The sequence below is a fragment of the Labrus mixtus genome, chromosome 13, assembly GCF_963584025.1.
Source record: "Labrus mixtus chromosome 13, fLabMix1.1, whole genome shotgun sequence".
In the NCBI taxonomy this organism is placed as follows: Eukaryota; Metazoa; Chordata; class Actinopteri; order Labriformes; family Labridae; genus Labrus; species Labrus mixtus.
Genome location: NC_083624.1, coordinates 16,914,051 through 17,056,634, shown reverse-complemented (window position 1 = coordinate 17,056,634; position 142,584 = coordinate 16,914,051). Strand labels below are relative to the sequence as shown.

The 142,584-nt window shown below is 40.4% G+C and overlaps 7 protein-coding genes and 1 long non-coding RNA gene across 34 annotated transcripts in view; 6 read left to right on the top strand and 2 right to left on the bottom strand.

Annotated features, from left to right (window-relative positions):
• The first annotated feature begins 8,343 nt into the window (after positions 1-8,343).
• On the top strand, positions 8,344-44,395 carry mlphb (melanophilin b). 4 transcript variants are annotated; one of them, XM_061053971.1, is made up of 15 exons: positions 8,344-8,478; positions 10,937-11,100; positions 20,082-20,303; positions 21,188-21,327; positions 25,932-25,984; positions 30,266-30,358; positions 31,272-31,407; positions 32,072-32,325; positions 34,998-35,081; positions 37,886-38,191; positions 40,010-40,159; positions 40,268-40,336; positions 40,696-40,744; positions 42,248-42,342; positions 43,653-44,395. In XM_061053971.1, the coding sequence occupies exons 2-15, from the start codon at positions 10,976-10,978 to the stop codon at positions 43,677-43,679; spliced, it is 1,803 nt and encodes a 600-aa protein (XP_060909954.1). In that variant the 5' UTR covers positions 8,344-8,478; positions 10,937-10,975; the 3' UTR covers positions 43,680-44,395. The 4 variants fall into 4 exon arrangements, with proteins under 4 accessions (XP_060909954.1, XP_060909958.1, XP_060909957.1 ...); XM_061053973.1 differs by having other exon boundaries at positions 8,365-8,478; positions 10,940-11,100; XM_061053975.1 differs by lacking the exon at positions 30,266-30,358.
• Positions 44,396-46,731: 2,336 nt separating this feature from the next.
• Positions 46,732-48,111, top strand: LOC132987121 (uncharacterized). Its single transcript, XR_009675579.1, has 2 exons — positions 46,732-47,039; positions 47,593-48,111. It is a non-coding gene; the product is annotated as an uncharacterized LOC132987121 (long non-coding RNA).
• Positions 48,112-50,468: 2,357 nt separating this feature from the next.
• Positions 50,469-53,271, bottom strand: LOC132987120 (ras-related protein Rab-17-like). 2 transcript variants are annotated; one of them, XM_061053969.1, is made up of 5 exons: positions 52,815-53,271; positions 51,595-51,746; positions 51,376-51,501; positions 51,025-51,118; positions 50,469-50,698 (listed from the first exon to the last, which is right to left on the bottom strand). In XM_061053969.1, exons 1-5 carry the CDS (start codon positions 52,993-52,995, stop codon positions 50,559-50,561), a joined length of 693 nt encoding a protein of 230 aa, XP_060909952.1. In that variant the 5' UTR covers positions 52,996-53,271; the 3' UTR covers positions 50,469-50,558. The 2 variants fall into 2 exon arrangements, with proteins under 2 accessions (XP_060909952.1, XP_060909953.1); XM_061053970.1 differs by having other exon boundaries at positions 50,469-50,705; positions 52,815-53,259.
• A 2,716-nt stretch (positions 53,272-55,987) lies between these two features.
• lrrfip1a (leucine rich repeat (in FLII) interacting protein 1a) lies at positions 55,988-107,314 on the top strand. 21 transcript variants are annotated; one of them, XM_061053967.1, is made up of 29 exons: positions 55,993-56,665; positions 74,498-74,584; positions 81,093-81,110; positions 81,266-81,337; positions 82,474-82,515; positions 83,752-83,802; positions 84,010-84,045; positions 85,829-85,894; positions 85,982-86,023; positions 86,127-86,183; positions 87,431-87,490; positions 88,928-89,011; positions 89,606-89,650; positions 90,293-90,355; positions 91,167-91,244; positions 92,395-92,535; positions 93,062-93,088; positions 93,546-93,671; positions 94,201-94,272; positions 95,509-95,679; positions 96,295-96,387; positions 96,618-96,710; positions 96,898-96,990; positions 97,504-97,645; positions 103,998-104,047; positions 104,839-104,959; positions 105,057-105,136; positions 105,228-105,332; positions 105,435-107,314. In XM_061053967.1, exons 1-29 carry the CDS (start codon positions 56,576-56,578, stop codon positions 105,540-105,542), a joined length of 2,313 nt encoding a protein of 770 aa, XP_060909950.1. In that variant the 5' UTR covers positions 55,993-56,575; the 3' UTR covers positions 105,543-107,314. The 21 variants fall into 21 exon arrangements, with proteins under 21 accessions (XP_060909938.1, XP_060909939.1, XP_060909929.1 ...); XM_061053968.1 differs by lacking the exon at positions 94,201-94,272 and having other exon boundaries at positions 55,994-56,665; XM_061053946.1 differs by lacking the exons at positions 104,839-104,959; positions 105,057-105,136; positions 105,228-105,332; positions 105,435-107,314 and having other exon boundaries at positions 55,989-56,665; positions 99,129-104,050.
• Positions 107,315-108,080: 766 nt separating this feature from the next.
• Positions 108,081-110,860, bottom strand: tyw5 (tRNA-yW synthesizing protein 5). Of its 3 annotated transcripts, none has more exons than XM_061053943.1 (8): positions 110,699-110,858; positions 110,044-110,198; positions 109,848-109,917; positions 109,721-109,765; positions 109,452-109,589; positions 108,875-108,962; positions 108,636-108,752; positions 108,081-108,467 (listed from the first exon to the last, which is right to left on the bottom strand). In XM_061053943.1, exons 1-8 carry the CDS (start codon positions 110,777-110,779, stop codon positions 108,148-108,150), a joined length of 1,014 nt encoding a protein of 337 aa, XP_060909926.1. In that variant the 5' UTR covers positions 110,780-110,858; the 3' UTR covers positions 108,081-108,147. The 3 variants fall into 3 exon arrangements, with proteins under 3 accessions (XP_060909926.1, XP_060909928.1, XP_060909927.1); XM_061053945.1 differs by having other exon boundaries at positions 110,645-110,784; XM_061053944.1 differs by lacking the exon at positions 109,721-109,765 and having other exon boundaries at positions 110,699-110,860.
• Positions 110,861-111,039: 179 nt separating this feature from the next.
• On the top strand, positions 111,040-114,932 carry maip1 (matrix AAA peptidase interacting protein 1). Its single transcript, XM_061053942.1, has 5 exons — positions 111,040-111,366; positions 112,603-112,674; positions 112,814-112,940; positions 114,095-114,245; positions 114,341-114,932. The coding sequence occupies exons 1-5, from the start codon at positions 111,067-111,069 to the stop codon at positions 114,417-114,419; spliced, it is 729 nt and encodes a 242-aa protein (XP_060909925.1). The 5' UTR covers positions 111,040-111,066; the 3' UTR covers positions 114,420-114,932.
• A 1,268-nt stretch (positions 114,933-116,200) lies between these two features.
• On the top strand, positions 116,201-134,295 carry pgap1 (post-GPI attachment to proteins inositol deacylase 1). The gene is made up of 26 exons (XM_061053941.1): positions 116,201-116,480; positions 118,504-118,657; positions 120,825-121,000; positions 122,025-122,196; positions 122,524-122,684; positions 123,770-123,822; positions 123,913-123,979; positions 124,161-124,266; positions 124,978-125,036; positions 125,281-125,364; positions 125,461-125,510; positions 125,655-125,706; positions 125,780-125,857; positions 126,522-126,597; positions 126,675-126,748; positions 126,837-126,888; positions 126,965-127,031; positions 127,840-127,945; positions 128,578-128,616; positions 128,763-128,947; positions 129,128-129,358; positions 129,830-129,965; positions 130,048-130,098; positions 130,371-130,582; positions 131,801-131,905; positions 132,004-134,295. Exons 1-26 carry the CDS (start codon positions 116,349-116,351, stop codon positions 132,140-132,142), a joined length of 2,817 nt encoding a protein of 938 aa, XP_060909924.1. The 5' UTR covers positions 116,201-116,348; the 3' UTR covers positions 132,143-134,295.
• Positions 134,296-140,309: 6,014 nt separating this feature from the next.
• hecw2a (HECT, C2 and WW domain containing E3 ubiquitin protein ligase 2a) overlaps positions 140,310-142,584 on the top strand; it is a 41,449-nt gene continuing 39,174 nt past the window's right edge. Inside the window, exon 1 of the mRNA XM_061053940.1 lies at positions 140,310-140,452. The gene's annotated coding sequence lies outside the window, so the exon portion shown is untranslated. The remainder of the gene's footprint in view (positions 140,453-142,584) is intronic.

Genomic DNA, 142,584 nt, shown 5'->3' with positions numbered 1-142,584 from the left:
TGTGTGAGAGTTGCACACCAATAAATACATCTTACACCAAAAGTTGTCTCTACAACGAGCTGGAGACGCTAGAAGAGTCATATTTTTCACAAGTATTATTACTGAACAGTCTTTGGTCTCAACACAGCCCATCTGCTTGTCAACAAATTCACATTGTCCATCATTATTACTGTGTTTTACATCAGTGCTGTTGCATGATTTCCTCCATAATGTTGCTTTAACCCCTTTAATATGACATAGCAAGAATAATGTCTAACCTGCGAAGCCTGCAGAACGCTGCCGTCGGCCTGTTCACACAGTAAGAGCTGAAACTTTATTACTCCAATCCTTGTTACCATCACTTATTATTGCAAGTGTTAGAATTAAATTTTAGAACACAGCCAGATCACTGCATGAGATCTTCAGTTCTGGGCCCTTTTTGCCAGACAACCTGGAAACAATGTGATTGTGCACACAGCTGTTACCCCCAACCAGATGCTTTTGGAGCAGGATCGGTGGGAACATTGGACCCAGGGGACAACCAGTGATGCAGAGTGTTGAAGGAAATTTCAATTTCTCTTCAGAGTTTTACAATTAAACTGCATTCCCACAAGGTCTCTATACTCCACGCACCATCATTTTTCATACAAACCTGGTATACTTGTATGTCTAAAATATGTGAGTTTGTTTGGTAAATGGCCAATGTAGTCGAATTTATATAAGGATATCTATATATAAGAAATCTCCCTTTATATTAGACAAGTGGAGGGAGCTGGATCTCAGCAAGGGTTTTGGTTTGCCAATAATTGGATATTCATTTGAACTTTGATATGTAGGCTATCTGGAGTCTTATTTTGGCGAACAGAAACACTGACACAGAATGTGTTGTAATAAAGGACCTGTCCACGTGTCCTTTGGTACAACAAAATGTTGGAAACCATTTGCTTTTAAAGAGGACCTAACATCTCGGAGCGGCTGCCAACTTTTCAATTCTTTGGTGTAGTCAGCAGCTAGCACTTGATGACCACTAGACGTGGGTTCGGCTCTGGCCTCAGCCCTTTGCTGAATGCCTCTCTCTCTCTCTCTCTCGCTCTCTCTCTCCAATGTTTCCTGTTACTCTTCAGCTGTCCTATCTAATAAAGGAAAAACGGACCCGAAAAATAACTTAAAGAAATTGAAAACTGAAATTTGAGGCTTTAAACTCATGACGAAAATAACTGAGGTCATAAATCAATCAACAAATCATCTATTCAAATCTGTTTTTTTGTTTTAGCCAGGAGTATTCCCTTGCTGGCCATTAGTAAGAATGCAGGTTTTAAAAATGTCTACATTGACAGCACTCTGTGGTTACTCATTGTTGTCCTCTATCACAGATACTTAACATAAACCCTTTCACAAAAGAAAAAATAAAGGGCGGGACAGTCTGAGTTTTTTCCCTCTACTCTCTTTTTATAGATAATGCAGCTCTCTGTAAAAGACCCGCTTCTGCTGCAGCACTAAAGCTTTCTCTGAAGCGTTACTCATCGGCTCCAAACATCTTTCAGAAGAAAAAAAATGCATTGGCGCTTGGCAGTGCCCAGCTGGAAGTGTGAAAGGAAAGTTTTGCAGCCTAAAGCCTCGGCTTGTAAAAAAGGGGATTCCCATGAAACTACTGGCTCCGTGACCTCTGTGAGAGAACACACAAAGAACCATTGAATACTTATTTCATATCTGTGTCCCAGCCCTCTGATTGTATTCACTTTTAAGTGGGATTCAAGAACGATGCAACTGTAACAAAAAAAAAAACAGTCAGTGATAAGAACAATACTGCTTACTATGGATGAAACCAGTCTCCACCTACCTGGAACGAATGAAACTAATGATAAAAAAACAGAAAATGTTCTGGCACTAACTGTAAATATATAAGTTGGTTGATGTTTAGTGCACCAAGAAAAACTTGCTTTCATTGTTTTGCTCTTTCTACTTCTTTTTTTGAGCCAGAGAAAATTTCCCCATTTCCTGATGTTATGTTTTCATTACAGCATTCTACTAAAAATGCCTTCTTCCTGCTTTCCAATGTTTACTGGATCCAAATGACTGGAGAGGATGACTTAGACTCCAGTGATAAACAAGGAAGAGATAATACACAGGCCCATATCTCAGTGAATTCTTTCTCCATAAAGAACCTATTCTCACCAAATAAACATAACCAGGTCAAAAACAAATTAGCCTTATGAAAACTCAACAGGGGAACATGTTGATAACATTTGTAGACTTTGTGTCTGTCATATGAAGTCATGTTTGCTTTCTTCTTCCACTTTAGCCATCTTCATATTTCCTGTAAAGAAATGCTATGATTACAAATTTTACCAAATATTCTTTTTTCAAGATGATGGGGTTATAGTAACCATCAGTACCTTATATGCTCTGTGTGTTTAGGTCAGTGCAGTGTGCACACCAGTAGGGGGCGTTTCAAACCAGCTGGCTAAAGTTTCCCTGTTCCCTGCTCAAAGCCCTGCAGGTGTCATGGAGGGGAATTCATCCTGGACAACGTTAACTTTTACTTTAGATAGGTTTTGTTTTCTCTTGAAGTACTAAACTTTACCACGCTCTGCATTTCTGCTTCTCCTTCATAAAAAAACAGAGACTGCTTTATTGTCATGAGTTATGAGGTGACGAAGCTTTGGCAACATTTGCTGCTCTGATTGTGGCTGTAACCAATTATGTGCTTTAACTGTTATGACAGAGGATGTGGTAAGTAAAATAAAAATGGATGTAAGTCTGACTACTTGCAGAAGAGAGATGATTGTGCTTACATTGTGTTATTTTAAGATACTGTATTCTGAAACTACTTTACGGCTGTGTAGTTCTCTAAACTGGAAGTGTAACTGCAACACATCTACTGTTCCTTTGTATTGGTGGAATGAATAATACATTGGAAATGAGGGAAAAACTTATTGTAAAGATGCACAAAAGGTATTTAGATTCAAACAAAAATGTACCCTGTAAGGGAATGTAATAGTGTTCAGAGGAAACCAACCACGACTGTTCTAAAGAATAGTGCTACCCATCGAGATGTGTTTCCCTGCAGCTCTGTGCAGTGTAGGGAGCATTATTTGGCAATGGCTTTTTGTCTATACAAAAAAGGCTTACTCTAAAATCTTAAAAAATAGATTTCAAAACATGCTTCCTGTTTCCTTAAAGTGCAAATGCAGTGAGTAGTGATCCTGCACTGGGTGCATTATTTGATAGGGGATCATTCGTCCTTGTTCGGGTGTTAAAGTTTTTATAGGGTGACTGTGGCTCAGTTGGTAGAGTCGTTGCCTCTCAACCAGTAGGTCTTCCTTGGGCAAGACACTTAACCCTGCATTGCTACCGCTGCTTCGGTTGCGGTGTACGAATGGATTAGTGTTGTACTTACTCTCTGAGGTACGTTGCTTTGGATAAAAGCGTCTGCTAAATTAATTGAAACATCATTCTCTCTCCAGACACACTTCCCCTGAAATCTTAAATAATAGACAATAAACATGCTCCCCATACTTATCCGCAATACTTTATGAATTGACATGATCAACCTATAGTGTCATCACCTGCATGAACTTAATACTATACTATTTGGATTTACTTATACTTTAAAGGTCCAATATGTAAGAAAATAACTGAATGAAATGATAAAGTGACCTTACTATATGATCAGACATTAAGGAAACATACTATGTTGAAGTGCTGGCTTCTCTGACAACAATGCAGCAGCCAGTATGTCCTCCTTCTAACTTTAGATTCTGGTCCTGAATGCTCTGGATTTGTTTGGACCAGAGAAGGTAGGCGGTTTTAAGGCGACCCCCCACGCGACCGTTTTGGACGCCCCTCAGTTTGTCAGATATGAGACCAGTTATCAGGTCAAACCAACAGGGGTTGCAGCGATGGAAGCAGTCAAGAGAACTGGTTCAGATAGAAGTGATTGTACCCGACCTAAAAAGCCTCTGCATGTTTCTAATAAGCTCCACGAGCAGAAACGTGCTCAAACTAGGATCAATGTTGGAGATGCTTTTGAAAAATGGAGAGAGGTTAGAACGCAGAAAGGTTTACAGACCGATGCAGAGCTCGCTAAACACTGGAGCATGACTAGTCTGATCACTGCTGGCATTCTCATTAACTATTTTTGTACTCTTAAATATGCTAACAGTAGTGATGTTACGTTTGACACCGAGGCTTTGAAGCGCGTGTCGAGTAGGAGGGGCTTTTCTAGCCGAGGCCCCGTATCGAGGCTTGTGTCATTTTCAGAGAAGCGCGTCATCGATGACAAACGAGGCCTCACTTCGAGTAGAACTCTGTCATTGATTTGTTTGTGTTTCGGGTGTTTGGTTCTATTTTTTTCGAGAAATGGAGCCTGCGAGAAAGAGGAAAACGTCTCCTGTTTGGGAGCATTTTGAGTTATCATCTCCCAATAAGGTAAACGTTAAAACAAAACATTTATTTGCTGGTATCAGGAACTGAACCCGAGCCTCTATGTCAATGTGGCGTTGCCATCCTTCATGAGACATGGTAAAGACATTATTTACCTGTTTAAAATGTATTTAGTTCAGTAAATGAGCTAAGGGTTGGAGTAGAAGGATGAGTTGTTTTTTTCTATCTTAAGGGTAAACTACATGTCCCCCTCACTGGGTTATGGTACTGCCTGCTGCAGTCAGGTGTTCATTTAACACCCTATATAAAGGCAGTCTGAATTAGCTTCTGCAGGGGATTCAACATGGTGTCTTCAGGCAATGTTATAAAGGAGAAGCAGTGGTACATGTCCCAATGTTAGAAGTGCACAACCAAAGTCAAGAAATGATCAAAGCATTACAGAGAACGGGACAAAGTACAGAGCAATACAAGAGGTATTTTAAAAATGGTAAAGGGAATGGAAAGCTACTGACTTAACATTCAGTTTAAGTTTAAGAATGAGTGAAAACTAAAAACCTACAGGGGGCAGTAATGCTACAAAATGGATGCAGACTGTTGCTAAAACTCCAACAAAGAAGAAGCATCTTCTGCACGGGGAGTAGATGTCATCCTCTATCAACAGGTAACTTTTGTCTGATTTAATTTTATGTTCAAGTTTTTTTTTATCTGTGTTGCTTCCAGTTGAGTTACATGTGAAAATGATAGTCACTAAATAAATACTCACCTCTGGAAAACTGAGAAGCCCAGTCCATTATTGTAGCCAAAGCTAAACTACTCTACACTATAAACATTTATTCAATGCTCATTTAAAAAAGGAGCTCAAAACTAATCCCTAAAATACATTTTGTACTGCTCAATCTTTTAATTATTAGATGAACACTGTGTGGGTCCCATATCTTTTTATCCACGAGTAATGTTTGCCATCTTATCTCTACATCAGTGTTTGCACACGCCACAGTGGCTGCAGGGTTAAATACATTGTTGACGGATTAAGTTAACAGGATGTGATGATAACAAGCAATAAGCGCGATAGATACAAGAATGTTATTCCGATTTTGGACAAAAATTAAATGTCAATCATAAATAATTTAGTAGCTCAGTCTGTAGGGTCTTGGGTTGGGATCCAGAGGATCATTGGTATAAGTCCCAGCGTGGACCAATATGGAAATTGCTCTTGTAGCTGGAGAGGTGCCAGTTCACTTCCTGAACACTGCTGCTGTGCCCTTGAGCAAAGCACCAAACACCCAACTGTGCGGGGGCTTCTTCATGCACAGCCCCTCCCACTCTGACATCTCTCCATCTGTGCATGTCCACAGGTTCCTGTTTGTGCATGTGTGTGTATTTCAGCCTGTGTGTGTGTAGCATGTTCAACAACACGGGGTAAAATTGAATTTCCCCTCGAGGGATTAATAAAGGATGTCTTCTTCTCCTAAGGAAAATGTTGATGTCTAAATAATTAAATTAGGAGCAGTGGCTGTTATATGTGACGCTCCCCTTGTACTAAAATAAGCCTGCTTTATAATCTTCATGCCAGCCCAGGGATAGTGAAAGACAAACATGAAGACCTGTCAATCACGTGCCGTACAAGACATACACACTGGTTTGTTTGCACTGGGTGTGATCAGATAAAAAAGGGAGTTATTTCATGCCAACGCACACTGAAAGATAAGTGCAGGAACTCACTGTGTTGTAGAGTTTTTCTCACCCTGTTGTTTTTTTTTTTTACATCTTAAACTGACAGTTTAAAGGTGTTACAAAAACACTAGTCCTCTCACTTATATTCAATGTATTTATCAATATCTCTAAGGTCTTACACAAAGAAGGATTTTTGCAAAGCTGTTTTCTTCCTTTAAAACGAGCATTGTGCACTAGCTTGCATTCTTTCCTTACTTTGGTGGCACATTGATGCACCGCCATCCCATTAAGACCAGTGGAGTAGAACAAAAACTCTGGTGACATTTTAAACATTTTAATTAATCATGATAAAAAGTATTAAGGAAACATTATGGACTAAATGTAATCTAATATATGAAAAGAGTAAGTAACGCACTAATGTGCCTTTTGTAGCATAAATGTGTCAATGCTAAAGGTCAGTTTAATAAGCAGGGTAGCGCCCTAAAAAACAATCTGGCCAAACCCTACTTTTATCTAATCACAAGAACAACAATTGTATAGTTAAGATTGATTCACCCACCAGAAAAATAGTGAACCCTGTGTGGCCGACCTTTTCCACCCTCCGTGTTCATGATTATTTACTGCACAGGAAGATGACAGTGACATGGTTCAGGAAACAAGAAAATTGAATTTTCAATCGAGGCACAAGACTCGACTGAACGTCTGAAAAACAAACCAGTGAAGCAGGAAATGGGAGAAGATCCTCGTGTTTGTGAGAGACGAGGACGAGGTTCATGAATCGACAAACAAACATCCTCTCAATGTTGTTGTTTTATACAATTAGTTTTAAATAAGCAAAATATTCTTGCTGCAAAATAATAATCATTTTTACACGGCCTGCTCATCAATGAACAGCAGACAGGAACACTTTGCAATAGTTGGTAAACATGGTGGAGCATTAAACAGCTGCAGAGCCAGGTTCAACCTCAGGATTTAGTCCTGACCCATAACTGGATTACATGAGAGAGAATATGTGATTTTTTTCACATCAGGAAGTCACAAACACTTCTCCAAATGAAGGATAAAGTTGCTCCAGATTTATGAAATTAAAAAAACATTGTGGGGTACTTGTAGACATGTGGTTAACACACGTCCAATGTACAGAGTCTGAAGTCTTCAAAGCGGGTAGCCTGGGTTCACATCCAATCTGTGGCTCCTTTCACACGTGTCATCCCCCTCTTTCTCCCTGATTTCTGACTCTATCTACTGTTCTGTGTCTAAAATAAGGCAACCCCCAAAAAATGTGAAATTTGTGAATGAAAAAGCTCACTAAGACACAAAAAAGTCAAAACTTGCAAATACATTTGTTGTTGTTTGTTCACTTTTTTGTCAATCTATCATTTTAACAGCTCCTCCCCTTTTTCCACACTGTCAGATTTCTTGTTTTCTATGTCAGATTTCTTTTGATAATTGTTCGACTTTATTCTTTTAATATAGAAAAATCCTTTGCGCATGTGTGTAGAAGAGTGACGTGTCCATCAATAAGTTACAGGTAATCTTGAAAACACACATTTATTGGCATTTCGGTGCCAAAACATGTGTGTTTGCAGACAGCGAGTCGGAGTTACATTTAAGTTTTTGACTAAATTCCTTCAAAGGGGTCTCCTATCAGAATATAAGGCTACAGTTCTGCTACAGTTATCTTTGTGATGACTTCAATCAGCCTCCTCTCATTGGAGTCCCGTCAATGATTAAGATGGATGAAAACACTTTGTATCCCAAGTTGTCATCCATTGTGTAAATGTTTGTCCTGTGTGGGGTGTAACGACGACCCACCCGCATTGCAAATAATAAGTCTTACTATTAAGTTCTACCTGCTTAAACCAACATTCAGTCCACTAGTAATCGAGACTTTGCATTCCTTTCTTGTTGCTGTCGTTACCTTACATATGACGAAACCTCCTTATTTTTGACCAGCTAGACCTGCATGCAGCATGTCAGGGATTAATAAAGAGGTGTCAGGTGCCAATTTACAGTTGAAGTCATGCATTGCCACTCTCCCTTATAGGATCCATAACATGTGACTGAAGGCTTAAGCCCAAACTGGCCTCTACATGACCTCCTAATCACTGACCACTTAAACAATGTCCAAAGAAATGTCCCTTAAAACTACCTCCAGAATGTTTGATATACCATGAATCAGTCTGTAGACATTTCAAACAATGAAAGCTAACAGGTAGCAGGTCTGATGTGTTTAATCCAATCCAATGAGGCCTGAAGGAGCCCTCTTTGAAGTGCAGTCAGGGAAGTCAGTGGGCAGGCTTTGTCTCTGTGCTTTTCTTCCTCCTGGTTAACAAGACATGTGATTAGCATTTCTGTCTGCTACCAAGTTTGCCCTCCAGTCCGCCTGCTCTGCCTTCAGAGGGAATACTGCCTGCAGGCTACTCTGTCAACAACAAGGTAAGGCAGATTCACAAAGATTCTTTGACAAAAAATGAAAGGAGGTTGATGCTGCTTTGTCTCAGAGGTTACAGATATTCATGATGTTGCTTTGTTTTTAAGATTAGTGCTGCTCAATCTGTCAGTGGACGACAGAGATTTGGCTCATTTTGTTGGACCAAACGTCTGCCCCAAACTAATCCAACTTATAATGCGAGACATCATCCATGTATTTAAAAGAAAAAAAGGGCAAGGCAAGTTTATTTATGAAGCTTGAATCATACATAGAGCAACTAAAAGAGTTAAAAACAGAACATTAGGAACATTGAGAGCATTAAAAAGATGACATTAAGCTAAATTAAGTGAAGGAAGATAGGACTCTTATTGAATCATAGTGTGGCTGAACAGATAATATCAATTATTAATGCAGATGTTTAAGTTTATCTTGGAGTTTCTTTAGCGTAAATTGAGAGAGGAATTGAGGACAGTTTTTAAGGTGAAGCTCAATATCTGTGAACCATTTAGCAAAAATAAGACACTAAAATATCCAAAGAAGAGGAAAGAACATGGCATCAAGCAAAAATATGCAGATCTGGCCTCTTAGATCTGCCATTTTCACCTCTCAGAGCGCCAAGTGGTTTATGTTGGAGTAAAGTAAGAATTTAAGCTCGTGAAACTGTTCCAGGTTTCCCCAGGTGATATCAAGGTGAACCCTCCTTCTGCAAACACAGGGAGTCCTTCAAATGTGCACCTGTCAAGTGTCAAGTGTTACATGAACAATGATCAGAAACTCTTTTGTTTACTGGGGGGCAATATGATTCTGTTCTTCTTGTTGAAAGTAAAAAGTCCCAAAAATATTCAAAATCATTCATAAAAAAGATGGAAACACAACAAGTGGCATGTTTTTTTTTTATCATGTCCCCTAAAGGAAACAGAGAAAGATATGTGACCAAGTGACACCCACTAAGCAAATATAAATATACAACTTTAGTGCTCGTTGTTATTCAAGTGTAAGATTTGAAGGGTGGGAATGTTTAAGCAATGTGTCGTATAGCTGGATGACTCAAATGTTTTTTGGTAAGTTTCTTCCAGTCAGATGAGACTTGCTGGCTTGTTTTGACCACTTGCAGAGTCTTAAATTAGATTAGGCAATTAGACAATTATGTGATGTCTCTGAGCATTCCTGTACATCTCCGTGAGAATATCAGAGTTTTGCATGCGTGGAGGTGTTGTTTGTGTGGAGGTGTGTGTGTTCATGTGTGCGTCGCTTTGTCTGCTTGAGTGGAGTTACCTCATCCTCTAAAAACAGAGCCTTATGAATAGACCATGTGAATGTTTTGGGCAGTTTAACTTGATTATCATCCCTGAGCAATGTGATGGTGGATCGGTGCCAGACCTCCACCGATCACAGGACAAATGCATGTTGCAGAGGAACTTTAAGCACCTTATTTAGATAAAATACCCAAAGTCAATGACTCTTCTTGAATTCAATTATTATGGTCTGCTGATTTCAGGGAAAAAAAACTTCTAGAATTGCACTTGACCTGTTCAATGATAAACTGCAGACAGAAACAGTTAGCAACTGGTAAAAGAGACAGCACACTGGAGAAAAACACAGAGAAGATGACTGCAACTTTGCAGACTTTGTGCCTTATTTCGAGTCGTTTCAATCACATATGGCCCTCTAACACTCCTGGATTTCTCTATGATGCAAGGCGGCGATCAATTTTTACATCATGTCCAGGTTACATACCCCGTGCTTGTGCTTATCGATCAGCAACTGTACCATGTCGAAGCACACCTCTTCTAACCGTGCCAGGGCTAAGGAAATGTACTGTGCTTGAGCACAATACAGAGCACTCACACCAGTCACACAAACTGGACTTTGGGGGTCAAACGTCCTTGTGCACGGTATGGACTGCTTAGTGTGAGTGCACAACTTGGATGATTACATTTACACGTTTTAGGATTGAATTGGGTTACAGCCTCCTTGGCAAAATCAAGGCTCAAACCATGAGGGCCGAAACTTACCTACTCCTCTAAATCCTCCACCTCCTCCCTGACTGCAGAGTGCACTCAGGTGTGCAGCAAACATTGGGAGGAGGGAGAACCAGGGAGAGAGACAACCAGGCTGCAAGTAAGAAACTTAAAAAGTGCTCCTTTTTAAGTTGCTTGCTCCTCCACAAGATGTCTAACTCAGACTGCAAGAGCCCCATTAACTTTTCCCACCAAGTGCAGAGGCATTCATGTGCAAACTCTACCCAAGAAATCAATAACCAACCTCTACAATGTAACATTCATTTATACCATGACCGTCCCTGACCAAATGATTAACGCTCACAAGCTGTTAGCATAAGCACCTTATTGTTCACATGATTTTTGGTAGTGCAACACAGATGCAAGCTGGAGATAATTTTGACTAGGAGCTAAACCTTGGGAACAACATTTTGTGTTTTACTCTCCTTCTTTGTCCCATCAGCAGCAGTCTGCGTGCTGACTCTAATCCATCACAACCATCATGCCTGGCACCACACCAGCCAAGAAGCTGGACCTCTCCAAGCTCACTGATGAGGAGGCCAAACATGTGTGGGCCGTCGTCCAGCGGGACTTCGACCTGAGGAAGAAGGAGGAGGACAGACTCGGGTGAGCAAAAGAAATCACACACATCTGTTTAATTTCTGTTTGATACAGATCCGTCTGTCAGTAAAGAGCTCATTCAATGCTAATATATTCAGGTAGTTATTGATATGATATTACAGCATCATATAGCTCACATAACACAGAGAGTCGGTAATCAAGTGTCCTGTTTTCAAAGCCTGTAATTATTTTAATTGGTTGTCTGCAGTCTTGATAATTGAGAGAAGAAGACGGATGGTTGGTCTAAATTTGGTAAAAAGGATCAGCGGATACAAACTGAAGTCTGTGCTGAACCTGTTACATCACTAACAATGATTCAGTCGTTTGCTCCTTACTCACTGAGCGTCTGCTCCTTACTCACTGAGCGTCTGCTCACATGTTTGCCGGGTCATATTAACTGAAGAAAGGTCAACATGACACAGGGCTCTTACACAACACAGGAAGTCAAGGTTTGGTCTTACTGCAGGAACCACTTTCAAACCCTCTACCTTCGGTACAGCAGCTATAGGTCAGAGGTCAAAATCACCCAGGATCTGACGATGTATCTTTGAGTCAGTGTTTCACATATACTGTGGATCTCCAAAGTTAACCAAGCACTTATAAATATAGTATCCCCGCTTAGACATTCAAAATAAAAAGGTTCAAGGTTATAATTTTCTTTAGTGCAGTATGATGAACACCTGGTTTATATGTAAAACAGTCATTGTATGTATTTTTTTTGTTTTTTTTTAAAGATTTCCGGTCAGATTTGAACCTGGGCCACCCCCTAGGAGGACAATAGCCTCTGTACATGGGGCGCGCGCACTAATCACTACACCACCAGCACCCCAGCAATGTTTAGTCACCAAATTTACCTGGTGTGGGTAAAGACAAAGAGCACCATATTTGATTTAAATGAGTCTTGCCTGAAAGTCATTTATGCTAACTGCTGGGTTTGGAAATACAGAGAGATTTGCATCTGCTCTGAGAGGCATACAGTATGTCTCCGAAGGCGTGTGTACTCCCGTGCTTGTGCTCGTGCATGAAGTGTACCGTGCCGAAGCACACCTCTCCGAAGTGTGCCAAAGCCAAGGAAGAGTATCGTGCCTGAGCACGGCACGGAGTGGTCACAATGGCCAAACGAACTGGACTTTAGGGTTGACAGGCTGAGAGCTTGAGCTGAGGCAAGTTCTAAGTCTCTTGACTAACCATTACCTCACGCCCACCTGTCAATCATGACAGCTAAACACACCTAACTATGGCTAACATGTATCGGTTTCAAAATCAAAACAGAGCCATTGAGAAGAAAATCACATTACACTGTGTGTCCATGAAGACAATAACTAATCAGAACTATTTTGTTTTTTGTACCAGGCTGTAAACATGTTTATGCTGTGAAAACTGCTTTTTGGCTGTGGTTTGTATGTGACTTCTGGTGTTCCTGGAGCCAACCTCAAGAAGACACCCGACAAACTGCAGGACTTTGCACCTCTGCATTGGCTTCATTTTTCAAGACTGGAGGTTGCCACTTGTAACTGCACACTCGTAGTGTGATAACATAGCTTTGTATTTTTGCAAGTACACTTTGTGAGTGTGTAAAAAGAGTTCTGCACTGATGTTTCCTCAGTTAGTAAAGATTTGAACATCACAACTTCCCCCTAACTGATGGTCTTATAAGTCAGATTTTAAGTGTGTATGGCCTTGAACTACAGAAGTAGGACTCTAACTCTGGCTGTTCATGTTGCTTTTTAAATGTGGCCTGTATCAGCCTCCTGTGGGATTCCACATATGAAAGTGACCCATGTTTACACTGTCAGACTGATGGGGACCGAACCCCTGACCTTCTGGTAAAGAGACGACCGGCTCTACAACTAAACCACAGCCGCCACTGTGTAAAAAGCTTAGGATGATACTTCTGCTCTATCTTGTATATCTCATTGAGAGACTTTAAAATGTGTAGACTTGAAGACACTATGAAATCATTCAGAACACTTCCTGTAGTTCCTTTTTTGCCACATGGCCGTGCATCTTTGTCTGATGCTATAAGTGTCCTTTCATTTCAAACCCTACGCTTTGCTCACAGCCAAAGTTTCTCTTCTGCATTTTGTTTTCTGTTTTTAATGAGCCGTTCTTTGCCGCTGAGTTAACTGTTGTTTTCTTCCCATGCGTCTGCGATCCTAAAATAGGTACAGATCTTCATGTGGTTTACATATAAAACTGTCACGCCTGAACCTTGTTAAACCACATGTGTTGGATCATTTCAATTATTTTGGCATACTTTGGTAAAGGCTTTGTTTTTCCATCAACACATACACTGAAAAAACAGATGTCATTCCGTTTTTCTTGAATGTCTTAAAACTTTATTTTAAAGTGAGAATTGTGGCAATGTCATCAATAAATACTTTGAGTAGCCGATACATTTTAGATCTATTTGTTTTGTTACCATTTTTTACCTCCTATTTGCTGCAAGGCTTCATATATCCTATTTTAATCTGTTTTCATGCAATTAGCAATGCAGAAAACTTCAATCTATGATGCATTCAAATAAAAAATACTTGATGTTGATGGTAAAGAGTCATATGAGTTTAAACATTTGAAAATTCTTCATCTGAAAAAGCTGCAGCAGATTATTTAACTGTGAAAAATGTTTAGTAATGGAGACGTATCCTATTTCTATCTGTCTCTGTCTCTCTATCTATTTATCTAGTTAACAAAACTTTTATGGTAAACAGCTGTTTGTTTTAAAGCGACAGTTTTTTTTTTTTAAAGGGTGCAGTACTGTATAAGGTATTTGGCCGTACTAAGTATATTAGCCACTGGAGGTGACGGACAGTGTGGCCCCTTTAGGGAGAGACCGGCATGAGCACTGGCACAAAAGCTAGGCTAGATGACTATGAAGACAGGGTTGTTTGCTCCACATAATTTAGCTAAATTCAATACACACCAAGCTAAAAAACAAAGTCAGGGTTAATGTACACCATGTTGAGAAAATTCCCACTTTTCCACTAACAGGCCGCTTTGTTTTAGCCCTACTTCAGCACATCACATAGGATGCAAAAAAGGGATCACATAACACCTTGATCAGCTTCCTTCCACTGGCTCCTAGTCCAGTCCAGAATCCCATACCAAAGTATCTTGTGCCCTTCATTGCTTAGCTCCAATTTACATCACAGAGCTCTTTAAAAGCTCAGCCCCTCAGATAATCAGATCAAGGACTTCTAACTATCCCACCATCAAATCAAGAAATTATCGGAGACAGTGCCTTTCTCTGTAGCGGCAACCAAGACTGTGGAACAACCTGCCATTACATGTAAGACAAATGGATTCTCTATACTGCTTTAAAAATACCTGAAGACTCACTTTTATGCCCTTGCCTTCTCTTGCATTTGATTCCCTATCTGATTAGCATGTTTCACCAAAGCCTCTACGTGTGTGTCTTTATCAGTATGTTTTCATTGCTTTTGCTGCATGCAGCCTGAATGAGATGTTTGAGGTTTACTTCTCAACTATGACTGTGCGAGGCTGTGTGGAAGGGATTGTGCCTGTACCTACACTTACTATTCTTGCCATGAGATGATCTTTTTATTTTAATTTTAAAAGCGCTTGTTGACCTTCACTTTGATATGATCCTCCGTCTGAAGCACACTGATCAGCTGTTTGGGTCTATAGTATAACTAAATATTATAAATATAAATTTTGCTGACTAGACTTATCATTATATTGAGAATTGTAATATTCCTACATGCCAGTTTGAGATGACTTGAAGCAACAAATATTATCCAGCTGACACAGCACAGCTATGGCTGTAAAGTTTGTTATTCTAGCTTGACTTTCCTCTCTAACTGCGAACCCATCGTGTCTATTGGTCAAGTAAACAGCTCATGTGGACCATGAGTTGTGACATTATGCAATAAAAAAAACAGTCTTAGCCGAAACTTTGTAGGCGGCACGTCCGGTTTTTCAATTTCATTTGTGAAATTCTGAATAAGGTCCGTGAAATATCCACGTTCAGTACATGAGCTCTGAGTGGTGAGTGATGCAGACTGCGGGCGTTTGTTTTGAACTGTCCCTTTAAGCAAAGTGAAAACTTATCTACAAAGCTGTGGTGCAGCTGACTTGTCTCTCGCCAGAGAACATTGTGTTTTTGGCTGGGTTGTCTGTGTCTGCCCGTTACAGTGTGTGCACATTTCTCTTTTTATGTCTCTCATTCTCACTTTCACTAACCGCATGATGTTCTAGATGATAACTTTGAGAGCTGTACTCAGTTTAAGAGGGTGGAGAGGGCAGAGTATGAGACTATTGTGTAAGAACATAGAGAACCCAGAGAGAAACACTCAAATTAAGACTTTTTTTTAGAGCACCCCAGGTGGGTGACACTCCCACAGCTAGGTGTTTGTTCTGCCCTCTAAGTCTGCCTTCTCACCGTAAACAATAGGACATGGAGTGAGAAAGCCCGAGACACCCCAAGCCCTTCCAGAGAGGGGGCGTGGTCAGACACAGCTCATTTCCATTTAAAGGTACAGACACAGAAACAGCCTGTTCTGAACAGGGCTGAAATAGAGGGGTTTATAGACATGATCAAATACAGGATCAGAGTGGATTTAGAACAAGAAACTTCACACACATGTTTTAGGGAGCTCTGAGACTTATTTAAACTGGTTGAAAGGGAGAATATTATGTGACCTTTAAATCTTTTTTACTGAGGAAAAGTCAGGATTTTCAGGAAATACTTAACTGTTTAACTTATTACCTATAATATAACTATTTAAACTTTTAGCGAGTAAAATATATAATATATATCATATTTATGATTTTCACTTTTTCAGCACGAAAGCATGAGGAGGAAAACAAATAACCTTCAAATAAAGTTATTGGCGTTAAATAATAATTAACATGTGGTAAGCATTGTGAAATGCTTTGTTTGTTAAGTAAGTCTCTGCTCTAATTTCAGTCACTCTGATAATAGTTAACCACTGCACTCGTCTTTGGTATTTGACCTTGCCAGCGTTTTATTAGCACTTAGAAGGTTAAGAGGTATCCTGCAGCACTCATCTAATGTAAATCATTGAGAGGGTTCTTCTACCCCAGATCTGTGGGATCAGATGTTTCAGAGGGCAGATTTTACAGATATTACTTTTAGATCACATCGCTAATGGTCAGCAGCTGTGTCTGCAGAGGGTTATGTGAATCTAACAAAGGATCCTATTTATTCAGATGATCTGGGCTATGATTTGAAAGGCATGGCTTTAAAATAAAAAGCTTCAATAAACAATAAGTTGCCTCTCATCCTCGATGGGTGTTTGTGCCAGACTCCAACCACGCTGAGCGACATTTGGGACTTGTTATCTGAGATTTATTCCTCCCTGCTACTGTCAGCATCTCAGAGCGCTGAGCGAAGATGTTACTCCCCCATCAGCTCAGGTTAACTTTCAACTTTGCTGAAGAGATGCTCCGACTCAAAGCAATGAAGTCATACATGACACAAGTGTAAGGAGCAGCCAAGTGAAATAGAGGAAAATAAAATTATTCTTGGAATAGGATTTGGCATTACTCATTAGGGTTTTGTGCAGAATAAGACTGAAAAATTGCAGAACTTTTAGCATTGTACAGATTTAATGATTGGCTGCAGAAAGAGATTTTAACCAATATTCACCACAATTGTACTTTTACAAAAACATTGCACAATTAAATGTCACTGAAACATAACAAGAAAAGTGATTTTCTGCAGATACTTCTTTACTTGTAAGTGATTACAATGACAAAACCAGTGTTGATTTAAATAAAGGAAATTTAAAGGTTTGAATTATTGGTTTGTTTCATACTAATATAATGACTTAACAGTAACGATAAGGTGTAATAACTTATTATAACCCAAGATCTTCTAGACCAGTGGTTCTCAACTCACCTAGCCTCACCACCAAAGGCACTGCTTTTCAAAAGTCAAGGCAGGCAACCGCTTCGGGCCCCAGACCAGTAGGGGACCCCTGAGGGCTAAATAACTTTAAACCAAAGCAGTGGATCAAAATGTGCAAATTTTGCAATGACTGTAGGAATCCTCCCAAAGGGGGCCCCATCTGACAGCACTCACTCTTGTTGCCCTGCTAAGCATTGCATGCACTATTGCTGTGAAAACCAAAGTTTGTCAATGAAAGTCAACAAAGAAAAATGAAAAGGAGTAATCCGTCTACAGGCGAGCAAAAGAAACAAGAAAAAAGAGGATTACGCGTCGGGACACTGGCAGACATGATGGTGATGGATGCTGGTTTGAGGGCCCCACAGTTGATTTTTTTCTAGGGCCCTGATGGACTTTAGAATCGCCACTGCCCACCACCAACTTAATTTCTGATATTTTTCGACCAATCAGTATTAATGAAAAATTGTGTAGTTTGGACCTCATTCGGTACAAAACATGTGACAAAGCAATAAACTAAACTAAACTAATATGTTTAAAAAGCGCTTCACACACTTTTTTTTTTTTTACACACGTTTTTTTTCCCAGGCACACATTACAGACACACTGAAAATGGCTCTGCAACCCACCTCTGGGTCCAAACCCACCAGTTGAGAACCACTGTTGGAGTCTACAAACCAACCACACTGTGCTGCTCTTTTCTCCTGTGTGTAGCAGAACCAGGGGGGTATGATTTTCTCTGAGGTGGTTTCTGAGATAATATGAGGCTTTGATAAAACCAGTATTCGGTGTTTTGTTCAGACCACCTAAACTGAGAACAAGTCTTGATCAAGACAAGAATGAATGAGTCTTTTTTGTGTGTGATGTAGACCAGGACAGGTAGAGACTGCATCAAGACCAGGAGCCTCGCTGTTTTACACTTACAATCATAATTGGAATATGTCAACTAAAGGAATGGAGGACACTTCAAGAGTCCTAAAGGAGGACTCTTGAAGTGTTAATGGTCAGGTTAAAGGGCCGATTCCATCTATCCACGGTCTACAGTTGCAGATGCGTAAGATGCATGGCGAGTGAACACACAGTAGGAAACCTATACACAAACTCTACCCCACACACACATACAGCACTGTTCCACCCTGCCAGCCCTGACATTACACATCGCCATCGTTTTCCCCCATTACTCCTTGGTTACTATTTCTAATGGTGGATCAGGGCAGAACGACTTTGCCCCACTATTCCGCCGCAGTGCATTACAGATTGCAGATGTAACAGGACGTAAATCTTCCACCTTGATCTGGCAATATGTGACTTCCAAGTGATCGTGCATTATCAGACTGAAAATCTTGCATATAGGAGCAATAACCTATCCCCATATGCTTAAATTTCCCTCAAACTAACACTGCATTACATATTATATAGCTTAATAACGGCATAAAGTGTTATGAAAGCTTAAGGTACAGATCTAAAAGTTCATGCTCAGTTTTACTGGCCTCACATCTCAACAGTTTAATCTTATTTGTAGCCACAGAACTAAATATTTCCTGGAGAAGCTTTGCAGTTTCTTCAGCTTTTACTGACTTCTCTGTTTAAAATGGCTAGCATTATATTTACTCAGAGCTGCCAAATGAAGCCACGTGTTGTCATCCGTGTGCTGACTACCATCTCTTTACGCATAACATCCAGCCAACATGTTGACTCATAAATTCTCTGTTTAAGGAAATTAAACATGGTTTTATTTGTTATCTATAAAAATAAAAAGTAGGCCCGTGCAGTGGTTTGGAGATGTAACTTCACACTTCATGTGATTTTGCTCTGTTGCAGAGAGTGAGAAAAGTAGTGAAGGACATGGTTAGCTTAGCTTAGCATAAACACTCAAATGGGGAAAACTAGCCTGCCTCTGACTAATGTTGAAAAACAAAAAATACACACACCTCTTGAGATGTCTTAGTTTATGGACCAATGCAAACATAAATGCATAAATCCTATTTGTGGTTTTGGGAGGAGTTAAGCATTGTAAAAAAAAAAAAATATTGGCAAAGCATTTAATTTACTTCTCCGGCTCAGTATTTCTGTGTGGTCTCTTCAGCTGAGCGCTGGTTGCAGAAAGCACAAGTTTGGTTCTTTCTCTTTGTACCAGAATGGCAGTTTCCAAGTAAGATTTGTTTTTTAAAACCTGTCATTAATTAACTTAAAAGATTAAGTGACTAATGGGGCTGCACGGTGGAGCAGTGGTTAGTGCTGTTGCCTCACAGCAAGAACGTTCCTTGTATGAATCCTCGTCTGACAGGAGCCTTTCTGTGTGGAGTTTGCATGTTCTCCCGTGCATGCATAAGTTCCTCCCACAGTCCAAAGAAATGCTCGTTTGGTTAATTGGTTACTCTAACATAGCCCGTATAGGTGTGAATGTGAGTGTGGCTGGTTGCCTGTCTCTCTATATGTCAGCCCTGTGATTGACTGACGAACAGTCCAGCGAGTACCCCGTCTCTCGCCCAATGACAGCTGGGATCGGTTCCAGCCCCCCGCCACCACTAACGGAAAAAGCGGTATAGATATTGGATGTATGGATTAAGTGCTTGAATTTGCAGCAAACAAAATAAGCACAGTTGCTCTATTCCAGCAGGTTGCAGCTGTACAGCAAATATTTGTACCAGTAGAACTCTACATGAACCCTCCTTTAATTTTACACATCTATCAAGCCAAGTATACCAGGTGGTAATTTTGCCTAATAACAATATTTAATTACAATAAGTCCTGTTAGAAAGTCAGTAAAAAACACTTTTTTGTGATACCTGAAGTGGAAAGCCATTTTCTGTTGCTTGTTGACCTCTGAGTATTTACTACAATACTTTATTATGTGACTCTGTAAACGATACAATTGTTAACCTTCAAGAAATGCATTTTATGTGGAAAAATGCTTAATTTCTGCATTTTCTATAATGTTCCTGCTCAGATTTTTGATTCATGTTAATTAAAATTAAAGTATTTATTCCTACTTACTTTGGGACGAGGTATCAATACAATATATTAAAGAAAAAATGTATCCAACAGTTGAACCCTGTTTTTACATTTCTGTATTTCTAACTTTGTCTCTTTTTAGGGACCTGAAGACCAAGATTGAAAAAGAAGATACCAAGCGAGAGCTGTTGGGCAACCAGAGCAGCCTGACCGAGTCCTACTGTATCCGATGTCTCCAGCCCTTCAAGTTCCTGGTCAACAGCAAGCGTCAGTGTTTGGACTGTCAGCTGTACACCTGCAAGTCCTGCAGCCGCTACAACAAGAAGGAGCAGGGCTGGGTGTGTGACCCCTGTCGCATGGCCAGGTAGGAAATGACACATGGAAACTTGAGAACCGGTTCAAACCGAGGACAGAGACTTGGACGCTGAAAAATCTCATCAATAAAGAGTGGAAATCCAATCATAAAAGGGATCATTTTTGTAACCTCAGCCATTTGAAGACAGTTGTTCACCACTTCATACTGAGAAAGTAATCATTTAAAGGATTTGTGAAAGAACATTTTGGTCTCACATTAGAGGCCACAAATTATGAAAAATACACTGATACAATAATATGTTTATGGAACAGTAATATGTGTTCCTAGCCTGTCTACAAACCCACCAATTATAAGAAAAGTCCATCCTCTACGTCTTTTACCTGCTCCACTTTTCAGAAAATGTGCAGTATGCAAGTCATTTGCATCATTTGGGTCAGTACTGTTGAAATTTGTAACAAATAACAGCTACATTACATAACAGGTCCCTGTGGAACAGAGAAACCCATATTCTGTGAACACTTTGAGGTTCAGTGTGTTTTTCCTGCTCGCTCTGACAGCACATGCAGCGTTGATGGACATTTTGGCAATTTTTATTGACGCAGCTAAGATTTATTTTACTGCGCAAACTCTGCTGGATGCAGCGATAGTTCATTTTGTAAATTATGATCCCACTTAGAGCAAAATAGAAGAAAAAGCAGGCTATTCTATTGGGCATGACTACCTGTAAAAGTCAGTATAGCAGCAACCAGTCGACCAGGATAGTATCCAAATCTGGTCAATTTTTTTTTGAGTCCATGAAAACAAGATGGCATATTCCAAAATGTCAAACTCAAGGCCTCAAAACAGCAGTCCAGAAATCTGTGTGAAAAGAAGCGATTCCTTTGTACGTTTTCCGTAAGTCCTTGGTGTTTTGTTTCCCTTCTTTCCTTTAGGGTCCTGAAGATCGGTACATTGGAGTGGTACCATGAAAATGTTCGAGCCCGCTTCAAGCGCTTCGGTAGTGCCAAAGTGATGCGATCGCTGTTCAAGAGGTTGAGCGGAGGACACAGTCACTCCCAGGATGACCTTGAAGGTCAGAAGTATTTCTGTTCTTCTTCTCTCCCTTTAAAAGGCCTTTCTAGGTACTTTTAGGTACAGGACGACTTGTTGTTAATTAGTTCTTGAAATGCTTTATTCTGCTGACATTAGTTGTGTTTTGAGGACATATTGTGTGCATGCCTGGTCAATGACTAACAGTGCCTTAATTTTTAAATCCTGTCCCTGTGGTCTTTCATCGAAGAGTTTAAACATGCACCAGCTGACTGGAGCTGCACAGCGTTATTCTGAGCAGCTGGCGTGTGAGAACGTCGAGAAACGAATGAGAAAGCATGCTAATCAAAAGGTTACAAATGTGGCAGAATGTCAAGTCTCAGGTCAAGGTTGCTTTGAAGGGACGACCTTAACAAATTCCCATCTGTTCCGCTCATTCCACTCAGGAGGAGCTGCAGGTCAGAAGTTGATGCTGCAGAGAACTGCTGAAGTCTGCTTGAGTTTAGCTTACCATAAGAAATCCCCAATAAATGAAAGGATTCAAAGAGTTTCAGCAGCTGCAGGCTGGACTGTTACTGCATGGAAAATATTCATAAGACATCTGAATCACTCTCCAGCATCGGATAATTACTGAAACATCACGATGACAAGTGTACCATAAAAAAGGTCAATTTTCAAGTTCAAATTCAGAAGTTGGAAGAAAGATGGTCACACGATTTTTGTAAAAGGATACTGCAAGTTTGTTGAAGTAGCATGGACATATTGCACGGTTGCTATGCTAATTATTTTGTACAAACTAAATGTCAACCAGTGAATAGTGAAAATGGTTTGAATCAATGGCCGCAGTACTCTACACACTCCCAAAACCTTACAATAGCTACTCTCATACAGCTTCGTTTCCAAACAGATGTCTTTATTCTTTTTTTGGCCCAATAGGAACAAGAGTTCAAAATTAGCATTAACATAAAAGCTGCAAACTCTCTGTGCAGCACATCAGTTTCATGTTCTGTATTGAGTTATGTTCCATTGCAACTTCACTATTAAATAGAATAAATTCAATTACATTACATTACACAGAATGGCATTGCTACAAGTCAGAATCACCTGTTTCTATTAACTCATGTGGAGATACTCTGCAAGTTGAGGCTGATGTAATGAGCGAAATGAATCAGGGAAGGATGCAGTCATTAATAAGGACCAATCAGCAAGCGAATGGTGTCTGTTGCTATTTTACATAAAGTCTGTTTTCTGCCTTTACCCACATAAGCTCACACCAGTTATCAGCCCCCAAACGTTATTTCCAAAAGCCTCTCATTTAAGAGGCTCCAAAATGTTGTATTAGTTTGGACACCAGGCAAAAATGTAACACAGAAATATAGATAGCCTAATAAACGCCACATTGTTGTTTTCCTCTGAGTTAGCCTCCTGTTCATCAGATCCATTTTTGTGACATTGAGTCACAATAATGAAGTTTCCTTCAAATAGGAAGCATTTATCATGAGGCTGCCAAATCTGTCACAGGGATTTAATCTCCTCCATCTTTTCTGTTTTTCCAATACTGGCTCCACACAGCTGTGCCGACTGCTGTCACAGACTATTCTGTCTCAGGACCTGGACCTGACTCAGGCCAAGTCCTCTAGTGTTCTGTTTATGTCCTCGACTCTGTCTTGTAGGACATTTAAATGTCCTCTGTGCCTCTTGAGACTGAATTGCTTGTTTAAAATGTTTAAAGTCTCATACAGTGATTGTATGAGGCTCATCAAAACCACCATTTTATCTCTGTTTGAAGTTGCTCACACAGCATTGATAAATATCTTCCGGCCCCACCCACAACATTTCAAACCGGTGCCCTTGCAGCATCGGCTCTAAACATTATTAGACACAGCAGGTCTCCAAGTGAGATCATAGCAACAAGAAATCAATGAATTATGAGCAGACAGCCGAGACTCCTGGTACTGCTTACGCTGAGTCGCCCCGGAGAATTTTGGGAAGGATACAGAGCGCGTTGGCTTAGCCCAGCGGGCCTTGTGATCATCCAGTCACATGTCTCCCATTCTGTGCCCGGAATTGAACGGTGCAGTCTCGCAGAGCTCGGCCAACCGGAGGCAGAGAGAGAGAGAGAGACAGAAAGAGGGAAGGAGAACAAACCTTTTGTTTGTCTTGTATTAATGAGGAATAAAGCTGACAGAGTGCGCACAGATGTGTGTTATATGTACCAAACACATCATAAATATGCGTGTTAACAGATGCATTGTGTTTAAAATGATTAGCAATTCATCACATGCAGACATTCATGTGACCACCTGGATTAAATTCAACATGCATGACTGTACGCTCCCTCTCTTTCTCGCCCTCTCTCTCGCACACACACATTCTTGTGCTGTCTTTTTTACTGTATGTGTTCTGCTGAGGTCCGCTGGGCCCCCAAAGCTCGGAGGGTGTCATACTTTGTGTCCAGTGTCTTTGTGCACAAGGACTAACGTTCACATAAAGAGTCTTTGTTCACAAACGTTCAATAAAAAATAAAATAAAAACAGGGAATAGGTGTTCAACTGGTTTCCAGTTTAATAGTGCAGCTGCTGCTTCTGATTATCATTTTATATGGAAAAGAAAGGACTACCAAAAATTAGCCACATTTGCAGAGCTATTTATTAGATTAACTGCATGGCAAGAAAACTAAAGCTAACCTGGTTTATATCCATGCTAGTAGATAAAGGTCAAGAGTGAGAAGGTAATTAAAGAAAATCAGGTCGGGTCGCCACAATAACTACAATAAACTAAGTGACTGGTTTAAAGCATGAGGAAAGGCAACACACCTCATACATCTCTAATCAGAAGCTTTCTGCTTTTACCTAATCTTACCCTTACAAGCCTGAAACAAAGACACACGGCTGCTATGCAAGCCTTTCTTTTGTTTGAGTTATTTTGATTTTACCAAAGTGGTGGTCCATTTGGCCAACTGACATTTCCATCCCTTTTACCTGATAAATAATAATAAATAAATAAATGTCATTGTGGTCACTAGAGCTTCCATAAAGGAGCATGGGTCTGAAGTGTTAGTACTACTGTCAGTAATGCAGTCACTGCCATACATATCTTACTCTTTTACTGAACTTATCATCCTTCAAATTTGACTTCACACTTACATAATACACTTTGTCTTTCTTTGTACTTCAGTGATGCTCTTTACGTTACTCTCTGTAATGTTGGAGCAACCAGGCAGAAAGATTTCCTTCAGCGTAAAGAAAGTTATTTCTCTTTTCTTGTCTTGTATCTCTTGTCTTGTCTTATCTTGTCTCTTGTATTGTCTCCTGTCTTGCCCTGTTTCTTGTCTCGGCTCTGGTCTCGTCTATTTTCATCTATTCTCGTCTCATCTCTTGTCTTGTCTTGTCTCGGCTCGTCTGATGTCTCTGGTCTCTATAGTCTCTGGATTGGTCTCTGGTCTCTAGTCTCTGGTCTCTGGTCTCTGGTCTCTGGTCTCTAGTCTCTATAGTCTCTGGATTGGTCTCTGGTCTCTAGTCTCTGGACTGGTCTGGTCTCTGCTCTCTTGTCATATCTCTTGTCTTGTCTTCTCTCTTGTCTTGTCTATAGTATTTTCTCTTGTCCTGTCTCTTGTTTTGTTTCATTGTCTTGTCTCTTGTGTGTCTTGTCTTGTCTTCTATCTTGTCCTGTCTCCTTGTCTATTGTCTCCTTCTCTCTTGTGTAGTCCTGTCTTGTCTCTTGTAATGTATTTTCAGAATTGACTCTACCGATTAGATTATGAGAAAGATTTTTGCCTTGCAGTTCTGGATGTTTCTCACAGTGGGTACTTTGGTTTGGGAGCAGACTAAAATGTTCTGGTTAGGTTGGCACAGTCAGCTCTCCCCAGGCTTTATTCACATTGGCACATCAAGAAGAGAAGAGTAGAGCCAGGAAACTCACTGTTATGATACCATTACTATACTTGGATTGAGTAGTAGCATTAGTAGCTGTACTAGTAACACTTTTTAAAGATTTTCTTGTCTGTCTTGATATTTTTCCAATAAATGTTTTTAATAACCTCTTTGAGTGATGTGGAAAATGTCTGTAAAATCGACTTATATCAAAAGTTGTGCAGTCCATTCATCACAGTCGTGAACAGTAATGTGCATGAACATTGATCGCTACGTTGTTGTTCTGCACAAGCCTTCAACTCTTATCACTTCATCTGCTAATCTGAGGAGCTCATCTTGAACATGCTTCTTCTCTTTGCAGCTCCCTATCCGTCCATTTCTGTTTCTGTGTGTTCAGTAGGCAACTTTTACTCAGAAACGAAACTCACACTCTCGTAAAGAGCAGCTGAAAACACACAATGGTGCAATTCTTTCCTCCTAACGCTGCACTTGTGCCAGACATAATTTTGTAAAATATGCTGCAGCATATACAGAATGCATCATGCTGTAAAGAGGTGTCATTTTATTCAGGATTTTGAACTCTGTTTTTATAAGTTACATGTAGGTGTGCTCGCCTCAGAGATTTGCAGATGCATGTACCAAGAGGAAAGCCAGATTATTTAAAATGTGCATCACATTAGTTATCAGAAATCATAGAACTGCATGTACAGTATATTGTCCTTCAGTTATTCTTAACATGCTTTAACACCAACATGTCTGCCTTCTTTATCCGCAGATGGATACGAGGAGCACAGCATGGATGCAGCTGATTCACAACACTACAAAGCGGTACGGAAACTTATTTTTCTCTCATGGTTTTACAACATGCTGTTCTTGTCCATTTTTATGCGCTCTAACTAATTGCCTAATCTTTGTTTGCTTGTTGAGAGCATTAAATAAGCAGCCATCTTGCAGCTATTTTGTAGGCACTTAAGTTTAAGTGAGCTTGTGGCCAGCAGAGAGCATTCCATTGATATGCGTCATAAAACAGGAAATAGATATCAATTTGTATTTGGACAACGAAATGCTAGCATGTCTGCTGATCGCTAATCTATGTTGAGACTTCAGCGAACCCACAAGCCATATCCGATTCTTGTTTTTAATTCCAAAGATTAGGGTTTGGTAGGTTACTTTATTTGTAACGGTGGGCGAAATCAGATTGATGCAGTAAACAATTGTTTTTTTAAATCACAGCAAGAACTACTGAGCAATGTTAGTACAGTTTGGATACAGCCTGTGTTTGTATCACTTTATTAAAGGCAGAATGTGCGACATTTTACACATAAGTAAAGCAGAAGTCAAGTATATCTTGTGTAAATGTCTCTCTGATTCATGACTGTCTAAAATCAGTGAGAAGCTCGAGTCCCGCTGGCTGTGTTGTTGTCAGGCTGTATTTACATGGACGGGACAGCCTTGTGTATAAAAGCTGTTTCAGTTAAGGACTAGTGAAAAAAAGATAACATACAGTAGCCTACTCACTGCGTATTTGGATGTCATGCACTGTAAGCAGGCGGGTCTCACCCGTGGGTGTTGTGGGTGTTGTGACACCCACACTTTCACTGAAACATAATTTCATCCCCCACACTTTTTACCAGTGGAATCATTGATGAAAACCTATTGGTCAAGTAAGATTTATTAAGTGACAATTACGCCAATCATAGCTGTTCGGTTACAGTTGAAGCACGGTAAAGTTACGTGCATTTAGCAGTAATCCTCCTGTCACTCATCACCGGCTGAGTCAGAGCTCAGAGCTAACAAATGGATACATGCTACATGTAGCATCCTTCTGAAAGAGAGTTAGTCACCCAAACAAATGTTATTTAGATAAATCCACCTCACAAAACAACGTAAGTGTAACATTTTCTCCTCTTGGTTGTTCTTTTAGCTGTATTTATTTACTCCCGTAACTTTACGATGTAGCGGAAGTCCCCTTTGCATTTTTTCAAAATAAAAGCACATTTTATATGAAGACCGGAAATAAAGAGACTGAGGCATAAGGCAATAAGAAAAGCAAAATAAAAGCATCACAAAGAGCAGTTTTGAATCTGTTTTTTAGAGCTAACTGGGTTACTCCACAATGGATGTTCATAAAGTTAGTGTCTAATTATATTTTGTAACTTTGTCTTATTGTGTGATGTGTCCGCTAACATTAGTTATTGGACATTAAATGAAACAGAATGTGTTGATTTGCTAGAGGGTGGTAATATACTAGCATTAGAACACCCGCACTTTTAAAATCGCTGCTCCACCCCTGACTGTAAGTGTCTTTAAATCACGGTCATTCAGTGTCAATTTACATATGTGCCATGTGAAGCTATGCGCTAACCAAACAGCGCTAACATTAGCCTGCTAACACAACAATGCACGCCACAGGCAATTGCAGCTCGAGCAAAGGACACTTTTGTCCAGAGCTTTCGTTTAATGGAGCTTAACTATGATTTGTTGTAATTGATACTTCCGTTGTGTGAACAGGAGGGGACAGGGGTTGGAGGTGTGCCGCTGGAGGAGAGCAAAGGCTTCAGAATAGAGGAGGTGTCGCCAAACAGCAGTTTGTTTTGGTTTCATGCTGGTGCTCAAGGGCGACATCTACTGGATCAAAAAGTCACACATTCTTCCTTTAAGTCATTGTTGAAGTTATGTTTAGTTGAAGATAGGACTCCTCTCAATAATTCAAAAGGTTGCTCGTTATCAGGTCATGGCTGGTCTCATTGTCCTGTAGCTGGAAAATATTTTCATTTACTAAAGAGGGGCCTGCAGAAAAAGTTTGGGAACCATTGCTCTAGATATAGACAAAAGTTTGTCAAAAGGACACATCCTTGTGAAGGGCTTACCTGATCTGAATGTGTCCTATTAAAAAAGCTTACAGGCGCCGGAAGGCTGGTGGTTAGTTTGCGCGCCAAATGTATGTAGGCCGCTGGCCGCCAAGTGGGTGGCCTGGGAATCGAATCCAACCTGTAACTCCTTTTTCAGCTGTCATTCCCCACGCTCTCTCCCTGATTTCTGACTGTCCACTGTCCTATCTGTAAGTGGAGGCATTAAAAGCCGCTAAACTAAACCTTCAAAAAAAGCCAAGAGTCCAGGAAACAATGTTGTAACTTTAAGTAACATTTTTCTAAAAATAGATTGGTTAAATAAATGGGTGGTAACATTCTTTAAACTAAACTCTTAACAAATCAAGATTTTTGTAAAGTTTATTTTGCATGCATATGTTGCTTAAAACATCAAAGAGTAATCAGGGGTCTGCTCTGGTCACTGCTCTTTGTCAGCTCCTTCCTCTGTTGAAAGGCAGAGGTGTTTCCTACACGGGTTATCTTTTTGATGTAGACCAGCCCCAAAAAGCAACTGGAATGCTTTGACAGCTAGTGATAAGGTCAGGCACGGGCAATTGCAGCGGTGTATTGTGGGTAAATACTTCACTGTCATACACAATGTACATAAAAAAAAGTCTGAGCAGAGTTGAAAGAGCTCCAGAGATCTGAGAAAAAGCTGCATTGAGTCCACTGGAATTCATCATAAAACCAAAAACTGCTATTGTTTACACCACAGTCTGTGTGTAATGTGGGAGCAGGACTTTGTTTATGTTCAATCACTGCAGAGTCTGTTGAAGGGGGAAAAAGGCGTGTCAGGACTCCCGGGCTCTGCTGGGTCTCTGGAAAGCTCTGCCTCTGTTTCCACTTGGAGTCCTGATTTAGATTTGATTTAGATCTAATATGATTGGACTTCTGAAGAATGAAAGAACAAGGCATACCATGAGAAGGCCAAGTGAGACTTCCTGCATGCCTTGTTGATTTTCACTTAGACACAGTGCCCCCTACTGTTTCAAACACAGTACTACCGTTGGAAACACCTCACTGAGTGTTCTGTTTTTGGAGTCTTTCTTGCGGTTGTGCACCTGAAGATTGATTAGTTTGAGTGTGCTCCTTTTTCTGCTGTCTATGGACATGACCACATTAAATGATAAATGTGCTTATACTTGATTTTGAGATTTCAAACTTGTTGCAGAGCATGTGTCATCATTCTTTCTCCATATTTCAGGAGTCACATGTAATTTATTTATCTGTTTATCTTATATTTTGTTTCATGTGATCTGTCTGAGCTTGTTTTTGCACCATTTGGTCATCAAGTTGAACACCAAAGTCCTTTTCCCAGCTATGTGTCATAGTGATCATAGTCTTATCATTCATTCAGTTTTGTTTTCATTAGAATTATCCTGCCATATTGACACCAATCAATAATCAGATGCTCTAAGAAGAAGAAAAACATTGTGTCTTTAACCATTGCAGGGTTGTAATAATTCCACCCAGTGATATAAATTGGTTTTAATAAAATATTAGATTAGACTAGATCAGATAAGAAAACTTTATTAATCCTCAGCGGGGAAACTCATTTGCCACCTGGTCAATTCTTACACACAACAAACATTATTGACAGTACAATCACAGTGCACAACAAGTAAATAAAAAGCAAACACCACTGAAACCATTTGCCATGAGTCAGAAACACAACTAAAAATGTTCATTAAAATATCGGACTGCTGCAGGAACAAAGGACCTCCTAAAACGTTCAGTGGAACATTGAGGCATCACTAGTCGCTTACTGAAGGAGCTCCAGAATCCATTAAAAACACTGTAAAAGATTTCCTTCAAAGATCAAAACAGTTTTCAGTTTGGTCCTCATTTGCTTATCAAAGGTGTCCTCAAGTGAGTCTGGGGTAATGCCGATAACCGAGCCAGCTTTTGTGATCAGTTAATTGATCCTGTTTGGAGACTGGATCACCATGTTAATCAAAAAAGTTAGTGCATACTGCTGTCTCAATAAATGAGATGGGGTGAAATGATCAGTAAGTGATATAATGATACAGGAATGATGTCGACTGTGTCATATTGTGCTGAATGTTTGGTGTTCATCTGTCATGCTTTGAAGATAACAATATTCAACAGTGCTATTGGTGACATTTGGAGGTCAGAAACGTCCCTCACCTCCCCTCTTCTGGGATAACACTCGTACCTTTCCCACCTCTTTATCTTCTTCTCTCTGTTGGTGACGGTGTTTCTCTTTCTGCTCTCTAAGATGAAAAAGGCCAAAAGGAGGCTTCCTGTTGATCCCTTTGACTTTGAGCTGGGCCGTAAATACTCCTCAGACTCCAGAGGACGGTCAAACCAGGTAAAAGGCTGAGCAATCCCAGAACCAGATCTACCCCCAAACTGAACTAATCTGCATGTTTTTTTATACAAGAGCTCCTCTGTCTGTTTCCTCTTCAACTCCTTTCTGTTTTCTTTTGTCTGGTTTGGCAAGTCTTTGTTATATTTCAGCCAGTGTGATTATTTATTGTCCATTTGGACAATCCAAATGTGCATGCTTGTGCACAGATGATAATACATATTGTCAGCTTATTAAAAGGCAGCAATGCTCTGACAACTGCAATTTACAAAACTGAAAGAGAAAAACTAATTCACAACAGCTTTATCACTGGGGATGTGAAAGGAAAGTGGCTCTCTATGCACACTCTGAAACCCTGAAAACCAAGATTTGCAACCAAAAGCGACAAACTAAACACCAACACAGTTGATAATGGTAGTACAACAACACTAGTCAATTGTTATTTTATAAGTCAAGATGTGCTTTTAACAGTTAACTTAAGTATGAATTACGTGGGGGCGCTGGTAGCCACGTGGTTAGTGCGCATGCCCCATGCACAGAGGCTAAAATCCTTCAAGCGGGCGATCTGAGTTCGAATCCGACCTGCGGCTCCTTTCCTGCATGTCATTCCCCACTCTCGGCCTCCACGATGCCTAACTCTATCCACTGTCCTGTCTCTAAAATAAACCCATTAAAAGCCCCAAAATAAACCTTAAAAAAGTATAAATTGCTAATGTGCCACTTATTACGTTGATATAAAACCAATCAACATGAGAAAGCTTTTCTAATTTGCATGCAGTTTTCAGTATGCATCAATGATTTAAATGCCAAAGAGTATCTCGTGCCTTAGCCCACCTTCATCCCCTCTCTCACGCTCATCTCTTGCTAATCCTGAAGAAGTATCTGCACTCACCACTCCTCTCCCTCTTTCCTTTAGGCCCCCGTCTCTAATGACATCATGGACGTAGACGAAGGTGTGAGGGAGTCGAGGCTGGCTGAGGCGGATATGGCCTCTGTTTTTCACCAGATTTTGGTGGAGCAACACAAAGAGGTGGAGCTGGCTTCACGGCAAGGTAAAGGAAGGAGACACCCATGGAGACAATAACAGCAAATTCATGTATCCGGACTATCTCACTAAATGTAAGAAAAATATAATGGCCACCTAACTGCAGGGCTCATGTAACCCATAAAACATTGCCTGAGATTATCAATACATTCTAACCAAACCAAACATAAGATTTGGCCTAATTAATGCAGTATCATTAGCAGTGTGAGCTGGAGTGTTGAAAACATTTAGTCTACATGATGTTAGACTGAATTAAGCTAATTGGAGATGTGCTACTTCCTAGCTTGGAGCAAAAACAGGCTGCACTAGATGTTGACTTGTTTTTACTGTTTTTAGCTAATAAGCTAAATACATAAGCTAACCCATTTAGGAAACTTGAACTTGGTTTTCCCGGTTTGGCCTTAATAGTTGTGGAATTGGATAAACAGGAGCAATGAGATTGGTTTGGAGGTTAAAGGGAAAAAAGGAGAACCTGCTTAAGTTCAGAATAAGGTCAACTGAGAGAACGACGTTTTAGGGCATGAAGAACCATTGAAACCAACAACAATACAAACAAATAATTGACCATATTGTCATCTTAAGTAGACATTGTAATGTTGTTTCACAACGATGTGTAGAAAAAGAGCTGCTTATTTTATTCACCGAATTTTTTTTTTTTTTTTTTTTTGTAGACGATCTTGCGTACGCAGACAACCGGACCATTCCTTCTCGCTCCATCTCCCGGCTCAGTCACTCCTCCTGTGGCAGCGGTGGTGCTTGGGGTCCTCGAGACAGCAGCAGCTATCTGCCGGGTTTCGAAGACTCTGAGGAGGAGGAGGGGGAGGAGGAAGACCACTCCCGGAACTTTCCCCTGTACCAGTCTCATCTGGGCCCCTGCAGCCACACCTCCCAGGAGAGTCTGAGCTCATCCAACCCTCCACCACAGGTTTGAATCATAGCTTTATCTTTTTTTCACAGCATAAAATCAACTGTCTTTCACATTGACAAAGCTTTGAAACCCCTCAGTAATGCAATTAAAGTCTATTTTTTACATTATGCTTCATTCAACACTTTAGGTGGGGGGTCGGATCCCCAAAGTATCAGGGTTACACTTACTGTATGTAGCGTGTAATACTCATACACTTAACAAAGAACTACAACAAAATCAAACTGTAACGGGAATAGTCTAAGAGAAGGGGGACAAGAGAAAGGCTGTAATTGGTTGTAGGGGATGATGAGTTTTTCAGGGATTTCTTGAAGTTTTATCCGCTTGGCGTTTTGCCTCATCATGATGATTTTCTTTTCCTTTCCACTTCGTCCACGCCCATCATATTCCCCGGTTTAACTTGCATCCAATCGCTAAATTGTATCCACTCCTAAACTCACCTGCACTCTGTCATTGGCTGGAGGAAAAACACCAGCTCCCCGCCCAGAAACGTCCTGAGTCAACCAAAACAAACCACAACATGAAAATCCAGTCAGAGGACAGAGTCTCTGCAGACACAGTAACCACACATGTATGGAGGCCCAGAAGTGATGATGGAGCAGCATTACTTTTGTAAATACAATACATCTAATACATCTTTTAATGACTCATTATAAAAGTTCTGTTCCAATATGTGGCCCATGGTCCAGTTTAAAGGTCCATAAAGAGCATTTTGTATGGATAATAATCGTGAGGCTTTAAAGACTGTAATTATGCAAATGTGGAACAAAATAATACTTCACTTTAAAGTGTATTTGGACAAAGTATTCAACTTGTGACTTTGACCACACTGTATAGCTCTGATCTCACCACAACACGGTGCACTGGAAAGAATCAGCTTCATAAAAATAAAGGGTAGGAAAACACTGTAAACAAAGCCGTTAAAATTCTCAACCTTATGTGGCCCGATGGTTTTCATTAAAATAGGAATTTGGAACAAAACTCTTTATGTTAGGAGAGATATGTACAATTATTCACTTTGGTGTCCTGCTTTTCATTTGGATATTCCAGTTCCAACAGTGTTTGTCTGAACATGAACACAGACACATATGGAACAACATACGAGTCGATCAGGTTGATGTGTTGAGTGGGGAAAGAGAGACAGCTGCTAGATCAGAGGGTGGTTTCATACATACATTACATCATTGTCTATTTATGTGTTAGCATAAAACTCGGCCTCTGGAGAGGACCACAACGACTGTTCTGTTCATGGGAAGCAGATAAAAAGCAGACTTTGTTTACCATAAGTTTGGCTGACTTTCCTCTCTGCAGTCAGACACCACTGAGTCTACATGGGTCCTCATGTGCCCTCTGGTTTTGTGTCTTTGAGCCAGGCACGCTGTGGGACTCTGTGTTTCAGTATGGAGGTATAACTCTAAACAGAAGGGTGTTATTAAAGATAAGGAATATAAAAACAAAGAAAGCATAAAGCTCTGTGTTAGAAGCAAACCATGACAATGAAAGGCTGGCGTTATCAGCCCCACCTGGCTTTGTTCGGATTTCCACCATGTCATGGCAAATTCTCACAGCTGGGCAGCACACTGTGAGACACAAACAGTATCCTGCAGAAAGCATACACTCTGATCATGAGCCTGCCAGACATCAAACACAGCCGTGATATGTGTCATTGTCTGTGAAGTCAAAGCTTATTCAGAAGGCAGCCCTTCATCCTGTGTATGATTGTTGCATCCTCTCGGTTTGATCTTGATTTGGAAAACCGTCCAGTTCAATCTGCTCAGCGGGGTTTGAAAGTCAAGTGACGTACTCTGTTTGATTTAGTTTGTGGCAAAGACATCAGGATGAGTGGATGAGACCAAAGTCTGCAGGGGACATGAGGTGACTCTAAATTGCCCGTGAGTGTGGCTGGTTGTCTGTCTCTGTATGTCAGACCTGTGATTGACTGGTGAACAGTCCAGGGTGTAACCCCGCCTCTCGCCCAATGACAGCTGGGATCAGCTCCAGCCCCTGCGACCCCAAACGGGAAAAGCAGTAAAGATAAGGGATGGAGACATAATAATCATGGACACCTGTACAAATGAGCAGAGGGTTATTATAGCTGTGGATTCTTCCACACAAGGTGTGAGGACACACTGTGTGGTTTGATGGAGATAACATGAATTATAAAGGGTTTCATTGTACAGTTACCAGACCTTCACTCAACACTGTGCCAATGTTTGATTTCACATTTTCAGAAAAATCATGCAGCATAATCCATGTGGTGTTTTGTTCCCCCTACTCGTATTGATTTACTCTCTATCTGCATGTGGAGTGTTTTGACTTAATTCTGTGCCAGTCATTTTAAAAGGACCCTCTGAATTATTGTGAAATCAGATTTGGGGAGGAAGGTGTTTGGCTCAGAGCTCGGACTTTGACTTCCATCAAGAGGGTGCCCATCTGTATTTGACAGACGTATTAGTGTGTCCAAGATGTCATTTGATTGGTTCAATGTGTGTGAATTTGATATCATTTGATTTGATGTTAGTTTGAGGGAGATTTCAGAAATTAAAGTTATGTATGTGTCTGGGTATCTTTCCTTATACGACCATTCTTCTACCATCTGTAAGTAGCCTACTATCTCTACACTTCTGTCTTTCTCATATCTTCATCATCTGACTCTCCCTGTCGTTTTCCAGATCACCGACATGAACAGACGCATGTCGGCCATCGAAACCCTCTTAAACCACCTGGAGCAAAAGGTCACATCAACATATGACCAGGTGAACTGACTAACTCACACACCACAGATGCCAGATAATCATCATTATCATCTGCAAACTTGCACACAGCTGTTGCAAAAGCTATGGGAATCACACGAGGACCAGAAAGAAACTTAAAACCAAAAGCTTTTAACAAGCTGGCAGGAGCATTGTTTTTATGGACATTGCCATAGCAACGGGTAGAAGCGATTAGCGTGACTAGCCCTTCATTTCCAAGAGCAATAATTGCATCACACGTAAAGAAGAAACTTAAAACACTGAGATTCAGTTTTTAAGAAACTAAAACTGAAAATTAAACGCCTCACTTCTCTGGCCGCAGAAATGTGTGTAAGAACACAGCATGTTCCAAATCCTGTCCTGTTCCTCAGACCGCACTGACACGCTCATGCATTCACATTTTTTCATGCTTTACACACAGCTGCTGTTCATTTAAGTCGTTGAAGTCTGAACTGGATGTATACTGGGACTTGGCCCACTCTTCACACACTGTACTCGAATGACCTCTGAGTGACTCACATGTTTCCATACATTCATAGGAGGTTTGAATGGGGCTTACAAAAAAAACAAAGATGTTATATGAAGGGTGATGGTCTGCTTGTTGTTTTATATTTATTTGTACTTGTTCCTGCTGCTAGCAAGTTGAACTTTGGGAAGAGTGAACACTGAACTCAAGTCATATCACAAAAAACTGATCAAACATTAAAAACGATTGCTCTGGGGTACTGGTAGCCTAGTGGCAAGTGCACGCTCACCATGTACGGAGGTTATAGTCCTCCAAGCAAGCGGGCTGGGTACGAATCTGACCTGTAGCTCCCTTCCCACATTGTCATTCCTGACTCTCTCGCTCTCTCTCTCTCTCTCTCTCTCTCTCTCTCTCTCTCTCTCTCTCTCTGGTTTCTGACTCTATCCTGTCCCTAATTAAAAGCATAAATATCCCAAAAATAAACCAAAAAAAAGGGTTGCTCCAAAGTGTCTATGACACATGGAGAATTATGAGGCAGATTTCAGCTCAGTGTTTTGGTTCCAGTTCACATTGAAAGTTTTACTGCTAAACCCTCATGCTAGCTGTATAAAAAGAAACTGCAGATGGACTAAGTTAGTGAACGTTGACTGCTGGAGTTATTTGTGTCCACGGGACAGGCAGCGTTTGGCTTACATGTTTATCATATCAACTTTATTTTTAAGCCACGTATGACGCTCCCAGGTAGCCGAAACATAAAACTTAATGCAGCTTAAGAGAAGTGGAAAGCAATTCTGGAAACCAAGATTTGTGCATCCAGCTTTCCCTTTGTACAGCTCCAACTTTTGAATAATTGTGGTCTTTCTTTAAACTTACTTTTTTGTTTACTTAAACATGCCGTCATCAGTTTTTCTTAATTAGCCGATCATTTGGTTATTAGAAATAGATCCCTTCGAATAATGAGCTAATTTATTTGCAATTCATTGTCCAAGCCTTATGGTGATGAAGAGGGGGACACAGCTACTAAAAGTCATCTTTCTTTCATCAAAAGTGATGTCTCATGTGGCTTCTGTGTCTGTTTTTAATTGGGATACCAGCTGAAATCCACACCAATATCATTAGAGGAGAATGAACGAACCCGCAAAAACAGCAAACCGTAAAGACACACAGAACTTCAGTCTGGTAATTAGTGGGTACAAGGCTTCAAATGAGAGCAATATTTAATAGACTCGTGCTCTCCCTTTTCTTGTGGTAAACCACATTTTTAAATCAATTTGCATACAGCACATGTTTCATCGAGTCAGTCTGCATGCTACACGTCTGCTTTAATGTTCTTCTTACCGGCAAAGTAACAGGAGAGTTATTGTCCTGTCGTGAATCCATGTGCTGTATGAGTGGCCTCTTTGTTTTAAAACCTGTTCTCTGTTCAAGATCATGGTAACATTGTTGGTACTGGTACGAGAGCAGGGTAAGCTGCACACAGTCCGTCACATAGAGGCAATTTATACATTTCAATGCCTTATCATGTGCATAGCGGATTTTTGTAGGTGGGTCAAGCTTCCTGTCTGAAACTAAACTTATGAACTTTTAAGTGACAATGATGTCAAACAACTTCGCAAAAAGGAAAGTTAATCAAATTTAACAGCAAACACTTTGAAAATCAAATCAAAAATATCTACCTATCTGATTAAGAAACTTACTGGGTGTGGCTCACTTGGTAGAGTTGGTCGTCTCTCAACCAGAAGGTCGAGGGTTCGATCCCCTGCTCCTGCAGCCCCATGTTCGATGTGTCCTTGGGCAAGACACTTGACCCTGAATTGCTAGCATATGGTGGCATATGAGTGTGTTTGAATGGGATAAGTTACTTCTGATGGTCTCACTACATAGCAGCCTCTTCCATCAGTGTGTGAATGTGTAGGTGAGTCGTCAGAAGACTAGAAAAGAAATATACAAGCTCAAGTCCATTTACCGTTCAGTCACAACCAGTGGTTAAACACTCAGGGGGAGAACACATCAAGCGATACAAAGTAAATCAAACAGATACAAGGTGTAAGGCGGGTGTGCTACTATGAAGTGCAATAAAAACACAGAAGTTAAAGAGTCAGTGCATTTTAGTTTTGACTCCGTTTTTTATGTCCATCTGCTGGTCTTCATGTTTTTAACAAGGCCTGTGTTTCCAATGAATCAAAACAAATAAAAACAGAGTCTAAATGGGCACCAATTAATCTGAGGGTAGCTGAGCGCTAGCATCAAAATGGTGTAACGTGTATGCATGCTGAGTGAGAAAGGATAGCTCATTTACATAAAAACAAACTCTTAGCTATTCTCTGCTCTGGTCCTGCAGACCAGCCAGCCTCCTCTGACTCCAAACAGCACCTCTCCTCTCCCTCAGTGGGAGGAGGTGGACTTAGAGGAGCAGCAGCTGAGGCAGAAGCTGCACGAGCTGACGGACAACATCAGCGACCACAGCCTGACCTCTGATGAAGAAGAGGAGTCCACCTGGCCACACTCCTCCCAAGAAGTCCCAGCATGGAGGAGTCATGAGGTGGATGCCAAACCGTCCAGACTGCCGACCAGACCCACGTCCAGAACCAGCAGTGTCATCTCCAGAGTGGAGGAAGAGCAGCCTCGGCGCACTGACTCACAGAAGGTTAGAGAATTCAATGTGACACACGTTCTTCCTGGATTAAAACATCATGTTATGACAGAAAGTTCATCAGAAACATACATGCTGCACATCTGGATGGTTGCACATTCTGTTCTTTTAAAACAGTCAGCTCATGAAATTCCAAACCAGCTCTTCTGGAATCCAGCTCGAGCACATACTGTAGTCATAAATCAAGTCACTCAGCCTCAGCATTTACTTACTACCCAGATTCACTGAAACACAGACTAGAAACATAACTCCTTCTTTAGCTGCTGTGCTAAATCGTCTGAGCTGTTTCAAAGTATCCAAGCTACAGAGCTCACATGTGCAGTTATATAATGTTCTGTTTTTTTTTTTTATTTCAGGCCTGCTCACATCTTAATGATTTAAAGTATCATATCACTCTGGCTTGTACAAAAAGGTCGATACACTTCTATGTAGGGGCCACACTTTTAAAGCTAAACTTTTCTTTTGCAGCATCTTGTTTCCATTTTACTGACAGGGTCAAAGGTCGACTGTGATGAAACCCCTGATGTCCCAGCAGCCTTTGTTTTCTGCTCTGCTTTGCATTAAATCAAATTGCTTGTTCTGCCTCATTGACTAAATTATGGATGATAATTTAAGACTACAGGATGTTGTGTTTGTGGAAGAGTTGATGCAGCTTGATATTATATGACATGGCTGATCTAGAAATTTGTGACAGGAATTACGGCTCTTTGAAGGGATCTGGATCATATGACTATGTCCCTCTCAATGACTCATAGTCCTTATGGGTACAGGGACTTACATAAGACCAAGGAAGTTAACATTGATGCCGGACAACTTCTGTGGCTTTTGACACGTGCAAAAAAACTTCTAAAAACTTCCAGACATTTTCAGAGTGAGCTGCAAAACTACAAATGTTGTAAACAAACTGTGACTTGCACGGCGTCCTTTTCACTGCAGGCGGTCCTGAAATTCCCTCTTAGTCTTCAGGGTTGTATTTATGAGAAGGGCTCAAGTTTGCTTTAGTGTTTTACCAGTCAAGTCTACATCTTGTGACTGGCTGGTTCTCATTGTAATAAGTTGCTGTTATTGATCATTGTCAAAAGCCAAACCAGCTCAGAAGCATCTTTACTGACTTCAGCTGGACTGGAGGGGAACAAGGAGAAGCGGATTCTGGGCAGGCAGTGAAATTTGACCTAAACCATTTGTAAAAAGATCTCTCAAAAGAATTAGATCATATAAGAACACAATACACTGCTACAGGAAATACATCCTTTTATACACATCTAACACAGGCCAATAAGGTCTAAATTGTGTGTAATAAATCAAACAAATTGCCACAATATAATTCTACATGTTGAGTGTCTTGAAACACATTTTAATTTAGCTTCAGACATCTAATTTCATGAACTAAAATGTTCTTATCCCATTTGCAGGTTTTCTTTCTTCTTAATAAAATAAATTTAAGCCTTATGTTTTGCTTTGAATATCTTGAAATAAGATGGATTGGTGAGTTCCCCTCAAAGCAAAGTTATCTATTTTCAGCTGCTGTGAGTTGCTCTTAATATCTTTAGATACAATGTTTGTTTGGACTTGTCAGAACAAAGTGGCTTATAAGAAGTGTATTGAGATATTTTCAATTAGAAATTAGACAAGCACACTTGCTAAGATTTGAGTTTTTGCAGTGTACAATATGAAGAATTACAGTTGTATACATTTTATTCTGTAGTACTCTCGTAAATTTCTCCTTTGATTTCCTTTGACAGACAATTCCCACGTCTAATACCTACTCTGTAATAGACATTCATTGCCCTTGTCCTCACCTTCCTCTCGTAGACAAACCATTCGACTGACAGTCTGGAGAGGAAGCGGCTCCCTCTAGAGGAGGGACCAGCAGCAGGCTTCAAAGGCTCATCAGCCTTACTGTGTGAGCTGGAGGACCAGGTAGCTCAAGCTGCTGCTAACGTCCAGAACGCCCAGAGTGAAGTAAAGACCAACCAGCAGCAGAGTTAAGCTTAGTGGGAATATTAAATCTGTTTTAAAGATGCAGAAACAGTAAATACATGCACTTTCTTTTCTGTTTTCATCCCCAAGGTGTCTTACATAGAGAACAGGATCGCTGCACTGAATGCTGCTGGCATGCCGGTGGATAAAAGAAGAAGGGTAATGATATTCACTTTCCATTTATTCTATTTGATTATTAGCCAGAGTTGAGTGAGAGTGAGAGCTGTTTTTGAAAAGTTTACTAGTTTGAGATTGACTTCGATTAAATCACATGCACATGGAGTTATTTCTGGAGGCAGAGTAGTAAAAAAGGGAGATTCAATTATACTGACTCGTTGACTTGAAGCCCCGCCCACTTTGATTCAAATCAGCCAATAAGAGAAAATCTATCTCCTTAGCAGGTCTGTCTCTGATAAATGTTTCGACACTTCAAGATGCCAAAAAGAAAGACTGATATGCCTAATGTGTTTTCCCACATTTTTATTATTTCTTGATTTTTAATTTTTTTTGTCCTCTAGTCTGCGATCCCGGTCCAAGCAAGAAGACTTTCCCACAACTTTCCCACAAGTAAGAGCCGACACTGCAGCCCTTGAGCATGATCCCCCAGGGCCGTCCGTATGACTCAAAACATCTTAACCCTGTTAAACTCAGAGAACATGATGATCTGCTTTGTGAGCTGGTGGACAGTCTGTGTCCCATTGTGCCACAGATTCAGTTTTCCCAGCTGTATGCCACATAACCAGTTTTGCAGAATTCCCACGGCAGTTTGAATGATAAATGATGAAAATATTTTAAGCAGGATGGTGGTCATCGAAGGACTTTGGGTAAATTAAAGGGTCATTTTGGTATTTCTAAACTTAGGCCTGATTTTAACATATTTTAGGGACAAACATGACGCATATGTATGAAAGTTTTTTGAATTGCCTCGATAGTTTTCCTTAGACTGAAGCCAGGAGATAAGCGTCAGGGCCTGTTTCCACTAACAACATTTTTCTGAAGCACCAACTTTCTACCCAAAATCAATCTAGTTCATCGTCACCGCTCACATCCTGATCCTAAGCTCAAAAACGCCCTCAGCGCCAGATGCTTTTTGTCACTGCACTCACAGCGCTAATAGATCAACTTTTAGAACACACTGTGTCACTTCTCCCTCACCATCCAATCAAAACCAAAAAGGGGTGGGACTTCTGAGATCAGCTTTGTCCTCAACATTGGCAGAGGAGGTGATCACTCATCTTTTCCAGTCCACAGTTTCCTGATCCAGAGCTGCTGCTGCGGGGCCATGATTCCTTTACATAGTTATTTTTGGTGAATTTTCTGAAAATATAAATAATTCAAAACAAGTCAAACAGACCATATGGTCACTACTGAGGGAAGCGGAAATGCTGTGAGCCAACTTTTGTTACCTAGCAACGGTAAACAATGGTGGGAAGCATTGTGAATTTGGCATTGTGAAAGCTGCCAGTTAAAAAAAACTCTGTGAATAAGGCACATAACTGATGCAACGCAATCTTTCAGAGCAAATATTCAATTCATCATGTGTTCACGAAAAGTGCTTTTGTTCTGCCACTGGGAGGATTTGGGTGCTATACAAAGATTCTCCCAACAGAAGGCGTTTCAACAAATATACACATTAATGTAAACGGAAACCCAGCTGATATGTTCTTCTTTATGGGTAAAAAAAAAAAGTGTCTTTTTAACGTGCAGAACATGGGAGTGGCTGCTCTACTGCCTCAACTTTTTGGGGGTTTTCTTAAAAGATTCAGTTTTGCAATTCCAAAACTTTCTGAAAATATAATTTAGACACTAAAAACTATATAGAGAAAAACAGCCTATAGTTGTTTTTAAAAGAGGAAGCTATTTCACTCTCCCAGTTATACTCTTGCATTTTGTAATTGTTGGTCTATTACATCTGAAATGTCTCTCCATCCACTGCTTCCCTGGGAAATAAAACTTCCAGCTTTTTGCAACTCAAGTTCTAAAGGGAATGACAAACCTGCTTTGAAAATGAGTTTTATTTGCAGCTCTGTTGGAACATGTATGTACAATGTGGTTCCTGTATGTTTGCAGACCAGGTGGACAACTTTGTGAGGAACTCCCCCTACAGGGGCTCCCTGACTCAGAGGACCACAGTGGCCAAGCCCAAACCCAGGGCTACCTGTGCGGTATGAGCCCACTGTGTGGTGCCGGGTGCAGTGAAGAGTTCAGATCCAATCTTCTTAAAACACCTTTAGGAGAAAAAGTGAAAAACACAGAACAGAAAAAAGATTTGATTTTAAAATGTTGAACATGTTAATGGCAGATTGTTGGCACAAGATATTGATTGTTCAAAAGACAAAAAAGAGTTTGACATTTTTGGGAATTCACTTTCTTGCCAGGTGAAATAAGATGCAAAGAAAAGTACTCTTAACGTCTGTAAGTCAACTACAAAGCAAGAGCGAGGAGGTTATTAGCTTAGCTCAGCATAAAGACAAACAGGGAAAACCAGCTGTGTCTTTATAAAGCTTTACTTTTACAGACATGGCAGTGATGTTGATCGTGATTTCTCTTGGCAACAAAAGGCTTATTTTCCTAAATGTCACTCCTAATTTAGTTATGTCTCCATAGTTGGAAATGAACTCTTCATTTACGTGTTTCACGCTTTGGCGGTATGAGTTGCTGCTCTGGTGGTGGCTGGTGTCATAATGGGCTTCACTGCAGTTTAAAAAGAAATGTTCTGTTTCTATGATAGATATACTAATTATGTGCAGTCCTGCGTCATTGAAAGCTTATGCCCACAAAAGCTTACACCTGTTTGGTCTTTAGTCTATTTAACACAGATATATATTTGTGTTTTACTGAGAGCTTACATATCCTCTTCTACCTGCTTTCCTCTCATTACGAGGATTTAAAATACTTTAGCTTGCAGCACACACAGATGTGTCCAAACATTTTGGAGATTAAAGTTAAAACAAATAATAGTCTCATCTCAACCATGAAATACACTTTGCCATTTTAGCACTTCCATTTGAGCAGAAAAAGGAAGGATAGGTTCTGGTTTTGGAGTTATTATCCTGCAGCATAGGACCGATCCGTTGCTGTCGTTCACTCTCTAATGAGATCTTTCTCTCCCCTTAATAACTCCAATTTGCTATTTTATTTTCTGCTCTCTTCACACCTCTCTTAACACTAGAGATGTATCAAGATGAAACGACACACTGTCTGATTATTTGGGGCTGATTGCCCCTCTCATGCATTAAACGTGTTTCCTGTTCGTTCTCTTTCTCCTGCGTGAGTAATCCATCTGAACTCTCACATCCTGCAGATAAAGACTTGTTTTAGTTCCTGCTGTACTTGTTTTCATCTCAGATGATATGAATGAGATCATAGCTAACGATGAGTTCATTAACCCAATCAAAGCATGATACGATTGACTCTCTGTTAATCAAACAATGATTGTGTGTGTGTGTGTGTGTGTCTCTCTCTCTTCCTGCAGAAACCGGTAATGACTCAGGGCTCATGAGGAGGCGGCTCAGCATTTTGTGACTAATCACTTCTTTTATTGTCCTGGTTTGTTTTTAGATTTTTTTATTACAATTATCTGCGATCGACTCAGATGGGGGCTGTTTTAAATTTGTATTTCGGCATGTTGACCTGTGAACTGTAGAGTCATTGTCTTGGTCTAGATCTCAAATATATTTATTGTTTAATTGATGTGAACTACGATTTAACGCTTGACGCTAGACCTGCATCTTTTTACATCCAGACGGTTGGCATCCATTAACATGTGAGTTCATTCATAACAACTTCACCTTAATGTGAAAAAGCATTTTTGATTTGACAAAATGTTCTGAAATCTAAACGCTTTTATTTCAATTATTTGCAATAAAATAAATTAGAAAAAAATGAAACTTTTTCAAAAGCATTACCAAAGAATTAGCATTTTCTGCTTTGCAATAATTTAACATTTTATATTTAATTGGTTTAGTTTATATCTTTGTAAACAGTTGATACTGATCCTAAGCGGAAAGTTGAATTATGAAATCAGAGCAGGTCCTGCAGGTCTCTCCTGGTTATTGGGTATTTAAATGTTGTTGCTTTTCTATTGATGTGAATGATGTTAGACTTTTAACCTTTTCTACATGCTCAGTAATGTTTACATCGACAGCTGACGTTTCATTCTGAAGGCGGTACTTTCCGCATTTATACTCTAATTTTATTAAAATACTTCTCCTTGAATTACAAATTGTGGTTAATTTCATGAAGTCTGTCTCATTTCATGCAGAAACACAATGCAAACAAAAACATGAACTATTTATTTGTCTTACTTTCAGCTTAATAACAGAAAACACGTGACATTTAATGATGCACACTCTTAATGTACATTAATTAAATTGTGTAATCGATGATGAAGAAATTGTCTGTTGTGATTTTTCTTTTTGTATACATGTACAGATGGTTGACACTGATGACGATCTCAATAATATTGATGATATACTACTGCCTCTGGAGTCACATTCTCTTTGAGGAAATAATCTGTAGACTTAAAAATATTGTCGTACTCTTAGGCCAAATCGGGTATTTTTAAAACGGAGGTTTTACTCTTCAGTTTAAAAAAATAATCCTGTCCACACAGGCTAAATTCTCGAAAACATTGTGGTGCACATGAAAATGCAAAACTCAGCTGTCATGAGCATGCCAAGTCAAAAAACGATGACCTTGACATGTGAAAATGTTCTCGCCATTCCTCTGCAGTGACCATTTCACTTACAAAGTTGTCCATTCAGGCGTCTCTGTTCGTCAACATAGTGGGAGCACTTGGTTGGTTACGTCAGCTACCGCACTCATCTCATGTAAACTAGAGAGGCACCTCAGTCTGCTCAGAGAGACTCTCTACAGGCGCCTTGTTTTAATACTGAATCTTTCTCCTCCATTCAACACGTGCACCATACACTCTTCACAGATTCACTCACTTACTCCTCGTCTCTTTTTGGACTTTCATTTATGTTTTTGTTAATAAATCAGCTTCATTATTTCTGTGTCTCTCCCTTTATTTGCCAAGGCCTTTGACACTCTGTATGTGTATAATATGTATGTCTGCATTCAGATATTATGCTTCTGTCTGATTACATTTTTTACAAACTGGACTGTCATATGTTTTTTGTATTTAAATCTCGTCTTATCTCTCTCGTATCATGACTGACACTTCAAACAGCGCTTTCTGCAGCAGATCCTTTGATTTGCTTTGGTTGCTTCCTCCTTTTTCTCACCGTGACTTCAACAAATCAAGATGTTGTTGATGGTAGAGAGCGTCGACATCCTCATTCAGGCTGTCATACTAGCTGTTTGTTGTTATGTCGTCATACAGTCCTCTGAATATTTATCTTTTGATGATAACAGCTGTCTACAGTGTCTGTCATGTCCACCTTTAAAGAAAGCAAGAAATGTCATGCCAACAACACGGGGAAAATATCAAATAGGGTTGGTTTGACGGCTTTGATAGTATAGGAGCACTGTGGTTTGTTTATTTCACTGTATTACATTTTATTCCTGCAACTTCAGGACACTTCATGATCTTCCTGTTTACCATCCACATTATTTAGGGGGTTAAAAAACGGAAGTGACTATTTTAAAAATATTAAAGAACTAACAAACAATAATTTCACAAGCATGACACATGTACCCACAAAATATCAGGTTCTGCCATAGGAAGGTAGGTAGGTAGGTAGATAGGTAGGGACGTAGGGAGTTAGGTAGGAATGTAGGGAGGGAGGGATTGAGGTAGGGAGGTAGGTAATGATTGTACAGTATTAACTAATCCCATTCACACACACGTTAGTACCATCAGGAGCTTTTTTAGGTTTAGGTTTGTCTCATCCAGGAATTGAACCCCCAATCATCTGATTAAAAGACGACTCACTCCTCCACTGAGTCACCGCCACCCCAATATGTGCATCATATCGTTCTTCTGAAGAAGTGTGTGACATTAGCATATCAGCACACCGCTCCCCCCTCCTGCTGGAGTATAAAAGAGATGACACAAATGATTAACAAAGATAACACCACCACCTCAGACGTGCATCCATAGAGCAGGTGAGATCAACACACTCATTTGTACCTTCAGTCTCACTGCAGTATGCGTTTGAGTTACTGAGACTTCAAACAGGCTGTTCTTTCACATTAAGAGAGGGATCACCTCCAGGTCCAGGTCATCATTCCTTCACCTGTACAGCTCCTGTCTGAACTGGGAAGAGATCGCTTCAACGGCTCAGATAATACACAGGAAATCTTCCAAAGGTAAGTCTTCATATTCTTTCAATATTCAAGATGCTTCGAGTCACAAATTGGAATATTGTAATCGAGTGATGTAAAGTACATTTGGGGAATGCCTGCTTCTCAAGGTAGATTTAAGAGTTGATTACAGAATATACTTTTTGCCATAGTACTGATTCTTGTTCTGAGTTTTAATCAGTTTATTGTCTGGTAAAAGTATAAATTATAAGTTATTTTTTGCAACTCCAAATTCAATTTATGTTTGCATTAATGCATCATACAAATAATGAAAGATAAAGAATCTGGTATGTCTAACTCTGAAGGCGATCATTTTGCAGAAGAGCTATTTTACTGTTGCTGCTACTTTTGTACATTCCCTTTGGAAGATATAACAAGATATAACTTTGGATGCATGACAAGAACATGTACCAAACTATTTCTTCACTGTGGTTTTATATCTTGTACTGAAGTCAAAGCACTGAGTACTTCCGTCTCCTCTGTGCTCCAGGTCGAGCTGCGATGAGGCTGTGTGCAGTCTTCTGTGTCGCCTTGCTGTCTCTCACTCAGGCTCTGAGTGGATCTCATCACGAAGCGTCCATAAGTATCAGAAGTAAGATATCTCCAAACTAACGACCCAAAGATCTGCAGACCCAAAGATTTCAACATGATACATACACATGTAATTATATGGATGAACACAAATGGAATATACAGCATATAAACATATACAACATTTGGACCTGACTCCAACATGAAAAACATGTGTCTTTATGTTGTATGTCTTTTAATCCTGCTTCTTCATAGAGTTTTTTGCAAATTACTTTAATTTTCTTTTAGTTTGAAATGTGTGACATATAAATGACTTGTTGTGGCACAACGTCTTACATCAAGGCACCAGCGTTCATGCAGTTTAGAAATGACTGAATATAACCGACCATGAAAGAAGTACAAACTCATGATGGATCGTGTGATATGAAGCTATACATATATTTGCCTTCATGGTCGTGTGTATCACATTTCCTCTGTCATTCTCTCGGGCTGTCATTGGGTAATCAGCTGCTCATCAGCTGGCCTCACCAATCCAATTGTGTGACAACCCCTTCCTCATTGACAGCATCATCGTTTGACTCACTTTTTAAATATGTTTCCTTCTCTGCCTTTAGTTCCTTCATGCCGATGTTTCATGAGCCCCTCCACCTCCCCATCACCGCCCATCTTTACAGAATCCTCATCCATCAATTCTTCACCCATCTGGCCTCTGCAAGTCATCAGCCCTCACCACCACCAGTGTCTGGACTCCATGGGGGGGGATTCATTTATTCTCCAAACACAACAACCACCCCACAGAGTCAAAGCTCTTTAGACATTCTGTCAGGACACATGTTGTTTATTGTAATAAATATTTGTTCTTTATTCACCTGTCTCTCCTGATTGCCAATTCATTATTCTTCCCTCTGTCCTCTGTCCTCTGTGCCGCTCAGATCCAGACATCGATGCCTCCTGGTACACTAGCAGAGGGATCAGACCAGTGGGGAGATTTGGACGCAAAGTTGCAGAGAGGAGAAATCAACATCTGGCTTTCATCACGGCCAGAGTTTACAGACCAACAGCTGACGGTGACAGCAATGTTTGGATCACACAGCGCAAATAATATGGATGATTAAAAATGACTTCTGCTCTGAGTTTGCAGTGTTCCAGTTGGTCTTGTTTATTGGTCGGGTTCCTTTAAGATGTTTAACTTGGATTGTTTTTGTAAACATTAGTTGTTTTCTTGAATAGAGAGCCATGCTCTGTTTTAAGATTGTAAGTACTCTTTTTAAAAGGCAAAGAGGTTAGAAACTTAATATTGAACATGTTTCCTTTTTCTGAACCCGATGACTGCCTACACGCAGGGATGGCACCAGATTAAAGCTGGATATGATGCATAAAGACTCGCAACACTCTGGCGCCCATGGATACTTACTTGCTTTATGCATTAATAACACAACTTTTCAAGCCTGACTGGGCTCTTTCATCGGGTGCTGTCAACACAAATCACAGCACCTGATGAAGAGCGCCGTCAGGCTCAAAACTAAATAAATAAGTATATCTTTGGGATCCATAGCATTGTAAGTTTTTGTGCATCATATCTATGTTCTTTTTCCACAACTCAGCACCTGAATAAATCATGTGTGTGTGTGTGTGTGTTTTCTGACTTTAACAAAAATGAATGCTACTCTTACATCAAACACTCTTCTATTAAACACACACTTGGAGGACTATAACCTCGGTACTTGGGGCACGCTCACTAACCACTAGGATACCCGTGCCCCCAGATGACTATTTATCCTCTCTCTCCGTTGATAACCAACTCAATAAAATATCTATCTACAGACGACTCGCTCGTCTGTTACATCCAATCATGGGACGTTGGGAATGTAGGAAAGATTTTTTACAACCGAAAAGCACTTTGAATTGAGCTGGAATTAAGTTTTTGTTCATTTAATATTCAATTTCCTTGGCTGAATGGTTTATCCTTTCTTGTAAAATGATTCGATTAATCTTTCTTAAAGGGTCTCAAACAAAGAAACATACATAAGTACGTTACATAAGTCACTCGAGGGGTTTGCACAACATCTGCATAATGTGAAACAGCCACGCTGAGGGTTTGTTTTATATTCACAAGATTAACACACTAATAATGTGAACCAAATCCTCCATATTTCAGTTTTGATATGTTTTATCCCCCCTCAGTGTGAAGTGACTCTTTGTTTGATGTGAAGACTCCAAACCAAACGAGGACCAGCAGCCCCCTCAAGTCTTTGTTGTCCAAACCAAGCTCCTGTAAGGCCTGGGACGATAATCATCAAGATCTCTGCAATGTTCCAAATCTCTAAAAAATAAAGAGTGCCCTCTTGGGTCCACCCTGCAGAGAAACGTGTGTTTCGGATGAAGAACACATGCAAGAACATTGTGTTAGCAGTAAAACACTGACTGCAGGGGAGAAACTTTACTATATGTGGAGGCCAAATGTAAACAGAAACATACCAAATGTCTGCAAAGTATCTGTAATACATATGTTGCATGGGGACAATTTTACCATTGTTTACAGTATGGTTATTTACAGCCCAGGGAGTGTTATCCAGAGCACAGTGCATTGTTTGTTTCGCACTCTTGTAAATCATCATAGAAGCAGAGTCATGCAACAGCAATGCTTTCCACAACGTGGAACATAAACAATAGAATTAAATCAACAGAAAAGTTGTTGAACATTTCTTCTGAACTAAAAACAGTTGAATACTTTCTGCGCTCCCTGACCTTAGATCTTCTTGAGTGTTAGAAGATATCTAATAGTCTAATGTCTGTGGATAAAGTTAGGAGCAAGAACCGCCTAGCTTAGCATAAAGAGGAACTTTTTCTTCCCCAACTGGAAAGTTACCGGGACATGGCGGATCAAAAAGAATATTGGTTCATCTCTGGAAACCTTTGCAAGATCTTGCATAAAGAAACTAGTTTCTCCAAAGTTAGAAACCTCCTCATCTCAGAAGAGAGAAAGCAAATCGGCACATGAGCACATGTTTAAAGTACAGGAGGCAATGAACTCTCGCTCAGGTTGTTAGTGATTTTTTTTCCCCATTTTGAAATGACGTTGAAAAAACGACGCCAATGAGAAAGTGCAAAAAGCTGCAGTTCCTTAAGAGTCCACATGAGGCTAGCTCCAAAAGACCCAAACACACCCCATATTAAAATGTCCGTTTTGAAAGCATAAATTTCCAAGTTCTCAGCCTGGTACAAAAACGATTTAGGTTTTATAAGTTAACGTCTTTATCGACAAACACTGAACAGGGGTGGAAGTTTTTTTTTGATGACTTACTAGTTTTGATTTTACGAAGGGGATAAGTCATTCATTATTAAGGATGTAACTGATTTGTCTGTAGCAGTTTGACAGGAGGCTTTAGACCCGCCTCAGCTCCACCTCTTTGCCTGCTTTCACCTTAACTCAGCTAGTGGGACCTTGGATCATTGTGAACACAATCATTTAAAAACCAAACCAGTTCAATCTGTGGCATAGACAGAGACTGACTGAGTTTATTCTACACCTTTAAAGTACAGGAGACAAACACAGGAACAAGGACAGGCAGCATTACAGTCAGTGGTTATGTGAGCTATGGTCCAACTCTACAGCAGGATGAGAACACGCTCGATGTGTCTCTAGGATGCAGATCCATGAGTGGTGTCTCGGTCCACTCTGACAGACCTCCCTGCTGCACTCCGATACACTCAGACACCCTGTGGGCTGAACCAGACCTCTGTTAATAAATGTGTCACGTACACTGATGTGTTACACAGTGAACTAAACTGTAACCTCTTACTTCGACTAAGACCATCTTGTAATAATGAATCCAAAATTGTGTTTGTTGTTCAGATTGATGGTGATTAAAAAAACCATGTGCTCCACATCTCTGTATCTGCTGCTCTCTAGTGGTATCAAGTGGCCTTTCTTCGGACTTTGGACCTTTGTTTACAGACATTAGTCTAACAGGAAGACAGGCTGGGAGGCCGAACTCCTTCAACAAAAATCCCCAAAATGACTTTCTAAAATGTCCTCCACTTACCAACATCTAGCAGCAGGTTGCTGACTTGATCCCCTGACAGAGCTGATGTCTCTGTGAAGAATAAACCCCTGTCCTTGGCCAGACTTTCTCCTTCCTGTTTGATGAAATAAAGAACATTAAATTTATTTGTTGTAGATTTAAAGATGCTCTGCATGCAGAACAGGAATATCAGTATTTTTTCCAACCTCTATCCTATTCAATATAATCTTTGGTGTGTGTAACAGGCTATCATAGCTGCAATGTAATCCCATCAGGGAAATCCTGATCAGAGTAAATCCACCAGAGCCACCTGAGTTACCTTTGAAACAGGGACAGACCTGGGTTAAGAAAGATGGTTTTCTGTGTCTGTACCTGCACTGAGACCTGTCGATCCAGTGTCAGATCTCCCTTGTTGCCTACCAGCCACACTACAGTAGATCCTTGGATGCAGTGTTTCTCCAGCTCTTTGAGCCAAACTTGAGCTCTGATATATGTCTTCTGAAGGGACACAAACAGACACTAGCTTAAGAGCACCATCAAAGACGAGACGGAAGAGGTCGCTTCCACGCTCAGGTGTCTGTTCCTTTTTACCCTTTTGCTGATGTCATAGACCAGGATTGCAGCGTGGGCTCCTCTGTAGTACAGCGGGGTGACACTGTGATATTTCTCCTGTCCTGCTGTGTCCCATATCTCAAAGCGAAGTGACACATCACTCAGGTGGACCGCACAGGTCATGTAGGCACCTAACACAGGTGACAAACACAGCATAATGACAACTAAGGGAAATTATTCATTTAAGACCGCTCAGTCTGGATCATACTTAAGTAAACACAGTAAAGAAAGCTGCAGTTTTGTATCAAATAAATAAATCATACAGCCATCAAGGTGCAGCAAATGTTATGTTTGGACATTTTCTGAAAGTGAATATTCACTGGAGTAATGTGAGAAAATTCTGGTTTATTTGAGGGAGATTAAACTAAAAATAGAATATGATACTCCTTCGTTGATCCGCAGAGGAGACTTTCAGGTGTGTGACCTACTTGTAATTCCAAGGATTATTTTCATTTGGACTTTTGAGTGTCGCTGCATGTTCAAAAAGTCATGAAAGTCAGCCCGTGCATCAGGCAATTTGAAAATTACTCATATCCTTCAACCCATGCCAATTTTTTTTTAAAGTCCCTTAATGTGTCTGTGAAATCCAAAAGAAAATCTGTCATTTTGGATATATTAGCCAAATTAATTGGGTCATTTTGGCCATTTCAGGAACTCCTCCTTATTTTATCTTAATGATTGGAAACAAAGAGAACATATTGCTATTTCATAGGTAAAAAAAAAGTGTATAAAGCAGCCCAATATAATGCAGCAATCATCATCTTCTATGAGCCTAGTTTTGTTTAGTTTCTACAGTTTACACTTTCACTTTATGAGCTCACTGCTCCTGGACGCAACTTGTCATGTTTAATAGGTTATTGTCTATAGAGCAAAGACATACTTTTCTCTATGGAAAGCCATGCTAACTTTTTAGCATCCCATGTTTAGACTAAGCTGAGTGAACTGTATGTAACTTTAACAACTGCAAAGCGTTCTCAACATCTACCCTCCTGACATGACATGAGGTAGAGAATAAATTACAAATGTAGCTCCCGGTAACTTCCTGGTAGAAAACCATGACTTATGTTGATATGACATCACACTGATTTGATCAGTAGATCTTCTTATAAGGCAATAAGTAAAGGACATGTTAAATGATTCCTTTATTGTTTACTTAGCTTTCACAGTTTAAAAAAACAAGAACAGTGTCACTAACTCACAGCCTATTGTAGGTGATGTATTCCTGAACTCGTCCTTCACAAATCTCTGTGCCAGACTGGACTTCCCGACACCAGAGGCTCCCAGAAGGACCATCTTAACCCTGAGAGTCTTCACCGGCGTGCTCAAAGTGTCACTGCGGAGCCGGGTTCTTCCTGGCGACCTTTGAAGACTTTCCCCCATAAAAAAGAGTAATTGACTCCAAAATATTGAAAGAATATGAACAGAAACTGTCCAGGAAGGTCCTCAAATCCCCAAAACTGTAGCAAGTCAGTCCTGTTAAAGACGAGTTAGTAGGTCTATGTCTTCTTTGTAGGAGTCTGTGCTAACCTCGACTCGTGTTCACAGAAAATAAAAGTAAAACCAAAGTCCAGTCTCAACTTGTAAAAGGCCAACAAACAATTTCACTTCCTTTTCTACATTCAGCGCTGAGCCATAAACGCTTACAGCCTATTATAAGAAAGCAAACACATAGTATCTCAGTGTTCGTGCCCACACAGCAGACTACCAGTTTTAAACCAGTGTTCATGTTTATTTTGCATTACACTCATGGGAAATGTTAGTCATCTTTCCAAAGTCCAGTGTTGTTTCTCTTCTACTCCGCTATTCTAATTCAAACACTGCATGTCGGGTGTAAACACATTCACTCTAGTTCACGTAATGTGTGTATCATTAACATTTCAGGGATTATCCTGCAGGCCTTTTCTTTCCTTATGTCTAGTGGCATTGTCACTTTATCACCACAAGAGGGCAGCATTGCATCTATTACAGCTTCAAAGTCTAAGACGTCATAACAGTGTGAGCATGCAAGTGAGTTAAATCTACCTTAACATGAAGGCTTTTTATGTTTTTAATGGTAATTTAATCAAAATAGAAAAATATTATACCACCCAACTGGCCCTATACTAAAAGATGCATCACCTACATCATACATAAATAGAACAGGCAATTATTATTAAGTAATATAAAGTTTAACTTTATTATTTTTTATGACAATTTTCATGATATTACTGTCAAATTCTGTAGACAAGCTTTGTGTTGGCATGCTCTATCATATGACCATATTTTAAATGTATAAAGTACGGTGACATGAGAAGGATTCATGTGAAAATATAAGGGAATGACACAAAATGTCTGTATTGCAAGTTCCTCATAAAGTGGTGCATTTTAAAATATTTCAATCTTGATTTAAAGTCTTGTTAAATATTTGTACTCTTCTCTGCTTTTACTCTATGCTACATTATATTTGCTCCTTTTTTATTTAACCTTTACCAAATGAAAAGTACTCTGTTAACAAACTGAAATTAAAGTCGTTTCCATGTTAGATGGTATGACGTGGAAATATACATGTAACATTTAAGGTTTATTTGAATCGTATTTCCATGTTGCTTTAATATGACGATATGAATAGAAATTTAAACTTAGATGTACAGTGTTAAAAATGACAGATGATTGTTTTTCTTTCTAGGATTTGTCAATGATAGCTTACAGCAGTGACAAAGACCTATGAAAGTGTAACTATAAATCGCCTTTGATATCCCACCCTGACTGTCTATAATGAGCCTTTGCATCAACAATAAGGGATTCAAATGTTGCTCATTCAAACTGAGGTCATGTGTATCTCTTTAAGAAACTCGCGACTGTTTTTAGAGCTCGCTGGTCATCATTAAAAATAGCAGACGGGGTGTGAGAGAGTGCGATAGCCCATGCTGGAGCTGCGGTTTCTGACTGAAACTGAGCCCCTGAACATGTATGGCGTCTCTGTCCAGAGGTTGATGGCGCGTTCAAATGTCGCGGGAAAACTCCGCAGAAACAACTCTCACATATAGGCCTACTTATTTAAAAGAGGTCTCAATTACAGTGTAAGGATTATGAAAATATATATTTATTTAATTTGAGAATAAAATGTATCTAAACAATGAACTTTAATAACTTGAATTGTATTTTCTTTCACTGTGAAACTGACAAGTCAGTTAATGTTAAGAAAACAGGCTTAGACTCTGTTGCTTAAAAATAAAAAGTTTAAATGCCTTGATAAAAATGTACGTACGTAAACACTGTGACGGGAAAGGTTGGCCTAGAAGCTTGTAACCACGGTGCCATCAAGGTTTTTAATTATGTAGAAATACAGTTTTCATGTCAGGAGCATGTCCAGAGGGGTGTCCAGAGGTGGCATTGGCCCTAAATCTAAATGGCCACCTCAGGTGCCACCCCAAAGTCCTTCACAATGATTGGCTTTTTTCCTTGTCAGACTTAGGTTAAAAACTAATATCTTGGCTGTGGTGCAACAGGCGGCTTTGTAGTTTCTTTGCATTTAAATGTTGCCCGTATTTTTGTTAGTATTTGAAATCGTAGAAAACACTCTACACATGAAGATAAGTGCATGGGAGAGGAATTAATCCATAAAAAATGGCAAGCAACCTCTTGCACAAAAAAATATGCAAAATAGATCAGATACTTTTATCTGATCTGCTTCAAATTTCACAGGTATGATCAGGGTTGGCCTCTGAACATTGACATAACAATGGTCAACTTCAACCATAGCGCCCCCTACAGCAAATGCTCAATTTCCTCCAAATGTCATAGCTGTCATGACAGTGCCAGCCTGAACTGCTCTACGTCAAAATTTGATGTGATCTTCATTACGTTGCCTATTTCAACATGCCGGTACTACGACTTTTACACAAATCGAACTGCACGGCCTGCTGCTTAGCCACGCTCCGCGGCTGCTGCACTCCCGCGGTCGCGACACACCCCGACATGCACCGGGTTGCGAGGGCCCTTCATCACCGCTTGCGGTTTTAACTGGTAATGTTTCTGCTCTTAAATGTTGCTTATAAATGATATATCATAAACTTATGATATACATCTTTCTCGTAAGTATAACTAAAGAATTAGCAGCTTAGATTGTATTGAAAACGAGTGCTTCCAGTGGAAAATGCACTTTCTTTGGACACAGGCCCTAATGTTAAAAAGACATGTGTTTTTGCCCCCCCTGTGTATGTCAACTCCCCAGTCAAGCCACCCTAGTCGAAATAATCTGGACACGCCCCTGGGCTATGAGTTAGGCTGGAAAAGTAATGCAAAGTGTTGAGCCACATTGTTACACAAAAGTACATTTTGGAATTTTAAAAAGTCTATTCCGTTACTGTGAATATTTGTTAACCTTAATAGCAACCAGTTTGTCTTCCGTCACTAATATGTCCGACATCACGTGAAGGCATCTTGATTGAGTACAGTCTTTGAAGTTCCTCAGTGTGTGACAGGTTCGAGTCCGTCGCTTTGAATCCCTCAGGTTGTGGATTCAAACTGCGGACACACATCACAAGAACAGATATTTACTTATTCATTCATCTTTATTCTTTACTTTCGGCGGTAGTTTGATTTTCCATTGACTGGGAGAGAATCACAGACGCGGTTTTAAAAGGAGAATTCAAATCCACCGTCATCGTTTCTGACAGAATTTGCTATAAACGCACCAGAAGCGCACGTGGGGCAGCCAGCAGTAACCATTTGAAACAAGACTTTCGTCGCGAGCGTGTGAGTGAACTGAAACACAGGAAGGAGTGTGAAAACGGATGTAAGACAATGACCCATGCTGTGAAAGCGAGCAGACACGGTTTCTTTTATTTCCTCGACTTTCATTTAACATTTTAGCGACACATGAGACCCACGCGATAGCTCGGTTTTGGATTACTTTGTGCGCTTTTCGCCGCAGTCCGACTCTTGTTTACAGTGAGTGGATTAAGTGTTTGGAGGAAACATGGGGACCCAGGGCACAGGACGGAAAAGATCCACCAAGAAGGAGAGGTCGACGGCAGAGGACGATGCCCTGAACCTCATAGCCAGAGAGGTGAGTCAGTGGAGAATTTCTCAAAAGTTTATGTTTCCACAGTTCATCAAATAACATCCTGTCAAAAATGAACAGAATGTCAAAACACCAGGGCTGGTCAATGACCCCAAAACCTACATACTGATATTCTTGTGCTAGGGAGACTCTTCTAGAGACCCATTTAAATGCCCTCAATCCTAATTTAGCCACACTTTTAGGATAAAACATCCATCCTAATGCTGAAAAAGTCCATGAAAGCACGTATAGTCTACGCCAACACAAACGCCTGCTGGTACCAGTGTTCCCAGTGTACCCAGCTGAACTCTCAAATTCGTCAACACATTTGAATATTTATCCTTTTTGGAGACGTTTTAAACCTGATTTTCAAACTGTCAGACAAATATTTGTGGGCAGTAACCTTGTAGAGACTTGAAACATGCTCAATAACCACAAGATGTTTTTTATTGTTGTAGTCATCAACATAGTCGAGTCAGGTAACATTCACAGCACATTTAAATAGAAAGGGAGTTCACCCAAACTGCTGCAGTTAGATGATGTGGCTTAAAGACTGTCTCATTATAGCTATAGACTTAAATACTCATTTTATAACATTTAAAGACTTGTAATCAAACAAGAGTAACTCCAACATTATGAAAATCAACTACAGAAATGTGTGCAGAAATTCCCACTGAGGAGATTTATAATGAAATATATTTTTAATGTAAATAATAGTCAAACCTGCACAGCTGCTCCATTGCACCTAAGACCTGTGTAAATCAGTCGACTTGAAGTGATGAAAGAAAACTCAAAGAACTTTGTCTTTTTCAATTCTCTAGTTTTCTGGAAGTTTTCATTTTTCAAAACAAAAAAACACCAACCAGAATTGACATGAAGTTATCCGCAGGAGAATTGCTGTTTTTACAACTTCTTACCGTCCTTGCTTTAGTCCTTTGCTGATTGTTTTGCACCAAAACAACAAGTCAAATTCCCAGTACATGTATGTGTAAATGTACTTTGCAGTAAACACCGAATTCTGATTCTGAGAAAGATCGGGTAATAATGAACTTTACAAAACCACCAGATCAGATAGAGCTTAAAACTGGGGGGGAACAAATGGTGTGCTTTAGATGTAGTTAAAAGAAAATGTAAATGTTGGGACAAGACACTAGGAGCTGATTATAATAGAAATAAAAGTCCAGTAACCTTTCGTCTTGAGGTTACTTCACTACCACCAACAGCAGATTTTGTGACGATGCGGCACGCTCCAGATTGAAGCAGCAGATCAGGAGTTCTTGTTAATCTGTTTTCTTTTTATTCTTGATTCAGTCAGTCAGTCTGAGACACAAGTTAGACACCTAGATAAATAATTAAATCCACCTTACAAAGATGTTCCTGTTCAAAGCTGGTGGTCCATCCAGGGATAAAATCCCTCATCCAGTTGACTAAACACTGAACTGTGAAACCAATAAACAAATGGGATTTTTAACTAAAGCTTAAATTGGTCATATTTTTATTTTGTCATCATCTCTGAATGACTCGTCTTACACCATATCCTATAATGAAAGCACTAATGATACATAGACATCAGTTATCGGAGCATTAATGCGTGGTCACTTTTGCATCTGATTCTGGTAATGGTTGTAGAAAGCTGTATCTAAGCTTTAAACTGCATGGATGACAGTAATGAGACAGCTATACATTTAGTGACTTTCAGCTGATTTGAAATGGTTTTCTTTACTAAGCAATAAGCCTTCCGTGTGCTAACATGCAGGAAGTGTCGGCCTAACCTCGATAATGAAACGCTGGAGCTGGCAGTTGTCTCTAACAGGTGCTGAAGTCGTGTTGTGACAGGTTTGCACTGTTTCAAGGTTTCTAATCTCTGAGTCCAGTGGAGGGTAAATACATGTTTTGTGCCAGGAATAATTCCATGTATGTCTGCAGGACATTTGACATGTGATACCCTGCACACTTCTGACTCCACCTGAGCCTTCAATGTGTTTAAACAAGGACAATTAAACATGACTTGAGTTGTATAGCTTAGCATAATCTACAAACGATAAAGAAAAGCCTCACATTTACTGCAATGTTGTGCCTCTGTCTTTGAGGAGGTTCGCCTTAGATTTCTGAAATACTGTTGCTCCAGCTCAGGTCTTACCAACCTTGACATGGTTCCAATTTATGCATTCGATTTTTAGTAAATAAAAACACCAAATGTTGAACATGTTCATACGATAAGGGTGGTTCAAAAAAAGCTTGAACTCCAGAAATATTTAACAATTCAGAGTCAGACCAACTTCTTTCTAAAAGTTTTAGGTCCTGGCATGGTGAAGTTTTTAGATCTTTGTCTATCAAACTTACAAAAATGAACAGGTTAAAGGTTTTATGTCATCATAAGTCTGGTTAGCTTTACATTCCTGTACCAAATGGCATTGGGAAAATACTGAATTTCAGGCTAAAATCTCTTAATTAAGGTTTTTTTATTCACTGGTTCTAATATCGTTTGTTTGTTTTTTGGAGAGGAAGAGTGAAAGAGACACGGATAATTCAGCTCATGGTAGAAACCTTGTTAACGGTGTCCACCAAAGGAATCCTAACATACAGAGGAAGTAACAAACGGTATATAACCATGAACACCATCATCACAGCCGACACACTCGGTGGAAATTGGCTTTGTCAAGCTAGTTGGGAGGAAGTTATGTCTGTGATAACCACACCCGGATGTTTCAGCAGATTTGCATGTCACTCTTCACTGACATACACATTTAACTGTCCTTGTTTTGAGCTGTGAAAGGCCCTGCTACCGATGGCAAGCCTGCAGACATTCTTCTTCTAACTACTGACTATTTACCTCGCTTAAGTGTATCTGAGGTTGCGCATTCTTGTTGCTGGCAATCATTTCTTGTCATCGTTTGTTTGCAGGAATGTTTTCTGGTCACGGTATTAGGAGAGTTTGACAGAATGTGTGCACAGTTTGTCTGCAACAGAGGATAATTATGTGGTAGTTCTCTTTTTTTAGAATGAATCCTCATTTGCTTTTTATGGTGCTGACAACAGTAAAACAATAACGGTAGCCAGTTTTTGAATCCCATCTGTGCAGCATGGAGAGAAAGTCTGTGCCTTTAAGTATCAAGGGGGTCACGTCCCACACTGGCAGTCCTCATGACAGGATGGTATGTCCGCCCTGATGAGTTGGCCTGTTCTGCCGAGGAGTTTTAAAAATAGACGCCTCTGAAAGATCAGCTGTTGCTGCACCCCAGGTTTAGATTTGGTCTGTGTGGGTGGGGGATGGGGTGGAAGAGGAGGGATGTGGCTCAGCAACTGGCCATCCTACCAGCATGGAAACATTGGAGCAGCGAGTCGCTGCATGGGATTGTTAGACAGCGTTGCAGAGAGCTGGAGAAAACAGTTTGAGATGCTGGTAGCTTAAGCTGCTGTTTTCGATCATTTGTTGAATCTTTCTCTACCTCCCCCAAGAGTTAAGAGAAACTTCATGATGTAAACCTGACTGAGTTTTGACCAAAGGGGAGCAGACCACACAGCAGGAAAGAATGTCGGCGCAGAATACCAGAGCATTAGTATTGCAGTACTTCAGGGAGTTGGTTCCCGACACATGTCAAACAATTTCTACCCGTTGTAAACATTAATTTGTGGCATGAAGTTGGCAAACTGTGGCTGACCAGAACTACTCCCGAACTGTTTGAAACTGTTGTGCATTGTTGACAATTGCAATAGCATTACTCATAACAAACGCAGAGTAAAGCTGCAATGCTCAGTTGATAATTGTTTTGAGAAACTAATTTGAGAATGGATCAATCCTTTAAGTTATGTTCATAGCACAAATATCTAAAAAGTTCTGGATACTCCTAAATGTGAGAATTTGCTGCTCGTCTTCTCCATTTATGAGAATACAACGAGAGCCTTTGTCTTGGACTATTGAGGGGACAAAAGAAGAAATATAAAAATGTCAGTTTGGGCCTTTGGAAAAAGTGTTGCCTCCAGGTAATTTTAAGATGTCTTTTTGAGGACTTTTGGACGTGTCTGGATTGGGTGTATTTTTGCAAAGGTTGTTTAAGCGAGACATTTCAACACAACTGTTCCTGAGGCTGGACTCGTTTGGTTTTAGCCTGAGGCTAAAATTTGCTTTGTGTTTGGTCTGAAGACATTTGGATGAAGCTCAAGCTGTCGTGCTTCCACCACAACGTGATGAACTTTGAATCCGCACACTGGGACACCAATATTACACCATTGCAGAATCAATAGCGAGATTTAATGACCCCTGAGTTGGTTACAGCGCTGTTACGGAATGACACCCAATGATAGACTTCCTACATGGGACAATTTGAACCATTTAAGCAGAAGTTCAGTTCAGTTGTTAGTGATCCAAATGATCAGTCTGGAGCCACCATCAGGTCAACATTTCAAAGAGTTCCTTACATAAGATAAGTTTACACAAGCGACCCTGGCTACTCCATTTGATATCTAGATTTTTTTTGTCCTTTGGTTTGATAAAAAATACCTGTTATGTTTGTAGAACCAGTCAGCTGTTTATGAATCCTGATGAGCAGGCCACTAGCAGATTTGTTTTTTGTTTTGGTGATAAACCAACCCATTTATGAAAACAGGACAATTGGCCAAAAAAGGATTAATCAAATCCCCACAAGCTGCTCGGGCTTTCTGCTCAGGATTTCAGCTTGTTTATAAGGTCCATAACAGCTACAGTTGTGTATTAGTGTGCTTTTTTCAACGCATAAATGTCTCTATTGGTAAGATATTTTCTTCAATTTTTTTCCCCCAACAGTGAGGTTGCTGCATACAGATGAAACTTTCACATGTAAAGAAAGAGAGAAACCTGCAAACGAGTGTTGTGGCTTTATTAAGATAATATTAATTCTGTTGACCTGAAATTGTAGAACAAAAACATATATTTTTTAAGCCGTTTTTAGCTTTGCTACTGCTGTAAACCACAGTTATGTAGCTGAGAGAAGTAATGAGAGAGCATTCAACCTAAACAAACATTTGGGCTCTGGTTGCAAGCCCAAACTGCAATCAAGTGGCTAGCCCGAGGGCTAGCCACTTGATTGCAGTTTAACCAATGCTAACATTGCTTTTGATCGCCTTTAACATCACATACTGCATGTAGAAGATGCATATTCACAACGGCACGGGCATAACATGGAAAATAATACATCCCTCTGGAACTCTTTTTGATAACTTTTGCTCGGCCTTTAACATCACCTTTTAGAGTTCTGTGTGTTTACCTTGAAGTGTACCACAGTGCACCAGCACTTCCCTCAATGTGAGGTCAGAAAACCTTTATCAGTGATGATAACAGTCCTGGAATCTGGCCCAAACTAAACTCTCACTTTCTTAAAAAGGGATCTTGTTAAAATTCTGTCCGAGTATGAAACACACCCAAAGATCACAGCCGGCTGAATGTGTCAGAGTATTTAATCTGGTTGATCTTGTTTATGGGCGCATGCTAGGCTTGTGTATGTTGTTAGATTAAACTTGCAACACTCTTGGTGACTGATGGGAAAAGAATAATGAGTTTGAAAGACATAACAAGTGTTTATCTTACTGACAAATAGACGAGCAGTCAAGGTTGTTTTGCTTTACAGATACAAACTCAGACACTCCTTCACATAGAAAATGCTGCCTTTCTACGTTTGTTTAGGGCTAGTTATACTGTTACATATTTCATAAAGAAATTATATTTATCTGGACCAGATAGCCTAGCGATTATGTGGCGCGCCCCATGTACACTGTACAGAGGCTATAGTCTTTGACGCAGCGGCCGAGGGTTCAAATCCAGCCTGGGCTCTTTGATGTCATCTCCCACTCTCTCCTCACCTCCTGTAATGGGGAAAAAAGCCTACAAACTCATAGAACTTTGTTTAAAAACTGTAGGTCTTAGTTAAAGGACTCTAAATTATGAGGGCTTCCCAATGCATGGCTGCTATTTTATAGCAGCACAAAGCGCAAAAGAACACAGTGATAGTGGATCTAAATCACTAAATCAGAAGGGGAAGTGATGTGATTAATGAAAGAAAACTCCCAGATACTCACAACAGTGCTTGGGCAGGTCTTCATCAGCTGATCAAAATGACGGGGGGGGGGGGGGAACTGATCAACAAGTGGAAGCCCAGTTCTTCAAATCCACTTGTTGCGAATGGTACAAGCATTAACATTAACACATGGTGTGGGTTCTCTTGTTCATTCAGTACAACGATGAAAGAATTTGTAAATGTAAATCAATCCCAAGTGTTTTCAGAGTAGACACTCCGCTGGTTTTTAAGTCATAAATTGTCAAAAGTGGCACAGTTACATCTTCACTTTGCTTTTCAGGGATAAATCATGACATGCCTCTTGAAAGGAGTCAGGGACACAGAGAGCTTTGACGAGCCGCTTTAATTGAACCTCTCCTGCACATATAACATGAAAACCAAAGTATTATCGAGCAGTAATGCACTGAGTATGGTTCTTCTTCATCAGTCTGCAAATGGTTTATGAAAAGTTGAGCTAATGAGCAGCAGTGTGTAATAACACTGTGACCTAAACCAAACTGGTTTTACGTCTAAAGAAAACAAATTCACAAGTTACTCAGGTATTTTGATACTTAAACTTAATGGTTCAAAAAGACCAACAGACCAGCCAATGTCACCACCAGCCGTGTAGCTTCACCTGTTAGCTTGGCATCAATAACCTAACATGGGTTAGAGCAATGGTTCTCAACTGGTGGGTCTGGACCCATAAGTGGGTAACGGAGCCGTGTTCAGTGGGCCGCAAAGGTGTGCCTGGAAGAAATATTGTTTCAAAAAGTCTATGAAGCTTTTTTTAAACAAGTTTGTTTTTGTTCTATCTTTGTTGTATCACACTTCTTACCACCTTGAGGTCCAAACTGGACAACGTTTTGTTTATCAGAAGTTTGGGTCGCACTTTTTCATGGAGGAGTTGGGTCCCCCTGAGGCTTGACCAGTTAAGAACCATTGGGTTAGAGTAACCCCCAATTCACACATACTCCGTGCGCGCCGCGGTTTTGCTCCGTCGGACGGCTCGCGCCCATTCACACTGGATCCGTTTCTGGGACGTCAGCGCAGCAGAGCGCACCCATGACACATCACAGGAGAACTACAAGATCCCGCGGGAATAAAGAGAAAAGCATGCAGACAACATGTTGCTTTGTCTTTCTGAGGATGCATTGTTGTTAATTCGGTTCCTGTTTTGACGTAATGTTGATAAAGTGATGAAAAATACGATCGCGAGTCCGTATATTGTGTTTTATTTTGAAATTGACCGGATGCTCTGTGCGTTTCCTTGTCTGACTTCCTGTCCGGGCTGTCACATTCTGTCCAGCTTGACGAGTGCCTGCAGCGTACTCCGGCGAAAATAGACTCGCTGCGTATTTGAAACGGAGCAGAGCGTAGTGGCGTTGGTGACACGCGCCGGAGACGGACTGCAGCGCGCCCTGTGTGAACACAATGATTGACTAGAGTGGCAGCTAAGTACAACGTAGTGCGTGGCGCAGACGTGGCGCAGACGTACCGCGGCGCGCACGGAGTATGTGTGAATTGGGGGTAACAGTCAGGTTGCAGTAATACTCCTCTGCGTTGTAAAAAGACTGTCAAACCGTCTGCACTTAAACCTGTTGGTCAGTGTTGACATTATGAGATGGAATTGGCCTTCCACAGAAACAGTGTTATCAGATTTAGTCAGAATTTGCCCACTACGAGAATTAAAAGAGGGGGACATTTATTATATAACAGATATGTGTGTAATACTGTCATGGCTGAGGATGCTGCATGTACTTAAATACTGATCATTTCATTTGTTGCTTGGATAAATCAGCCAACTGAGAGGATTTCTGTTTTTTTTTTAAGCCCTACTAATCCGCAGTAAATCCTTAGTTTTCCATATGTGTTGCTCTGTTACACAGCATTAACTTTTGGAGTGTCTGTTGAAAATCAGTTTTGTGCATGCGACTTTAATGGATCTGAACTGGGGATTAAGTGGTCATGCTGGTACTGAGTGGCTGACAGAAGCTCGGTGAAGCGTGGAGGAAAATTAGGTATTTAGGGTGGATTAGTCTGGAGGTTTATGATGGAGAACCACTTGTGTCAGGGAAGTAGTTTTAATAATTAATAATTTAATCATAGCTAATGGCATTATAGAAACAGACTAAAGTAGTTAACAAATTAATAAATTGCTTAATAAACAAACAAAAATTTGTTTATTTTGTAGTGAAATTCAAATGGGTAAAATATGGAAACTACAAGATTCCCACATTGAGTTAGGGTTTGGTAGACTAGCAGATTTGTCCTTTGACACTTGCATTTCCAATCCCACAATAATCTTTTTCTTTTCCTATCAACTCTTCTGATTGGCCGAATGGTGAAAATGAATGCCGTCTTTGTCCATGGCGGAGTGTGAGTGCATGGTACATGACGATAAAATGAACTTTTAATTCCTTTGTTGTTTGTTTGTCATGCACATTTGTGAAAGTATGATTAGTTGTGTGTGACCCTGTATGCCCTTTTGCCTCATTTCCTCTATATGATGTGGTCCTTTATAGTTGATGGCGCAGAGGGGGAAACCCACCACACCATCATCTTTTCAGTTTTACACTCATCTAGAGAACAAGTCGGAAAGCCACAGTCCCTCATGCAGTTACAAGTTAATCTTTAATGCTGAGGACAAGCAGCACCCATTTACACAATGACTGTTTCACTGAATAAATAGTGCAGTTATTTAAAATCTATGCACTTCATTCATGAAGATGTTCTCTGTTTCACCTAACTGTGTCTGGAGCAGACAGACGTTTTCCAGTGAACACCAATAACGCCATGAAGCACTTTTTAGTCCAAACAATTAGCTTGAGTATTTCCTGATGCGTGTTTAGACACCAAAATCTGGCTTTGCTTCACCTTATCTCGCCTGACTCATGTCTCCTTAAAAGGAAGTGGCTGTGTGTGTGTTGACTTCCTTTTGATGACATCATCACTTGCAAAGCCCATGCAGATTGTTATCGCAAACTCCTTCCTGTTTGTGTTCTCCATGATTGAGTTCCTTTCAAAGCTGAGGGAGCGGTGGGGGTGGGTGGGGCTCCATGGAAAGAGAGTGTGGGCGGGGTCTGTAGTTAACTTTTTGACTCACCGGGTAGGTGAAAAAAATCATAATCCAGAATAATCAATTGCCTTTTTGCTTCATGTTTGTTTCAGCACATTTAATTGCGTTAATAAGGTATTATCTTTCAGTGGATCCGATCACAGATTAAAGAAATGTTTCTGATAATTTTATCTGGTCAGAAAATTAATAAATGATAATAAAAGTATTTGCTTGCCTTTATTTAATTTGTTTAATGAGTGACCAGTCCAGACCCCTATATCCGTCCCTGCAGACTAAGTTTATCAATATTACAAACACAAAACAAAAATTCCTATGTGAATAATGAAATAGCTTTAATCCACAAATAAAAGTTTTTCTCTGAATTTAATTTAATTTTGACAAAGTTGATCGTAACCAGTCTCTTCATTTAGAGGATATGGTGTATTACTGGCTGCTCCTGAGGTGAAACGGTGAGAGTTTCAGATATCTTCATTGTTTGGATATAATGTAGTTCTGTTGCTCTTACAGCATACTGCTGAATATTGTAAATCAATCAATGATGGGAATCAGAGGTGATGGAGACTGAAAAGTAAGTATACTATACTCCGTATACCTGCGTATACCCTGCACTACACCACTGTTCATAGCCCACTACTACTCCATCTATCCACTGTGTTTGAAGTCAAGGCACTGTCATTTTCAGCTGCATCATGTAACGTATTTTATTCAGTGTTTTTACCAGTATTAAATTATCAGGTGTTTTTTTTATCTTGGAGGAGACCCCTACAGATGAATTGGCAAAAACCTCATAAAAGAAGAAAAGATTTTAGACTTGTTCTATTACAGTCTGCCATGCTGCCATGCAACAATGACACAACAAAGAATAATTCAAATCATCATTGACCTTTAAAGTGTCTGCCTTGGTAGGGTTTGACCATCACTAGAAGGTCCGAGGTCGGAGTTGCTTCCAGAGCCCCTGTAGTCCAGAACACGTGAGCTACATGGAGCTAAACTGAAAGTGAACAGAGAGGATCAATGTAGAGAAAGACCAGTGTGCTAAAATGTTGTGATAGCTGAAGTAATCGCTGTAAAGGGTTCCTGTAGTCCAGGCGTATCACTGACTCAATTTACCAAACCCATACAATGTCTCACAGGCATTTGAACCTTACGCCCTGCTCCCAAGAAGCTCCAGGTAAACAGTGTTTATGTGCTGCATAGATGTAGCATGCAGAAATGAATTATCCTATGTCACAGAAATTCCTCTCTGCAACTGATCTGTTATTCAGCTCACTGACTGGGCTAGGTTGGGTAACTTCCTGTGAACTATTGCTTAGTCCCCTCATGCTTTAGTAGCAATATAAACTACTGCTGCCTGAGGCCCCATGTCCATGTTCAGGCTACAAGAAGCTTCCTATTACTTCCAGAAGGAAAAACAAGGACGACCCTGCAGTGTCTGAACAATTGAAAACATGTGGACACCATTGACAAAAATATAAAAAATGATGGTCTTGAACTGCAGGTCACAGTCTTGATGGAGTGACCCACGGTTTGTTGGGAAGAACAGTCCAGTAGTGTGTTTGTTGATTGAATGGTTGGGGATTTTCTACTTCCAATAATTCACTCGGTTGCACAGGAATCATATTAATGTTCTGGGTAAGAAACTTTTTATCTCTGTAATTCCATGTTTGGCTCTCAGTTTGAGTAAAATACTTTCCCTGACATTGAGAGTAAGGTTGGTTGCTCAAACTGCGCTGCCTGCCTTATTTTATTTTAAGAAATGTCTGAAACATGTTTTGTTTTTTGTCCTGGCCTGATGTGGCCTGCACTGTTAGTTGCTTACCAGTTGGTTTGCAGAGCTGAGAACTTTCCAGCTGTTCTAAGTTTGTGGTGAGGCCAGAGGTTTGGTTGCATGGTTGTGTGAGGCAAACAGGAGCTTTAACTTGAGTAGCTCAAAGTTGTTTCAATGAACTTACAAAGAAAGGATTTCTGTGCTTCTAATAAATCTGCATGGATCCTCGTTAGTCTGCAAACTTGTCAAAATTGCTGCCTTCTAGCTACACAGCATTTCATATAATCTAAGCAAAGAGGAATGCTGAGCAAACTGTAGTTTGGTGTCAAACTTTAATTCAGGTTAGTAACATTGACTTTTTATAATGCCTGAAGTTTTTGAAACACAGACTCAATTTGTCCACTTCTGCATCCTTCTTCTCCGTCTGTTCAGTTGACTCATGTCTGTGGCTTTAGCAGAAGCTGAGTGTTTTAGCAGCCACTCCCTATAAGGCAGCACCTCGGAGGTTTATAAGGTTTTCAAAGAGGAAATACGCTCTTTTTTTTTCCATTTCAGTCATCACAACCTTCCACTGTATAATAACCAAACTGTGTGTGTGTGAATTCACTTAAAGGTCCCGCCTCATTTTGAATACATCCGAGGCCTTAAGTTGGTCAGAAATCAGTTATTTCTGTATGCGCTCTTTGTCCAGCCTGTCAGCACTCGTGGTCATTAAAATACCCGTCCTGCTTTCAGTGGCTGAAGACTGGTATTCAGGGCGTGGGAACTCTGCCGACTGAGACTCAGTCAGACCAGGCTGGCATTTAGTTGTGGTGGCACTTGAAGGCTTGGTGCCCTCATAGATTATCAGTAGACACAAGGGATCAGGTTGACAGAAGCCAGGCCAATATGTCTGTCCTTCCAAGTCACCTCAGTATGTGGAACAGAAGTGCTATGTGGGACTGAAATGTGCAGATTAAAAACACTGATTAAAGGACCTTTCTAATAATGATGTTGACCAAGAGTTCAATGGAAACAAAGAAAGTGATCAAGGCAGAGGTGGACCAGCACTTTTTATTTACTTCAAGGAAAAATTACTGTTTTGTTTTTTTAATGGAGAATAACAGAAAAAAGATATCTATCCTGATATGGATCTAATGTTGTCAGACCCTGAGATTAACACTAAAAACCCACTGCCACTCATAATTACGAAGCTTTATGATAACACACTTTGATTGGGTATGTCTGCTTTCAAGGATTATGTTGCAGCCATCACAGCCTCTTCTGTGGCTGTTGGCTGAACACATCAGCTTGAGCAATTCTAGAGGTACCGGTACTTTAGATCTGTTAGTTATTTAAACTCTTGAATATCTGAAAATAGGACACGTGTCAACATGATGAAATTCCCCTTTAATGGGGCATTACGTTTATGTTTGGAGAAGCCAGTATGTGACATTATTTTGAGCAGAGCTCTACAGGTCGATTTAAACGTCCTGTCAGGACTAACAGGAAGGTTAACACACACTGTGTTACACAACCATCTTTACACAATATTTTTGAAATGTCATTCTCTCTAACTTAATGTTAGTTCCTTGTCTTGTCAGAGTATCCACATTTTGTAACGAACTAGCTCATTAGCTCTCAGGAGGAAAGTCACCTTATTGAGATAGTGCTGAATTAGGGCAGTTTTGATGGACTTCCAGACCATGTAGGTCATTATAAATAGCTGAAAAGGAGGAGGGAAAAAAAATATGCAATTCTATCTTTTGGCCTATTTAGACAGATCTTTCTGACTGGAGGATGCTGGAATATACACACATACTGTAGGTACAACATGTGGGGACAGTGACCCATAGTTGTGTTTAACGTTTAATTAAAGGAAAATGTTTGTGCTTTAGAGAGCACAAAGAAATAGTTTTTGAAACAACATAACATTGAGACAGTCTTTGTCTCAGAGTTAGTTTAATAAACCATGGTTCAAGGAAGTCCTCAACCTCAACTCTGAAACACTTTTTTAATTTTGACTTCTATATGCCAAGGGTTTTACAAAATGTTACAGAATAGATGAACAATTCCAAAAAATAATTGTACAAATTATTTATTAAATCATTGGCTTTTTACAGAAAACGTTTTTTCACCTTGTTGAATATACTGCTGCTTTTTTTTGGGGGGGGGGGGGCTGTATATTCAACAAGGTGAAAACTGTAGTATGTAAATAGCCAATGATTTATTGGGGGGGGGGCAGTTTGCACTAGTCCTTGTGTTTTATTAATAAATCAGAAGTTTGGATGTTTCCATAAATCAGAAATTTGTTTTTTAAAATGTTCTGGTATATCCCAGAGTGAGTGTGTTTTTCACACATACACATCACTCCCTTCCAACCCATAAACGGCACCAACGATGGAATCATTCACACTTCTTCTGAGTATTATTTAGTACTGAAACAACTGGTGTGAAAGCTGACAGTTTGGCAGGAATACATCACTGTCTATGGAAATACTTCTCTGTGTGGATGGACTGTCTGACTGTCTCACTTTTCACACCTTTCTATTTTAAGAATCATTTTCCACAAATCCTGCTGGACCTCCTTCTTGGTTTCTGAAGTTTATGTTCTCTGTTACACAAAAGTGTATGTGTTTGGATTTATTTCTAGGTAAGAAGGATTGATAACTCTACCTCTGCACCACAACATGATTTGTTTCTCAGACGATGCATCATAACATGGATTCAGATATGTAGTCTGCACCAATGAATATACATTAAGATGTGCTATCAATCACTCTGTCCTAAGATTTGACTGCAGAAAAGAACATTGCACAAAATACTTTCTATAGAAGTACAGCCTTTATTTCAGCACACGTTAGCTTTTAAATAAAGCCATTTCAGTTTGGAAAATATGTCGTGCCTCGACTGTTAGGATTGTTTCATTCAGCTTGCTGCTGTTGGGTGGGGTTAATAGCATTCTCACATTTTGGATCATGTCAATTAAGCCGCCTTCCCCAGAAAACTCTTATTCAGTAAGATTAAATGCATGTCCTGGAGTTTTTGTGTTGATGGATGTGCAGCATTGTAGCACCCTCTCATCAGATGCCTGACTCAAAACTAGTTGTAAAATAATTAGCTAATTATTTCCTCCTGAACATTGAAGTTTTTCCTGTGATTTTGCCTCGTATACACAATGTAAACCAATGACATCAGAGTTATAACAACTCTTAATCCTTAGCTTGAGTAAGTGAGAGTCAGTGCGACATCGCCATCAGAACAAAGTGTTCATGTTAGAGGAGGTTTTTTTCAGAGCTGTGTTTTTGCTGCTGGAGGCTAACAGACTGATGACATGGTACTGCTCTCACACTGCAGCTCTGTCACCCCAAGGGTCATTGATGAGAAAATGTGTATTAAGAGCGAGACCCAGTATGTTCAGATGTGTCAGCACTGTTACAGCATTAGCTTAGAGGACCTTCTGTGTGTGTGTGTGCGTGAAGGCCATGGGCATAAATGTTAAGAAGCTGAAACACAATAAGCAATCGTTGACTGAGAGGAAATACCATCCAGACAGTCGGTGAGGGAGCCAGGGGCAAGACAGCAATCACTGAGGACTATTTCTGGTACATCTCTTTCAATGCTCTGATGAATGCTTTCAAGAGCTTTTGGTTTTGGTTTTTGTTGGGAATGTCCTGGTTAGACATTTACTCACATCCATGAACAGGAGGTGCTGAGCACGCACAGAGATTACTGCAGGGTAAAACAATCATATCTACTGATGCAGCAACAAGCCGGCTGTTCTCAGGCCGCTCACTTTGAAAGCAGACTTAGGTTGGTAGTCATTATGTAAATTCAACCTTAAGACTTTAATATCCTAAACTTAAAAGTTGCATCTGTACTTAAAAGAGATCTACACATTAAATTGAAAGAGGAAAGAAATGCTGCACTGACCTCTAAAGGTTGTTCACTGCCATGATCACAGTTAGGTGCAGTCAGGTTTTTATGCAAATAGGCAGAACCCCAGATGAACACAGGGATGTGTGAAATTAATGGAGAAATGTCAATACCTTCCCTAGTCGGCACCAGAATTACTATACAGCTATTATAAATATATTTATTAATGTATTAATGTAAAGTTGTGTCTAAACTGTAACACAGCCACCAGTCACTGGGCCTGCTCTCCCTGCTCTTCTGTTCAGATGTAAACAAGCACAGTGAGTGGAGATGCCATCTTTGTTGGAGCAGGACAGGTAAACATGATGGTAAATGGTAAATGGACTTGAGCTTATATAGTGCTTTTCTAGTCTTCCAACTACTCAAAGCGCTTTTACACTGCCTGTCACACCTACACATTCACACACTGATGGTAGTGATCGCTATGTAGTATCATCAGAAGTAACTAATCCCATTCATACACTGCCACCGAAGCAGCGGGAGCAATTCAGGGTTAAGTGTCTTGCCCAAGGACACATCGGACATGTTGCTCAGCTGGGGATCGAACCCTTGACCTTCCTGTTGAGAGGCGACAACTCTACCAAGTGACTCTACACCATGATGTGTATAACCACTCGACCTGAACAATGTGTAACCACATTCAGCTCAGGCATGTGGAGGTTACCCTGCAAGGAGGACTGGAGGCTGGTGGTTCTCGCACTGCTGGTGTTAGCCACACTTAGTAAATCAATTTGACATCCCTTACACGCTGAGTGATGAATGTCACAAAGTTAATTAATATTCAACTTAACTTAATAGGATACACTCTATTGTTTTGCACAGTGTTTATCTGTGTTCATAAAAAACTGTGCTACATTTTGGGTGTGTTTTTGGAGTGTTTTCTTACCTTTTAGACTAATCCAGTGGTTCTCAACTGGTGGGTCGTGGAGTCATTTTCAGTGGGTCCCGAAGGGTACCTGAGGAAAAAAAAACTGTCAAATAGTCTCAAAATCACTTTTAAAACATGTTTGTTTTGCTTCATCTCTTTGTTCTGTCATGTGTTTTGTTCCATCTGAGGTCCAAACAGCACACTTTTTCATAAAACAAATCTCATTAGTTGAAAAATATCTGAAACCTGGGTTGTGATTTCTTATTGAGGAGTTGGAGGTGGGTCCTGAGGCCAGACCAGTTGAGAACCACTGGTCTCGTCTGCTCATCTGAATTTAAAGAGACATTTGTCACCAGGTTCATCCCTAAGCATTGGTACCTTCTTAATCATTACTCAGCATCTGGTTACTTTTGAAGTGTAAGAAAAAAACAGTTATATGATATTCTTTGGTAGAAGACATGCAGCCAAACTACTTATTGGTTTGTTTGGATCTCCATTAGCTTCAGCATAAACTTGAAGTTATTCTTCCTGGGGTCTGTGTTGCTGTAGTGTATATTGTGATTATACGGTTTCCAAAACAAAAAAAATCTGTATATTTGCTTAACACCCTCACAAAAAAACAACAACAAAAAACTCACATATTAAATGCAAATGTCATAAATAATTCTGAATACTGATGTCAGGTGGTTGATCCTATTTCATGAGTCTTGAACATTTCTTGAATTATCTAACCGGAGATGTTTTACTACTGAAATGTAAGATTAGTAGACATCATTTACAGAGTCATGACTTATAGTAACTGATTATTGTTTGCACCTTTGCCTTTAAATCTTGCTCTTTGTGTCTTCTGTTACTCGGTCACGGTGACAGACAGAGGAGGAAATGCATCGGTGTGATGGTAGGAGGGATTAGAGCGACCCCGCCTAGAGGCAAACAGACTGCTGCAACCACACTGTGTCACCACAAAGTTAGAGGAAGGAAATGCTTACACACTGTGTAACGCACACTCATACAGTACGCTCTCTGAGAGAGGTCCTTTTAAGGAAAAGGTCCTACTCCTGCCCGAGTGCTGAGTGGAGCAAAGGCAATGCCTTCAAATACACAAATACATATACATTACACACATTTACACACTGTTGTGACTGCACGTCGGCACAGGCTCTGAATATTCTCACAACTTCTGAGCACTTATAAATATAGTCAACTACAACTATTCAGGGTTTAAAGGACACTTGATATTCTGTGTTTATAGTCACTGCTAATCCAGTCGCCACTCAGTAGTGTAAACAACATGATCTGTGAAGATTATTAGCAACAATTATCTTTATTTTTTATATACCGGGAGCAACATTTAAAAAGCATGACTTTGGTACCATTTTAACCCTCAGAACTCTGTAATAGAAACAGTCGACCGGTGTCTACTACATTCATTATCTGCTTCATGTGATGCTATATTTTTAATATTTTCACATGCTATCTTCCTAGAATCCAAAAACTTAAAGGGTTAAAAAAAAAACTGGTATACAAGTTAATAAACTATAAATGCTGGTAACAGTATTTAAATGGTATCAGAAATAAAAAGATTCATAAATTATCCAACCGTTATTACAAATAAACACACAAAACATGTCGATCCAATGATTTAAGAAAAAAGGAAACGCCAACAAAATACTTCTGAAAACCCGAGAGGTTATTTGAACCCTTTTCATTTCATCTTTTTTGAGATATGTTTATTTTTGTAAGCAGAGTGAGGAGGGCTTTTGTTGTTTTATCTACAGAGGAAACACAAGTTTGTTTTGTTTTTCATGTAGTTTCTTTAAATGCTTCATACCCACAAGAGCTGTACAACCCAAAGGTTCTAAAGGTTCTCCTTTAGCTATCAGGTTTTGTTTTCATTCGTTTAAAACAGAAGTTTGACAACAATCTACTAGACACTCTGTTTGGGATCCATTTCATTGCATTACATCTTTAACTCTAATTACGGGGTCCATTATTCTTTGAGATTTTTTCACATCTCATAGAAAACCCTTTGAGGAACTGGACGTCTGTTCACACGACTGTTCCGCATTTCTCAATGTTTTAAGTTGTGTGCCTGGCTAAATTGGCACCTATCTAACTTCCATTTTTCCCTCTGTTTCCTCTTTCTCTTTTCCTGTATCTCTTTTTACCATCCTCTCAGGCTGAAGCCAGGCTGGCAGCAAAGAGGGCCGCCCGGGCCGAGGCAAGAGAGATCCGCATGAAGGAGCTGGAGAGACAACAGAAAGAGGTACAGTATACGCTGAGAAATACACAGTACGCTACCACAAAAAACTCTGGTGTAGCTTGTAAATGGCACGTCTACTCATATCTGTATTTATGCTGTGACTAAACCTGGAGGAGGTCAACAAATGAATATAACACTATCACTCAAATGTGTCACTATAGGGACTGATGTATGCCACATGGCCTGGTGACATGTGACCATAATGTTAGAGGTCTTGTTGGTAGTTTGTGGCTAAAGCATTTCTTTAACACTCATAAGTTGTAACTTTAATAACTTTTAAATAGACTCGTAAACAGGAAGCTGAAGCTCTTGCACATTGGTGACTTTATTACACTTTTAATTGTTTGCCTATATCTTAAAAATACAAACAAACTGGTACAGCAGTTGGTCTACAACCAAGTGAACCTAATACCCAGTAAGGATGCACATGTCCCACAGCGGATCTGATTTAATCAGTAGCCTACATGTAAACACCTGATCATATGTCATGTAAACAGGACTGGGAAAGAAACAGATGTGACCATGTAAACAGGGTTATTGTCTTGATTATTTTCCTTTTAATAAATCAACTATACAGCTTATTAAGAAAAAGAGCCTCTGATAGCAGTAGGTGAATAATTGTTTCATTTTGGTTGAGGAAGTGTTTAATGTGTCAAATTGAGGCTCAGTTTCCAGTAACATGTCTGAAATCACTCACTCATTCCCTACTCCCTATTCACTATATAGTGAGTTTAATGCAGTGGACTATATAGTGCACTCACTCAGCAAAATTAAAAAACATTTTGGACACTACTCGCTCACTCACCGGCCGCTGACAGTGACATCATTGTTGTCGCGCAACTGAAACGCGCAGCTTTAACTATGGCCGAGGATCAATAACAACGGTAAATAACAGCATAAATTTCTGTGATAACTCATATTATACTGAGTGTATTTTCACGAAACATTTACAAATAATAAATACTTATAAAATATAGAATTTTACATAATGAGACATATTTTCGGACCAAAACTAAATGATTTATGCTCACAGACTCTGGTTTCTCGTCTGTCATCATCATTAGGACAAACTAACATCACTAAAGTTGACGATCTTTTAATCTTTATTAAAACTGATCATAGATTTCAGTAAAACGCTCTGAATATGAACTTTATTGAGTTTCTGTGTTCATGCCGGTCGCTCCTCTCGTCCGTTTGAGAGCAGCCGAGTCAAACGCCACTCTCCGCTCGTAAAAATATTTTGAACCACAATACATGATGGTATATATTGCTCGCATAGATTGAGTGGACTATATAGGGTATGACCATGCTCACTCAGAATTCGGACAGCACTACAAAATGGCGTGGATAGGGAGATAGGGAGTGGATAGGGAGTGATTTCGGACACAGCCATGGACATTTATTTTTTACAGTGCGGCGACAGACTGTGAAGTTTAGCATGCAAGCAGCCTAAGCAATGAGACCAAATCTTTGACGAGGGTCACTATAATTACTCCATCAAGGAGGGCTTGAACATTTTCCTTTTAATCCCAAACCAAACTGAAAAAAAAAGAAAAAACTTCAAAGAGTTAAATGGAAACTTTTCAGGTCACACAAACTGTTGTGAGCAGTTATGAACATTTATTTTACACCTTTTGGTTCAGATATACACCTCTGAAAGGCCACTATGATTATGCACAAAGTTAAACCTTTCCAGATTTTATCTTTATTCTGTTTGCATAACCCTGTCTCTTTGGACTTACTATGGAGTAAAGTAGGACTGGTAGTCTTTACTCCTTTAGATCATCTTCTGTACTTAATACCTGTAAGCCTTTAACTGGGACTTCTAGATGAAGTCCGCAGTGATTTAAGATTCTGCATTAATCCCCTTCAGTGCCAACCTTTGCACAGACACTGCAGTCAGCCTGATTTGTGTTGAAACAGGTGCAGAGCTGAACCATCTGTGTGTGTGTGTGTGTTTGTGTGTTTTGGACTGCAGGTCAGTAGTGTGTTCATGGAGTTTTTCCTTCCTTCCCTCGCCGAGCTACTACGTTCAGGACTGTGGGGAGTCCTGCTTTCTCCCAGCTCACTATTCTTAGCGGGGCGTAATCCCAGACACACAAACACACTTCCGCTTCTCACCTGTCGACACCAAACTTATTAAGGTTGTCTGTTTTTCTGTGTCCAGAGCGGATTTGGACGTTAAGACCCCTGAAACTCTAATTACATGAAACCCAGGTGGCCTGGGACGTAAATCTCTTTGAATTTTCTCGCGTCAGCCCTTCCTGTAATCTAAAGATTAACTCTTTGTTCATTTTTTTATCGGGGAATAACGTCTATTTTCAGCCAAGGGTTCTTGCGATAGATTAACTCAGCATAAAACTGTTGATATTCTGATATTGTTTTTACTGCTTCAAATTAAATGGAGAAACATTAAGGGTAGTACTAGGACATGTCCTTCATTTTTTGGCCCCAAACCGTTATGAAACAAGATTATTGAGAAAAAAAGATGACTGTTGAACATTCCCGTCCGCAATGACGCAACACACAACGTTCCCTTTATAGCCGTGCACTTTTATCCCTCTGTTCACATGGATTCAGGCAGACTGCAGACACACAACACTTTCAAACCAGCAGACGAAATAAACACACAGATCGCTGTGTTTTCTCCTCCTGTGAGGGAGCTATGTCACAGCCAATCTTAAAATCTGTTGTTACTGACCATAAAAAGAGTAAAGCTATTAACTTCAGTCACTGATGGTGACAGAAACCGGATTTATTGAAGAGAAACAGTGGTTTATCATTATTACAAATAACTCATTTGTCATTATGAAGTATTGGGATAATCATGGTAGCAGCACTTAATCATTCAGAAATCAAAACACAGGTGCTGCTCATCATTCTACACACATAGACAAACACAGGTCATATACACTGGATTAATGGTCATTGTTAATCTAAGTCTGTTCAGAGGTTGACTGTGTTGATGTATGTGTGTGTGCGCACGCGTATGTGTGTCCCTTAAACCCATTAGCCAAGTTTTAAAGTAGCTTAGCAGGTCGCTCCTTTCCCAAGCCTACAGTGTACATTTGTTGTTGTAGTTGTTGCCGTGTTGTTGACGTGAACATGGCTTCCAATCACCTTTGGGACTTCTGGAAGTTTCCTCACATACTGAAGACCGGACCCACTGTTGGATTATTGGCCGTATAGCACAAAAACGCCGTGGTTACTTCTGTTAGCTCAGATCTCAGTGCTCCGTCCAGCCGTGCTGCTGCCTACATGACCAGTCGCGGTCTCACACATTGATTGACGGAGGATGCAACCTTTCTTTGTACCTTGAGGGCAGGCAGGACGGCTGGGCGTCGGCTGGCAGGGAGGGGGCTGAGGGCCGCCCTCTCCGGGCGCCCAGGAACCCCTCCGATCAAAAAGGGGAGCTTGGTGAGTGGAATAGAAAGGGTGCATAATGTTTAAGCTGATTGTGTAACTCAATGAATAAGCTTATGACGACGTCTGGCTCTCTCGCTAATTGGTATTCCAGACATGTAACGAGAGACAAGTAAGCAGACGAGATCCCACCAGCCTGTTATTGATCTGTTTGATTAGGGGCTTCATCCTCATCATTTACTGTTAATGTTTGAGCCTAGATTGACATCTGTTGGTTTGAAAGCATCTTGTAGCATATGTAGCACATCTAGATGAAGAGATTTGAATTCCTCTGGGTTTAAGGCCAAGAAGCTTTCACTTTGCTTCTAATAAAATGTATTTTTAATGCAGGAATAATATTACATATATGGATTGATATTCCTTGTACTGGTGACATCCGTTGTTAAATATTTGGATCCAAGTAGAGAAGCTTGCTGGTGGAGTGTTTTTCTAGTTTTTGTGTTGAGCCACTAAAGTAAATCAAAACTCACCTTGACTGGCAGGTGGATTGCAATTACTACTACTACTCAAGTTGAGGACATCACACCCGTTAACCCCAAGTTGGCGCAGGATGAACCCAGTTTGCGTGACAATGTGTGAGCCTTATATTCAAAATGGCTTTATCTCTTTCTAGTTCTAAAATTGTCAATATTGCAATATCTTTCCCAAATTTCCCCGTTTCCTGTTTTGAACATCTCATCATTCAGCCCTGAACCAATCATCAAAAACTTAGTCAGCATAATACAGATTCCCTGATTTTTTTTTTAGTTGCAAAGGAAATTTGAAGTCCATTTTTTATTGTGTAAGCCAATAAAAACATGTTTTAATCAAACGAGTTACAGATGTATTCATGCCAAGTTTCTCTCTACTTGAAGTCATGAGTTACATCAAATGATTTACATGATATACTGTTTCAAAGAAAATCTAGACTTTTGTTTTTGTTGCTGAAGTTAGAAAAACGAAAGATCTCTCACCTTGACGCTTGTATATCTCCTGTAGTTTATGAATGTGTTTCACCTTTACAGCTCAATGTCATCTGCTTGGAAGAGAGGGTGACTATGTTTTCATGACTAGACAAGATTCAGCGAATTTTAGGAGCCTGCTGTGATTAAAGGACACCAGGGTGGAGACATGACCTTTTATGTGGACCAAGCCAAACCAGATATAAATCATGAGTAGTGGCCCATGGGGGCGTAAAGGTCCATACAGCGTTTATTATCCAGGAGTGCTCATGAAGTGATGCAGCGGTGAAAAAGGTCATCTGCGAGTGCATCTCTGAAAGCCAGCATTAGAAGCAGCCAATCCATATAGTGGGCGAGTACACAAGGCAGACAGTGTAGTAAATCTGGATTAAGCACTCGACCAATGGGTCGTGCAGTAGAAAGTGTTGGGTGATGTGTTTTCAGTGTGCTGGAGAGGGCTGGACGGTGCTCTTCTACATTTAAAGAAGAAATCACACATTTCATTTATACATACAAAAACAGATCACTCAGACAAAGGAGCGTTAAAGTTATTGTTGGGAAACAGTCTCTTCATGACAACACCAGATCATCAGTGAGATGATTTGTTATTTCTATGCAGTTATTTTTAATGCCTGTCATCTAGTCAGATTACTACAAAGCTCGAGCACGACATTGAGAGTCTGTGTTTACTCGTCCTCTGGCAAGCTTTACAACGAGTAGTAGGTTCACAAGTTAATAGAAAGCAGAAGAAGATTTGATTAAGAGAATACAACGCGCAGACAAACTGAGCACGCTCCGCAAAGACATAAAGAGAGAGGAGTTGTCTAATAAAAAGCTCTGTGAAAGAACACTCACAAAATCAGCAGTCGATCCTGGTCAATAAAAAAATCTGATTTCTGAATGTATCATCAAAAATATAAAAAAGTAGTTATTTTCTATGATGTGTATTCTCAAGTATTCCACACTTTTGGTGGCAATGCCGACAAGTATCCTGTTTTATGTTTACCTGTTTAGGTAGAGGTAAACCAGACACTCCTGTGTGTGTAGATGAAGTCTTTCTGTCAAAATAGTCTGGTGACGTTTCATAAAGTTCGTAAGTGGCTGTTTCTTTCTCTTGTCAGAAACCTAAATTAAACAATCTAAGGCATTGAGTGGCAAAAACAAATTCTAGAGATTGTACTTTGATCAGGTGAGCTAAAGAAATCTTGTTAAGCATTTAAAAAACTTCTATTCCTATTAATCATTAAAACCCTCCGAATATGAAAACAAAGAGGCCTGTGTTTGAAAACACCTGCTTTCCTCTTAATGTTTAAGAGAAGAGGCGTTCATTTGGTTAATTATCAGGAGGTCTCTTTGGTGGATCTGAGGTATTCATGTGTCATCCAACAGGTATAAAAGCTTTGACAGTAACTGAACAGACATATTTGTGATTAATACTAAACAAGGCTCCTTGTATCCATAACTGTGATCCATAATTACAAATGGAAAATTCCACCGATGTATTCCTCATCATGCAGCACCATCATGATCATTACAAAGAAAACAGACCGAGCGCTATATCAGGTTTATTTTTTACCAATAGCTCAACTATTTTGTTTTCTTTTTCACATTCTGCTCTTCATGCAAAGTGACCACAACTGTTTCTCAGCATAGCATGAGCTGTACTTGGAGTCCTTCATTGGTTTTGGTTCCTGGTACCAGGATGTGTTAGGAGCCAGTTGTTTGTCACAAGATTCAGATATGCAGTCACGGGAACAATGGACCTGAAGGTGACACTGTAGCACCGGACCACTTCAGCCTTTCTACCAGCCCAAAGGCATCCTGGGAAATCGTCTGATGTTTCCCTCTTGTGGGTCCAGTGATCTGTGTGTTTTCTTGGGTCAGTCGCTGTTGGTCCTGCCGTGTAGAGGGGGTACTTCACATTCCTGAGTGGCTCTCATTAGCAGAAACGTTCCTCCTTCCTTTTTCCTTTCCTTATGTTTAGTCTTGCACGTTTGTCTTCATCACTACCTCCTGACGCTGTCACCTTTTTTTTTAAGAGTTAAGGTTTCATATCTTTGTTTCTGACATCTCATTGTTTTTCTTTTTTTCTTCCCCTGTTTTCATTCAATCTTTCTCCTCTGTCTCTCACCGGGGTTGGTGTGTAGATCTTTCAGGTGCAAAAGGTAGGCCTCGCTTTCTTATTCTCCACCTTCCTTAAACCGTTTTTTATATTTTATATTAAGCATGATGATTGTCCAAGGCTATGTTTCAAAATGTTCCCGGACACCGTTTCTGTTTTCTGAGATATTTGTTGCCCTAACTCCCTGTCTCTCCATAGAAATATTACGGCTTAAACACCAAAGTAGATGACCGATCGGACAGCAAATGGGGCGATATTGAACAGTGGATGGTACAGTGTTTGTGCTGTGTTGACCAAATTTAACACAAAAAAGCCTCTTATTAACAAAATGTGCCCATGTGTCTTTGCCTCCAGGTTTTTGTTTTGTTGGAAAATTGCAGAGTCTGCTTTTGAATTCCACTTAATTCCTGTTAAGCTATTTTGGAAAATAACAGATTATAAAGAATCAAAGCTTGGCCATTAATGATAATCCACTTATTAAGAGGAGCAGGGTGCCCGTTTGGCCGTTTGGCTTTGATTCAGCATGACCATCTGGCCTGTTGGTGTGAGACTGCACGGGGTGTGTTTTACTTCTTTACTTTTCTACTTTGAGTAGTCTATACCTGCAGAGAGCAATGAAGACTGTTAGTGTGTGTCCCACTTCTAATCTCACTAACCGCAGTGTGTTTTCTGTTTGTTTTGACTGAAGTAATTCACTCAGTGTGTTGCAGTTTGATGTGACTCTGTTTGTGCAACATAAGTGTCTTAGTGGTTTTTGGCCGGATTACTGGTGCTGGTTTTAAGAATGTGAACTGTTTCTCTAAACAAGTGTGCCCCTCACTGTTCTGTTAAAGCTGTCTCCATGTGTTTGATGCAGGTTGGCTGTACACTTTGATTCACAGTGACACAAGAAGAAGAGCTTACTTTATAACATGGGTTCATTGCTACCTAATAACAAGATGTTTAAGCTGAAATAATGGAATAGAATAAAATAAATACTTCATTTTAGGGCTTGGTAATTAATTGAAAATGTATCCAATCCGACATTCTGAACCTCTACCCAACGTACTCGTTCTGTGAAGTGAATAGCCTTCCCTGCCGCTGCTCCTGCATGCGTGTGTGAACACTGAAACAGCTAAACATGAGTCTCTGTCTTTATATTGTTGACTTTCAGCGTGCAGTCCTTGAGTTATTCCTTCAATGACTTCCAAACATTGATTTCTTACATGTAAAAATAATTTTGTACAGAATATAATTTTTTTTCTGTTGACGTTAACTCCACTTTATGTGTATGAAGCCGGACCACTTCGGTCCCTCTGCACTTTAAGCAGTATTTACCGTCCTCATACATCGGTCACATTGATCATTAACGTCTCTCGCCTCCCATTCACCCTTCATCTCCTCTCTTCCCCCTCTCCCTCTTCCAGGAGGAGAGTGAGAGATACTCACGTTCTTCAGTTACACAAACGGTTTGTAGCCCTTCCTCTGTTTCTCATCATTCATTTCTTTGATAAAAAAAAACATTTGCCTCAACAAATCTATAAGTGGTGCATGAAAAATATGAAAATGTCTTTCATGAAATACAACAGAGAGGAGCTAATTATCTTTCTAGATTATTTTAAACAATTTGTACAAAATAAAATTGGAGTGTAGTTTTTGCAACAGGTTTCTTTTAGATAAAGCTGTGGTTCTTATCAAACTTAAGACATGTTGCTCTTTTCTGATCATTTTCTGTTTAGATGTTCCCCTTCATTCACTCTCTATGCAAACTGAACTCTTTCACATTGACATGTTGCCTGGATGATTCAGGACTAATGAATGTATCTGTGATATTTATTTTTTTATCAATGCTATAAAAGACCAACTAACCTAACGAGCATGTCTTTGGACTGTGGGAGGAAGCTGGAGAGAACCCACACATGCACGGGGAGAACACACAGAGAGGCTCTTGTCAGACTGGGATTCAAACCAGGAGCCTCCTCACTGTGAGGTAACAGCACTGACCACTGCACCACCGGGGTTCTCTCCAGGTATTCCAGCTTCCTCCCACAGTCCAAAGACATGCTCGTTAGGTTAACTGGTGACTCTAAATTGCCCGTAGGTGTGAATGTGAGTGTGGCTGGTTGTCTGTCTCTATATGTCTGCTCTGTGATTGGCTGGTGAACAGTCCAGAATGTAACACCGCCTGTTGCCCAATGACAGCTGGGATCGGCTCCAGCCCCCGTTACCCCTGAACAGGGAAAAGTGGTAAAAGATAATAGAATGGATGGATGTGTATAAAAGGCTTAACAGCAAAATAAAACATTGAGTAAAAAGGTTATTTGATAAAAGGGGAACTGTGCCTTTACTGGGATGAGCTCGACATACTTATAAACTTGAGCTTTCTTTATATTTTCTTTTTTAATGTGAATGATGGGAGTCGGCTCCCGTTTGAAAGCCGAATCATAGGTCAAATCATTGATACATTTGGCTGATTTCATGAAGCTGAATTGGTACCAGAAGAAGAGCCGTTTTGGGGGTCGTCTCTTTTCACTGAGCTGAGCCAAATGATCCAGATCACTAAAAAAAGATCCACAGTTTCCTTAACTCAACTGAACCTTGTGTCCTTGCAGCAGGAGAACCTCCTACCTGTTGACCTACATCACATACTGGGTCCATCTCCTGAACTCTAACCATCCATTTCAATGTCTCACTCTCTCACACAGCTCTCTGACGAAGATGAGCGGATGTCAGTGGGAAGCCGGGGCAGTGTCAGGGTCAGTATCACTCAAACAGCACATGCTTTGAAAACTCCAAATTCTCTCTAAACCTCTTTTTTTTATCACTTATAAAACCTTTCTTTTCCACAAAGAAGCACCTCGTCCTCTTGAACTCTTTGGTTATTTTGGAGGCAGTGTGTCGGTCCTTGGTTATGGTGTGGGTGGCACTTCCTGGTGATGATATTATTATGTTTTTTTGCACAGTCGGATCTTGATGCAGTCGGTGCTTTTGCTGGAGGGGTAAGAGCTGATGATCCTGATGACACTGTGGATGTGTTTTTACGACTGCCACTTGGTGTTAACCTGTTGTTGTTGTTGGACTAACAGCCAGTTTTCAAGTCTTCAAAGCATGAAGTGAATGTGTCTTGGCTGTGTGATGAATTAAGTCTATTTCTCTTTGAGCATGTTGGTGTGCTGAATTTTCAGCTTGAAATTCAATTTTAAGGTGAAAGCATCTTCCTGTTATTTGACATCTTCAGAGGAAGATTTATGAAACATGTGATTGACTTACTGCAGTTTGAAGGGAAACAACACATGAATATGGAATCACTTGAGAAGTTTTATTTGATTCTATGGTCATTTCATTTGTTTTGTTTTGGTTGTTGTGAAGGAACACAGTCAGCTTGGAGTCAGTTAGATTTCCACAGAAAGAACATTTTGTTACAGAGCTCCATCACGCTCCAACAAAAACACAGTGTGCAGTGTATTTAAGGCACTATTAGTCCTTAAAATGTCCAAATGCTATTTCTAGGTGCAAAGTAATGTGGAAAAAATGTTCATACTAATCATTCCTGGAGACACTAGGAAATCCTAAATATCTGACTCCGTTTGTTTGATTAATCAGTAATGTAACAGCACGTTAACACGTTGTGGCCTTTAGCGTCATTTACAGTCAGTCCAGTGGGAACAGTCATTGTGCATGTATGTGTTGTGTGCTGCCTGTGTTTCTTTAAATAAAAATGGCCATGGTAATGTTTTCATGGACTGTAGATAAGAAGCAGGCTGTGACCAGACGTCACCTGTTGGCTTGTGAAAGACGGCTTTAAAGCAACAAAATGTAGGAATTCAGTTTGGTGCGCTTTGGCGCCGACTGAAGGCCTCTGAGTGAAACACAGAGCTGTCATGCCTCCCCCACTACTACCCATCACAGTCAATGTGCATTTCTTAACAAGGAGCGAGGAGCGGGGTTGTGAGAAGCCAAAGAAACATGTGGACTGACGTGCTTCAGTTATATTAAAGGATTTTGCACAAATATGAATCTTCTAGCGTCTCCAGCCCGTTATAGAGAAAACTTTTGGCCTAAGATGGATTGATTGATTTGTTTATTTGTGTGCAGGCCTGAGACATAACTTGGGTTAGGTGACTTTCTGCACCCGGTAAAGCTGCTAAACATGAGACAACGATGACACTGATAACAGTACAGCCTACCTATTTATGTCACAATTTGTTCTGAATAATATCTGCAGGGAGGAACACTCTGACACTGCTTCTTGCTTTGTCACTCTTTTTCTCTTCTTGGCTTCCTCCGTCATCGTCCTCTTCCTTCTCGGCTATGGTGGCAAATTGTCGATCACAGTTAGTGATGCCCTTAATTGTAATCTGCTTTATTATCTATTTTACCTTAAGTGGAACCATCGTTAAGCAAATATAAATCATTCTATATTTAAGAAGACTTAACAGCAGCTACTGAGATCTTAAAATGGGAGGGAAAATGTTTACTGAGGTTATAAATCAGGAGATAAGTAAGGCCATATTCTTAAGGCTTGCATTCAACAGAAAGGCCCCCTGCTGGCCATCAGAGAGAATGCAGGTTTCAGGTATCGACTTTCCTTTTGAGACAAACAGGCTACTGTACGTTCTCCCCTTTGTTTAAAAGTGGATGGGTATGACTTTGCCTGTTTTGCATGTTTGCTGTACAATAAACAAATGAGGTATATTATGCTTTCCTGTTTGAGGCTGAGAGAGATTTTTCCTGATTGTTTTCACTCTTCACTGTTCTTCCTCTTCTGTCACTCGCTCTAAGGGCTCCTCCTCAAACTTGAGTAAGAAGTCAAAGAAAAAGAAGAAGCATAAACACAAAGACAAAGATGTATGTAAAGAATGAACCGTCACATGCAGAAGGCGCCTGCATAGAAAAATGGTGTCAGTGTTTCTCACTCGTGTTCTTTGTTCACAGAGGAACGGCTATGATGATGATTACAGTGTCATATCCAGCAGGGTTAGTAGCCGTGTGTTCATCTGATTGATGTGAGTGCTTGAACAGTTTGAAACAACCTTTAACCTGTCACTCATGATGACCCTCCTCTTCCTCCTCCTGTCAGAGCTCGAGGCTCAGCGACGAGAGCAGAGTGTCTCGCTCCTCCAGACTAGACCTCACGGTGCGTGTCAGTCGGCCCCTCTGATCCTCGTTGCTTATCAGCTGCTGTGTGGTTATCGTTAAACTTCAGTTTGATCAACTGGACACCCGGCATTTTGTGGAATTTTACTCAAAACAATAAAACAGGGCGAAACAAACCTTTATTTTACAGGCAAACTGTAGAAAAAATGTTTTATGTCCAACTTAAATTGAGAAACCTGATATTTGTTGCATGAGGTTGAAAGATAATCTGAATAATGAGGGATTTATTTTTACCAAATTTGCGCAGACTTGTAAATTGGAAAAAAAAAACTATTTAATCACCTGTAAGAAAAAATGAAACACCAACAAGCATTATGAAACAACAGGATTGTCTCATACTTTATTTAAACAAATGAGATATGTTAAATAATGTAAAGGCTTCATAGACATTAAAGTTTAAGGATAAATATGTACCCTTCTTATACAGTGATCAGATAAATAAACAGCATTTATTTTGAAATAAAATGAAATCAGCTTACTTTCTGTTGGGCTTTTCGCATGAGTGCAAGAAGTTTTTTTTGTAGGTCCTTACATGGTCAGTAGTCGTAACGAATTTCATACATGTAGGTGAAAGTAACCTCTATGTGGAGGCCTTTCCACCAAAATATCAGATTTCTCGCCAGACCTGACGTGTCTGAAAACATTTTTGTAAGCCTGTACATACCTGAGGACTCACCCAAATTGGCAAAGAGGCAGAAACAATAATACAAATTATATTAATAATAATGATAATAATAATAATAATTACTTGGGTTCTAATAGGGTCTTCGCTCTGTTGTCAGTGCTAGGGCCTTAATAAATAATGCATGAAAATTACATGAAATATAGAATAGAATAGATGTTTATTGCCATTTGCACAGGTACAGGACAGTACAGGTACATTGGAATTCTTGTGCATTTCTCCCTGAGTCAGCTTCTACAAAAAAGTTAAAATTATATATAAAATAGAATAGCATTATAAGAAAAAATAAAGAGTACAAAAAAGTAAAAATAAAAAAAATATTAAATGTAATTGATGGAACAATGCTGATCATGCATGGCTTGAAATCATGGATATTTGATTTCATTTATTGACTTCTACCTCCGACTTTTTAAACTGCACCTCCTCAAAGTATCTACGTGTTGTCCTCTCAGAGCACGTGTTGTGTCTCTTAGTTGAATAGGAAAGGCTGTGTGCTGTCAGATGGATGTAATGAGGATGACGTGCTGTTTGTGTTTGACTCTCAGAGCTCCAGACTAAGTGATGACAGTCGGCTGACTCGTGGCTCCAGATTAGACCTGCAGCCGGTGGGTGTTTTCTTATACCACTAATGGCCCGTGGTGTGCACTTTTCTTACAGCCTGAAGTTGTGTTTATTAACAGGAAGAGTTATTAAATAAGTGCCTGACAATATTCTGGATTGAATGAACTGAAATACCGTCTTTATTGAGGCATGTCATGAGCTTAATGTTGTTTTAATCAAGCAGTTTAATCTTGTGCAAACAAAACATTTAGTGCATGTATTTTCTGAATTGAATCCTATCAAGATTTTTGCATTTGTGAAGTCCCTGTGCAGTGTAGTGTAGTCGAGGTTGTGCGAGCATGCAGAAAAAGCATAGTAGTTCTACACATTATAAACAAGTCGCTTCCACCATGACTCTCAGATAAATATCTGTGCATGATTGGACTTTTCCTTGAAGAAATCATCACAGTGCAGGGTTTGGCATTTTAAAAAGGGTACTCCTTTTGCTTTATAAATTTGGCCCCATTTAAAAAAAAAAAAAAAAAACAATAACTTACAGGTGCAAACATTTTTGGAGTTCTTCCAGTAGATTGTTTTGTGAAACGGGCTTTAAGGTAGTAAAGTAATCCCTGCAGCCAGGTCTGTCTGATCAAAGTACGTCCACTGAAAAGGCTTTAGGTTTTCTGAGAGGCTGAAATGTGTTAGTCGAAGTTTTAAACAACACCTCAGAAGGGTCCATACAGAGATTCAAACTCCTTTTGATACGGTAAGATACATTTTAAACTTTTTATCACAACAGCCGTAACGTTGCCCTCTACCTCCATAAAACCTGACAGGACCTCGCAGAGCACAGGAGTTGCGTCTCTACAGCTATCAGCTGTTCAGTTTTATTCTGTGGCTTCAGTGTTTGAGTGGTGAGTCTGGATCAAGCACCAGAATGCTGTTACTCACATCAGCATTAAAAGTGGTAGACAATTGGCTTGTTCTGCAGGGTCATATTAACGTTTCGTCAAAGTAAAGACTCTTTGTTAAAATAAAGGTCAATACTTTAAATCAAAGGTCTTTCTCTGTTGGGGTTTCTGAGTTTCCTTCATGTATAATGTTTTCAGACATGTGGATCAACAAACACTTACAGTGGACATACTTTGATCAGGGGCATTTTGCAGTGATCACAGTTTGTTTTTATCACAAATGCCACCAGAAGACAAATAATGAAGCAATTCTTTTTTTTTGGATGTTAGTCTAAAGAGGAAAATAGTAGGACTGGGTTCATTTGAAGATGTCATGAAGTATCTGTGTCTGGTTTGTGCATGAGTTTGAGTGTGTATTTCTGCATAATCATGCTGAAGGTTTTTTTTTTATTTTGCTATCAGGTGCAAACTACCCATTGCAGGGATAAAATTGGATGAATTAAAATATTTCTGAACTTCCCATCTGACTCCACCTCGCTCCTTCTCTTGGCTCATTACTCTCAACTCCTGCTTCCCCTCTCACCCTCTCAGGCCTCTTATGCTTCCTCTGACTTGTACAAGTTGAATGGTCTGTCCTCCTCCAGGAACCCAGGTTCAACTTTCAATGGTTACCAGGTCTGTATGGACTTGTTCACTTCACACTTGCACAAAACTCCTGAAAAAGTTTTTCGGGATGAGCTGCATGTGTGAACGCAAACAGTCAACATTTTTCACCTGGACTTTATCCAAGAGTTTCTCCTCCCAGCCCCACTAGGGTTTATTCTGCAGAAAGTCAAAGTGAGCTGATGTGAGAAAGCAGCAGGATATTATCAGGAAAATTCACCTCGAGCGAGTGGGAGGGGGTGGTGACTTGTATTCCCTGCGATCGGTGCATGACCATAGACTGTGTGCACGCTATCGGCATTTAATTAAACTGCTGCTTTATAAAAAAAAATATAGCGGAATCTGTTGCTTCATCTGCCACTCCAGCGTCTTTCTTTTTTAGTCTCCTGCTGTGAGGTGCATGTGTGAACAACTAGATCAGGAGTGCATATGAGTAAACGGCTTGGAGACAAATTCAGGGTAAAAACTCTGAACTCTGTTGACCTTCATCTTTCTGGTGAGAGTGACCGGATGAAAGAGAGCCAATCATTGTCCATTACCATGCTTTAAAACCGTGTGATTGGTAAACCTCATTCTTACTCCTTCTGACTTCATGCTGTGTTGCAGTTCTGCAGGTCACTCAGTCAGGTCTCCCAGCAGCTCTATCGTAGGGTTGGTTTCATTCAGCTTTTCCACTCTGTAACTTCCACACAGTGTTATATGACACCTATAATAACCACTCACTCAAGTGTTTGTAAGGACACCTTAAACTGAGCTTGTTTATCTGGAGAGCAAAAGGATTTGATGATTAAATAAAGGGCTTCCCGATTAACTCACTTTTAAACTCACTTAACATAGAGGTCAGCCACTCACTGCATATATTAGTTCTGAATGGACCCACAGATCAGGCACCAATCTTAGGGTGTGTTGTTGCCCTTATTAGATAGACAAGCATGAAATAAAATCCCTATTTTTATTCTCAGTCCTGTTGCTGGTGAATGAGCAATCTGCTAACTCTGTGTGTGTGTGTGTGTGTGTGTGTGTGTGTGTGTGTGTGTGTGTGTGTGTGTGTGTGTGTGTGTGTGTGTGTGTGTGTGTGTGTGTGTGTGTGTGTGTGTGTGTGTGTGTGTGTGTGTGTGTGTGTGTGTGTGTGTGTGTGTGTGTGTGTGTGTGTGTGTGTGTGTGTGTGTGTGTGTGTGTGTGTGTGTGTGTGTGTGTGTGTGTGTGTGTGTGTGTGTGTGTGTGTGTGTGTGTGTGTGTGTGTGTGTGTGTGTGTGTGTGTGTGTGTGTGTGTGTGTGTGTGTGTGTGTGCAGAGCTCCTTATACGAGGACAGTCTCTGCAGCGGGTCACGGCGAGCCGCTGGCTCCACCTCCCATGTAAGATTTTCTTAGAATTGCTTGTTTGCCCCATATGAGAGTGGACCCGTGTGAAGGTGTTTTTTTGTTTGTTAATTCTACTAATTAATCATAAGAAGATTTCATATTGTAATCTGTTGTGAAATCAAACAATGGGCTCTGTGTGAAGTTTGATTTTGTTTGTTTTCTAACACGGCACTTTCTCAGGATATTGAGACACTAAAGTGTTTGTGCTGGTGCATGAGGGTTGTTTTGGATTCAATATTAGAAGTAGATTTAGCCACTGCGATGTCCCCCAATGGTTTCCTGAATACAGTTATACATTTTAAATTTGGCATTTTGGCTGTCGGTATGTTGTTTCTGTTTTTTTGGGGCCAAAAGTGACAGGATGCAGCTGGAAAGACAAGCGCTAGCTTTGTTAGAAAAGTGCATCCTCTTTTCAAGATAACTTAAATATTAACTGAACATACTTTTCCAAATGAGCAACATGCTGTATCAAAGTAGGCCGAGCCATCAGACTGTTTTTGCTAGCAGTGGAGTCACCCATTCTTGTCATCAGAGAGAATGCAGGCTACATGCACTTTTTATATTCAGTCTATGAAATGGATTTAAGTCCAGTTCTTAATCAAATATCTTTAGTTTCTGAGAGATGGTCAAACAGGAATTCACATTATGAATCAAGCACCTGGTCATTCCACATAGTGGTAAGCATGCGATTAGTTAGAGTGAGTATGTGTGTGTGTGTGTGTGTGTGTGTGTGTGTGTGTGCGTGCGTGCATGCCTGCTTGCCTCCTCCTGACTATAGATATGTAACAGTGTGTTTTCTCCTCAGCCTGTAGAGTACTCTAGTTATCGCAGCTCCGGCTCCAGAGTCTCCTCCAGGGCCAATTCGGCCCGCACAAGTCCAGTGGTGAGCCTTAACTCCCCAATACACGAGCGGAAAAGATATATAATGGTCACTCAACTGGAAAGTAACTGTGCATGTACCTGCGTCACCGCTTGACACTCTGGAGAGTGATGATGCTTGTTGTAATCCATATAGACACTCTGCTCTTGACATCCAGAAAGAGAACTCCTACTGTAATACAATGAAACTCTAATGAAATTATATTTGACTGGTGAATAAATCTCATAATATCGGCTCATATCTGCGATAAAATTCGCTGATACGTTAATCACTGGATATGCTAATATCGGCCGGTATTATCGGCTGCCCCAATAATCGGTCGGGCTCTACTATAAAGTGATATGTAGTAGCCGAAATACATTTTTTATTCACAATTGTTCCTTTTATTTCTGTCTACATATACAAATATTTGCTCAAGTTTTCTCTTGTTAATTTTCTTATTTCTTGTTTTCTTTGGAACTCCTGAATTTCCACAAAGGTGTACGTAATGATTTGCCATCCGGCTCTTGCAGCAAAAATATTTGATATCTGATTCATGTCCAACCGTCAAGGACGTTGATATATAATTAAACCGTGTTTATTCTGGCTGTCACAGTGACTCAGAGTTACAATAGTTTGAAGAAGCAAACATTATTTGCTCTTTGTGAACAGTACAGGCAGGTATTTCTTGTTGGACCTGTACTGGACTATCATAGGGTTTTAAAGATTTCTTTACATTTTCATGATCATAAGCAACACTGAGGTTAAGAAAATCACACCATTTTCCTCAAATGTTTCTGTGAAGTGCAAGTGTTGCATTTAAGTTGAGGATGACATTCACATCAAACATTTCTAAAATATATATTTCTGGATTTAGATGTTCATTGACTTTTTAATCACTAGACAAAGCAGTACACTCGGAATACATAATTTAGATTTTTGTACTCGTGTATTTCAAAGGTGACTAACTTATGAAGCCATGGATTGACAGAGAACACTGTGACTGACTGTGGGTCAATATCTATCTACCTCCTTGCATTCCTTGTGTTGACAGCATAATGAATCTGTGCTCATAGGATGGATGTTCCTGCCTTGATGCTGGTCAGATACTTGACTTTTTAACTCTCTGATGTGTTGTTTGTTGTTCTGTGTCGCCCCCTGGTGGCCGATATAGGACAACTGCGGCTCTGTTGCCAGTTTTTTGAGGAGTGCGGCCAGTAGCAGTGGCCTCCCCAGGGACCTGGACGATGTTACTATTCCTGACTTTTCTGACGTGAGTCGCTTTGCACCCGAAGGACGGCGAGGAAGTCGTGATGTGAGCTGAATTCTGCTTTTCTTTTTGGCTGCCTGGTCCTTCCTTTTTGTGGACGTCACCCTACAAGGAGGGCTAATAAATAACTGCTTGTGTTTGAGGCTAATTGGTGTGTTGACTGCAGATACTACCAGTTTGTTTTTGCGTGTGAGGCAGGGAGTGATAACTTCGGATGGTCTGCTTTTGGAAGCACTATTGCTAACACATGATATAATGTGGATTGAGCAGCTGTCTCAGGCTGAGTTTTGACCTGTTAAGTTTGGAGGTTTTATTTCTGAGTGACTTTTCACACCTTGTACTAATTATTTGCACGCTGTGGCAAATAAAACCAAACGTATGCCTTTATTGATATCTTCATGAGCAGAAATAAGAATGGTTTTCTTCTTTTGGTGGCTTCATCTTATCACTGCTGAGCCGTGATTTTTGGAAAGTGCTTCCATCCTTCCTCACTCACTACTTCTTCTCGTCCCTGTGGCCCCTTCATCATCATCCTCTGCTTGTTCTGACTGTGTTTTATATTTCTCAACAGGTGGAGGACAGAGATTATCTGGAGAAGGTGAGCTGAACACATCACATTAATTAAAGACTAAAAATGACTAAAAAGGGAATTCAGTCAGCAGAACAAACATCCATGTGTCAAATCTGGGAGTCAGTCGTTCAAGCAGTCGAGCCAAAATCATCTACATCCTGTAGAATCTGCCTCCAAGTCTTCATTGTAGATTTAAAAAATAAAAAACAAAGGACAGCAGGTGTTTTAAACCTTAAACCAATCTTCATATTATTGGTTGATGATGTCTGAATGTTGCTAAAAGTCTGAGATATAATCTGTCAGATTGCTGGAGAATCAGGCTGCAATGGCTGCAACATAATCCTTTTGGCAACAGCTGTTAGATTGCTCTCTTCAGAGCCACCAGACTCCAGTGACAAAAACATACATTTCAACTTGCAGAACAAAGATTTAAGATTTAAAAATCCCCAAAGAGCATTTATATGACTTGTTTCTTCCTCCTCAGGGATCTCGAGCAGCTTCTGCCTTAACTGCAGGGACCCTCACCTCATTAGGCGGATCGTCCTCGCGGAGAGGCAGCGGGGAGACGGCCGTTACTGTCGATGCAGAGACGTCTTTACGAGAAATCAAGGTAATGCTGAAGACACACGGCGTCCTGTGAACGGAGAAGACCATTCCTCTTGAGCAATTGTTTTCTACTGGATATTATTTGGAGTTATCGTCATTTAAATTTGGATCATTTAGATAAAATCATCATGGAAACAAGAAATTACTGTTAATTATTATTACCCCAAACTTTTAATTATTACTCACTTCATAAATCTAATGTCTGAGTTTTGTGGAATATTCACTTAAAATTCAACACTGTTTGTCAGATTAAGATTTCAGCTTATTCTTTTTTTTTAATTGAGTTCAGTGTTTGACCCAAAATCATCAGTTAGCTCAAAAATAAATAATTAATAAAATAGATTAAGGTAAAGGTAAAAAAAAAAAGCTCTTCTAAGAAGTTTTGTGCTGTTCTTCCATTTTTCATTCCTTCTGCAAACACTTCTGTTTCTCATTGCATGCTCACAAAACAATCTACGACCCTGTGTCTGATGCTGTCACGCTGCTTTTCTCTGCTCGCTGCTGCTGCTGCTGCTGCTACTCTACATCTTCAGGAGATTCATGAACTGAAGGATCAGATACAGGATGTGGAAACCAAGTACACGCAGAACCTTAAAGAAGTCAAGGTATAAGCCTGACACCCTCCCTGAACCCTGGACTCAGTACCAACTAATATGTCTGTGTGTCTAACTTCCTGTGGTTACTGTAGGAGTGTTTCACCCAGTTTGACAAGTCTAGAAAAATATTATTAACCAAGGAATCAATGATATGATGAACTGATGGATAGTTAGAATTTAAAGTTCTCTAACCTTTTCCTGTATAAATCATTTAACTAGAAACAGTGAATGTTATTCTGAATATAAAACAGGTAATCACTTTGCATGACCTTATTTGGTCCTTATATTAATGCAAGAGCAAAGGTAACTTGAGTAACTTTATTTTGTTATTAAATCACTACTTTGTGTATTTTCTTAATTAGAGCAATATTACTCACAGTTAACATTAATAATTTGGCTGACCATCTAAACAGCCTTTAAGCCTCCGTTTTGCCCTTTGCATGGTTTCTGTCGTGAGGCTCCACAGGGCAGATTACTGGTGCTCCAGACTTCTACATATTACTGACAAATAGGGCTGGGATTCTTTGGGTGTCTCACGATTCCATTGTGTTTCTTGGGGTCACGATTTGACTGAGGATCTATTTTCGATTCAAAACGATTCTGGATTCATGAATCATGATTCAAAGTCTATTTATGTTAATTAGTACATACTTCAGGATCTACTCCAGTCATCAGTGAGACTGGCTGCATTTCCTGCTGCTCCATTTGGTATTCTACTGAGTTAGAGAGCTATCATTAGCATTTAGCAGGGAGTGACCAATTAGCCAAAAATAAATAAAATTATTTTTGGAAGTTAGGAATCGATTTAAAATCACAAGATTAGAATCTTGATTTTTACATAACGATTTTTTTCCCCACCTCTACTGACAAACATTTACATTTGTGAGGCTTAGATGCAAAAACATTTTCATTCATTTTGTGTTGCAAAGATATTTTTTTTGCTTGTGTTTAAAGCTGCAATCCAAAGCTGCAGAATCTGCACCTGCATGTTTCTGTAGCCTACATTTATTTACTTCGATTTCCCACTTTCATTCCTTTTTAGAGTGATAGGATATATTTAAGTATATGTTTGACCTTTAAGTACTTTCTTGCAACGTCTGCATCCCTTCAACCTGCATCCACCTATTACTCCAAACATATACTTCAGGCTGTCCATACTTTCTGACAAAGGATAGTTTTTTTTATAATGTTTCTGAGCCACTCTGAATCCAACTTTTCTTTATTCCCTATCCGTAATGACTTTAGGACACGTTAGCAGAAGTGGAGGAGAAGTACCGTAAGGCTATGGTATCTAATGCCCAGCTGGATAATGAGAAAAACAACCTGATGTACCAGGTGGACACGCTCAAGGACTCACTCATGGAGCTCGAGGAACTGCTTTCAGAGTCACGCCGGGGATATGATGAAAAAGTCAAGGTACAGCAGACATTGATTGTTCAACCTAAAACTACAGTTACTCTGAGTTTTTTAATTCATTACCTGTAAGGTCTGTTTACCCACAGGAAGTAGAACACGTCATAGGACTTTAACTTGGCTGTACAGACAGTGCAAAATGTGCTCTTTCATATTTATACACTTGTGGGAGATTTTAAGCAGTGGATGTTTCCATTTTCCGAAACCCCTTGAATACATCAAAGATTTTGGAGAGTTTCAGGTTGTACAAAGATTCAGCGTTATTACTCTGTAGTTAGGCCTTTAGTTAACCATCAGATGATGCTTTGTTTTTTATTTGGGCTTAGAGAGAGAGAGAGAGAGAGAGAGCCTGAACCCGGGCCACCTGCTTGGAGGACTATAGCCGCCTTACATAGGGCACAACCTAACACTATCTGCTCTCCTGATGATGCTTTATTTTGACTTCACATATATTTACTAAAGCAGTTGATCATGAATATATTACTGGTTGTAAGATCGAACGTTTTATTTGCATGTACATTTTACGTGATGCCATGTGTTTCCTGTAGTTGAGAAAGATGTTCAAATTAAATATAAAGGAGTGGTTTATCCTCAAACTATCTTTTTGTTCCCTAAAAGGACTTTGAGCGAGAGAAACATGCCCACTCTGTGCTTCAGTTCCAGTTCAGTGAAATGAAAGAGACCCTAAAACAGAGTGAAGAGTTGCTAAACGTGAGTATCACTCCCCAGTGTGAATGCATCACTCAGCGTGTGAAACAGGGTGCAGAAATAAAGCAACACAGATATTAAGAAAATAATTTAGCTCAGTCTCAAAGAAAGGCTGCATGTTGGGCTGCTTTTTACACCCTTTACACTTCATAAATATACCTTCACTTCTCCTTTTCTTCTGACCTTCTCTTTATTATTTCCTTAAACTTCTATTTCCCTTTCCTGCTGTTTAGGAGATCCGTCAGCTGCGTATGAAACAGGAGGGTTTTGTTAGAGAAATATCTGACCTGCAGGAGACCGTGGAATGGAAGGATAAAAAAATTGGGGTACGGCCTATGAGCCCTGGTCCAAAAATTCAGTTATAATACCTTTATAACATTTAGCGTTCTCAATTTCTGACATGAACTGTTATCATCTCCTTTGCATGAAACTGAATGCCAGCTTTTACTTTTTCCCTTCTTTTCACCTCTTGTGCACCACTTTTTCACTCTGCCACTTGGGGGCTCTGCTCAGGCCTTAGAGCGACAGAAAGAGTACACAGATGCAATCCGCATCGAGCGAGATGAGCTCAGAGAAGAGGTGGTCACGCTGAAAGACATTTTAAAGGTATTCAGAGTGTTGATGCTTATTTCATCCTGGCCTATACTGACAGAAACCATAGAAGCACAGATGCAGAGATGTGTAAAGTGTGTGTGTGTGTGTGTGTGTGTGTGTGTGTGTGTGTGTGTGTGTGTGTGTGTGTGTGTGTGTGTGTGTGTGTGTGTGTGTGTGTGTGTGTGTGTGTGTGTGTGTGTGTGTGTGTGTGTGTGTGTGTGTGTGTGTGTGTGTGTGTGTGTGTGTGTGTGTGTGTGTGTGTGTGTGTGTGTGTGTGTGTGTGTGTGTGTGTGTGTGTGTGTGTGTGTGTGTGTGTGTGTGTGTGTGTGTGTGTGTGTGTGTGTGTGTGTGTGTGTGTGTGTGTGTGTGTGTGTGTGTGTGTGTGTGTGTGTGTGTGTGTGTGTGTGGATTCAGAAGGCAAACTTCACTTCCTGTTTTTTCAAGCATACTGACTACACATCATCTTTAATTATATTCAAACTGTGTAATACACGGAGCTAATGTTTGACTCTTTATCTCATCTAGAAACATGGAATAGTATTGGGACCTGATCTAAACATAAATGGTGACATCGGTGAGACACAAGTCGATGGCTCCCCCAGTGAAGATCCCTCTTCCCCATCGGCTCAGGATTCACAGGCACCGGCGGAGGGGAACAGCATGCTCGGTAAAACCCAACATAAAAACTTCTAACTGCATGGCTCAGCATAAAACTGTATGAAGACTTTGATTCCAAAACCAGTGACTGGTTAAGTGATCCTAAATGTACGCAAGCAGCTCTTCTTCTTCAGTTGCTGTCTGAATTTTCAAACAGTTGGTTTTATTTTTGAGTCTTCATACAGAAGTTGTGCTCCTGAACCGCCCCAGTACTAATTCAACTCTGATTTGCACTGACATGAGAAGGTTAACTGTGGCAATACTTCACATTATTCTTCAAATTAAAAACAGAAAGACGAGAAAACACAAGGTCTATTGGGAAGCTTTTCCTGGAGGTTTTCATCTTTTTAAGTTTTCAGTAAAATACAAAGTAGATGTCTACAGGATCCTGTTGGTGGCTAATTTGCAACCCCTCTCCCTGGCTAGGTCCCTGGGTCAAGAATTTTTGGGGTAATCTTTTTTTTGTATTGTAAACACAACCAATGGTAAATTGGAAAAGTCTATCCTTTACCACAGAGCCCCCTTGTTGTCCAAAAACAATATGAAAGAAAATAAACTCTCATCATTTAACCATGCTGTTGCATATGAATACTTGCACACCAAATGTGTTTCAATCTGCAACGTTCTGTTTGAGTAACTTTACCTACACTTTACAATACCCAGCTAATTTAGGGAAATTCTTAACCCTTGTTTTGCTTTGTTTTTTTAAATAATTGTGTGTCTTAGATTAGCTTCTAAAAACCTACATCTTCAGTACAACCAGTGGACCTGTGAGCGCTTCCTGCAAGTAAGGAAAGTTGTAAAGTCGTGAGTGATGGAGTTCTTTCACACATACAGACAACTCCTGAAAATGTCCAGAGATTTTCTGGGTGAGCTGCATAGACTGTAATCCAATGTACACATTTTTGACAAGAAAAACATGAAGAACTGCCACTGTTAGCCTTTTAGCAGTATCCCACCTTCAGCCTGCTGTCTCATAGAAAGTTAGATTGCACTCACAAACTCTGCATGGCTATGTCTTCATTACTAATGGTTTCACTTTTACGCTGTCCTTTTTCATCGATGCAACTTCTACCAATAAGTTCTGATTCACAACTAACGTTGCTAATGCAGGTGGTGTTGGGTGTACAAAGCCTTTGAGAGTCATTTTGAGAAATGATCATTAGCAGATAAGGAACATTTATTTGGATTTTTGTGGAGATTTTGTTATGTATAACTTTGAGCTGCCGACTTCTTCTCTTATAACTTTGATGATGTGGAGCTCAAGTACTTCCTTTCGATGTTCCCCGCTACTTTCTTCTTCTTGTTTCTCCTTCGCTTCCCTTGGTCATCTTGGCTCTTCGCTTGTCTTTGCCAACAAATCAATCGGGGGTTCTTCCCGATCTTGAATCCTGCTGATCCTTTTTTCTTTTGAAGATTGCAGTTTTGAAAATCATGTCTAAAGTCAACATATTTTGGCGCTCCATCATCGTGTGTTCTTCATGATCTCTCAGGCAACACAAAGGCGACTCAGTTGAGAACTAGAGGAGATGAAGATGTGGATCTGGAGCAGCATCAAGACATGTTTGAAGAAGTGAAAGTGAATCCTTTGGGCTCCGATACAGTCTGTAATACTGCTGAAGAAAGTGCCTGCAGCAAGATAGGAAATGTTGACATAAAAGTCAAAGAATCTAAAACAGCAGTGGGTGGAGATATGGCAAAGACAAGTAACCAAGTGACAGACAACACTCAAGATAAGCAAAAAAAAAAAAAAAAAAAAAATGTTGAGGAATGCAATTTGACTAATACAGAATCGTGTCCTCAGCAAAAAGTCACACAAGATGTTACAAAAGAAAATTGTCCCGATGAGTCCATCCCAGCTCTACCAAACTCTGAACCTCAACAAGAGCAGGATGACACCAAGAAGGTCGATAATGATGAAGAAGAGGAAATGCCAAGTCAGGCTCAGGGCGCTGTTGCTTCAGGAAAGAAAAAGAAGAAGAAGAGGAAAGGCAAAAAAAAAGTTGGAAACAATGAGGATAACAACCAACCAAAAGAAAAGGGCAAAACAGAAAAAGGAATGCAACCGGCTACAAAAGATAATGGAACAATCAATGCCAGGTTCTGCTGTTGGCCCGTCACTGAAACCCTCAAGGAGTTAAAGGGGAATCAAGTGAAGAATAAGCAGGACAAGCAAAAACAGAAAGATGTAGCTGGAGGAGTACAAGTGGTAAAACCCGTTGAAGTCGTACACAGTAATGACATTTCAAAAGAATCCCAAATGGATCCAGTTACAGATGAACACTGCAAGGAACAAACTTTGGAAACAGAGAAGTTGAAAGAAATCGAAGCATTGGCGTCTTGTGGATCCATTGAAGCCCCACAGGGTTTTAGAGATCGTGTTAGTGATGAAAAGAATGAGCAACACAGCTTGGAAACTGAAACGACAAAAACAGTACAGGTTACAGCAACCACTGAGACCTTTCCTCAAGCTGATACTCTTATGGAAACTGAAGCAGAATCCGTAAAGGAATCTGAAACAGACCCGGAAAAGGAATCTGAAACAGACCCGGAAAAGGAATCTGAAACAGACCCGGAAAAGGAATCTGAAACAGATCCCGAGAAGAATGAGCAAGGTGAGGAACAGAAATTGGAAGAGAAGATGGAAGAAATTAGATCTAGAACAAGCCCTGTTCCAGAAAGCAATCTCAGTACTCCTGATACAAGGGAAATCTCCAGTGATGCTGAAATCACTGAGGATGATGCCAAGGATTGTACTTCCAGTGTAGAAAACAGTGAAATGCTAAATGTTACAGAAACAGAGAACATAGAAGAAGTGAAAGAAATTAATACTGGTGAAACCATTGAAGCTAGAGCAGATCATGATACAGATGAAAAGAACAAGGATCAAAATTTGGACTCTGAAATGGTAAACCCAGTAGAGGCAGTGGCACCCATTGAAACCTTCTCTCATGAAGAATATCCATCTAAGGAATCCAGAAGAGATTCAATCAAGGATGAAGATGACATGGAACAAGCTTTGGAAACATCCGAAGTAGAAGAAGAATCTACATTTAATCCGGGGTCAGAAACCAGTTTCAGTACGTCTGATCTTGAAGACTCCATAAACGCAGAGAGCATTGAGTATCCTGCCAAGAGGTGTACTTCAAGTGAAGGCAACAGTGATATAGAGATCTCCACTAACAGCAGCGTCATCCACACCGAGTCCGAAGCTGTTGACAGTGCAGCGAGTGAAGTGGGTTCTATCAATGAAATCAAATCTGAAACAAACGATGAGGAAAACAGTGAAGGTGACGCCCATGTCCCAGACCACAGTGACGCTGCTCCTGATGAATCTGAATCCACCAACAGTCCTGATAGTGGTTCCATGGTGTACTCGACCTCCACCGATGGCCTTTACGATGGTCAACAAAGCTTGTCTGAGTCAGAGCAGCCTTCAGAGCTGCTATCAGAGACTGCAGACATGGACTCGTGCAGTGACAGCACTCCCATCGATATTTCTGAAAGAGATTCTGAGGATGAAACTCAGACAGTCGTGGAGTACGAGGGGCCAGAGACTGAAGGAGAATCTCCTCCTCCCACTCTTGATGCTGGTCATTCAGAGCTAGTACCAGACAGGACAGAAGAGGAGGAGCTGAATGGAGACTTACGAGAAGCTGAGGGTTTAGTTGAACCAGACAGCTCTCCAAATGACAAAATCAATGATGCATCAGACACTGAAAAGAGTCCTTTGGAAGCTGTAGTTCAGTCCGAAGGTTTAGATGAAGAACAAAACAAGACGTCAGAGTTTGCAGAGCTGACTGATGAATCACACGCTGAACTGTCTTCTGCAACAGAAGAGATCAACACGATTGACATGTTGGATTCACCAGATTCTCCAAAAGAAGGTACTGAAATCAGTTCCTCTATCAAACAGGACCACAATACCGAAGAGTCCGTCGTTGAAGAAGATCCAGAACGTACAGACATTGATGACGATCAACAAAGTGAGACGCACTTCTGCCCTCTGATGGAGCAACAGCATGAACCCCTGAAAGACAAGTCTGAGGATTATCAGAGGTCCGAGGTATCATCTGAACTCACACTGCTGGACAGTGATGACGAGGGTGATGTAGACGAAGAAGGACAGTCTTTTGATTTTGATGAATTAGAGATGGAAGACGCCGTCGCAATGAATCTGCCGGAAAATCCCAAACAGATAGCAATAGTAGAGGGTGTTGAAATCTTGTCAAAGGAAAGCCACAAGGGAAGTTTAGATCTGTCCCAAAGCAATATTGATTTAATGGAAAATACTGATCCAGGTGAGGGAGGTCACCGAGTAGATAAGCGACATGAAGAGTCGGACGCTGTAAGCCAAGACACCCAAAACTCTTGGGTTCACGGGGATGCTTCCTCTGAAAATCTGGTAGAGGAGCAGGTGAACATTCTGGAAGAAGTAGGCGTAACAGAGGAGCCCAGGCGTGTTACAGAGAAAGGAAAGGTATTAAAAGTTGGCGTTGTTTCAGAGAAACTTAACCAGGCCATGTCTCTACCTTTAGAGGAAGGATTAGATGCTGTTCAGCATGAGTTAAAGGAAGACGATTCAGTTTCACTCAAGAGTTGGGACCTAGTGTCCAGCAACACAGAGTCAGTGCAGACAGGCAGAAATTCAAGGAAGGGCAGCAAGAAAGGCAAAGGCAAGGGCAAAGAGGACTGTAAGATGTCATAGCGTATTCATAGTATTGAGTATAGACGATGAATCTTTCTAATCTTCCCTTCACTAGTTCTTGCTTTGCTGTTTACAAAGTGCTAAATTAAGTTTGTGCAAAACCCTTACAGCACTTTCCGCGATGAAAATTGATGTAAGTTTGTAAATAATTTCAATGAAATCAACACAAAGAGTCCAAGATCAAAAGATGGAGAAAAACAATCATTAATGTAGAGACGAGAATGTAAACTGCGTGGTGACGAGATATTCTAGTTTAGGAAAATACTGCACTCGCTTGTTTTGTTATGAATGCACATTTATCATGCTGCCTATAAACTTGGGATGAATAATGTTCTACACTGGTTTCAGAACACATTACTCATTCAATTCTAAAGATGCACTATGAGAAAAACTCGTCAATTTGGATTCTGGTAACTGAAAATTCAGGCTCCGACATGTTGAAAATCAAAAATGTTTGCAGACCCTTTTCTGTTCTTTTCTCTGTAAGAACTTTATTTTTCATTTAAAGTTGTCAAAGATTTTCAGTTAAATTAAAACTCTGTTAAGTGTCTTTTGCCAAAGTTGAGTTCATTGACGTGTGCTTGACCGTTTGGCCCTGCAATGACGGCTAAAGCATTTGCAGTATTCTTATATTGTTACAGACAGAGTTAATCTTATGATGTCACAGACTTATGTTACTGACTGGGTGTTGAGTTAACATGACCTGAGAAAAATCACAAGACTGTACATCACTTGGAAGACGTTTGTCAGCCGGTTAAAAACAACAAAAAACAATTAAAAGATCCAATACGATTAATCATTGAAGATCCTGTGAACAACCTTGGGTTTTAGTCGATTTTGGTGCCACATGTAGACCAACATCTTTTTTGTTTTATAAAAACATAAGAACCTCTTCATGACGAAAAATGTTGTCCTCCTTTTTTTTTTAAGTCCTATATATTGGGCTATTGAGGTTAAAAAAAACATCCTGACTTTTTACTCCGATCAAAAGACAACCAAAACTGAGATCTTCAAGGTTGCTACTTCAAACAAATCTCCATGTACAAGGACTCTGAATTCTAATGCACAGAAACTGTGTAGTTATGTATGTTTTTTCTTTTGTTGCACTTAATGGAAAAGATGAATGTGGTGCATCTGCGTCCACACTGAAATTCCAATAAACACCCTGCTGTTCCAGATTTCTTATGGACTTTCTTGAGTGACATTATGAAAAGCAATATGGCAGCTCTTTGCACCACTCATGTCATCACCTCTACACAAAGACACAAAGATGTCTCATGACTTATTGTGTAGCCGTATGTTGTGAATGTAGTCCTCCCACCTCTTGTCCACGGTTTGTGCATACTAACCCCCCCCCCCCCCCTCACACACACCCTGCTCCATCACTCCCCCCACGGATGCCTGCTCAGTTGCATGCATCAACCTCTCACCCTGACCCAGACACCCTTCCACCATCTCCTTGGCTCCTCCCACCCCTGGTATGTTCACTTATTTCTCTTTTTAAAGATGGATGCTAACAGTTACATGTTTTATTTTGTTTGAAATGGTGTTTTATTGTGGCCTTGTGAAGCATAATTTTACATTTGAAATGATATGGAACTCAGAAAACAATGAGTTGTTCCATTTTTTCTTAAACTCTTGCTTTCTGTTTCAGAAATACGTCTGAGGAAACTGGTGGATGAGCGTGAAAAAATGATAGAGCAGGTGTGTCACTTCTTCTCCATTACCTGAAAAACTTTTTCCCATTGGAAACATCCGCTATTCTCAAATGCACAAAACCCCTGAAAATGTCCCTGAAATATTTAGGGTGAGCTGCATGTGTTAACACAACGAGACAATTTTTATCCGGAATGTCTCCTATCAGACCCGTAGAACATGTGCGAACGCAGCAGCTAATATTCAGGAAAAAAAACAACAAGAGGGATGGGAGTGATGACATTTGTTCATTCGACATCTGGTTAATTCTTCATGCACGTGATGAAACTGCCTCATTCAGATTTTTGCTCACCAGTATGTAAATACATCCAATATCACGTAGCATTTATAAAAAGGTAAAAACTGTCATCAAGGGGTTGGTCTCCCTTCTCTTCCACCATCTTGGTGCGTCATTTTAAAGTCATGGCTTGCCTCCTCCTGAGACCCCTCTCCTTCCCTGTCCTACCAGAAAATCTCCCGCTGAGAGGGATATATATGAACCAGCAACTCAGGAAGATTTCAGGGACAGACTCTGGGAAACTTTCAGGAGTGCATGTGTGAAAAGGTTCATGTTTGGATTGGTTTAGAATCTAAATCAACCCAATTTCTCAGCATGAAGAGGGATGGATCTTTCCATTTAGATATATCAAAAGAAAATTAGAAAATATTATCCTGACAATATCCTATATAACATTGTGGACTATAAAAAATTATCCAGCAGGCAAACCTTCCCCGACTGAGAGTTTTAATGTGTTCATTGTGAAGATTGTGTTATTTATGATTCATGGCTCTATCGACAGGTGAAGAAACTGAAGGCCCAACTGGATGAGAAGACTCAGAAGAATGGGACGGACAACAGTTCCAGCCCTGACGGGGAAATCCTTGAAAATGGAAGTGATCCAAACGTAATAGAAATGCAGAGTAAGTGCACATGTGTGTTTAACTAACCAGTAGTTTCACTTTGTAATTTTACTGTCTCCTACATTTCAAGAATATTTGCTTTGGTGTCTCTTTGCAGGAGATTCAAACAGACAAATGAGTGACTTAAAGTTCAAGCTTGTGAAGGCAGAACAAGAGGTCACCGCTTTGGAACAAAATGTAAGCTGTGAAAAAACGATAAATTTATACACTTGAAACGAGGCAACTCTCTCACTTTATTAATGTGTTTGTGTTTGTTTGTTTGTTCCAGGTCAGCAGACTTGAGGGTCAGGTGACGCGCTACAAGTCTGCGTCAGAGAACGCAGAGAAAGTGGAGGATGAACTCAAAGCCGAGAAACGTAAACTACAGAGAGAGGTGGACTTTGGTTTTTCTTACTTTGTCAAAGTGAAGAGCGAGATAATTCTGCAGGCTCTGTTTAAACTGTGACATATTCTCTCCCCTCTTTTGACTCAACAGTTGCGATCAGCACTGGACAAGGTGGATGAACTCGAGTCGAATAACAGCCACCTTTCCAAAAGGCTGGAGAAGATCAAGTCTACTCGTGGCATGGCCCAGACTCCATAGATCGACTTCACCTTCTCTCTATCCAAAACTGGCCGATCATTTCGAAAAGACTCATCTTGCATTTTGGGTTTTTTCTTCCATCTGCCTGATTACTACCTTAGTATACAAAAACCAAAAAAAAAACCCAAGAATTTAGTATCTACCAAACACCAACAAGCAATGTGCCATTTCTTTGTCTCTTTTCTGTATGATGAGAGTTCGTCGTAGCTTTGCCTGCTCACCCAGAAACTTCATGAATTGGGGCAGCGGGTGTTTGCGTACCTCATGACTTTGTCCTGCACCGCTCCGCTGAAGAGGAACGGGCCACATGAAGAGTCTCGTGACTGACCCACACCAGAAACACTTGTCTGAAGTCCGGTGTAGCGAGAGAAAATGTTGCCCTCTTTCTGCCGCTCCTCACCTTGCCTTGCTCACGTGAAGGACGGAGAAATGCAGGAAAAGAAGAATCAGCGTGCAGCGAACAGGGCCGTGTCCGTGGCGCCAGACTGCTTAACCCTTCATTGCAGGGAAGACTGAGTTGAGAGTTTTGTGTGTGTTTTGTGAATGAAAGAGTAAGATTAAAGGGTAAGTCCTGTGTTTTAAAATCCTGGTATCATATTTTGGTGTTTAAGTGACTAATGAAGTACAAAAAGTTTAAAATCAAAGATGATCATGCCAACAGTTCCACGACGTGCTGTAAGCTGCAACATAATCCTTAGAGGCAGTTACGTCCACTAGCAGTGATTGTGTTTGCCACTGACAGACGCAGATTATTATTCTTCCAGTGTGACAGCATTACAATATTTACACCCCTACAAAGGTAGATTATATCGTAAGGGTGTGGCGTTCTTCACAGCTGACAGACTCCTGCAGGAAAAAAATGCAAGGCCCCTGCAAACACAAAGTTGCTTGTGTACCACCAACTCCATCAGTGATTTGAATGTGTTGAATCAAATCCCACAAACATATGAATCAATTGAAGTGCTCTGCAAGCCAAAATTCATATTTTTGTCAAAGGAGTCTGATACTTTGAAAGGGGCGGGGTAACTCTTGCATCTGATGTTAGTAAACTGATTTTATCTAAGAGAAAACGAACCATGTTGTCAGACACAAAACAACATTTGTTCAGTCTTGTTGGTGGCAAAAACAACCATTATTAGTTGACTTGTACTTTGATTACTTGCAGGGACAACACTGCAGGTCTTACAGGCCATTCTGTCTTCTGATCAGTCTGATAAAGATCCTTAAAAATATTTTCTACCTTTTAGTCATTTAGACCCCAGAATGTCAGAATCAGGCCCAGGTTTAAAATACCTGAACTTCCCCCTTTATGTATATTTTTCTCGTTCGCACCCAAAGCCAAACTATTTTTAAAAATGTAAATGTTTGGGTGTTTTTCACTTGTGGTCAAACTGAACAGGATGTGTTTGCAGACAGGTATGCCCCGTTTTCACACTGCACCCCATCACAATATAATCACCGGCTTTCACTTGTAGTTCCTTAACGCGGTCTGAGGTAGGTTACTGAACGATGAAGAGTGTAACCTCAGAACTTCTGCTAAGATAAAAGTCATATCTCCGAGCTCCTCTCTGCTTCACGTAGTCCGTCACTGGTTAGCTCTTGTGTTCACACTTACTAGCTGAGACATGCTGAAGAAATGTGACCACAGGGACTCAAAGCAGTGTTAGCAGGAGACACTGAACAGCTGCTGCTTCACTGTTTACAAAGCTTTAAAATGTTTGTAAGGATACATAAAGATCTGTTGTCCTTGTGCAATAAAAGTTCAAACCACATTGGTATCTGCACAAGTGCAATTCAGTACTGTGTTAAACATTGTCTTCTATATGTCATGACTTAAGTTTTAATTTGTTCCTTCACAGCCTTTTTGGAGGCTCAGTGGGTGCTTCATTCTGAGAAACAGAGTGACTCTTAACTGCATCCCGACTGATTAATCGGCCAGCCGATAATATCAGCCGATATTAGCTATGAAGTGACTATCGATGACTATCAATATCTGCAAATTTTATTCTAGATAATGCGCCGTTATTACTATATTTATTCACCAGTCAAAAAGCATTTCATTTGAGTTTCATAGTGTTACACTAGCAGTTCTTTGTCACCAGCAGAGGGCGCTATATGGATTCTAGCAGTCATTATCACCCTCCAGAGTGTCAAGTGGTGATGCACTTACATGCTCAGTTATTTTCAAGTCGAGTGACCATCTTGTCTTCATTATAAATCTTTTCAACAGGTGTATGAAAACTGCATTTGAGGGATCAATGAAAAATGTTTACATTTATATCAACCTCTACAGATTCCATAGAGCTAAGAAAGATATCCGCCGATATATCAGTATATTTTTCTCTCCCCAATATCCATATTGGTCGGGCCCTTTTCATATGTTAACAGTTTTGGGTTTAGGTGATTAATTGGGGGAACAAAAGAGATATTATAATCATCATACAGTGTATTCATTGTGTACATTTACTCAGCAAGATACAACATTTTGGCAATTTTTTTTGACATTCAGTGAGATCCTTCTTAAAAAAGAACCCTATGTTGATGTTTTCCCAAATCATTTATCTTACATGCATTCTGTTGTATCGGTTACTCCACATTTCAAAATTCATCCAGGTTTGGTGAAGTGATTGCTTGGTGATGTTCTGTCAGAGTCCTGCTGTGTACTTGTTGTCGATTGACTGTCGCTGTATGTCCGTTTTTGGATTCGCTGAATCATGCGGCGCCCATAGAAGTCCCGATAATCTGCCGGGAGTTCATCCAGAGTGTGCAGTGCTCTCTCCAAGGCCTGAAGCGCTCGAGCCGCAGCCACGGGGTCTTTGTTACCGTACGGGTCCTTTTTGTCGTAACTGTCAGCAGGAAGATGTCGCCAGAACATGTTTACACCCACTCCAAAGTGCAGAGCGAGGGTGTTGTGGAACCACAGAGCTGAGGAAAACAAACACGGGATGATGTGGAGTCCTAAAGGTTTATGTGGGAGACTGTTTGAGGCTCCAGCTGGCATTTCTGTGCTATTCATGATTTAGATGTGAGAGTTAAATTAGAAACAAATGGTCGCTGATGGAAAGATTTGGTTTATATGGACAGTTTTCTTACCCGGGATAAAAAGAACATCTCCAGGCTCCAGCACACACTCGTATCTCTTCGCCTTCACAAACTCGGGAAATCGTGTCAGGTCTGGGGAGTCGATATCCAGGACCTCAGATTTATCCCCTGATAGATTCAATTCAAATTTAGAGAGGCTTTTATTGTGATTTAAAAAATCACTTGCAAAAAAGATATAAAGTGGACAATAGTTTTCTTTATTTAGAACATTTCTTTCCAAAGACACTTGCCTGACAGGTATAGGTGCAATGCATCCTGGGGGCTGTAGAGAATGACTCTTTTGGTTCCTGTCACCTGAGCCAGCAGGTTATCCATCACCTGAGGGAATGAAACCCAAAGAGCAGAAGCAGGAGGACTAAATGAGCCAACTATCTTATAGAACATGGCTGCAAAAACGTTTGTTTTCTGTGAGAGAGAAAACCTTTAAAATGTTTTGGTTTTTTTGTTTTAAAACCGTGGAGATATTTTTTTCTATTTTTTGAATATCTAAACTGCAAAGTTTTGGAATTGCTTCAGTAGAGCTCTCTTTCTTTTGTAGCTGCTTTGGGTCAAAATAAGATATAAGATCTGTAGTTTTTTTAAGCTCTGATACTTGTTTGATGCTTTTGATCTTCACAGTTTATATTGTTTTAAAAAACTTGGTTTCGAAGTTTCTCGACATTTTTCATGAGCTTAAAAGAAACGGGGTAGGTCTCAGACCCATTTTAGACTCTGCAGCATTAGCATAGTTGTGAAGGAGTTCGATCAGTGTTTCATTGACTGAGACGGACAGGTAGGAAAAAAAGAGATGAGAAATAGCACGCTCACATCGTAGTGCGTCCACAGCTGCAGACCACAGGAGCTGATGCGGAATACGCTGGAAAAGAACTGATCAGGTGCAAAGAACTCCGGGATGTGGAAATCTGCAGCCAAGGCTGGGAACTGTTTACTGAGATCAGCAGGTTCCTGTGAGGAAAGCATTTATGTTTTTAGAGGCACTTCTGCACAGTCAGACTGAAGATAGAAATGTTCATGCATTATATAAAACTCAATATATTATCCAACTTTACATGTATTTCATTTAAAGACTTGAATACCTTTCGTACATCCTCTCCAAGTGATCGTAGATAATAACTCTCATCCTTAAAAAAGATCAAAGAACTTTGAAGATATAACAAAATGCAGAAGAGCGATCACACTTCATACTTATTGAACAATGCTTACCTTACACAGGAAGTAATCACAGTGGGTTTTTTCAGATGCTCTTTTCACAAATTCCTTGAAAGGCAGAGTCCTGTGAACACAGAGCTGCAGCTGAGGACAATGCAGATAAGAAGCACTGATTTACGTGTCTGCGTGAGAGAGAGAGAGAGAGAGAGAGAGGGAGGGAGAGAGAGAGAGAGAGAGAGAGAGAGCTCACTTGTATGCAAAGTTTTTGTGGAGGAAGTCCATCTGCGGCACAGTGGACACGTGAATCTTCACTTCCTTGTCTCCCCCTTTCTCAGTGAGATATTCAGCTGTCCACTTTTCCAGGCACGGTCCAAGATCCATGCCTCTCAGCACGGCCGGTCTTCTCTGGAACATAAAAGTGAGCTCAGCTGTGAACATCCCTGAGAGGGACTTTACTACAATCTGTCTCATCTCCTCTGTGTACACACAGTCTACTTTCATACACAACACTGTTTGTGAATCACTAACATGTCCAAGGCATTGTATACTTTTCATTGATCCAAACAGGCCAAAGTAGAGAGTCATCAGTTCTGACAAACATGACATTATATTCAATGTTTTAGTATTTTTTTTAAATGTGCACTTATGTTCTTGAAAAGCTAAAAGAGTTGGAAAACTCTGTGTTTACTTTTCTGTCTCTTCTTTTTGTATACAGCTCTTTCATAAATTCTATACATTTATAAAGCGGATGTAAAACAAGTAAAATGTGAAGTAGAATAAGAAACACAACTTCGAGGTAACATTGACTGTCAGCTGTTAAAACAGAAGCAGTAGTTTACACCTGCAGTCACCTGCTGCCATGAAGACAAAACTAGCCCCCAGGTGACGTCAATGAATCATCTCACCTGTGGATAAATATCTCGCAGAAAAGCGTCTTTGTCCAAGTCTGTAAATGTCGGAACAGTCACTTTTTCCTGCAGCTCCATTGCACATTTTTTTTCTGGAGAGAAATATAATCCTAGCTGGCTCAACTCTTAGTGTGTCCCACTAATTGTGTTCCGAGAGGAAACAAAACATTACAAAGTGACACAATGCGATTAAGAGAATAATATGTGCCCTAAAATACAATTTAATGAGTGTATTTAGAAAGCTATCAATTTGAGTTATATTCTTAGTATTTTATCACTAGTGTCTTTCATTTTTAACATTCTTATGTGTTTCTTACCGGAGGATATATGTACACGGACACTGATACTTCCGTCAAAAAGAAAAGATGGCGCTCCCCGTGTTGAGAGGTTGTTATAGGTTGCCATCAACATTCAGCTTTACTCGCTTAGTTTTAAATGAAGGAATCTTCCTGAGCCGGTCCGGAAAGATTCGGATACCCGCTTCATCACCTGCGGTCCGCCCGTACAGCTCGGGCCGGGGCGGACAGAAACCGGTCCAGAAGGTGATGGTTGTTGGCATCACGAATCCCTTCATCTGGTTCCGCACACGAATATACTGCTTTCTGATCAGAGCTTACTTTGACAGAGAGTTCAGAATTGAAGATTTCACGGAGGGAGCGAAGCAGGTCTGTAAACATTTCTTAAATGTTTGTTTAAAAAGCATTATCACACTGGAGGCCCAGATGTTGTTCTGCTGGTAGTTTATTAGTTTTATACAGTTTCACAGGTTATTTTTTAACTCCATTAACTCAACTAGTTTCACTATTGAACTGAAACTAGACTGTTGCCTGGCAACCCATAGATTCTATTCTACTGCTCTCTAGCTACGCTGTTGGTGTCCATGGTTACCACAGAGCAGCTACTTAGTAGATAAGATATGTTTATTGTCACTGTACAAGTACATGAAATATTGTTGAAGCAAGCCTGTAGATGCCTAATATCACAAATATACAAATACTAAATCCAAATAAGAAATACAATTAAATAATAAGATATAGTATACAATATACAATTAATTTGCAGGTGACAGGTATAGAATAAATATATTGAACTTAGTTATACAGGACTCCAGTGGGTATTTTGAGAGTCGAGGGGGGGTCAGAAGGTGGAGGAGGAAGGGACGGTGGTGGCTTCTGTGATGCAGAGAGTCAGTGGGGGGTGGGTGGGTGTCGCATCTGTGTGTTCAGGAGTTCAGGAGACCGCTCTGTGGTAGAAGCTGTTTCGGAGTCTGGTCGTGTGTGCGTACAGCACCCTGTAGCGCTTGCCAGAGGACAAGGTTCCATATGATTGAACCTTCACTCGTATGTTAAAGGAACTGAATTTTATAATGAAACCAGTGAAATTACAGTCTGTTGTTGTGAGACTCTGAGATATGTGATTGATAAAGAAAAAGTCAGTGAGCTGTAAATGTCCATTATCTAGAACTCCTTTGCTGAGGAGGAGTGGAAAGTCCCAGTGATGTCACTCACAGAATGCCTCTCGTCCAATCAGATGGCTTGTTTGGAACTAACGGTTGTATGGTTAATGGACTTGAGCTTGTATATTTCTTTTCTAGTCTCCTGACTACTCAAAGTGCTTTTTGCACCGCTTTCTACACATTCACACACTGATGGTAGAGGCTGCTGTGTGAAGTGTCCATCAGTATTATCTAATCCCATTCATACATATTCAACTGTTGCCAGCGAAGCAGCGGGGGTAACTTGGGGTCAAGTGTCTTGCCCAAGGACATGTTACTGCAGTAGCTGGGGATTGAACCCTCAACCTTCTGCAAGAGAGATGAATGAATCTACCCACAGCCGCCCCAACTTTGTTAGCCATCTTTTACATTTTTTGTTGACAAAGTTGTTTGTTTACTTTTTCAGGCCTTCTCCCATGTGTCCGGACTCTTATCCAGAAGTCAGTTTGAAGGTTTGGAGGGGCTCGTGGCTAAAGACGTGAGTATGAAAACCCACGAAATCCACATGTTTGGAAAATGATTCAAATAAATGTGTCATTCAAGAAATGTTTAAAACAATGTCATCAAAAGAGCCATTCTCATACTAATGACTTTATTTAATTTCCCCCTCCTTGCAGTTGATCGGGAAGCTGCAGGAAAAGTTCAGCCTGCTGCCATTGAGCTACAAGAAAGCTCTCTCTGCAGGCCCTGAAGAGATCATGTGCACCACACTTGCAGACGTGGGAATCTATTATGATGATGACGGTAGGTGGTGATATCTATCTATTTGTTTGGTTTTTAGATTTAAAACAAATCCCATGAAAGACCAAAAACAACAAAGGTTCTACATACAAGTAAGGTCTGTGTTTCCTTTCTATCATTTAAATTTGTATTTTTCCATAAACACTTACAGTACCGTACAGAAACATGTTTCTTTTTGGGAGGTCTACCACTAACAATACTCAACACAAAAAGCAAAACTGTCTCAGCTCACAGCGCCTCACGCTCAGCTCAGCCCCCCATTTGATGTCTATTAACACTTTTATAATGAATGACTTACGATTGGACCCGACCATTAATAGATCTATGTAGGCTAACCCACATTTCAGTATGTTGACAAAGACTCTTTCAGCTTGGCTAACATCAGTTAATGAAGCTGTAACAGTCATAAGTTCAATCCACTACTTATAACTAGGCGTGCTTGAGGTTTTCCAGTTCTTCGATATAATCTTGGCCACATTAATAAAAGTCTGCCAGCGTTAACCCAAATGGTCCCTTTGTGAGTCCGACTGGGAGAATAGATTTGTCTCCAAGAGGGCAAAGATGTGATGTGCTGGGCAACGGTTGCTCTAGGTGTGTGTCTCTTTAGCCTGATGTGTCAGTGTTGTCCAAAAAATATGAAAATCACACTGTGATATTTTCTTTATTACAATGACCACAGACACTTAATTTAAATCGTCCATGAATGCACAATTCTGCTGCTCAACACTCATCCATCTGTTTCAGAGAAATATTCCCTGATTAATGTTTGCTTTTATTAGGTGGGAAATACACTGCCCTTCTGATGTAGGAAACTTTTTCAAAAGTAGAGGAACAACGTTTATGAAGAGGGTTTAACAAAATAAATCATCATTAGAAACAAGTAGAACCTTGAAGTCCAGGATCAAAAGAGTGATTAACATGCTGTTTTGTGCTAAAGCCAGCCTGAACCTCTCTCATGTAAACACCATACTTTGATATCTATTCTGTTTTAAATTCTAATATTAGTTGTATTATTATGTTTTTATTTATGAAAGAGAACTGTATTTTCATTAGATAAAAAAAGAACCTTGAGTGAAGAGAGATTCATCTTCCACCACTGACAGACATGCGTCGGATTAGTTATGTCGAGTTGATTTATGTTATTTCCATGGTTCCAGGGAGAAAGTTTGTCAGTATTCTGATGCGTTTCTGGTATCTGACGAGCGCACGCCTCCCTGACGACACCGTGGAGGGTGCCCGTATCTTCCAGGTGGCCTCAGGTGCAGAGGGAGAAGCAGAAACTAAGAGACTGCTTACTGCCAATTATGAGTAAGTATTCTTACCTGTTAGCGCTGTAAGGGTTGGTACATCATTTCAGGCTTCCTGTGAATTATGTTACACATGTTTCATTGTCTTTCTGACAGATTCCAAAGGGAGTTTACTAAAGGAGTGACTCCAGAATGGACCATTACGAGGATAGAGCACTCCAAGCTCTTGGATTAAGCTTCTTTTTACCTGAGGCATTTTTGCGTCTGGAAACGATTCAAAGATGTGAAAGTCCCTTCAAAATGAGCTTTGAGCTAATAAAAGCAAAAACTGAGATTGAAAGGCGTCCTCACTGGAAAGTCAGAGGAAAACAACCAGACAGACTTGGATTCATCCAGTAGTCATCGTAAAAAAGACATAAACCAATCACGTTTGCTGTCAGCACATGTTCTCCAAAACCAACGATCGGAACCAGACCAGGACGTCCAGAGGAACCAGATATTATTTTCAATTTGTAATTTAAAGTGATTGTTAACTGATGTGTGGGACATCAAATGAACGAGGCTGACTGAATATAGTGTGATGATGTGATTAACACCTGTTCCAGGAAAGTCTGTCAACTTGTTTTCTGTTTTGAAAGACTGATTGATACAATACTGTCATACTAGGTAGAGAACTCAGTTTCTTTATGTTAGACTGTGGGCTATGAAGGTGTTTTGAAAGAATTGGCAAAAAATTGTCTCCAAATAACCCCCCCCCCCAACACACACACACACACACACACACACACACACACAAACATTTGCAGGTTGCATTCACTTGCCTCTGTGGTACATGCTGTTTATGTACTGTATGTGTGGACAGGTGTTTGCGATGTTTGAGGCAGCTGCTGCAGACTTATGATTCTTTTATTAAAGATATCAAAATTCAAATGAAGTCTTTAATGATTTTTTTCCGCTCTAAATAAATGTATAAAACACATGTATAAATATGACTTGCATCTTTATAGCTAAACGTGAATACAGTACATTTACAGACACGTTTCCAAAGTCTATATGACTGATCCTCTATATTATCTTCTATTTTGATGTTTAAAAGTTTAAAAATATTTATTTCTAAGTTAATTTTAAAATATAAGGGCATACAGTAGTTGGCACAATGCAAAATGGGTAATAATGTTAATGTCACTTGAAAAATGTAATTACATACTTCAAGAAAAGTTTTTTTAAAAATTACAAAAATAAAACTGAAAAGATGAGAAGATATCAAACTCAATTAGGAAATAAATATATCAATATAAAGCTTTATATATCAATCAAACTGTATTGCAGCCTTTGAGACAAATTCAATTGCAGTTCAAATGTGCTTTACAGTGGTGTGGAAAAAGGTTATTGAATGAATTAAATAAAAGGACAATAAGATAAAGATGGATGATAAAAAATAATAAGAGACAATAAATAACAGACCAAGCAATGATATAATAAATTAATACACAGAACATTTAAAATGCTGGTAAAATACAAAAAGTAATGCTAAAAAGAATAAAAAACAATATATGTAAAATTATAAAAAACAAAATTCTAATATGTTGTGTTAATAAAGTAATAATAATCAAGATGTGAAGACATAAATATAAACAATGAAAAACGCAATTCAAACATAATATTTTCCAATATCGATAGTGATAACAGTACTTGTAAATAAAATTCTATAAAGAACTTCATAAAAGGCAGGCTAAATAAATGAGTTTTTAGAATGTGTTTAAAAATCTGAATATCCTCAGCTCCTCTCACATCCGCCGGAAGTCTGTCCCATCGCCTCGGTGCGTAAAAAGTGGAAATTACTGAATAAATTAGAATTTGGTTTCTTTTTAATAATCAAACTTAAATTGAATCCATTTTTTTCCACATCTGAACGTGTCACTCGCTTTACGGAATCCTATTGGTCCGTGTGTTGAAGTTCTCTTCTCCTATTGGCTGAGCAACCTGCCAATCACTGCTGTTTGTATAGTATGTGGTTCCTGTTGTGTGGCTCCGCCGGTGACTATGACAGCAGCCTGTGTGGTGGCTGCCTGACACACGGCGAGGAGTTTACAGGATGCAGACATGAAAACATGGAGATTAAACACCTGTAATATCTGAAACCCCACGGTCACACCTGAGAACCATGAAACTCGCCACTGTGGCCTTTTACGGGTTTGCTCTGGCTCTTCTGGCGGCTGGCCTGCGAGAGTTGCTGACTGGCTTCGAGGAGAACAGATGTAGTATGACCTATATGTTTGAATATCCAGAGTACCGGGTGAGTATCACACCTCCGATATTTACCTGTAACATTCATGCATGAGCTATTTCCTCAAACATGCTAACGTCACCCGGTAGTGATAGGCTCTGTGTTGTATTTCCTCAATGGTTTCTATTAATAGTAACACACACTCTCACCTGTTTGTGCTGCAGGTGTGTTTGGTAAGCTATTGGATTAGGTTAGCTCAAATTAGCCGGGGTTATAATAAACCATAAATCAACGGCTGATCCTTGAATCCTCTCAGCAGTAGGTCATCAGCTTTGCAAGGTGCAAACATGTGTTGCACATCAAAAGCTACTACAAGTCAGGTGAAGATATGCAAACATGCTGTGAAGGGATTGCCAATGTAGGTCGACTTCTAATGTGTTCATCTGTCCAGAAGTGGAGCACAGCTGGAGGGGGGGGGATGCACTGTATGGGCATCGCCTCTGTTGCAACCAGGATTGCACATTTTTGTTGTTGTTGTTGTGTTTGTATGTATGAAGTAGAATACAAAGAGTCCCATATGTCAGAAAGGATAGTTCTTCCATCTGTACGTATGGTTATTGATGGATATTGTGTCTTGAGTCAGAGTTAGCCCATGTGTTGAATGTGGGATATATTCATGATCTGCATATAACATAGTTAGAGTTTAGAAAAGTCAGATGTTAAAACCAACAATTACAATGAAACAATGCAGCAGTGGGTCCCAAAGTAAGACCCCGCGGCCATATAAAAACAACGCATTGTGGCCTTTATTAGATAGGATAGTTGAAGAGAGACGGGAAATGTTGGGAGGAGAGAGAAGGGGGTGACACGCAGCAAAGGTCTGAGGTTGGACTCGAACCCAGGGATGCTGCAACGAGGATTATAGCCTCTGTACGTGGGGATGCATGACATAACCGCTAGGCTCTCCGGCGTCCTGAAAGTATAAATCTTTAAAGAAGATTTTCATCATTTTTATTTTATTTGAAGAGAGTTGTTCATCTTCAGAGAGTTTAAACAAACAAAAAATCTGTTCAAAGCTAGCACCGTCGTACATCTTACACATTTGGAAGTTTTATGTTGCAGCATCACTTTGAATCGCTGTGTATGATGAAGGGGGTCAGAGGGGGGCTTGAAAATGTTTTCATCTGCTGGGAAACCATGGAAAATCCTGGAAAGTCCATTTGGGAACCATTGCGTTAAAGTAAAATATGGGTAGGACGCTACATATTCGCTATAACTCACAGTTTCTGTGTCTGATTGCTGTTCCTAATGTTTCTACACAACACCTGTGATAGCAACAGGTTTCTCCTGAATCCCTCATAAATAAATAAAAAAGCTGGGTTTTTTTTCATCTCTAGATTGGCATCAAGTATCTGGAGCTTAACTGATTAGCTAACACTATTAGCCTGAGCTTCATCTGATTGCATTAAAACGGTGTGAAGGCATGGCAGGCCAGGCCTCCATCTGAAAGGTCAACAAGGTACACAATGCAGAAAGTTATTTAAAAACTATTTTAACCCTGGGTCACATGAAATATTTTCTTTTCATAATTATTGTGATGAACCTCTAGGATAGGGGTCGCCTAACTTTTTAGCCAGCGACCCCCAAATTACCAGTGCTAGAGACAGGGGACCCCGACATTCTAACCCAACTCAACAGAATAACAAGCCCTTACTTACCAGGTGACCTGCACCGGTAGACCACCACCTCCCACCGCATTACACCCCTTAAATCAAACCAGAACTAAGTGGAGGTATGACGAGTAATGATGGAAGCCGAGGAGCCTGCTGCAGTGAATCAGACGTATACAGTGCTGTGGTTGCTTTATAGCATGAAGGTAAATTTGAGACTAAATGGTCAACAGGGTATCCCGTGCACAGCCTGAACACGCTCTGTGCACATGACAAATAAATCAAAAGTCTGTGGCACACTGAAATGAACTTTATTGTAAAATGTTGAGACTGTTGGCGACATACGTTGACAGGTGTGACAAAAATGTTCTGAAACTGCCCGACATCGATGTGTCCGTGATTGTTCATGTTTGTCTTCACAGCGGGTGGCTCTACCTCGCCGCGTGGCCAGACTGTACCCGGCGTACGGGCTCTACCTGTACGGAGAGGGCGTGTACGCTCAGGAGACCCGAGCGCTCAAACTCACCGGTGCACCTGTTCTCTTCCTACCTGGCAATGCAGGCAGTTACAAACAAGGTCAGTAAAGAGATTTTGAAGTATTGGATTTTACATGATTAACTAGCAAGCGGAGAAAAGAGGCGAGGGGGAAAATCTTCATTATATACAGTGCGCGGTGCTGGAAAACGCTGATAAGACCGCTGCTTGCTGAGGGTCCACGCTAACACTCGTTTGGGACGTTTGGTCATCTTTTGCTTTCGGTGTGAGGGTAAGGGTGTGTTTAGTCTCACATGTCCTCTGGTGTAAGTTACTGAGGGTGAGCGGGTTTTTTAGATTTACTTTCTGAATTTTAAATAGTTACCACCTTTTGTGTCTTCTTCCTCTGTGGAGAGCTCAATTATTGTCCCTAAACTCTAAAGAATACAAGCAGGTAGCCGCACTGTACTACTACACCTAACCCTAAGCATCCACATACACTCTAGTTTATTTTAAGTCCATCCTACATATGGTACTTTGACCTGGGACCTTAAATACTCATTACAGCACCGTGAGTGTTAATAAGTTAATCTGCAGCTGAAAATAGGCCCCTAAATAAAGACACTTGACCCCTGATGAGGTAAAGTTTAATCATAAATACAGAGCCCCGCCTTTTTAAGAAATTAAATAAAGCTTTTTGAAAATATGAAGCATGATCCATTTTTAAAAACTATTTATCATCAGTTGGATTAGAGTAAAAAAGAGACTACCTTCTAGCTCTTAGTTTCAGTGTGTTTGTCTTTGACTTAAATGAAATAAAACTCTCATGCATACATTTTTAACTCTATATTTATTTATGCTGGTGTTGGAAAAATGTGTTTTTTGGAGATTCAGACAGTCTTCTGATAATATTTTCTCTAGCTAATAATCCTGTTTTATTCTCACTGATATTATCGTGGCTGTTTGTTCATTTTGTCAGTCGTGTGTAGGCGGAAAACACCCGCACGTGAATCCCTGTGAAGAAACAAACACAGTTGGCTTCAACACGTTGGTGTTTGTTTGCGATGAAGCTCCATGCTCCTCTGGTCCGACATTAAAAACCCCTCAGGCTGATGTATTTCAGCTCACGAGTTACAACAGCTTAGTGTAGTAGCAGAAGTAGTGAGGTGGTGTCAGAGAAGGTCAGGTTGTTGTTGATATATCTGAGGGATTGTTCACACAGGAAAATGCTTCCAGTTGATCCAAATGCATTTTAAGGTCACAAAGACGATATGCAGAAGCTCAAGAGATGACGACTCTTATCAATAATTCAAAATATAAAGTAATCATTTGCATTAGAGGAGCGGTGCATAAATAATTCCTGCTACATGTCAGATGCAGGGGTGTTTCCAGAGGGGTGGCGTAGGCCCCCCTTGAAATGTAATTGGCCACCCCAAATTTCTTAACTATGATTGGTCATTTGCTTTGCCAGTGGTGGGACTTATGTTGAAATCCACCATTTAGGCTGTGTTGCAACAGGCATATCATAGTCAGTTTTCAGTATGCAGATGTCTCACACTTGCATACTGCAAACTTTGGACTTAGATTTATTTTAGTCCTTTCTTTAGCTTAGAAGAAGTATATGTTCACATTATCTTGTGTTACCTTAAAGTCGATGTGCTTAGTGCAGACAGAAGGGGTAAATAAATGCTCTTCATTCAGATGTCTGCATAGAAAAGTCAGACCACCCTGCACAAGTCAGTACCCCGGGTGGACCACCCTGCACAAGTCAGTACCCCGGGTGGACCACCCTGGATCACGGCCCTGGTCAGACGGCAGAGTAACATTAAAGGGGGATCATGTAATGTTCAAATTGTTCAAAGTGTTACGGATCTACTCCTCTGGATTGTTTCAGCCGGCGTCCATGAAACAGGCTGTCACGGCTGGGACACAAGCGCTGTGGGAAAATGTGCAACATTATGCTGTTCTTTGAAAATGTGCTCTATTGGCTTTATAGATTACAATATGTTACTAGTTTTACTGGATGTGCATTTATTCACACTACTAAAGCCTGTTTGCACCTGCAGGCTGAAGCAATTTTTTAAAAACCTATTTATGCTCCAAAATGTGTCCAACAGGGCCCCGAGTCTAAAGATGCTAAAATGAATCTTTTAAAGCTGAACACATGGTGAACGAGTCAGCTTGTCATCCTAACTTCTGTCTGTGATCAAACACTGAGCGTCCTCACACTGCTTAAGTCCAGCAAATGTCTCTTCTTCTCTTCCTGAAGCTCGCTCTCTGGGCTCTGTGGCCTTGAGGAAGGCGGAAAACATGGAGGGAGGTCTCCACTTCAACGTGTTCACCGTGGACTTCAACGAGGAGCTGGTGGCGCTTTACGGCGGCAGTCTGCTCAGGCAGACACACTTCCTGCATGAGAGCATTAAGGCCATCCTGAGGCTGTACAAGGTCAGGCTCCAAATATCATCTGCTCCTCAGACAGGGTTACTTCCACTTCTGTAGATGAGGGATATAACTGTAGGTGTGATATTTCAGCGCAGGGGTTACTTACCAAACATGTATCACATTTCAGCTCCTTACTTTGAAACTCGAGCCTTTTTAAATGTTTTTCTTTCTCTATAAAGACGTTAAAATAGTACAGTAAAATAAGGTCAAACTCCTGAAAAGCTAACTTTAAGTAGTAAAAATAAAAATGCACAATTTACAGTTGATAATCCTCTCCCCGGCTCAGTCCAGACCCAGCTTTGAGGGTGGGTTATATCAGGATAAATGCTGGTTAGCAGCTCTCATCAGGGTTAAAAGGGATCCGGCAACCAGGTGTTGGATGTGAAGTCAACATGATACAACGAACCACGCTCCAATGAGGTTATGTTTTTTGTGCTGACTCAGAAAACTGCAAAGAGACGATCAAATAGGGTTATAAATAGAATATATATAAACCAAGTAAATCCAATTTAAGGCATCGCTGCAGTAGCTCAGTCTGGACAGAAGTCAGAGTCACACGACACATCACAGACGTCACAAAACCTGATTAATCAAAAAACCACCAACTAGACTCTTTACATTTTTAGACCCAGTGTTGCAGTCGCTTCAAACTTTTCTCTGGTTTCTTTTATTTGTTGGATTTATCTTCGAAGTAACGAGCGATTAATGATAAGTTATCTGCTCTGTGCACATACCAGAGTTACAGGGCTCTGGAGTCACCGGTTTGTCCTGCTTTCAGGCCTGTTCTGTTTCTCATTGTTTTTATTGTTTGGTTTCTATCTTACAGGTTTGGCACCTTGCCTGTTTTCATTTTATTTCCTGTTTCTTCACTCTTTACAATACCCCCCCCCCCCCTTTCTGAAAGCTGCTACATGAAGTGTTATGCAGATTTAAATATGTCTACTCTTATTTACCCTACACATCTTTCTGGTCAACATATCAGCTTGTTTTTTTCTAATGGTGTCCTTCTCCTCCGTCTGCTTGGCAGCACCTGAAGACCCCCCCACAGAGTGTGGTGCTGGTCGGTCACTCTATGGGAGGGGTGGTGGCTCGAGCGCTCTTCACTTTGCCCCGCTTTAACAGCAACCTGGTCAGCCTCATCATCACACAGGCCTCCCCTCACCTGGCTCCAGTTCTGGCTCTGGACCCCTACCTGCTGGGTAAGGAGGACTCTCGTACCCGGTACCCTTAAACGTTGTGCTCCAAGATGCGTCAACAAGTCCTCTTTCTAAGTTAACAAAACAACTGATAATTTGACTGATAATTTAAATACCATTGACCAGATGCAAAGTCACTGACTCTTAAACTGACAGAACATTTTTTATTTTCTTATTTATAAATGAGGGCTGTTTTATTCCTACAAGTGACTCTGACTTGTTTGTGTCAGAATGACTGTTTCATGATCATTGGAGTAATACAGAATATGAGGTCAGATGATTAATAACTCCTTGTTGCATTGTGTTTAACTTTTCTTCTTCCCTGTATAGATTTCTACTCTACAGTGAGGCACAAGTGGGTGACCCAGGCAAAAAAGCTCAGGAACGTCACAGTGTTGTCTGTAGGAGGTGGTTACCGTGACTACCAGGTTCGCTCCGGCCTGATATCCCTACCGTGTCCCCAGGGAGACCCCAATAAGTTTTCCCTGGTGGTAAGTATTCTTTGTGAATTGGTCGACCCACCTGGTCATTGTGGCTCCTCCCACAGCAGGAACTTTTTAGCAGGAACTTCACCAGACCAGATCCTTATTGGGTTTCAGGTTGATGGTTCTACACGCCATGATGCAGTCAAGTTTCGTTTGAGCATGGCAGACCACATTGGAAGTTCCAGGAGCTGTTTCGTATGCACTCCTGACATTTTCAAGATAAATTTAGGACATCAAGGCCCTGATATTTTTAGGAATTTGCCTCTCACACATGCACCTCACATCGAGTGATTATCTGTGTCTGACGCGCTCTCACAACTAGAAATACTACTTCTGTGTTAATGTCACTACAACATGTTTGGGGACATTTCTGCAGGATAAACTAACTTCTAACTGGAGAAAACATGAAAGACAACTGAGGTAAAAGTAGAGAAATTCTGATCATTGTGAACAAAGTTACCCTCGCCACTCACTCGCTGTGAATGTTCTTGACTATTCACACATTTACACATCCTCAATTTCACTCAGTTGTTTTCTCTTTAGAGGACTGGCAGAAGAAGATCACATAAAGTTAGGATAAACAGAAGCCATTTTTAGACCTATTTTTTGGCCGTAACTAAGCTCAGCCATCATCACGTCTTTGTACATCATATTGATTCCGCCACAGCGTCATATTCTTGTCCCAGTTTGTGAATTGACCTGCGTTACAGCGTTGCGGAAGCAAGGCACAGCTGGAGCTCAACATAGACACATAGTCAGACACACACACACACACGCACACAAAGCGCTTCACTGAAACCATCTCGCCTCTTTAATGCCTCTGTTACTGTATCCAAAGACAGAATGTGAGGGATCTCTTCGTCCTCCAATTACGCCTCATTTTGCAACATTCAAATTTGAAGGCGCAACATCACAGGGGCGTAATTATCGTGGCTTGAAACAGGGCTAGAGTCAGCTGTACTGTTCACACATGCCTGAACAGTGTTTGGAGATTTTAGAAGGTGTTGTGCATGTGTGAAATGATCTTAGATAGTTGATGATGCAGAACGGCTCATCACAATTTGCTTCAATGTTTTCCTGTTTGTGTGAAGGCGACTGCAGTCCCCAGGACATGGGTGTCCACTGACCACCTGTCCATCGTTTGGTGAGAGAAGACGCTTCATGTTTTGGCAGTTTTTGGCAAAAATATTTATAAATCATATACAAAACTCAGTGTTTATGTCTTTGTTTTCAGGTGCAAAGAGCTTGTTCTTGCTACAGTCAGGGCGTTCTTCGACCTCATCGATCCCGAAACCCGACAGGTCAGAAGAACAAAAGTTTATACACGTTTTTATAGCATTCATACAAAATTACAAAAAATACAAAATTCAATACAAAGAGATATTGTCAGAAGAAGGGTCATATTCCACTGGAGACTGGTGGGAATTTGTAAGCTTTCAATTCCAGCTCGCGCCTTCGATCTAACCAGTGTGTTTTTAATAGTTCACACACAACCCGGAGAAGAAGATGGCCGTACTTAACCATCACTTCATCAGACACCCTGTGAGGCTGGTGGGAGAAACCCAGGACAACTCCATCTCCATCTTAGGTGAGAGGGAAATTATTCAGCATGGGGTTGCACTTGCAGCTGAAGTAAACTGAATAATTGTACCAACAGACTTGACTCGTCTCCTGTTTAGCATTTATTTAGGATGGTTGTTTATTCAATTCAATTTTATTTGTATGGCACATTTCATACAAACGTAAACTCAATGTGCTGTACAGAAGACCAAAATAAACAAACACAATACAAACTTATTTAAAATAATAAACAGAAACCAAACCAAAAACTTGAAAAAACAAAATAAAATAATAATAATAAATGAACAAGTGGATTTGTATTGTTTTAAATATTTATCACAGCAGATCATAGTTTGTGTTTGGCGTCTAGGCTCCGACCTCATCACTCCTCAGTTTTTTTTTTTTACATGCAGAAATGTGAGGAGTGATTGGATGATATCTCAAATCCCCCAGTCGGAGCCTACAGGTGGAGGCTTGAGGGGGGCTGAGCGAGAGTGCAGTTCTGGTGCAGGTCAGAGCTGGTAATGAAAGAGCAGACGGAGAGACCGGAAGTCTTGCACCTTGAATAGACGAGTTGTTGTCGGATGATTTTTGAGATTTAGGAATATCAAGAGTGAAATCAGTGCAGCTGGAGTTGATTGCCTGAACTAACTCGCAGGCGTCGCCTCATTAAGTCAACGACTAAAGAATGACTCATAGCTTTGCTCTGTCTTTTCCCGTTTCTTGTGAATTTTTTCAGATTTTCCTGAAGCATGGAGTGAAGTAAACACGCTGCGTCTGGCTTACAGCACACCAAAGGTGACACACTTTATATAATAACTGAACACCTTTCATTCAGTCAAAGAAGAACAACACTTATTAGTTGTTGTGGAGATTTTGCTTTAGCTCTTATACTGAAGCAAACTTAACATGATCTATAACTCATCTCATGCAAACATTAATGCAGATCAGGTCGTGTCCAGACTATTTGTTTGACTGATTATTTGAGGGGGGGAAAAACCCCTGATAAAGTGTTGTCTCTGGTGTTTCTCTCCGTCTGCAGGAGGGACAGGTCAAATACTTCCTGTTTGCACTGTCGAGCCGAAGGAAAGCCTACAGCCACTTCTACTGTCGGAGCAGCAACCTGGTGAGCTTTGTGCAGAGTTTTCATGTTATCATCCTTTGTGTCAAACTGGAATCAAAGCAGAAAAAGTGATTTGGATTTATATTTGTTGTCCAACAGGAGATGACGAGCTGGGTTTATGGCTGTGCGAACAAGAACGGTTCCTCATGGTAGAAATATATTTGTGTCTCTTTCTGGTCCACTGTTAACCTCATTTCTTGATTTAGATTACATTAGCAGTATTTGTTTTCCTGCAATTAGTTATCTCAGTTAGACATAATTACATTGTATCTACGCTCTGTGAATCATTCCAGTGTGCGTGCAGTTGATCTGTCCATGGCCACTGAGCTTCTCCCACCATACAAGGTAATGCCCCTATCAAGAAACACAGTTCAGTCAATGTTGGTTTTTTGCTGACATCCGTCCGTTTCCCCCTCAGGTCCTGATTCTGAGTCTCAGTGACTTGTCCTCCGTCACTCACCTGGTTGTTTCAGCATCAAACCTCAATGGCAGACAGGTACAGTGTGAGAAGTCCCGACTCTCTGATGTCATCTCTAACATCTGTCATGTTTATTATATAATACTTGAAGGCATTAACAGACATACACTCTATACATACTGTATATAAATATATATGTATATAAAAGGCTTAATGTAAGAAAATTGACGATTCACTAATAAAGACTACAGACATCAAATAGGTCCAAATAAGATCCAAATGAGTGACAAAGACAGCAAAGGTTATGGTCTATGTCCTATAGAAGTGCTTTCTTTACCACTGACATGTCCATAAAGGATCCTTTTAAACCAGTGAACAACTCTTGCTTTGCTGTCTTCAAAGCTGAGAGACTCAATCCCCCAAAATGTAGACCAGAGTTTCTTGTGTTGTTTCTAGTGTTGAAGTTAACATTAAGGTGGTCCTCCAGGCGGGCGGCCCAGGCTTGAATCCAACCTGGCTCCTTTCTTGCATGTCATTCCCTACTCTCTCTCCCTGATTTCTGACTATCCACTATCCCATCTCTCCATTAAAGTTACAAAAAGCCCAAAAATAAATATTTAAAAAATAAAAAGTTAACTTAAAACCAACGGATCTAACAGCCTCGAGGTCCAAGGAAAATGTAAGAAGTATCACTCGTGCTAACATGTGCAGTGGACATCACAAAGTTTTGTCTTTTCCACAGTACACGGTAGAGTGCGAGTGGCAAAGAGAGGAATCTCAGACTCTGTCGGTCACAGTGCCACATGTTCTGTCCTTCGGTGAGTAGTAGAGCTGTGGTGATTCTCTGAAACATGGAGGAGAAGAAACACACTTTAAGACTCTGTTGTTCTGCCAGGTTTGACTGCGAGTGATGTTACGGTCAACTCCTCTGGACTCCTTCACGGCATCAAGCTGCATCACTTTCACCAGGTAGCATTCATTAGCTCATAAGCTGCTCAGTGCACACTCTGTTCCTGCTCTGTCATTAAATTTAGAACACTTTTGTTTCTTTTTTTAGGCCTATCAAGCTTTTAGAATCAATGTGGCAAGCCAGTGCAAAGTACACAAAGGTGAGTTAATGTTCAGACACTTAACTAGAAGCACTTGATAACATATAATGATGATTGTTTGTGTGTTTGTCTGCAGAGAGACTACCCAATGTGTACAGAATACATGTACCCTGGTTCAGAGAGGACTCTTTAACAACAGCCAGGTTAGTCCTGTCACTCTCAGTTTGTGAGCTGGTACTTCACATTCAGACGTAAGCCGTTTTCACACATGCACTCCAGATCTCCTCCTGATCTGGTTGTTCACATACGCACCTCACGGCGTCAGATGGGAGGGGGGGGATAAAGGTTTGTGATAAAAACATGTCCTGACAGCCAGACTTGACTAAGGAGAGAGGCTACAGACACCCACTAAAACAATTGTCATATGTAGCAAAAGTTCAAGAGAAGTCAGACAGGAAACACAGTGAAGATTAATCATTTGTTCCGCGAGATCAGCCTTAAAAAGTGTTCTCGAAGCAGTTCTAAAACGCAAAGAAAACAACAGCATGAACGGGTGTCAATGCAGTAAAATTCTAAAAAGATATGTTAAAAAAAAAAAGGGCTGGCTGGTTTAAAGCAAAGGTTTTCCTAGGGGGGAACAGTGGAAGACGGCGCAACAGAGTCAATTATACGATGCTTTAAAGAGAGTATTTACCTTTTTATCAATGCTATGTGTAGTTAAACAGAATCACAATATCAACAGAAGAGCAGAGAAGAACATACTGGAGAACAGAAAACATAAAGCAGCTGTTTGGTTATGAGCTTGGAGACTATTGCAGTTGCGTACAGACTATGGTCGTGCAACGATCCCACTCGCTCGAGGTGAATTCTCCTGATTATAACCTGCTGCGTTCTCACATCAGCTCACTCAGACTCTATGCAGAAAAGCAACATATCAGGACATTTTATGTGAAAATGTGAAAGCTCTATGATTGACTGTTTCTGTCATGACATGATGTGATCTGTCTCCAGTGTGCCGTCAGTGACTGAGATCTCAGGGATGCTCCACACAAGTCGTCCAGACAACACCTCAGGTGTCCTCCTTCAGCTCCACACTTCCCCCAACTGCCAATATAAGGTACTTCTCCTCAACAGCTTGAAGGAACTACAGCCTGTCAGTGCACATCTTGCTTTAATCCAAATAGAGTTCAGCCTACTCAAGGATCATATCTGTGATTGGCTAATGATCTTTGCCTCAAAGTTTGCCCTTGCGGCTTTCTGCTGTGAACTTTTTCACCAAGGAGGACAGGATCTCTGCGTCCTGTCTCAAAATCAATGTTGATGTTGATGTTGTTGCTTTTACCAAAAACTATCAACTTAACCTAAATGTAACCAAAGCTGTGGTGGTTTCAAACTGTTCACCACAAACTTAGCAAGATCTAAAAACCAACATTACATGGTTTGGTTTAATTAAATTCAAAATCTTATCCCTGGCACGTGGGGTGACAATTGATATAGACACAAAATATTGTTCCCCTGTGTCTTCCAATTTGCAGTCCTACTAGCCAAATTCAGCCCAGCATGGTGGGAACAAGCAGAACTCTATGTGGGAAAGAAATAACACAGAAATACTCTCTCCAGCTTCTTGCAGAGCATGGTGAAAGCTCATTGTGACGTAATGTGATTTTTTTTTTTTGTATATCGATAAAAAGGGCAGTGACAACATGACATGAAATGAATAATGTATTCTCCTTCCTATTTTCACCCCAGGTGTCGGTAAGGACTTCATTACCCAGAGTTCTTGGACAGGTACAGCTTTCTTGTCTTGTTTCACATATGCTGTAAAGCGTGTAGTGACATCAGGAGATAATCGATAATGTTTTGTTTTTCATTACCAGTTTTATTTAAATGTCAATAGTCCTAAATACCTGTTGTTGTTCTTCCTCACTTGACAGATTCTGAGGTTTTGTGGACCCATGGTGCCGGTGTACACAGCTGTAACGCTCCTCCTGGCCTGTGGGGGGCAGCTTACCTCCATCCTCAAATCAGGGCGAGCTGCAGAGATGAGCCAGGTGGTGGGAAATGGCCTGCAGCCTCACAAAGTCAATCTGCCTGTTTATATTCTGCACATCTTGCTCAGGTAGTCTTTGCATGTGTTGAATGCAACTTTTAAACCTCACTTTGTGGCCTTTTTTTTTAGAGCTTTTTATCAGATCTTACAGCTGTTGTTTTGTGATGTATTGTGAAAATACCTGAATATTTTTAAAACACTATTTAATTTGTACTCTTTGCTAATTCTCCTCTACCTCTCTCCCCTCAGCTGCAGCTGTTTTCAAGAAAGCTGGGCAATGCTTTTCCTCCCCCTCATGGATTCCCTCCCACCCACCACCCCTGATGTAACATTTCATGAGGGCATGATACCAGTTGATGAATGGCCGCACCTCCTGTCCCCTCTGCTGTACATCTTTGGGGCAGCTGTTGCATACTGGGGCAGCACACTCCTCCGCCTCATAATGCGACTCGTCTCACTCGTTTTAGCTCCGCTACACAGGTATGATTGGACACTGAAACTTGTTTGTATTGGATCAGCAACTGGACGGTCTGGGGAATTTGAATATGAAAAAAGCCATTAAAACCTCGGCGATACGATGAATTATCCTGAGCTCTAAATGGAGCGTTGGTACTAACGTTTTTGTATTGGTACTAACGTTTTTGTATTGGTACTAACGTTTTTGTATTGCTCTATAGCTCGCTTCATAGCTCGATCCGGCTGCAATATAATCCAGACCACAAATGTAACTGATCATGCTGCATCCACTAAAAGTCAGACATCATTGAGGAAAGTGTCCCTACAAAGATAAACTTCATTTAATTAATATAAATGAGAACCCTAGAAGCCACCAGACTCCGATATAACTGATTTCTCCTCTTTAAATTTGTCTAATAACATTTTTAAACTGGAATTAATATAAACCTCTTTTCCCTGACTTTTGACCGTTTCCTTCTTCTATTTTTCATGCAGACCATCTGTCTCCAGAGACTGTGGCACGCTGCGATGGCGGACCCAGCTCTTCATCACTCTGTGTCTGGCTATTTTGAGTTGGACGTCCTGTGGAGCGTTGTCAATCTGTTTCGCCTTTCTGTTCCACCTCTACAGGGTGAGTCTTTGGACACTGGTAGTGATGGTAACTCAGCCAGCTCAATGACGATACTGAGTGTATCTCTTAAATGTGTGTTCAGGTTCTGAGGCTGCAGATGACAGAGAGATCGTTGAGCCACATGTTGAATCTGGTAAGATTTTCAGGTTGACTTGTTCTTTGACATGTTTATATTTTTGTGTGAAACAAATACAAACACATAAAGAATACATGAGCTTGTTTGGTAATGGTAGAAACCTGGAAATGGCTTCATTCTTTTGGACTGTATTTATGAATGATGGACAAGCAGTGAACCAGTTTTAATAAACTTTTCTAAACTTCATAGGCCGATGTTAGTGCCCATATATGTCTTATGCAGTAGTATTATTACAGTGAGAATAATATAGGATTCAACCGTCTTTCCAGGCGCCTCAGAAGCACAAAGAGGCTGAGAATGGCACAGTCCATGCTGAATCCTCAAGCAAGCCTAAAGAATGTAACGGCGCCCCCCTGCTGTCAGAGAGTGCTCTGCAGGAGGTGAGGGATGACTTACAGCTCCACCTCTGCCTGTCGGCGCTCTGCACACTGCCTGTCATGCTCATAGCACCCTCACTCATCCACTGGATCCGCAACCTGAGGTATCGTATTCAAATCAAAAAGAAACTAGCTGAACAGACAAAGTATCTTTGAACAGGCCACTTTAGGCTTCTTGAAATGCTCATGAGTGATTTTGATCTGTTGGGAAAAGTTTGAAAAATGTCCACATAAATCTCTCATGAATCAAGTTCATTGGAATTGTCCAGTCAGATTGCCTAAGTCTTCTCCATTCCTTCAGTTTAAACTGAGTCTTCAGTCCGAACAGGTGAGAGAGCAAGCTGTGCTTCCCCATGGTGCACTGTTGAGGATGAAGAGGAGCAAATGAAGTGCTTACTAATGTCTCATTTGTTGCAGTGATAGCACGACTAGGAAACCCATTCCTTTGTTATCTTTAGCTGTTTGCACACATGCACTCTTGAGAATGTCTAGAGGATTTCAGGAGGACTGCTCCTGACGCGGAAGTGGTGGACGAAGCAACAGGGTCCACTATGCCACGTTATAATGAGGATATTTGCCTTCAAATTAATACTATGTGTGTTTTCGACAGTCACAATATCAACAAAAGAATGTTAAAGAACATACTGGAGAACAGAAAACATAATGCAGCTGTTTATTTACTTGCATGGAGATGGCAGTGGTAGCATACAGAGTCTTTGGGCGTGCACAGATTGCAGTTAGAGAATGTCACCATCCCCACCCAGTCGCTCGAGGTGAATTCTCTGAATTCTGATTATATCCTGCTGCATGCTAGGAGTCTGGCAGGAGAAACTCTTTGATCTGTTGTTACTTTGATTGTTTTTAAAGATTACTTCAAATCTTCTGTCAAAGAAAAAGTATACAAAACTCCTTACTTATGCACATGCTTCATGCCTTTTATGCACAAAGCTGTTGAATCTATACCAGCTGTATCTATGCAAAGACTGTTTAAAACACGGACCTGGCCTCAGTGACTTCGGCTCACCAAATTGGTTTCTTTAGAGGCGTTATGAAGCCCATTAATGGTGGTCGCCATTCTCTGAACCCTTACTCCAGCTAACTTCTGGCTAATTGAGGAGCAGGTCTGAATGAATATATTTACTTGTTGTCAGTCAAGACAGCCACACCCCTTATCATTCCTTATTATGCATCACTCTCAACCCCAATTTCCACACAGTCCGTGCGCGCCTGGGTCCGAGTCTTTGTTTTTTTTGGGGGGGAGCCAGCTATTTCACAAACAAATCCTTGCGTCTTCGATAAGCCTACGTTGTGATCCTCCGCAGGTACTCTCACCAGTTGGACCCAGACCCTTGCTGGCCACACCTTGTGCCTCTAATTCTCGTGTACATGCTGCTTATTAACTGCAACACTTTAAAACTCAGCAAAAGGTAAGAAGACACCCTCACCAAAACACACTCTCGTTAGGTTCATATTCTGGTTTGGCAGCAGAATTCCCCTCAACGACCTTCCTCTTCTTTTTTTCCAGTAAATTCCTGCCTCTGACATCCTGCCTCCCTCTCCCCTTGGCCATCGCCATGGTGACTTTCTCTCCGCTCCACCTCTACAGAGTCACCTACTTCCTGTTGGCGGCCCTCGTCCCTCTGGCCTTGTGTAGTCTGCTCTGACGGTACCTGACTGGTTTCAGTCCACATCTCCACCATTACAAGCCTTTCTCTAACTCACAGCTTTACTCACTGAAGCTGGTGGGGGGACGACTCACTCCGTCTAGCTGCCGTGGAGCAGAGCCATAGACATACATAGCTTGGGGAACTGCCTGCTCAATGTTGGCGCTAAAAGCTCCATGGTGATTACACTATGTTTTAATAAGAGAGGATGTAATGGCCCTGGAACATTTGGTGCGAATATGGCTGTGAAGGATCGACCTGAAACCAAGTTTGCCTTACTTTGTATATCTATAGCTCTGCCTTCAAGGAGCAACAACTCCATAACCAGTGAAGCTACTGATACTAGAGGTACACAACAGGGTGTTACTGTTATGATGTGTTCTTTTTGATTCGTGCTTACAGTGGCTTGTGGTCACTGCGCTGTATACTCCTACACTGCCTACTGCTTAGCTAAGACTTAAAGCTGTGTGTTATTTCTGCTTATATACTGCCGCAGCGTGGACACAAAAACAGTGGCCGTTTCATGAATTCATTCCTCAAGGAAAATCCAAAGTAATCACGTTTGCACTCCTCCTTATACACTCTTTGAAATAGATCAACGACAATGGCAGCAAAATGAAACAGGCTTCAGTGCATTTGTAACGTTCCTGCTTTGTCTTGAATAGTCCAGAAGAAGAAAGTCATGATCTAATCAACATTTTAAACACATTGCGATTCATTATGAGGTTACACATAGGATCATATTTTCAGTCTTGTTTCTAGTGTGGTATGTTGACATAAAATGAATAATCACTACTTCACTCCCTCAGGCATTAGTGTCTGTTAAAGACCGAAATAATTTAAACGTTAAACTTCAAACTAAACACAGATATCATTTAAAGCTCCTGTGATGAACTTTCACTTTGTGTCGATTTTGGCGCCCCCCTGTGGACAAAGTAGTAATTCTCTGCTGGTCGTGTTCTGTACATGCACAAGAAGTATTTCTTGAGACAAAAACCTCAACCAGCTTTCTCATAACAGGCAAACCTTTCAATCCATGTAAATGTTGGTGAGTAAAAATGTTGAAAAGGCTGTTTGTGCTCGGTGATGTTAAACACGACATCTGACATAAAAAAGTTGCTGATAGTCTTGTTTGCTTTTGAACTCACATTATGTCATCATGATTAACTTTAGTCTTCTTCAAAACCAGCTTAAAAAAGTCCTCACAGGAGTTTTAAAGGGGAAAACATCCAATGACATATATATCAGCTGTTAGATGGATTTTACTGTGTGACATAAATAATAGAGCTTTTCAGTTACCAGAGACAGTTACTCAGAAGCCTGATTTATATGAAAAATGTCTAAATCAAAGAATATTTAACATTATCAAACAATTTTAACCATTTGTTGTCTTGAACATGGTTTTAAAAGTTGTGATGCTACATGTGCTACAAACAGCTGAGAGAGAGTACGAGGTAGACGCTCACAACTGATGACACACTACAATAAGAATATGTCTGATAGGACAGTATGAACGGATGATATGAATAAATTCTCTCGGCAGCAGCAGACTTAAAATAATCACCTAACAGTCGTGTGGTTAGAAATAATCGTGCCATAATTTTCCTACTTGAAATAAATGAGCCAAGAACAAGAAGCGGCTCGGACGCCATTTGCTTTGTTAATGATTAAAAGCCTTGTTTCTTTATTTTAATACTGTTACATCAAACAGCCCAGTTTCACCTATTCTTTTCTTGAATTCAGAATAATTTGAATTCTTTGTTGTTCTCAACATTGTGCTGCTCTTTTTACAGAAATAACTAAATGCAGTGATTCAATATCCTGCACAGATATTTCAAATTAAAAGCTCACAGGGAATCAAAGATTCAGCGTGATCCCAGAATTTCAGCGAGAATCAGCACCGCAGGTTTTTTTGATGGATTTAAGACAAAGCTTATTGTTTAGTGAACTAAACAGGAGGAGGACCTCGGTAGGACACATGGACATTACATCATGTTTGAAATAATATTATCTGTTCCTACAAAGGTAAATGTGTTGTGCAGACAGGAGATTTAATAGATACATTCACTACTTAACGCCTTATGCTGCAGCTGGAAAGAATAAAGATCTGACATGTTGGATTGAGACGTTTGCTCGCCTATTTGAGGATTTGATCAAGAGCGTTTTTGTGTCATTCTTTCTGACCAAATTCAGTTTCTGGCCTGGATCAAACTCATCAACACGTTTCCTTTGCCAGTGAATCCAAACTACGATACATGGTGGGGATGATTACTTCATGGGCTCTAGTGTTTTGATCAGCGCAGCAACCTCTATGTTAATAATCTAGTCCACTCCAGTCTGGTTGAGTGTGCCAAGTTTTTGAACGATGTGCTTGTACTGACTGGTTACTTTAGATTACACTAAAATGTAATGAGGTGATAGTGAGATAAATATGGTGAAGAAAAATAAACATTTGGGGAGCAGACAAATCATGAATATTCATGATGTTTTTTTTTAAGTACTAGAATCCCTTGTGGTTGGTGATGTGAAGGTTCAGAGCTGCACAGTCTGTATGTTGTTCTGGTAAAGCCGTCAGCTTGTGAAGTTGAAGCTGATTATTTAAGCCTTGGATTTATGTTCAGTGAAGGATTATGAGACGTCTGTTCAGTATTACGGCTGATATACATTTACGGTTTGATTCATGGAGATTTCAACAGCTTCTAGTTTTAATGGTTTTGCGATTCACATTTTCCTTTGCTTTGCACGGCTCAGTGTCGGGGTCAATACGAGGACTGACAGTGAAGTACAGCGGTCACAACAGCAGGGGTACAGGTGTGTAAACAGGGTGTATTTTATCATTCACAATTTTTACTTTTTGTTTTGAATATCTTTTAATCTCAGTATGACCAACTAATTTCTATTAAAGGAGATCTATTATCCTCACTTTCACCATTAATCACGTCAGTCTGGGACACCTAATGAGAAGCGTTGTTGTGTAGCTCACACTCAAAAACCTCCTTATTTATCTGATTCTGCCCCCAGTTAAACCCCTTATTTCAGCCTCTGCTTGAAATGCTTCATTTCAGCTACTGTCTCTTTAAGACTCCCCCCCCCCCATCCTCACGTGCCCACTTTCCTCTGATTGGCCAGCTCCGTTTGCAGCCGAAGGAGAATTTGGGTGCGCTTCTGTGTGGGCGTGTCCTTGAAAGAGCTGCAGGGGTGGGCGTGTCCTAACACTTTGGTCTCTGCTTTTCCTCTAATACCTCTGCAGAACCGAACATCAGATTCTGGTCGTGTCTCGTCAACTCGGCCAGAATCAGAGCAGAAGGAAATCACTTGTCTTTTATTTTGAAAGTGTCTTACCTTTTACCTCCTGCTGTTGCTCACACATGCTCATGTTAGTGACGCCGCTGCTGTGCCTTCCTTCTCTCTCAAACGCAGCGTTTCTGTTAACCGCTCAGTCCTCAGCAGCAGTGTCTTCGCTCTACGCTGTGAATGTAAGTGTACTTCACTGGTTCTGCGTGTTTACTCTCAAAACATCCACACCACTGCAGTGGGGACTTTTCAAACGAGTGTGACTTTCTAATAACGCAACACTAGAGAGACTTTCATCCGGGGACCAAGCCTCTAAAGGAGGCGTACAATCATTCATCGCCGCACTCTGCAAAGCTGTTCCTCCTAACGTGAATGTACCTGCGCTGAATGTCTCTATGTTTGACTTTATACTATTAGTGCTGTCAGTGATCTGTGCACTCGTCCGTTTGGTGCAGTTTTAGTGCTTTGAGATGCACATGGTATGCCTTGTGGTGAATTGGTGGCACACACTCCTTTTTGTAGTACAAAAAACTGAAGATAAGAGTTTTTGTTTGTTTTATATTTAAATATTAATGTGATTTATATCGGTGTTCACTGTGATCCTGTCGTAGTACAAGATAAACACATGAGGGTTTTCTCTTTCCAAACACTTTTGATGAAACATGATGTGCTGTTTAAAATGAGGTTTATGTTTGAGTGGTTTTTTTTTTCTCCTGTAAAAAAAAAATAAAGAAGTATCTTGTATTTGTCAGAAACACAGAAAGTCAGCTTAAACCACACGCAGGACTCGGGTAGAAAACCTTGAAGTTGGACTGAAACAATAAACGGGATTGAACTCAACTTAATCTTTAATACTGCCATTTAAAAAAAACGGTGTAGACTGTGATCTCGTTTCTCCTTTTTGTAGTCGAGCTTTTAGAACTGTTTCATCAAATCACCTGTTTTTCATCTCCTGACGTGAAAAGATCTCAAACAATTGAAAGAAGAAAGTGAATCCATCGTAACTCCACTTGAATAACATTTTCAGTAAAGCTCTATGTGTTGACATGCTCTGGTTCTACACAAAGATCAACATTAACAAACAATGAGTCGCTGTAATTTCACTGAAGTCTTAAAGTTGGGCGATATGATTCTGATCAAATACACTTTGTTTTTGGGAACAGAGCGGATATCTCCTCACTGATTGCTACAGACAGAAGAAGAGTCCATAACTCCTCACAACAAGCTGTCTTTGAATCATGTTACCTTTCCTTGTTTTCACACTTTGCAAGTAAACGGTGCAGCCGCCCAAAACCTCGGCTGCATTTCTCGTAGTTCAACCTTCAGAAGAAGAGTCGTTCAGTGAATCACACTTGTATTTCTTCACTGAACATTCACTGCTTCTGATCAGCACGTCTTTATGTCCAAAGCACACGTGTCTTAAATGTAGGTACACTAGTACGATACCACAGTGAATATGACAAACACACTGAGACTTATATTCAGTACAAAACATTAAAGATCACTGTCGAAAGGTTTTCACAAGCTTAGAATTTTTAGTGTTAATACTTTTTAAAGATGGCTGTTGAACTTTAAACCTCATTATTGATTTGTGTTCATATTTAGTCATAAAAAGTTGATTAAAACATATTTCTTTCCAGTGTTTATCTGGTCATATGGAAGTTATAATTATACTAAATGTCACAGCTGTCTCTAAGTGCTTTAAAGTCCGGTTAACCTATCAGTTTCATTTATTCTGCTTCTGCCTTCACTGACTTTTTAAACCTGCTGGTCCTTGTTGTGCAGTACTAGTTAGTCCTTGCTAAATACTGCCCCCTGCAGTTAGCTGAAGGAAGTGAACATGTGTCATCATGTCTGAGGGAAAATATGTTTTTTTTTAATTTTGTGGTGAGGCTAAAGTGTGGAAGAGTATGTTCTCCTCAGGTTCAGGCATAATCGTGTCAAAACTGATTGTGTAGGTGTTTTTATATTTTTCACATTTTTAAATGATGTTATTGTAAATGGGCAAACTGCAATTTTTGGCACCATTGTTGTTTCAATAAAAACCAGAAAACGATTGTAGTTGTTTATTGATTATAAATGGTTATGATAATCACTGTAAATGATCATTTCTTATTAACCTTGACTATTTTACATATTTCACAAGGTCATAATGACTAATAGCACTAAGGAGTTTGGAAAGCCACAAGCTGATTTTTTTTCAGCTCGTAGCCGTAAATCGGGCTGTAATTGCTCCAACACGTTCCATTAAAAATTCACCTGATTTAAGTATGTTCTCTAAAACTGCAGGCTTACAATGATATTAAAGGTGACATATTATGCCAAATACACTTTACCATGTTTTTCAGATACTAAGGGCCTTGTACATGCATCTGTAGGCTACTCTCTTTTGTGGCTAATCTGGCCTTTGCACATGGTTAAATTAAGTAAAAACAAGTCAAGTGAATTTCATTTATAGATGCATATAAGAACAGAAGTTACCTAAGGTCACTGTCATTCATCTCCAAGACTATGGAAGCAACTGGCGACCAGAATTCAAATAAAAAAGCATATTTAAATTCAATAAAAGACGATTTCATTTTGGTTTGAAAGTGTCTCAACTCAACAGGAAATGTGAAACACTATGATATCTAAAAGCCTAAGGAGCAGCAGGTTGAATCATCTGTGGAGGTTTAGGAACAGGTAGGGCTTTAATGTAAGAAGATTAATGATTTCTGCTTATGATGCCAACTTATAGCCTACTGTAGCCTAAATAGGTTTATTTAGCTTTAAGTTCAACGTTTGTTTTCCCAACAAAATCCAAAATGTCTTTTGAACATTTTATAAACTATCGTGAATCTGTGAGCTTTACTAAAGAGTACTCCTTACAGTTATTTGTATTGAATGATACTCAAACCAGTGAGCACACCTGTGTTGTGTCTTATTTGCTGGCTTCAAGTAGGTAGGCCTAAAGTCAATTACCAACTTTTTTTTTTTTTTTAAAAGCTCTCTTCTTCTGTTGGTTTCACTCATAGACTGTAAAAACTAGTTATGTACTGAGGAAATGTAAGTTTCCAGGAGCTTAAACTAACTGCATGGATGGGTTCAGCGCCAAAACGCTGGGAGCTAAACTGACCAAAAATGAAAAAAAGTTGAACTTTTAGTGTGTGGGAGATAGTTTTCTGATACAAAAGTGGGAGAATAGTGTAATGAAACAACTAACTAACAAGTAACTGAATTTTCCTAAATAAATATTTTCTCCAACCAGCTGCTCCTAGCTAAATCACTATAGGCCAAGCCATAGCAATATAAGCTGTTGTTAGCTAGCATGTTGGTCAATTACTTGTTTTGCTGTGTTTTTGTCACTTTGTAGTATAAAAGATGAGTATGTAAAAAATAGTATGCTTTTGGTTATTACATGGAGATTGTTTTAATTTCATTCCACTTTAAAAACAGCCCATTACTTTTTTTTTCCTCAACTGATTCAATGTATTTTTTCCTGCACCTCCATCGAGCAGCCACCAGAGGGCGCCGTTTCCCCGACGACACCTGACTGTCTCTGCGACAGTGGGAGGTGTGAAGTTGCATCACTGATGAATGAATGTATTTGTACTCTGTCCTCATGTTTACTTTATCGTGTTATAGCTGGAGCCACCGTTTCAATGTGGCAGAAATCGATCAATCTGAAACCCTGCTGTCCTAATTTGGTGTTTTGACTAATACACATGTACAAAAATGTCATATTATTTTAGCCTATAGTTATGTTGTCTACAGGCATGTTTATTCACCTGCGCATGTCTTATGTGTGGAAAGATGGAGCTCTACCTGAAGCATTCAGATCATAAGGAGGATGAGCAGCAAAACGAAGCAATAAGAATACTACTCAACAGTAAGACCCATCTATTCAAAATGTTTGATTTACTTTAGTAAAGTAGCCTATCGTAGTATAATTAAAGTATTCATATAGAGTGGATCCTTTTTGAGTGATGCTTAATTATACTTTGTATACATGTATTATTAATGCTGCATGAACGCATTACACATTTTTGTTGTTGCAGTCGTTTACTCCTCGGTGTAAAAAAAAATAGTTAAATGCATCATATTGATCATGTGCATTAAATGTTATTCTGAAAACACTGGCTGTCTGTCTCATGTAGTTCAAAGTTATTGTAGCACTAAGTGCAGCAGAAGAAAAATATTGAAAACCACTAGGCCCTCCTCAAAAATAGCATTAAAGTGTAAGAAATGCACTCATCTGTATCTGTGCAGTCAGTGTTATTGCTCCACAGGTTGATAACATTCATCTCTCTCTCTCCCTCTTACTCCGCCCACATTGGCGTTTTCCCACATTAATATGCAATACATATATGTTATCAAACAGCAAAAACTACATCTCGGGGCTCTCCAAGCTTCAGAACAAATCCCTCCTCGCCTCCAGCAAGAAGAGTGATACACCACTGCAAATAACCAAACAGTACGCCATCCCCTGGGTTTCGCTTTTCTTTTGCTTTCTTTCTTGTTTTTTTAAGGATTGACAGCGGTGGCATTCTCTGCCCAGTCAGATTTTGTGCATTTACCGGAGCTGGTGGGAGGACGTCGGCACTGACTGCAGCACATTGCGATGCAGAGAGGGAGAAATGAGGATGCGATGCCTGTGTGAGCTGCACGCCTGAAGACTCAGCAGCAGCAGCAGCAGCAGCAGCAGAGTGGCAGGGAGGTTGCTGCTGGAGTTTATGCGCACACCTCTGGAGGCTGCTGCCGAATAGGGCCGAGGTGTCTCTGCAGCGCCGCAGCATTCACAGGGATACCGTCTCGATACGTGACTTCGAGCCTAAGCTGCCCTGGCTCGGGATCTGAGAGGGAGGGAGGAGAGGGGGGGGGGCTAGCGCGGCACCCCGCCCGTCTCTCCTCATTTGGACTGCAGGGATAACGACCTAAACCGTGATATCCCCGCGCAGAAACCACTGAGCAGGTGCTGGTGGCAGCGCTGTCATCATCCGTACACCGTGTCTTCCATCCTGCACCTCTGCGCCAAAGGTAAGCTCTGACACACAGTGCAGTCAGGAATGGAAGGACAGTGTAGGTGTTCATGGCTTCAAGCAGTGCTGCTCTTAACGATGATGATGATGATGATGATGATGATGATGATGATGATGCTCGGGCAGCAGAATATGTCATTTAACAACCGCAGCGTCGCCTCCTGCGTATCGCGGTCTGATGTTGTTGTGGTTTTGCACTGAAGGGGATAATTGATCGATTTTGTTTTCATGCATGCGTCTGGTGCAAGAGATGCATTAAAAGAAAATGACGTAGGGAATTCCCACAGTAATCCAATAGCGAGCGATGACACCTGCACAGTCCGCCAGTGCGGTCCCTATATGGCCTGCTCTGTCATGTGCGCAAAGCGGCAGCGCGCGCGGCCTCGGCGCAGCGCACATATTGTGTCGAAATGATTAAAGTTGGAGAGCAACTGTTATGTAACGTGATTTTGCTGACGTGATCGTGCCATGAGCGGGGGTTACCTTCACGTTTTCTTTTGGTCCAAGACGTGATGGTCAGATTCCAGAGAGGTGTCTGTGTTTACATTCACATGACCGTCTACCACTCAGAGCGCATAGCAGCCCGTGACATTTACTTTAAAATATCACTTTGCACTCATTAGTGAGATTTGTTGATCTGATGTTTATATTGTTCCTGCAATTTCGTTTATAAATGCCGCTTTAAGATGAATTGTACTTTTCTTCCCCAAGGGGTTTGATTTGATTGAATTCTGCAAAACTGCAAACATGCACAGCTTTCAAAAACATGATACACTTTGCAATCATGCTGATTTTTTCAAAAGTCAAGTTTTGTCAGATTTTTTTCCCCCCTGTAGATCATTACAAATATCTTTATATGACAGAATTTGTCACATGGTAAACCTGTGATGTAGATTTTGCTCAGAGCCTTTTAATCCCTGTTGCAGATGTTTCTGATGAGTCAGTGTGTGAAGTTTGAGGTTGTGGACTGATGGATTACAGGGTGAGCGAAAAGTTGTGCTGGACACTATAGCCTCTAAATCGAAGATTAAAAAGTATGTAGCCACAATATCATCCATTTGTTTTGAGGATTGCTGGTTCAAAGCAAGTTCAGCATCCTGGCTGTTGCCATCTTTGGTCAGATGTGATATGGATGAGAGGACGGAGCAGGAAGGGATTGACAATGTTACAAATTCATGTTGTATTTTTCATATTACTGGGTACCTTATTAGCACTAATCTGTTAAGAGGCCTCCATATAGGTTCAGAGACCTAACTGATAGCTTCTTATAGATCAAATATTACCAAAATACTAGACTCGCAGTCACTGGAAAAACTTGCCCAGTCCACTTAGTATTGAAAAATAAAACAGCAAGACAAATGATTTGTCCGCTGTTTGCATGAAAATTCTCTAAAAGGCTGTTATACAGAAACACGGCCGTGAGGTGAAGTTCAATGGCTTGAAATAAATGGAGGTGACATCTAGCAGACTCTAGCAGTGTCCACCTGTCACTCAAACTCGACACACACTGAAATATGCATATTTTAAAGGTGTAATGTAATTTTAACAGGTGGGTTATATAAGAATGTAAAGATGTCCTGATGGGGAAAAAGAAGCTTTGACGAGCAAAACTAGTTTTTGCACTTGCTGGCTGTTAATGTGTAATTCTACATTAAAGCAACAATAAACGTTTCCACCTTAAAATAGTCGATCTAACAGTTCAAAAACTTTCAATAGGCGTCCACATAGCTCCCTGGTCGCCTGCTTATAGCACTATGTACGTTTGGCAGCAGGCCGAGGTTCTCTCAAGAAGTGCGTACAGCTTTACGGCAGCCAGTTAGCACATCGTGATACTATTTGATAAAATGCCGGAGGCTAAGAGACAGGAGAGGACGAGGAAGAATGATGCTTAGAAAATAAAATAAGAGAGTGACCGAGCAAGAATCAGAGTGTACATCCCTCCAGATGTCAGTCACAACAGAGCACGTCGAAAATTAGGCTGTATTGCTATCAGTGTCATCGTTGTCTCATGTTTAGCAGCTTTACTGGGTGCAGAACGTCATCTAAACACCCCCCCCCCCCCCCCCCCCCGATATGTCCCATGTTTGCATACAAATAAAGAATCAATCCAACGGACTGTAGAAGCTAGCA

Coding starts and splice junctions, on each gene's coding strand:
- tyw5 (XM_061053943.1), bottom strand. CDS start 110,779: ATGGAGCTGCAGGAAAAAGTGACTGTTCCGACATTTACAGACTTGGAC. Junction 109,766..109,847: donor GTGATTACTTCCTGTGTAAG/GTAAGCATTGTT, acceptor ATCTTTTTTAAG/GATGAGAGTTATTATCTACG. Junction 108,753..108,874: donor ATTGCACCTATACCTGTCAG/GCAAGTGTCTTT, acceptor TGAATCTATCAG/GGGATAAATCTGAGGTCCTG.
- lrrfip1a (XM_061053946.1), top strand. CDS start 56,576: ATGGGGACCCAGGGCACAGGACGGAAAAGATCCACCAAGAAGGAGAGG. Junction 85,895..85,981: donor ATAAACACAAAGACAAAGAT/GTATGTAAAGAA, acceptor CTTTGTTCACAG/AGGAACGGCTATGATGATGA. Junction 93,672..94,200: donor CGTCTTTACGAGAAATCAAG/GTAATGCTGAAG, acceptor CTACATCTTCAG/GAGATTCATGAACTGAAGGA.
- LOC132987120 (XM_061053969.1), bottom strand. CDS start 52,995: ATGGGGGAAAGTCTTCAAAGGTCGCCAGGAAGAACCCGGCTCCGCAGT. Junction 51,502..51,594: donor TCTATGACATCAGCAAAAGG/GTAAAAAGGAAC, acceptor GTGTCCCTTCAG/AAGACATATATCAGAGCTCA. Junction 51,119..51,375: donor ATCGACAGGTCTCAGTGCAG/GTACAGACACAG, acceptor TTCATCAAACAG/GAAGGAGAAAGTCTGGCCAA.
- mlphb (XM_061053971.1), top strand. CDS start 10,976: ATGCCTGGCACCACACCAGCCAAGAAGCTGGACCTCTCCAAGCTCACT. Junction 11,101..20,081: donor AAGGAGGAGGACAGACTCGG/GTGAGCAAAAGA, acceptor GTCTCTTTTTAG/GGACCTGAAGACCAAGATTG. Junction 40,337..40,695: donor CGGTGGATAAAAGAAGAAGG/GTAATGATATTC, acceptor TTTGTCCTCTAG/TCTGCGATCCCGGTCCAAGC.
- maip1 (XM_061053942.1), top strand. CDS start 111,067: ATGGCGCTCCCCGTGTTGAGAGGTTGTTATAGGTTGCCATCAACATTC. Junction 111,367..112,602: donor TCACGGAGGGAGCGAAGCAG/GTCTGTAAACAT, acceptor TTACTTTTTCAG/GCCTTCTCCCATGTGTCCGG. Junction 112,941..114,094: donor AATCTATTATGATGATGACG/GTAGGTGGTGAT, acceptor CCATGGTTCCAG/GGAGAAAGTTTGTCAGTATT.
- pgap1 (XM_061053941.1), top strand. CDS start 116,349: ATGAAACTCGCCACTGTGGCCTTTTACGGGTTTGCTCTGGCTCTTCTG. Junction 125,707..125,779: donor AGCTTCTCCCACCATACAAG/GTAATGCCCCTA, acceptor TTTCCCCCTCAG/GTCCTGATTCTGAGTCTCAG. Junction 131,906..132,003: donor ACTTTAAAACTCAGCAAAAG/GTAAGAAGACAC, acceptor CTTTTTTTCCAG/TAAATTCCTGCCTCTGACAT.